Consider the following 129145-nt stretch of genomic DNA (forward strand, 5'->3'; position numbering starts at 1 on the left):
GTAGTTGTGATGTCTTCTTGGGTGGCTGTTATTATCATTTCCCCTCTTAGTAAAAGAGATAGCAAGAACCCTGCAGATCAAGGACAGGCTAAAAGAAGAAGGAGGAAAGGTAGGATGAGCTTTTTGAAGTGATTCCAGTCTGGTAGGATGTGCTCAAGGGTGTGGGGGCTGGAGGATAGTATAGTGGGTATGGTGCTTGACTTGGAAGCAGCTCACCTGGGTTCAATCCCCAGTATCCCATGTGGTTCCTGAAGCCCACCAGGAATGATCCTTGAGCACAGAACCAGGAATAAGACCTGAGTACAGTTGAGTGTGGCCCAACCCCCAATACAAACAAAATCAGAATGAGGGAGTGGAAGGGAAGATGCCTAGACATAGATTTGACTGTAAATTCAAAGCACAGTTTGATCTTAGAGGGCTCTTCCTGAGGTGGTCTCTCCTCACTAACCATGTTCTCCCTCTGAACCTGGGGGAGAGCAGGAAGAAGAGCAGGGTGAGGTCCAGAGTACTGCTCCTCTCAGACCAACAGGTGCATCCAGACATACCTAGGCTACGCTGTGACCTATACTCTATGGTTGACTGTGGCTTTGCCAGGCCAAACGGTGGGTAGAGCTATCCTGGATAGGATTTTGATGAGATGGCTGCATGCACAGATTCTTAGGGCATCAATATTGGGGTGGAGACTGGAGCCTGTAGGAGAGAAGTGTCCAGTTCCAGGTTATCCAGCAAGTGAATGACAAGGCCAGTTTACTAGAAGTCAAAGCCCACCCTTGTCACAGTCAAAGCAGGTTCCGGCAGCAGACTAGGCCTTTCAGTCTCTTAGGCGACAGTCCCAGTCCCATCTACAGTGTCACACCCCTGTGTATCTCTTCTTAGCTCAGACCTTACCACACTCCCCCTAAAAGTAAGGAGAGGGCAGGAAAGCTGGGAAAGTATCACATCCATTTTATAGGTGAAGAAACAGAGCCCACGAAGGGTCCATGATATTTTCTGAGGCTTCCCAGCCCTGACCTGATAAAGGGGAGATATTCTGTCAGTGGAGAGCCACCCCTGACCTTGCCTCTCCTCTTCCAGCACCATCTGCAGGGAGCCAGACAGCAGTGAGCCGAGGGCCCCACAGGACAGGGTACGGGGGCCTGACATGGAGGAGGATGGAGAGCCCCCGGCTCGGGCTGAGGCCCGCGTGGTGAGTGCCACGCTGATGTGGAGGCAGCGCAGCCCTGTCCAGGACGAGGTCAGACACCACTTCCACAAGGTGTCCCTGGTGTCGGGGGCCAGGGCCGATGCCTCTCGGGAGGAGCTGCTCAGCCACCAGCGAGAGGACCTCAATGGCTTTGCCACCTGGGAAGAGGAGACAGCGACTTGCCAGGCCTCCTGGGATGGGGCGGCCTCCAAGCACTTCCAGAGTCATGGACCCATCTTTTCTAAGAAGTTTGCCCCATTGCCCAAGGAGAAAAGGCCACCTGGGAAGCTGGGGGAACCTGTGGAACGAGGTGATGGCCGACACCAGGAGCCCAAGACAGAGACCTCCAGTGCAGCATCTCTGGCCAGGACAGAGCTTTTGGTTCCACTGCCAGGACCCAGGGAGCCAAGCCCCCATCCAGGGGGGAGTCTGCTCAGTGGGAGCCGCCACGAGGAACGGCGAGTGACACGCACTGTGCGGACCACTGTGGTGATGGGTGGGCATGTGGAGCGCCGGGTGAGCAGCTCGGTGACCGCGGTGCCTCCTGCAGCCGATACCCTGCCCCGGGGCCGCAATACTGTCCGTGCTGTCCGGGCAGTGGTGGTGAATCCTCCGGCTGAGGGCTCCCCCAGCCGCAGCCAGGCCCTACAGCTCATAAGCAGCCTGGTTCCAGTTGAGCGGGGTTCCTCTGCCAGTCACCATCCCAGACTTCCCACTGTCAGGACAAGAAGCTCTGGCCTGGGAGGCCCAGTGGGAACAGTTTCGGGACAGCTGCCAGAGATGGGGACAAGGGAGTCAAAGGACATCTCCCCCAGAACGTCTGCACACCCAGCTCAGAACCAAGAGGTCCCTATTACCCATCCACACCGTGAACCTGGTAGATCCCCAGATCCTGGGTCCCATGAGGGCTCCCGGGTGTCAGAGGTGTCCCAGCTTCGTCTGGCATTGCCCTTGTCACCCAGACTCCAGCGTCATCCCCTTTCCCAGGGCCAGCCCCCAGAGCAGCTGGTGGCTCCCCCTCACCCTAAACCCCAGTTCACGCTAGAGCCCAGGGTCCCTGAGGCCCTGCCCTCTGTCAACAGGGAAGGACTCACAGACACTCCCATTGCCACTGGGGTGCTCACTGTGAGGAATAAGGTGGCTGTTGTCCCCGAGCAGCCTCTGGCTCCCTCTGCTACAGAAAGTCAGGCTCACCCTAGCCCAGGAAGCCTCTCTGCTCCTTTGTCCCCACAAAACAAGGTGACTGAAGACTCAGAAAATGTCCCCATCTCCTCCGTTACCCTGAAAGATGAGGTACAGACTATCACTACTCCCCCAGCTGCTCCTCCAGTTGCTGTCTCCTCGGAGGACAAAAAGTCTCCCAGCCAAAAAGGTGCTCCTCACCCAGAGGGGGACAGAGTGTCCATGGGAACGGGGCCCCACCTGAGGTCCCGACCTGACCCTGATGCAAAGGGGAGAGTACACCCAGTGCCATCCAGGGAGGAGAAGGTGGTCCTGGCATCCGAGCCAGAGGCACCCCTGGATATTCCACCTGGTCTTCCTGCTGCTTCAGTCTCCCAATCCACCATGATGACTGAGCTCAAAGACAGTAGCCCTAGTACCCCAAAAGAGAGTGTCCCAGATGTCAAAAGCAGCCTAACCTCTTCCCTCACCAAGGAAGAGACAATTCAGAGCCTGCCTGCTCAGGCAGGTCCACCCTCCAAACAGGATAAGGTGGTTCAGGACTCATCCCCCAGCCCTAAAGAGCTTGCCCTGAGTCCACAGGCCTCGACTGCCCCTTTTACCATTCCTAGAGTGGTGGTGCAGGGGCCTGATGATGATTCTCCTGCTCCCTCATCCTCACTGGATGAAGTGTCCCCCAGTCCTGGAAGCCCTGCAGCTCCCATGCTGGAGGACATACAGCCCAGCTTGGGGGCCCAACCAGTCTTCGACTTCCCTGAGAGCAAGACAATCCCGGAGCTCTCAAGGGAGGAGGAGGAGTCAGTACTGACAGCTGACCTGGAGTCTTTCCTGGACACTCTGAGGAACATGGAGCCCCCCGAGATCCTCCGCACCCACCGGTTGCCGAGAGCCCCTCGCTCCTCCTACCTGGCCAGGTATGCCACGCTGCCTGCCATTGAGGAGGACCAGGCTGGGCCGTGGATGCTGGGGCTTAGCTCCCAAGAGGTGTCCGAACTGGAAGAGAATGAGGAGCAGGAGAAAGTGGAAAAGGAGGAAGAAGAGGAGGAAGAGCTGGAGGAGGAGGAGCTCCAGAACCCCTATCTGAGTGATGATGAGAAGCTGCAGCGCAAACAGGAGAAAGCTGCACCCCAGCCACTCTGGGAGTCCAGGCCTGTGCGACACCCCGAGATCTCATGCTCTCCTCTAGAGATGATGAAGAAACATGTGGCTGGTGCCAGGGGCTCCCTGGTGGAGCCAGGGCTGGAGTGGCAGGCAGGTAGCAGACCTACGTCCCGTCTTGGAGGCAGCATCCTCTTTGGTAAACTGGTACCCACCACCAGGGAGAGTCCTGCCGTGGAACCACTGGGCACAAAATTATCAGCTCTGCCGCCTCACAAGGCTCCAGGGCTCAAAAAGGTGCCAGGACAGCTGCCCCTACTCTATAATGATGATTCTCCTGCTGAGAAGCTCGAAAACTCCAGACCCCTGGAGCGGTGGGTAAGTGAGGCTGAGAGTGGGCAGATGAAGGCACTTGGGTTTAGATGGCCATGTGGGTACATTCTCTTGGAGGATGTGTGGGAAACCAGTGTGTGAGGCCCAGTGGCCATGGGTCTTTCACTCTGTCTCAAATGCAGGAGGGTTGCATGTAGATCTGAAGGGCTCTGTGCTCTGATTTCCTGGAAGCTGGGGCTGGAGGGCAACCATGGGGATCTAGTTATTGGGAGAGTGCTTAGAGGTCTATTGCAGTTGGGAACGACTGTAGCATTATCCATGGGACAGTTAGAGGGGTGCAGTGGGGAGGCTGCAGGGTCTGGGAGCTTGTAAAGAGGTTACCCCATCTCATTATCCTCCATTCTAGAGCCCAGAACTGAAGACCCAGAGCAAACTGAACACCAGGCCTGGCAAGGTATGGGAGGGTGGGGAGAGGGTAGCATCAGAAAGTGGGGGTCTGGGGCTGGTCCCTCCATAGTCCCCCCTCATGGTCCCTCCATGACTTCATCAGATCATCCTCTTCTCGGAGCCTGGCTGCCGAGGCAGTGTCAAAGAGATCTGGGACGATGTGGCTGACACCTCCTCCTGGGCCCACGTAGCCTCCGTCAGGGTAGTGCGAGGCTGGTGAGTGTGAATACCCAAGAGCATCTGTTTGTAACCCAGGAGGTGCCAGGGCAGGGAAGTGCCATCTGGCAGAAATCTCCTCAGCTGCCCAGAGACTATCTTGGCTCCACACTCTCCCTATCCATTACCCTGTATCTCTGTGTTCACAGCTGGGTGCTTTATGAAGAGCCAGAGTTTCAGGGTCAGAAGCTGGTCCTGCCAGAAGGAGAGGTGGAACTCCGGGCCCTGGGCTCAGCATGGAAGACCCAAGGTGTTGGCTCCCTGAGGAGGGGTGTCCGGGTAAGTGGTTGCAATGGGATGGATACTGCCCTCTTATAATGGGCCCTGAGAAACTGCTTCAGGGCCTGGAGTCAGGGTCTCTCTCTACCGTGTGTGGTGCTGAGAATCAAGCCTAGGGTCTCAACCCTGCAAGGTATTGGCCTACCTAGAATTTGCATCTTGAAATGAGAGAGATCATTTAGGGAAATGGGCAGAGGGGTTTTACTGAGACTCACCTTCAGATTCTTGATCTCAGAGACCAATGGGAAAGAGCCTGGCTTGGGAAATGCAGGCAAAGAACCAGTCTCAGAAAAGGAAGTTGGAGGTGATGTTAAGGGGGTCTGTTATAGCAGTAGTGGAGGATGGAGAGATAGCACAGTGAGTTGGACATTTGCCTTGCATGAGGCCTATCGCCAGGATACTGTATGGTCACCCACCAGGAGTGATTTCTAAGTGCAGAGCCAGGAGTAAATCTGAGCATTGGTGAGTGTGGCCCAGGAAACAAAACACACACAAATAAAACCCATAGAAATGGGATGAATTGAGGTGCTGCCTCCTCTTGGAATCCCCGCCCCCCATCCCCCCCCAGGTTTCAGGCCATGATCAGGAGTTCAATTTCTGCTTGTGTCAGTTCCATGGCAGGTAAAGTGAGAGTGGTGGCCGCTGCTCTAATGGTCTCCAAATCAAGCTAAGATGTAGACCAGGTTTGAAAGAGACTATGGAACCAGATTAGGGATTTATCATCAACTCAAGAAAAGAAGCAGGAGGCTGACTTCTGGACCAGGGGCTTCTCTATATTTTTCAGGAAGGATATCAGTGGCATAGTATATCTGTCAAATGGGGGACATTGTTTTCTTTACCCCAACTTCTAAACTACGAGAGATCCAGGAGAGAAAGCCCTGTCTTGAAACCTGGAGCCCACTGGAAGTTTGGTACCATGATTCTGGTTGTACTTTTGTTTTTGAATGAAAGAAGGCCTAACTCCAGCATGGTCCTGATGAGACAGGATGAAAGGTTCTAACTAGGCCAATGGCCTGACTGTGCAAAGGAGACAGGAATTTTCAAAGCTTCCCCTGAACCACCCAAATGCTTGTGGACAATTTATGGCAAGCTTCTCCCAATAAATCATCTTTGTGTGGGAGGTAACGAGGTACAAGAGAAAAACAAGGGCTTTGAAGTACCATGGCCATGGATTCATTTGATTCATTCAGCACCTGCTGGGCGGTTCTTATATGCCAGGCACATGGGATGTGCTCAGGGCAAAGTCTCCACAGCAAAGTCCTTATCCTGATACCTTCTCCCACCAGTGTATTGATTTCCTCACACCCTGGAGCAACAAATGAGACAGTGAGGGCTTACCCTGCACCAAGCATTTAGCAAATGCTTCATAAACACTCCTTTAAGAGTATGACAGCAGAAATGGTTCTAGGAGGAAGGGCCCAAAGCCGGGGGAAGCTGCCTTCTGGAAAGAGGGGTAGCAGGACAGTACTAGTGGGTAAAAGAAGGGGCCCAAGTTAGGTCTTGAAAGTGCCTCATGGCAGGAGCTGAAGCAATACTACAGCAGATAGGGCACTTGCCTTGAATGTGGATGACCAGGGTTCAATCCCCAGAACCCTATGTGATTCTCTGAAGCCCACCAGGAGTGATATTTGAGTGCAGAGCTAGCAGTAACCCCTGAACAAGCCAGAATAGTGAGTGTGGTTTCCTTCCACATAGAAACAAAACAAAATGAAACCAAACAAAAACTGCCTTGCCACCAAACTGGCACTATACCTGGAATTGGCACCAAGCTCACCACCAAACAAACACAAGAGGTGAGGCAAAGGGCAGGGCACTTGGCATCTCTGGTAGAAACTTTGGCCTTAGTCTCAAAGGGTAAAGAAGGATCAGCAAAGCTTGGTTTCGGGCTTATCTGGCAGAGCTTGTATAAAAACACACCAAGTACCTGCTTAGTTTCGGGGGAGATGACCTCAGCACTTTCCCAGGAGCTCCACTGGACTGACTGGGGAGCCAGCACAGATGCTTTTCACCCCCAGCTTCAGTAGCTTACCCCTCTCCTTCACAGGACTATCTGACCCCAAGGATCAGCCTGTACTCTGAGAAGGGCCTCACAGGAGAGCAGGTGGTGCTAACTGAGATCTTGGAGACCCCTCGACACCTGGAGAGGCCCCTACAGGTGGCCTCTGCCTCTGTTGCTGCAGGACTGTGAGTTGGGGCTGTTCTGAGCCTGTTTATTAAGCATTCACTATGCTGTTTTCTGGGGACACTAAGAACACAGGATATAGGAAGTTGTTGCTGTCCTCAAGAAGTGTTGTTAGCTTGTAGGGACAGGCAAGTAAACAGTGACATTCCAATGCTAAGATGGGGAAGCCCAAGTTTTACGTAAGAGCACAGGAAAGCACTAAATCAGCCTGACAGCTTAACATCAGAGAAGCCTTCCTAGAGGAGGAGATATCTCAGCTGGGATGAGCTGGTCCCAGAATCAAATTTTCATGAAGGCAGGGATTATGTATGTTTTATATATGTTCACCTAAGACCTGACGCAGGACCAGCCAGTTCCCTATATATTTTATTTATCCCTAAATATATCTATTCACACATACCTACACATCCTCAAATATTTTAATTGAATAGAGTTAAAAGTTTACCTAGGGACCAAAGGGGCAGTACAGCAGGCAGAGCACTTGCCTTGCATGTAGCTAGCCCAAGTTTGATCCCCAACACCACAAGCCCTGGCGGCAGTAGCCCCTAAGCACAGCTGGGGGTGGCCTGAACACCTCCCTCAAAGAGATATTTTTAGTAGAGGGACTAGCCTCTACTAAAGACAAATTCTCAGAAGAGAGCTAATTGAGAGGTCAACCTGGCCAATAAAAGCAGTAAATAGGGGGAAGTGAGGCTCCGGAGAAGAGCAAGGGGCTGGATTGTAGAACCCCTTTGAGTAACTGGGCTGTATTTGTTTTGGGGCCACATCTGGCAATGCTCACTCCTGACTCTGCACTCAGAATTTACTCCTGGTGGACTGAGGGACCATAAGGGATGCTGACAATTAAACCCTGTTTGGCTGTATGCAGGACAAAATGCCCAAGCGCCCATCAGCTGGGCTGTCTTGTGTGGCAAAGGGAGACAGAAACAGAAGCAACTTGTGAGGCAAAGGGGCAAATATGTCCGATACTAAGAACTCTCCTGGTTCAGGCCAGAGGAAGGGAGAGACAACTGCAACATTTCTCGAGTCTGGGGACAGAGAGATAGTACAGTGAACAGGGTACTTGCCTTTAATGTTGTTGACCCATGTTTAATCTTTGCCACACCATATAGTCCCCAGAGCACCAACAGGAGTGACTTCTGAGTACAGAGTCAGGAATAAGCTCTGAGCACTGCAAAGTGTGCCAACTCCCAAGAAAAGTCGATTTATGGGATATGGGTCCTGACATCCTCCAGAGTTCCCCTAGGGCCTTTCTCCTCCAAACCTTTCTCCATTCTAAACATTTCCTCCTATCTACCAATCGGTATCCCTGCACATCTGGGGTATAATAGTCTCTCTGCCTTCTCTCAGGTGGCTGCTGTACCCCAAACCCTGCTTTGAAGGCACTCCCTGTATCCTGGAGCCCGGGGAGTACCCCACCTTGGAGGCCTGGGGTGCCTCTAACCACAGTGTGGGCTCCCTGAAGCCCATGACATTGGTAAGAGTAGGTCCCAAGTAGCTTTGTCCTGCTGTCTGGGGAAGAGGCAGGGCCTTGCAGTTCCTACTGGAAATAGAATGGAGAGGGCCAATGAGTGCTTGGGTTGAGGGATGTAGATGGGATGGTGGCAGCCACTTTGTAGGAGGTGTCACAATCAAGCGTTCCTCTGCTCTATCTGTCTTTCCACACATTCGGGCTGGTGTGTCAGCTCTGTCTCTTTTGCAGGGCTGCCCAAGTGTGGAAAAGCCAGGAGAACCCAAGGTAAGTGTCTAGGTTTGTGAGTTTTGGGGGCCACACCCTAGTGGCTGAGTGTGATCTAGTCCAGTTCACTCCCACATCCTGACACTTCCTCTTTCCCTCAGGCTGTGGTGTACGAGGCCCCCGGCTTTCAGGGCCAGAGCTGGGAAGTTTGCAGAGACATTTACAACCTGCAGCAACCAGAGGACAGTCAGAGCCCCAACTTGACCTCTGTGGGGTCCCTACGAGTACTTGGGGGCTGGTGAGGACTTTTCTATCTCATCCTCCCAATAACTTCAGGATGGGGAGCCACCTGGGCTGCCGAGGGAGAGGTGAGGGCTTTTGTTTTACACCCCCACTCCTTCCCCCTTTTCCTAGCTGGGTGGGCTACGAGAAGGAGGGATTCCGGGGACACCAGTATCTGCTGGAAGAGGGAGAATATCCCGACTGGTCACACTGGGGAGGCTTTGATGAGCTGCTCACCTCCCTGCGGGTCATCCGGACGGTAAGCAAAAGCAAAAACTGGACATTTGGTAGAGGGAAGAAATCTGCCTAGTTTCTCTCCCCGACCCTCCACCCCGGGTCTATGCTCTCTCCCTCCCGCTGCTCCTCCCCCCCCCCCAGGCCACACTGATCAGCTCTCCCCCAAATTGCCAATGTGGGCCGGTCCAGGACATCTGGGTCCTCCCAGGGTTTTCCCTCCCAGTGGGTGGGCGAGGCCTGATTGTCTCTGGGCTCCAGGACTTTGGGGATCCGGCCGTGGTGCTGTTTGAAGCGATGGACTTCGAAGGGCACAGCGTGGAGGTGAGCGAAGCCCTGGCGGACGTGGAACTGGCGGGCTACGGCCCGCACACGCAGGCCATCCATGTGCTCAGCGGCGTGTGAGTACCGGCTCGGGCGGGCGGGGGTAGGGGGCGAAGGGGCGTGGCCAGAGACGTTGGCCCCGCCCCTGACCGCGCCCGCCCTTCCTATAGGTGGGTGGCCTATCAGGAAGTGGGATTCTCCGGCGAGCAGTACGTGCTGGAGAAAGGCGTGTACCGCAACTGCGACGACTGGGGCTCTGGCCACAGCGCCCTCGCCTCGTTGCAGCCGGTTCTGCAGGTGCGCGCTGGAAGCGGGGCGGGACGGGGCGATGAGGGCGTGGCCTCCTGGAGGGAGGGGGCGGAGCCTAGAGTCTGGATTGCTCTGTGATTGGAAGCCTCGACGGCTAAGGGGTGGGGCTAATGTAGAATATCTTGGGGGCGGGGCCGGAGAGATAGCACAGCGGTAGGGTGTTTGCCTTGCATGCAGAAGGACGGTGGTTCGAATCCTGGCATCCCATATAGTCCTCTGAGCCTGTCAAGGGCGATTTCTGAACGTAGAGCCAGGAGTAACTCCTGAGCGCTGCTGGGTGTGACCCAAAAACCAAAAAGTAATTAATAAATAAATAAAAATAAAAGAATATTTGGGGGGCAGGTGTCTCATTGGCATGGTCTCTCCATTCAGGTCGGGGAACACAATCTACACTTTGCCTCGAAGGTAAGGAGCAGTGGGGGGCTTGTGCCCCCTCTTCATCTCAAACCTGTCGCCTCTTGGTTCCTCTCTTCATCCTCTCTGCATCTCCTTCACCGACTTGGCTCTCCCTCGCACCCCCAGGTTCAGCTGTTCTCTGGCCCTGATTTCCTGGGCGACCACATCTCCTTCGAGGATGACCAGGCCGCTCTGCCCCTCTCCTTCCAGCCTCAGTCTTGCCGTGTCCACGGTGGCAGGTGAGCCTCTGACGGAGGGAGGGAGGTTCGGAGGGGGAGAGGAGGGAGCACCTGCCTTGAATTGCCTGATCCAATTTGGGGATCCACCCTGCAGGAAGAGGAATTTCTTTTCAAACTGTTTCCTTTGTTAGACTTACGGAGATTATTCTATCCAGAGTCAACCAGTTTTAAAACCAAATAAAACAAAAATTTAATGGAAAAAAAAAACACATAAATAGGTAAAATGAACCCTGATCTTGGGGCTGGAGCGATGGCACAGTGGTAGGCTGTTTGCCTTGCAAGCAGTGAGCCCAGGTTCGGTTCCCAGCATCCCATATGACCCCCTGAGCCTGCCAGGATCGATTTCTGGGTGGCCACATGCAAGGCAAACGCCCTACTGCTGTACTATTGCTCTGGCCCCCTATATCTTCCATTTATTATTCTGTTAAATTTTTTTTTAAACTTGATTGATTGATTGGTTTTCGAGCCACACCCAGTGTGTGCTCAGGGGTTACTTCTGGCCCTGTCCTCAGAAATCACCCCTGTCAGGCTTGTGGCCCATGTGAGATGGGCATTCAACCGGATCCCTCCCGGGTCAGCTGCATGCAAAGCAAATGCCCTACTGCTGTGTATCTCTCTGGCCCCTGTAAAAATTTATTTGATCAGGGCCTGGAGAGATATGGTCCCCCGTACCTGCCAGGAGTAATTTCTGAGCCTGGAGCTAGGAATAACCCCTGAGCACTGCCGGGTGTGACCCAAAAACAAAACAAAACAAAAAAGTTGAAAATGTGAGACTGTTATATTATGAGAGTTCTGAGAAATGAGAAGAAGGGAGTAATGTGGGGTTTAGTCATTGCACAGTTGCTTGGCTAGTGTGGAGCTCAATACTTAGAAGTGAATGGGAGTGGGAGCCAAGGGCCATTTGCCGGGGACAGTATATCTTCCATCTTAATTGCATCGCTGACTTGGGTTCTATTCATGGAACCCCATATGATCCCCTGAGGCCACCATTAATAATACCTGAGTGCAGAGCCAGGCATAAGCCCTGTGCAAAGCTGAATGTGACCCCCCAAACCAAAAAATTTTAATTTAGTTTAGGTGAAGTGGTTATAATATTGTTAACATTTATTATATTGATATATAAAGTTACTTCACCTATACCACCACCAAAGTGTCCAAGACTCCTCCACACTGTCCTGATATCACTTCTCTCCACCTCTTTTTTTTTTTTTTGGCCACACCCGTTTGATGCTCAGCGGTTACTCCTGGCTAAGTGCTCAGAAATTGCCCCTGGCTTGGGGGGACCATATGAGATGCCGAGGATCGAACCGCGGTTCTTCCTTGGCTAGTGCTTGCAAGGCAGGCACCTTACCTCTAGCGCCACCTCACCGGCCTCCGGTGATTTTTTTTTTTTTTTTTTTGGTTTTTGGGTCATACCTGGCAATGCCCAGGGGTTTACTCCTGGCTCCACGCTAAGAAATCGCTCCTGGCAGGCACGGGGGACCATATGGGATGCCAGGATTTGAACCAATGACCTTCTGCATGAAAGGCAAACGCCTTACCTCCATGCTATTTCTCGGGCCCCTAATGGGGGTAATTTTGAGTAAGATACTTAACCTCATAAATTATTTAACTTTATACATATAGGTCACATATCTATTAACCACCTCTGCCCTTCCCCAGCTGGATCCTGTTTGACCAGAAGAACTTTGAGGGTGAACAGCACATCCTCTCTGAGGGTGAGTTCCCCACGCTCACAGCCATGGGCTGCTCAGCCTCCACAGTCCTGGGATCTCTTCGGAAGGTACCCCTGGTGAGTGCTTCTATCCAGGGAACTATGGGAGACAGTCTCTTCTCACCACCCAGTGGGCTGTTGGCGTTTGATTCCTGTCGTCTTCAGAGCCAACCTGGGTCTCTTCATTCTAGGGGTTCAAAGACACTTTAGCCTTTTGGGCATTTCTTGTACAGCAGCTGGGTTTAGGCACCCTGTGCTACATCAGACACAGCCCACCATCAAGGAGATCAGGGTCAGATGGATGTAAGGGTCGCTATGCACAGGGGCTGTCCAGATGCATAAAAGGGTGCAGGAACAGGAGGAGTAGGACTTGGGGATGGGCTGGGGACTACTGAGGATATAGCTCTGGGCAAGGTCAATGAAGCAGAAAGATGTGTCAGTGGCAGCATAGGGAATAGTTGCAGTTGGGGGGGATGCTAGAGCTGGGAGTTGTGACATACCCAGACCCAGTAGATGTGAGGCCCACACAGAAGAGCGAGATAGCCCTGTATCCATGTTGCAGAGCTGGGGCTGTGGAAGCTGCTTACCAGGCTAGAGATGGGTGCTTAAGTTGCATGCTGGCAGATGCTTGGGAGAGGGTATGGCTAACTCCATGTACCCTTGGCTGCTCCCCTCTTCCTGCTATCACTCAGTATCTGAACATGGAGCAAGATATGTCACGTGACTTACCACAGGGCATCTTTACAACTGTTCTATTGTTTCTGGTGTTCATTTCTTTTTTTATGTTTTGGTTTTTGGGCCACACCTGGTGACACTCAGGGTTTACTCCTGGCTATGCACTCAGTAATTGCTCCTGACTACTGGACCATATAGGACGTTCGGGATTGAACCAGGTCCGTTCTGGATCTGCTGCGTGCAAGGCAAATGCCCTACCGCTGTGCTATTACTCCAGTCCCTGGTATTCAATTCTTTCTCGACTTAATTTTTATCATAGATGTGTGTGCACAGAGACCACTTAAGTATGTGTGGAGGGGGCCGGAGAGATAGCACAGCAGTATGGGCGTTTGCCTTGCAAGCAGTTGATCCAGGACCAATGGTGGTTCGAATCCTGGCAGGAGTTATTTCTGAGCACAGAGCCAGTAGTAACCCATGAGCGCCACTGGCTGTGGCCAAAAAAACAAGAAAAAAAAAAGTATGCACGGAGGTCAGTCCTAGCCATAGTTTTAGGGATTCTTGGAATGTGTCTCCTAAGGATAAGAGGGACAGTTTGTGATTTTTTTTTTTTTTTTTTTTTTTTTTTTTTGGTTTTTGGGTCACACCCGGCTGTGCTCAGGGGTTACTCCTGGCTGTCTGCTCAGAAATAGCTCCTGGCAGGCACAGGGGACCATATGGGACACCGGGATTCGAACCAACCACCTTTGGTCCTGGGTCGGCTGCTTGCAAGGCAAACGCCGCTGTGCTATCTCTCCGGGCCCCAGTTTGTGATATTTAATCCTCACCACAACCCTATTAGATAAGTTACTATCATCATCTCTCCATTTCAGAGGTGCAAACTGAGGCACAGAGAGGTTGTACCTTTTGCCCCAGGTGACCAGCTGGAATTAGGTAGCCAGGATCGCTCAATGCAGCTGCACTTCAGAATCCCTGACTCAGCAGACAGAGCTGGCTCAGAACTAGCTTTAAGGCCTTTATCATATAGTTGACTTTCTCCAGCCTCAGTTTTCCCTCTGATAAGTGAGCAGAATGGTGACAGTTTGTTGTTGAGGAGTTTTCTTGAGATCAGGTAAAACCTCGGGCACAAAATTGGCAGATGGCAAGGCCAGAATGAGTAGGAAGTGGTACTTTTCATGATTGTTATTTCCATTCTTAGAAGCACCACTTACCTGACATTTGGCAACCCAGTGAGCACAGGCTGCCTTTAGGATCTGGGGGACACGCAGCTATCTGTGTTCAGGAGTCAGGAGGGAAGAAGGGATGAAATACCCATCTGGCTGTCTGGGTGTTGGGAATGTTGGGGCAGAGTTGGATGTTCTTGAGATCACAGCCCTTCTCCATGTGCATGGGCCGCCAGCACTTTTCAGAACCTTCCATTTTCCTGTATGGACGGGAGTGCTTTGAAGGGAAAGAGATCGAGCTCAGCAGGGAGGTGCGGAGCCTACAAGCTGAGGGCTTCAACAACCATGTACTCTCCGTGCGGATCAAGGGGGGCAGGTGAGTGGACTTGGAGGAGTGGACTCAGGGTGGGTGCTGCTGGTGAGCCCAGGCTTTTCAGCAGGAGAAGACAGAGGACAAGGGAATCTGGCTCTTAGGCCTTGCCCCCACCTGCCCTGGTGCCTTTCCAGGTTCCTTTCTGCCCTGCAGAGCCCATTTCTATCTCCCAACCTCCCTGTTCCCTTGGGGATGCTGACTCTCTGTAGATAGTCCCAGCAAGAGGAAAGAGGAGGGGGGGGGAATGCTCTGATATCTGTGTCTCCTCCCCTACCTATCTGTCTGTCCTTCTACCATCCTTTTCCTGTCTTATGCTGGACTCAGCTGGGTGTTGTGTGAGCACAGCGACTTTCGGGGCCGCCAGTGGCTGTTGGGCAGCTGCGAGATTACCAACTGGCTGACCTATAGCGGGACGCAGAGGGTGGGCTCCCTCTACCCCATCAAGCAGGTGAGTAGGTGTTGGGTTGCACCTGTCTAGTTGAATGTCTGGCCATGTTTGTCATTGCCTACTTCACAGGCCTACTTCTGAGACCATCTTTGCAAAATCATTGATCCTTTTAAACCATTATCTACTTGTTTTTGTTTTGGGGCCACACCCAGAAGTGCTCAGGGATTACTCCTGTTTCTGTGCTCAGGGATCACTCCTGGCCAGACCATAAGGGATACTGGGGATCAAACCCATATTGGCTGTTGGCAATACAAATGCTTTATCCCTGGTATTATCCATTTTTGAGGTGGAGGGCACACCTGGAAGTGCTCTGGGAACTTGATGGAGCTTGGGACTGAACTTAGACTTCCTGCGTACAAGACATGCACTCAGTTCATTGAACTGTCTAGGCTCTAATCATTTATTTTTCTGTTTACATTTCAGTTTTATCTTTATCCTAAGTAATAATATCTATACCATTATATCTATACCTGATTTCTCCTTAATTAACATAGTAAGAAATACATTACGATTCAATTTCTGATAATAAGGTAATTCATACAATACTGAAAGCTATAGAGGGGACAGGTGGCTGGCTCAATGGTAGAGCACACGCCTTGCATGTACATGGACCTGGATCCCATCCCCAGCACAGTCAAAAGAAAGAAAGGAAAATTTCCTGTGGCACCTTTACTTGAGAGCCCCTTTTTCTTTGTGATTTTTTTTGTAGTCTCTGCTATACAAGTATGTGTATCGGGGGAGGAGGAGGCTGGACACAAATGCTGTGCTTATATGCTTGTGCCCATGACAACATCTGTCTTGTGTATGTGTGTTCTGGAAGAGACTTTTGTGTGGAGAAAGGACACCTGTGAGAATGTGTTCATGGTTACTCACCTGTATCTTTGACCCAGCGTGAGGGCATTGTATGTCCTTGATAAGAAGCAAAGATTCAAGCTGGAGTAATAGTAAAGTGGATAACAGGCATTTGCCTTACCCACATTTGGCTTGGGTTTGATCCCAGTATTCCATATGGTTCCCCAAGCCTACCCAGAGTAATCTCTGAGTGCAGAGCCAGGGATCACTCCTGAGCATCACTGGATGTGGTCCAAAAAACAAAAACAAAAGCAAAAACACACAGACTCTTACAGCAGACTTTTACAGAAATCTTGCTGGGGGGTGTGGGAGGGTGCCTATTACCAAACCTCATGTTTTACAAATGGGGAACTAAAGGGTCAGAGGCAAAGATAAAGATTTGCTCTGCAGTATTGGGCAAAGATTGGACCTCCTGGGCTTTCGTTTTCTCACCTGTAATATGGAGATGGCATGTATGATGGAGCTATATTGAGGGTAGAAGGTAAATGATGTATAAAGCTGGAAGAATAAACTGTGGGAGGTTTAGCCCTCAGAGAAATGTTATCTGTGATTATTGTTATTATCACTATTATGGCCTTCCAAGGTCTTCACCAGGTTTGTAGCAGAGTCAGGTCTGAGGGTCCAGGCTCCCCTAACCCACCCCCAGACTTCCCTGGATTGCTAATGGAGCTTAGGTGGCACTTTGGTTTGAATATGGAGTTTGAATATGTGTGGCGACATTCTGTTCCACCCGGTGGATGTTAGTGTTTCTATGGCTGTGGAATAGGGCAGTTGAGTGTGTAGTTGGGGACGTATGTGAAGAAGGACCAAGTAACCAGGACCAAGAAAGTCTTTGGGGTGAGAAAGAGGGTCTGGAAGCTTGAGGTGGTACAAAAAGTGCTGGGGATCCAAGTGGGAGTACCCCTGCCGACTCTCACTCTTCCTCCCCCCACTAGCGCCGGGCTTATTTTCGACTGTGGAATGAGGCACTGGGGGGATTCCTGGCAATGCCAGACCACGTAGAAGACATGAAGGCAGGCCGTGTGGTGGTGTCTGAGCCCCAAGCAGGAGGCAGCTGTATCTGGTACTACGAAGAAGGACTGCTGAAGAACCAGGTACGGGTATTTAGGGGCTGGGATAAGAACAGGCCCCAAGCCAGTCAGAATAGCACCCAGCTTTGGCCAGAGTCAGGATGTGCAGAGAGGGCAGGAGTGATAGTACAGTGGATAGGATGCTTGCCTTATATGCAGCCAACCTGGGTTTGGTCCCCAGCATCCATATGGTCTCCCAAACTCCACCAGGAGTAATTCCTGAGTGCAGAGCCAGGAATAGCCCTTGGGCACCATCAGGTGTGGCCACAAAACAAAGAAAAATAAACTAAAATGGAAGGTAAGGGGAAGGAAGGAAGGAAGGAAGGAAGGAAGGAAGGAAGGAAGGAAGGAAGGAAGGAAGGAAGGAAGGAAGGAAGGAAGGAAGGAAGGAAGGAAGGAAGGAAGGAAAGGAAGGATGGAAGGAAGGATGGAAGGAAGGAAGGGAAAAAGGAAGGAAGGGAGGGAGGAAGGAAGGAGAGAGGAAGGGAGGGAGCGAGGAAGGAGAGAGGAAAGGAGGGAGGGAAGTAAGGACACACCCCAGTACTGGATGTGCACAGTATCAGACGTGCAGACACTGGGGATGTGTGTGGTGGATAGTGCAGGCCATGTGCCCCAAGCCTTGTAGGTATTTCTCTGGGCCTCTGTTCCCTGTCTCTAGAGCAGCAGGAGTACTTATATTCCAGCCTAGATTTCTTCTGATGGAACTGGGTTCCATTCATAATAATCAATGTGGAACCAGAGATAGGAGTGAAGTTAGAGTATATGCTTTGCATGTGCCTAATGTGGGTACAGGTCCCAGGCCCACAAATTCTGAGCATCACTGGGTATTCCCTGTTTACCCAGGACTACTGGGCCTCAGCAGTCTCACATCCACAGATTGTAACAAACCAAATAGGCTGCATATTGCTAGGAGTAGCTATGAGGCCTTCTAAGCACTGTTTGGGAGGCTGCCTCTAAAAGAACAAAACCAGAGAAATAGCTCAACAGGCTAAGCACATGCTTTGCATATATGCAGGCATCATATGATCCTCTTGTTTGTATGTTTTTGGGTCACACCTGGTGGTACTCAAGACTTAGTCCTGGTTCTGTATTCAGGAATCACACTTGATGGTGCTCAGGAAATCATATGGGTGCCAGGGATTGAACTTGAGTCTGCCACATGCAAGGCAAATGCCCTGCATACCCTCTGTACTATTGTTCCAGCCCTTCAGATGGTCCCCTGAGCACTGCTGGGTTCAGTCACAATTTTTTAAATTTTTTGGGGGGGCCATAGCCAGCAGTACTCATGGCTTTCTCTTGAGTCTATTCTCTGGGATCAGTCCTGGTGGGACACAGTAGACCATATGAGGTGCCAGGGATCAAATCCAAGTTGCCCCTGTGCAAAAAAAAAGATGCCCTACCTACTGTACTATCTCAATCAAGGAGGGCTTCCTGGAAGAGCTAATATTTTTCTAGCCTTTTCTAGTTTGATCCCTGGTACTCTATGTGATTCCCAAAATCCCAGCAGGATCTCTGAGCACAGACCCAGGCTTAGTTTGTGTTTATTTGTCTTGGATATGTGGGAGTTGGTAGAAACGCCCCCAGAAGTAATAATACCTGACTTCCCCTGGGGCACAGATGGCCCCTACCATGAGCTTGCAGGTGATTGGGCCCCCCAGCCTGGGCTCCAAGGTGGTACTGTGGGCTGAGAGCCGCCTGCCCCGCCAGACATGGAGCATCAGTGAACTGGGACACATCTGCAGCCAGATGTTCGAAGGCCGGATCCTAGATGTGAAGGGTAAGGTGGGGATGTCTGTAGGGGTGGGGTTCAAACCAAGCGGAGGTGGGGGTGGAGTCCCCTGTTCTGATCATCTCCCCATCTCTTGCCCCTCCCCCAGGTGGCCGAGGCTATGACCGGGACCATGTGGTGCTGTGGGAGCCAACCAAGGACAGGTCATCCCAGATCTGGACTGTCCATGTGCTTTAATCTGTCCTTCAGACCTGCAACCCTGGACTTTCTCTATATGTAATGTTTTTATAGGTTGTTTTGTTGTAACATAAGCTATTTTCTAATATACTCCTAGATTTCCTCGTCTCTGATATTCACCCTGATATTTGGGGGTGGCTAAGGATTTTGTTCACCTGTTTCCTTCCCCTACCCAGTTTTTTTCCACTTACCTCTTGGTCCCGGGCACAGGTGTAATGCCCATTTTGGCCACCAGAGGGTGCGCTAGACCAGACTAATTGGTGAGTGTGACATTACTGACCCAGAATAAAGCAATGATCTCTAGCGCCTTTGGAGGTAGGGACTGGCCCTTATATGGGACTGAAGCTCATATGGGAACAAGGTTCTTGGTGTCTGCCTTCAGGAATTCAGTCCCAAGCAGGATCCAGATAGGTGAAGAGACACCTTCAATGACAGTTTAAGAATGGACATGCGGGCTGGAGAGATAGCACAGCGGCATTTGTCTTGCAAGCAGCCGATCTAGGACCTAAGGTGGTTGGTTTGAATCCTGGCATCCCATATGGTCCCCCGAGCCTGCCAGGAGCTATTTCTGAGCAGATAGCCAGGAGTAAACCCTGGTGCCGCCGGGTGTGGCCCCAAAACAAAACAAAACAAAACAAAAAAAAGAATGGACATGCGTGGGCCGGAGCAATAGCACAGTGTGTAGGGCATTTGTCTTGCATGCCTCCAACCATGGTTCGATCCCTGGGATCCCATATGATCCCCTGAACCTGCCAGGAATGATTTATGAGCACAGAGTCCAGAGTAACCTGAGAGTCACTGGATGCGGCCCAGAAACAAACAAACAAACAAAAGACATGCATGGGAACCAGAACATGATAGGACATTTGCTTTGCATGCAGCTGACACATGTGCAATCCCCAGCATCCCGTATGGTCCCCTGTACCTGCCAGGAGTGATTTATGAGCACAGAGCCAGGAGTAACCCCTGAGCGCTGAGCCAGAAGTAACGTGAGTGCCGCCAGATGTGGCCCTGAAACAAGCAAACATAAAAAAGAATGAACATGCATGGGGGCTAGAGCATGATAGGGCATTTGCCTTGCACGCAGCTGATGAAGGTTCATTTCTGGCATCCCATATGGTCCCCTATGCCTGCCAGGAGTGATTTCTGAGTGCAGAGTTAGGAGTAACCAAAGCACTGCCAGGTGTGGTCCCAAAACAAACCAAACAAATAGAATGGCACATGAGGGCCTGAGAGATAGCACAGTGGTAGGGCGTTTGCCTTGCACAGGGACAACTGGGGATAGACCTGGCTTCAATTTCCAGTTTCCTATATGGTCCCCCAAGCCTGCCAGGAGAGATTTCTGAGCATAGAGCCAGGAGTAACCCCTAAGTGATGCTGGGTGTGGCCCCAAAACAAACAAAGAAATGACACACGAGGCCAGAGCCTTAACACAATTGGGAGGACATTTGCCTTGCACATGGCTCATGCATGTGGGTTCAATCCCCGACATCCCATTTGGTCCCCAGAGTCTTCCAGGAGTAATTTCTGAGCACAGAGCTAGGAGTGAGACTAAAGATGCAGAGACAGGGTTATGGAACTCTCAACCCCCCAAACGGGCTGTTTCTGGGGGAGGCTATCATGGGACCATCCTCCCAAATATCCAGGGACAGACAATGGTCAGGTGAAGGGTGAGCAAAGGGGCAGGTTCAAGGCCTTGGCTCTGCTAGGGGAAGAGATGGGAAGCCCTGAGCATTTGGGCTTTGGGGCATGAAATGGGGGCTCCCTGGATCCCTCTTTGGACGGGGCCTCAGAGGCTCCCTGGTGCTGCTATAGGCCTTGCTCTGCTCCATGATATTCAGTGACACAAAGAGGTCTGTGCTCCAAGGAGAGGACAACTTTATTGACCACTGGCTCTGTGTTGGTGTCCCAAAGCATGCTGCCTGTCAATTCCCACCCCTGGTCAGTCCCACGTCGTCCCTCCTGAGGAGTAGAAACGCTTCTCTTGCTCATGCTGGTCTCAGGTGGACACCAGCCTCAGCTGAGGCAGAAGAGGTGGACTAAGGCGCTGGTCAAGAGGATAAGGAGGCTGCCTCCACCCAATGTGCCAATGACAGAGACTGCATTGCTTTTGGTGGTGGTGGTGGAATTCATGCTTTCTACCTGCGAGAGGAAAGAAGGGGCACAAAGACGGACTCCTGAGTCCCTGTGTATTGGTCAGAGACAGTTTCTCCTCCCCCACACGACAGTGTTCAGTCTGTCCCCTGTGGGGACATGGGGCTGACCCCTGCCCTCAGGGACCATGACAGAGGCAGAGGCAGAAGCTGTCCCTGCCTCACACCCAGGACCTTCCTTCCACCAAGGTCAAGCCACCAGTTCCTCCAGCCAGAGCAGTCTGTGGCTTGAGCCCTTGATCTTCCAACTGCATTAGGGGCAAAGCATCTCTGAGTCTCCATGTCCACCTTGGCTGTTTGTACAGCTCTGGGTCCCAAAACAGGGGTGCTAACACCTGGTGAGGTATGAGGTGGAGGGTTCAGGCAATGTCCCTTCCTCTGAGGAAATGGCAGCAGCTGAGCTGACTGATAGCTCTGTTCTCTGCTCTCAAGCGCAGCTACTGCTGCTGCCTACCATGTAGCTTCAGGACCCAGGAGGACCCAGCAGTGGAGGTCCCTCCCCTATGCTGCTGACTGGAGCCCTGTGGATGACTGAATGACTCTCACCTTTCTGAAGTGGACCTTTCTCCTGACTTGCATTCTATTAACCTGGCAGCTCCTTTGATGGCCCTTTGCTGACTCCCCGAGCTCTAGGGCAGGTACTCTGAAACCTCTGTGCCCTCTGGCCCTCTCCACAGCGAGGCCCCTGCCAACTCTGCAGCTGAGACAGTACTTGGCAGCTCCAAGACCTCAGGCATGGACACCCTGCAAGTGCTCCCCAGCCTCAGGCAGCCGCCTCAGTCCAACAGCCACCCAGAGGGTTAGAGGGCTGGAGGATGCCGGGTAGCTAGACCCCCCAATGGAGCTGCACTGTCTCTAAAATCCATGTGGGAACTTGTGTTCTCGTTCACCATGTCAGCCCAGTCTGGGGATCTGTTTGTTTATTCTTCTGGATTTGGGGCCAAGCCTAATCTGCACTCAAGAATTCCTCCTGGCGGTTCTTGAGGGCCATATGGGATGCTGGGGATGAAACCCAAGTCAGCAGCTATAGCAAGGCAAGAACCTTGCCCCGTTATATTAATGTTCCAGTTCCCTAGTCTGGGGACCTGGAGTGGGTTGTGCTGAGAGGCTGCTCTTGTTTGGGTTATTTTGAGGCCCTGGAACTTGTTCTTGGTGGTGCTAGGGGGACCAGACAGCAGTCAGAAGAAAACTGAAAATTCAGGTTAAAAAAAAAAAAAAAGACGTGTGCGCAACCCTTTGAGCCATCTCCAGCTCTGATAGGTTCCTCTTACCTGAAGCATAAGCAGGAGGCTGATGATGACCAGCACGAAAAAGAGGCTCTTCATCTTGGGAGGCTTGTGGGCTGTAGGTGTGGAGTGCTCAGGCAGCTGGAGTTGAGCGCTGGAGGTTGGTTGGATTGACGCAGGACCGTTGCAGCTCGGCGCAGGCGCTGTGGACGAGATGGAGCGCTTGATCGTTTGGCTGATTTTGAACTTGGGGGCAGGTGGGTGGGAGGGAGGATTCTACTTCCTTTCCCCAGACCTCAAGGTTGAGTATCCCAACCCTAAGTGAAAAGGGGAACAGAATTTGCCACCTTAAAATACCTCTTTCTCTCTGTTTTTGGCGGGAGGCGTTGGGCCACACCCTGGGCTGCTCAGGAGTTAATCGTGGCTCTGAGTTCAGCCCTCACTGTTGGTAGGAGTCAGAGGATCTTATGGGGTACCGAAGGTTGAACCCGGGTTGGCAGCGAAAAGGGGAACAGAATTTGCCACCTTAAAATACCTCTTTCTCTCTGTTTTTGGCGGGAGGCGTTGGGCCACACCCTGGGCTGCTCAGGAGTTAATCGTGGCTCTGAGTTCAGCCCTCACTGTTGGTAGGAGTCAGAGGATCTTATGGGGTACCGAAGGTTGAACCCGGGTTGGCAGCGTGCAAGGCAAGCACCCTATCCCTCCCGTCTTGTTTTAAGAATATTTTAAGGAGGCTGGAAGGATAGTACAGCAGATAGGTTGCTTGCCAACCCGGGTCAGTCTTTAGCACCCTTTTTCGGTCCTTCCAACCCCGCCAAGAATGTCCCACAGTACAGAACCAGGAGTAACCCATGAGCATCGCTGAGTGTGGCCCCAAAACACAACAAAAAGAATATTTCAAAACTGGTTAACTTTCAGAACCACAGACACATGGAAGGAGGAAAGACGCTTGGAGGGGTGGGGCATCTCATCTTTTGTAGAGTGTCTCTGTGCCAAGAAGGTGAGGGCACACAGATGCCACCACCACCACCCACATCCCGCTCAGGTAGCAGCCTCTGGCCAGAGTGATAGTACAGCGGGTAGGGTGCTTGCCTTCCACATGACCAACCCAGGTTGGCCTTGCACACGGCAGACTCTGGTTTGATCAAGGCATCCCCTGTCGTAGCCCAAACACCTGCAGGAGTAATTCCTGAGTGTAGGTAACCTCTGAGTATCTGAGACAAACAGGGAGACCACTTCTTCAGTCTGCTCAACCACACTGTCCTCACCATTTCCCCTGCAAGACTCCCAAGTCCAAAGACTTCCTTTTTCTTGATCTCTCTCATTTATACATGTTACTAAATTTCTGTTAACTGCTGTGTTTTCTCTTTAGTCTTTTATCCTCTGGGCAAGATCAGGTGTCAGAGGAGGCCCTGGCAAAGATCCTAGATGGCAAAGGAAGGCTGATTTTTCCTAACCTCTAGTTTGAAGGCACTGGCAGGGGATGAATGTGAGACTGGGACTGAGCTTAGTGTCAGGGGTGAAGCTGCTCAGAGACAGCAGTGGGGCAGGAGAGTCCCTGGGCTCTGTGGCTCCTTTATTCTGGGCAGAATTGAGTCCAAAAACTCACCCCCCTCTGATCATGTAACAGAGCTGCCAGTCCACAGGTCCAGGGACTAGCATCAGGAAACTGGGGGTTGGATAGGAACCAGAAATCATGGTTTCTTTTTTTTCTCTCTCTTTTTTTTTTTTTTTTTGGTGGGGAGGGGGGTTGGGCCACACTGGCAGTATGCTCAGGCGGTACTCTTGGCTCTGCACTCAGAAATCGCTCCTGGCAGGCTCAAGGGACCATATGGGATACCTGGAATCGAACCAGGGTCCGTCCAGGATCAGCCTCTTGCAAGGCAAACACCCTACAGCTGTGCCATTTCTCAGCCCAAGGCTACAGTTTCTGATAGATTCCACTTTGAAGACATGGTGGTAGCTGGCCCCAGAAAGCTTGGAGATTAGGGGAATCTCTCCAAAAAGGAAAGAGCACTGCACTTAAGAAACTAAAAAACCGGGGCCAGAGAGATAGCATGAGGTAAGGCAACCTTCTTGCAAGCAGAAGGTTGGCGGTTTGAATCTCAGCACCCCATATGGTCCCCTGAGCCTTCCAGGAGCAATTTCTGAGCATTGAGCCAGGAGTGACCCCTGAGTGCTGCTGCGTGTGACTCAAAAACCAAAAAAACAAAACAAAAAACCTAAAAAACCACATTTTTTTCAGTGTTTGTTTTGTAGCTCTGGGGATCGAATTCAGGGCCTCACACTTGTGAGGAAAATACTTTGTCACTGAGCCACATCCCTGGCCATTTCCTGTTCATTCTAATCTTTAGATTTAGCTAAAGAAAAAAAAAGTTTACTGGCACTACAGACAATGATCTGGGTTGGACAACCTAGTATGCCCGGAGCCTAGAGTTGGTCTTATGCCAGAAAACTTCAGGGGTAAGGTCTCCTTGTATCTAGACCAAGGTTTTTCCTTTCCATGTCTCCCACATTTTTCTGGGCCTATGCAAACAACAATTGCCACTCTAACACCGTTTTTATTGTACTTTAACTCTTATCCTTAAAAAAAAAAAAGCCTATTGAACCTTCTGCTAGGCCTTTAATGAGTTAAATGGTGATTAACAATTTTCAAAAATATACTTGCTACTGAACCTTTTCTTTCTCTTCCATCTCGTTAGTTACTCTATTTTTTAAAAATAACTTTGCCTTTGTTCTTCCTGAAACAAATGTATTATGACCAATTTTCTCAACTCTGTGATATATTTTCTTTAAAAAATTAAAATAAAAAAATACAAATATAAAATTAAAGCCTCTTTGGTACAAAAAAAAAAAAAAGAATTCCATGTTCCATTAGCTATGGGGGTCACAGTCACTGCCAGTTCCATTGCAAATGCCAGTCAAGGTGCCCACACTCTTTAAATATAAGATCAATATGCTTTCCTAGGAGTAGCCAAGTACTGCCAAAAATATTTTCATCACAATAAAAAAAAATTGTAAGCAGAAAAAATTAAAAATAAAACATTGTAGTTTGGGTCAGTCTGAGGTGTGAAGTGAGGAGTCTGGGAGACAGGTACTGTGGAAGGAGATTGGGACATGAGGTGGGGCCTGAGAGGTCCCTACAAGACATGGGCCATGGGCCATATGCTGCTGCTTACTTTATTTATTGGGGGTTTATTTGGGGGGGGGTATAGCTCGCTGTTCTAAAGGATTACTCCTGACCCTGTTCTTAGGAAATCACTCCTAGAGGCACTCGGGACCATATGAGTTGTAGGGCTGGATAGGCTGTATGCAAGGCAAGTAAATGCCTTACCTTACTTGTGGTATGTTCACTTTCTGGTCTGATTATGCTATATCTTTTTACCTTCTTACATTTCATTCTTTCAGTGAGATTTAGTGGTCAATTTTGTAATTAGCCCTCTTTTTTTTAATTTTAGGTCACACCTGGTGGTACTCAGGATTTATTCCTGGCTCTGTGTTCAGGTAATGCTCTGTGCTCACCTGGTAATGTTTGGGGGTGCTAAAGGGGTGCTGGAGATTGAACTCAGGTCAGGCACATACAAGGTATGTGCGCCTGTTCCAGTTTTCTCCCTATCCCCATATCCCTATTTTCTTTTTTGGTTGTTTATTATTATTATTTTTTGGGGGGGTCCTGGTGGCGTTCAAGTTATTCCTGTCTCTGTGCTTAGAAGTTATATCTGGCAGGCTTGAGGAACCATATGCCATGGATCAAACCCTAGTCAGCCTCATGCAAGGTAAACGTCTTACCCATTGTGCTATCGCTCTGGCTCCATCACTATTTTCTTTTCTGCTTTTTGTTTTTGGGCCACACCCAGAAGTGCTCAGGGTTTATTCCTGGCTCTGCACTCAGAAATTGCTTCTGGCAGGCTCAGAGGACCGTATGGGATGCTGGGAATCGAACCCAGGTCCGTCCTGGGTCAGCCATATGCAAGGCAAACGCCCTACCACTGTGCTATCACTCCAGCCCCAACCATCCCTATTTTCTTTTTTCTTTTTTAGTTTTTGGATCACACCGATTGGCGCTCAGGGGCTACTCCTGGCTCTGTGCTCAGAAATCGATCCTGGCAGGCTTGGGGGACCAGATGGGATACCAGGAATCGAAGTCCTGGGTTGATCTCGTGCAAGGCAAACACTCTACCGCTGTGCTATCTCTCTGGCCCCCATTTCTATTTTCTTGATGAACAAATTAGTAGATATATTTAGGCCAAGGTGGTAAATGGTGCCAGTCTCATTTGAACTTGAATCCATATCTGAAGCTACAATGTGAAGCTACAATGTGAAGCTACCCCTTGGGCAGGCCCTGAGACCCCTAAGTAAGTCCTGGCTCCTCCCCTCACATACCCTAATCCTGGAGAAACTCAGGTTGTCTCTCAGCTCTGCAGCTTCCACTCTCTCTTTCTATTTTGTGCTTCATTTGCATGCCATAGTAAAAGAAAAACCCCTCTTACTTCCCCTCCACAGTTCTGGGCCCTGTGTTAGAGGCCCGAGAAAACTTCAGTGGGCCCTCAGAGGCCTATAGTCTGGTTATAGTGAAAAAGAAAAGTATGTTAACTAAAAGAACTGAGATCAAGGCTGCTAAGAGAAAGCCAAGAAAGAAGTGAGAAGGTAGGCAGTCTGGGGGGGGGGGACTGGGACAGTAAGGGGAGAGGGAGTGCTCTCAACTGCCCATCACGGCCCACCCACCTTTCTGGAGGGCTCTCCTGAGTCTTTAACTCAAATCTCAGTTGCCTCTGGTAAATCTGTGGGCAGGTAATGCTGGGGAAAGTTGGAGAGCTGGCAAATACTAGAAGAGTACTGGCCTAGGACACAGTAGTGATGAAAGTTCAGGATTTCCCTTGAAACTTTGCCATCATTTTTAGGCAATATTTAATCTTCTTAGGAGAAGCTGGAGAGATGGGCTGGACAGCTGAGCTCAGGTTTTACATATGGCAGGTGGGCTTCAGGCCACTGTACTGCCTAGTCCCCTGTGCAGCTCTGGGAGTGACCCTCAAGCACTGAGCTGGAAGAAGTCCTTAAGCACCACTAGGTGTGGCCCCAAATTTGAACCACAAAAGGCAACAGGGTTCATTAAGTCCTGGGCCAAAATCTTCCTGTTTCATGCTGAGACATGAGCCAGCACAGGTTAACTTGGCTCTTTGTTAAAGTGGCTTAGATTCTTCCATTTAGCCATCAGGAAGTAAGGTCCTCTCCTCTTTCCCTCTTCTGCATTCTGAGCAAGTCATTCTGTCTTGACAATACCTGGATAGACAGAGTGCCCTGTTCACAATCTCTTTTAACTCTTAAAAAAGCAGAGGAAAGCAGAGGACCCAATTAGGGTCAGGCTAATGACCAGACTGGAGATAAACCAGCATGCATTTCTGCATCAGTGTCCTATGGTATACCTCAAGCCCAACTTTTGGTTGTTTGTTTTGGGGTGTGATTTAGGCCACACCTAGCAATACTCAGGGGTGATTCCTGGTTCTATACTCAGAAATTACTTCTCAGAAATTACTCAGTATTCATGAGATACTGGGGTTTAAACACAGGTTGGCTGCACCCTACCCACTGTACTATTATTCCAATTCCTCAAACATAACTTCTGAACCCTCCTCAGCAAGATGGGAAGTCTCCGTCTTTACTCTCATCACTGTAACTAGGAGTCACACAGTTGCTGCTCAGAACTCCTCCCAGTCCATCCTCCTGATGTTTTAGATTCCATTATAGTCTTCTCTCCTGCCCATATATGCTACACCCAATTGGTATCTCCCTCACAGGCCTCTGGCTTTTACACTTCATGTGTTTTTCCACAAAGAAAGCCCTCCAGCCCTCTAATTACTTATCTAACAAACTCTCACCTGCTTTTTAAAACTGCTCAGACTTTCCTCTTGGAAAACTTGCCCTAGGAAACTCCCTCAAAAGAGGGAATTGTGGGCCGGAGCAATAGCATGGTGGTAGGGCATTTGCCTTGCATGCGACCAACCCAGGACAGACAGTGGTTTGATTCCCAGCATCTCATATGGTTCCCCAAGTCTGCCAGGAGCTATTTCTAAGTGCAGAGCCAAGAGTAACCCCTGAGCACCTCCACTTAGTGTGACCCAAAAGCCAAAAAAAAAAAAAAAAAAAAGGGAATTGTTGGGGCTGGGTAGGCTGACCCTGGTTCTATCCCCAGCATCACATATGATCCTCCGAGCCTGCTAGGAGTGATTCCTGAGTGCCAAGAGTAAGCCCTGAGCATGTTGGTTGTAACCACAATACAAAAACAAAACAAAACTCAAAGGAAAAGTGTCTACAAATCTTGTAATGCAGTGGGGCTTTACACCCAGAACATTGCCATAATGACCTGGCTCAGGCCTCAGAAGAACACACACTGTCCATTCACTCCTGAACCAGGAATACCATCTACAAATAGACATCATTGTCTATAACATCACCTGGAAGCAAACCTCTACCAGGGAAGACCCTCTGGCCCTGGCATCAACTTACTCCAAAGAGGGTTCCCTTAACACCCAGACGACTTAACAAAAACAATAACAACCTGCTTTCAAGGCAGGGCCCTCCATATTGCCCTCTAATTGTGAGGTGAAACTAGAGAACACTCTACATCATCCTAACTTCAATGTAGGATATGCACAGAATCCAGGATCTTTAACTACAGAAACCTGACACCAACAGCGATTATGTGAAAAATTTTACTGGGACCACAGAGAATGACTTAGGGGTCAGCCAACCTAGTATGTCTGGAGCCCAGAGTTGGTCTTATGCCAGAAAACTTCAGGGGTAAGGTCTCCTTGTACTTAGGCCAAGGCTTTTCCTTTCCATTTCCCCCATATTTTGCTGGGCCTATACAAACAACAATTGCCACTTTCACACCGTTTTTACTGTATTTCTTTAACATTTATCCTTAAAAAAAAAAAAAAAAAGAGCTTACTAAACCTTCTGTTAGGACTTTAATGAGTTCATTGGTGAGTCAATAATTTTCAAAAATATACTTGCTACTGAACTTTTTCTTCTTTTCTTTCTTTTCCATTTCTTTAGTTTTTCTTTCTATTTTCTATTTTTTTAAATAACTTTGCCTTTGTTCTTCCTGAAACAAATGTATTATGATCAACTGTGTCAACTATGTGATGTGTTTTCTTTAAATAAATTAAAAAAAAAAAGAAAACATTCTACCAAAAAAAGTAGTGTCTACTAAGAACATATACTGTTCCTCCAAAAGATTACTGAGTCTGGTTACTAGGTCTGGCCACTCTCTAAAGCAGCACAATATGGCATACAGCATACAGCATGGCGCTGAGTGGATGGCAGTGCTGCCAGAATGAATCACTAGGTGATCACTCCCACTGCCCACGCCTTACATACCTATATTGTCAGCCTGTAAATACTTTTTATTTTTCCTGTATTGGGACCTGATTGTCCTCAAGGTTTACTCCTGGTGTACTCAGGGCTTACTCCTGACTCTGCACTCAGTGATCACTTCTGGTGGAATTTGGGGGCCTATATGAGATGCCAGAGATTGAACCCAGGTTGACTGCATGCTGCCTTACCTGCTGCACTATGGCTGTACTATTCTTCATGTACTGACTGAAGAAGCACAATGGCCTAAATGGTAGTTGTCTCGAACACCATTGGCTCCACAGTATAGAGAGGAGAAGGAAAGAAACTTAGTGGAAAAGGAGAAACAAATATAAGATGGGGCCAAGGGACAACTAGTCTCAGGTGCGTTGGTAGTCCTTAAAAAAGGACAGAACTAAATATCTAAGCCAAAGGCAACAACAATGAAATCAAGAGACCTAAAGTTTAACAATCTAATCTTAAAACGGGCCTGTTATACTGGCAGACAGGGGTATGGTATGGGATGCACTTGGGAAACATTGGTGGAGGGAGGTGGAATCTGGTTGTGGGATTGGCCCTGATTCATTACATGTCTAAAACCCAGTTATGAAGGACTTTGTAAATCATAATGGTTTCAATAATATTAAATTTAAAAAATAAATAAATACTTTTTATTGATTTGACTTGGGCCCACACCTGACAATGCTCAGTGGTATCTCTATTCTCAGGGGTCACTCCCAGCCATGTTTAGGGGACTATGCAGTACTGGGATTGAATTGGGGCCTTTGGCATGCAAAGCGTATGGTCTAACCTTTTGAGCTATCTTCCTGACTAAATTAATACTCTTCAATGGGGTTACAAGCAGCCTAAGTATTGGAGGGTCACCACTGCAGAAGAGAGGTGAGATATCCATCTGGGACAGTTTTTTCTTGTTTTTGCTACTTCTACAAGATCCAACTGAAAATTTGAGATGGTTTCTATAAATTGGTGGAGCTTTACGTAGAAAAAATGGAATTCAAGACTCTTTGTTTGGGGGGGGGCACACCCGGCGGCACTCGGGGGCTACTTCTGAAATAGCTCCTGGCAGTCACAGGGGACCATATCCGGTGCCAGGATTCAAACCAACCATCTTAGGTCCTGGGTCGAGTGCTTGCAAGGCAAACGCTGCTGTGCTATCTCTCCAGCCCAGAATTCAAGACTCTTAGAAAGCGAAGCCCTTGGAACTGGAACAATAGTACAGTAGGTAGGATACTTGCCTTGCATAAGGCTGATACAGGTTCAATCCCCAACACCCTGAATAGTTCCCTGAGCTCTCTAAGAGTAATTCTTGAGTACTTTCTTAACCTCTGTACTGTCTTTCTGATGTGCCCTCATAGAAACTGAAGCTAACATGAAAACCACGGAAAAAAAGATAGTAGCAAAAACTAGTTACATAGATCTAGATAAATTGCCAAAGGAGTTTTCTTTTCTTTTCTTTTTTTTTTTTTTTCTTATTTTTGGTTTTTGGGTCACACCTAGGTCACACCTGGCTCCACGCTCAGATATCGCTCTTGGCGGGCTCTGGGGACTATATAGGATGCCAGGATTTGAACCACTGTCCTTCTGCATGCAAGGCAAACACCCTACCTCCACGCTATCTCTCTGGCCCCTGCCAACAGAACTTTTAAATAGAATGCTTAATGTGTGGGGCCAGAGCGATAACACAGCTGGAAGGGGAGGGCATTTGCCTTGCACATGGTCGACCCTGATTTGATCCTGGATTAGATCCGGCATCCCATATGGTTTGTTCCCCTCCCCCAGCCTGCCAAAAGTGGTTTTTGAGTGCACAGCCTGGAGAACCCCTAAGTGCTGCTGGGTGTGTTCCAAACAAACAAAAACAAACCTCCCATTCTTTACTAATTTGGGGCTAAATTGATAGCACAGGGCAGGGGGAGAAGGACTTGATGGAACTGGGTTCCATCCCCGACATCCCATACAGTCCCCTTAGCCTGCCAGGAGAAATTTCTGAGCGCAAAACCAGAAGTAACCCTAAGTGCCTCCGGGTGTGGCCGAAAAACAAACAAAAAAGCTTAATGTATTCATATATAAAACACAAGGCCAAACCTGAAATTACAAAACCAAATGGAAATTCTAGACCTTAAAAACACCATACAACAGAGGCAGGGCTGGGCTCAGAAGACTCCACATGCCAGGACTTCTGGGTGTCTTCGACTGGTATGTTGGGGGCTCTGGGCAGGACAGCTAGCCATAGGCCCCCTGGGCTGACCACTTAGTCCAGGGGACTGAGATCCCCCACACCAGGCGGGTCTTCAGGGCCACGCCTGGTTAATCGGGCCCTGGGGGGTGGGGAGGAAGAGAAATTCCTCCGTATGCAGTGCCCCCACGCACACTGCGTGTATTAAGAGTAGTCCTTATCCTTGTTATGTTTTGCGTATCCAGAATGTCCATTTTGTATTCTGCCCTTTCCCACACCCCTACAAAGCTTATTTTTACTCCTTAACTCTCTCACCTCCCCCCAAACATCACTAACCCACATTACTCTTTTTAACTTCAGTACTGCACAATCTTAATCACAGACCAAAGCCATGCATTGTGTGTAACAACCCCAAACTGTTTCAAGGGATATAAAATGGACACATATTTCTTTAGAATATTTTGTGTTTTTTCTCTGACAGCTATGTCTTACTAAATACTCTCTTATACAGTTACGATTCTAACAACTTTTTATCTTCTCTTTATGAACTAACTGTTCAACAAGGAATTTTGGTGAAAGAGTCCCCCAGTTTAATGCTTATGATTGAACCATGTCATGGGTATAGTTGGACTTGTTCTTATGTCCCCCATATGCGCCAATAACACCACGTGGCATTGCTCCTTTTTTGCATAGGCACATTAAAATGGGAAAATACTATACATATGAATAAGATCTTATCTTAGAGAGATTGGAACACACAAATCTTGTAGTGCAAAGGGACCTTACACCCTGAACATTGACATACGACCTGGCACAGGCCTCTGAAGAAAGGGCATCTTCCATTCACCCCTGAACTCGAGAAGCCATCCACGAAACATCCAGGTTTGTCTATAACATCACCTGGAAGCAATCCTCTACTACAGAAGACCCTACCACTGCTCAGACATCGACCTGCTCAAAAGAGACTTCCCTTAACACTGAGAGGACTTAACAACAACGACCTGCTTATAGGACAGGGCTTCCTGCATTGCCCTTTAATGGTGAGGTGAAACGAGAGGACGCTTCACATCCTGACTTCAATGTAGGATATGCAGATTCCAGGATCTTTAATACAGAAACATGATACCAACAACAGAAACTGTGTGAAAAATAAAAGTGTGTTGGCACTACAGACAATGTCTTGGATTGGAGGATTTAGCTTGCCTGGAGCCTAGAGTTGGTCTTAAGCCAGGAAACTTCAGGGGTAGGGTCTCTTTGTATTTAGGCCAAGGTTATTTCTTTCCATGCCCCTCATATTTTGGTGGGCCTATGCAAACAACAATTGCCACTCTAACACCATTTTTACTGTGCTCCTTTGACTCTAATCCTTAAAAAAATACCACTTAAAATTTGAGGTTAACTTAAGCTAATATGCATGTACATGGAAATGTAAAAATACTATGCCTCTAATGTCTAAGGAGTTACATAAGTTTTATGTAACTTTTAGATTGCCTTGTGTGCTGTTAAGAAATATTATAATGTGTTACAATCTGGGGACTTGAGGGACAAAGTAATTGTAAATGGATTCTGTTTTATTTATCTTAATGTTCTTTGGCTAAAAGTTCAAAGTTAAGATATCAGCAAGGGGACTTCTTCTGAGAATTATGTTATGGGTGATTGTCCTTCCACTGTAACTTTACCTTGTCCTCTTTCTTTGCATCTTTGTTCTCATAATTAAAAATAAAAAATTAAAAATAAAAAGCACCATACAAGGGGCCAGAGCAGTGGCGCAAGTGGTAGGGCATTTGCATTGCATGTGCTAACCTAGGACGGACCGCGATTCGATCCCCCCCCTTGTCCCATATGGTCCCCCAAGCCAGGAGCGATTTCTGAGTGTATAGCCAGGAGTAACCCCTGAGGATCACAGGGTGTCCCCTCTTCCCATAATACAAGAAACAAGAACTTCATAGGTTGGACACAAATGAAGAGAGCAATAGTGATGTAAAAGATCTTAAGAGAATATGATTAGGCATCAGAATGATAGTACAGCAGGTAGGGCACTTGCCTTACAACTTATTTTGATTCCCCAAACCCCAGATGTTTCCCCAAGGAGAGCCAGGAGTTATCCCTAAACAGTGTTTGGAGATAGCAAAAAAAAAGAAAAAATAGAATTACTATGATATATACACACCTGTGGTATGCCAGGCACTGTTCTAGGGATTAGGAAAGACAATGAACAAAAATACAACCTTGTTCTTAGGGCACTGACATATGATGAAACAGAAAAAAATGTAGTAATTTTAATTTTGTATGTGTTTTAATGAAATAAAGAGAAAATAGGGTGGTAATAAATGGGAGGATATATTCTAGGTGACTCTTCTGGGAAAGTATTAGAGGAGAAAGTATTTGTTTTTGAGACCTAAGAACAAGCTCTAGGCATGCAATGCACCTTAGCCCCCCACCATGCAGTTATGCAATGTTTTTGATGGCTGTCTCCAGGAAAGTGCACAGGTGTTCACCAATGACAAGGTTAATGACAGGCAGAATGGGGTCCAGCAAGAAAGAAGGGAGAGAGAGGGCTTTGTAGCACTTGTTCAGTAGGATCTACCACAGAGCTTTTATCCCTACTCAGAAAGGGCTGCTTCCAATAGTACACGAAGCACTCCAAGGTTAAGCTCCCTCCATCTGTTTGTCTGCCCATTGAGCCATTTCAGACTTTTGTTTGTTTGTTTGTTTATTTGTTTTTGGGCCACTCCCAGTGGTGTTCAGGGGTTATTCCTGGTTCTGAGTCTAGAATTCACTGTTGGCAGGTTCAGGGGACAATATGGATGCTGGGGAATGAATCCATTCAGACAAATTATTGACACCTACTGTATGTCAGGAAAATGAATGATTGAGGTCCCCTTCCCTTAAGGAATTCAGTCTAAGAAAGACATGCTAAAAAGAATAATCACAACTGATGGAACTGGAGTCTGTGTAGGCTACTTGATTTGCATGCAACTGACCTGGGTTCCATCCCTGGTATCCCATATAGCTCCCTGAACCCCAGCAGGAATGATCCCTGAGCACAGAAACAGGAGTAAATCCTGAACACCACAGGGTATGACCCAAAAACTAAAACAAAACCACACAGAACACAAAATGTTATAATGGTAGCAGGTCTATTAGAATGTAGAATGTGATTCTGCTCACTGTGGGTGGGGATATCATGGCAGCTGGAATCGGGGTATCTGAGCTCATTCTTGAAGGCTTGAGGGGATTTTATCTCAGGGAAGATAGCCAAGGAAGATGCTCCCTTTTCTCTTTTTTTGGAGGGAGGTGATCAGAACTTAATTTTGGTTCTAGGGGCCGGAGAGATGGCACAGCGGTAGGACATTTGCCTTGTACGTTGTCGACCCGAGGATGAACCCAGATTCAATTTCTGGCATCCTATATGGTCCCCTGAGCCTGCCAGGAGCGATTTCTGAGCACAGAGACAGGAGTAACCACTGTGCACCGCCAGGTGTGCCCCCCCCCCCCCGTTTTTTGGTTCTGTAATTTGGGATTAGTTTAAGAGACCATATAGAGCAACAGGGATTGAACCTGGGTCAGCTGTATACAAGGCAAGTGGCCCATCTTCTGTACTATAGCTCCAATCTAGAACCTGACCATTTGTGAAGCCTGGAGAAGGGTAGAAGGCAGGGCCCATAATGTGAAGATCCTAAAAATAAAGCTAAACAGAAAATGATGAGGACTGGATCTGAGACAGTGATGATTTAGGTGGAGAAGATGTGGAAGATGGGACACAGAGCTTGATTTTTTATTTTGAGGAAATGCATGAACTTTACAGAGCGAGCCTCATTACCATTTGGTATTAACTTTTTCATACAGAACTGCTAGAACTAAGTAAACTCATTATTTTTACTGGTCACAGTTGGCAGAAGTGATGGGTCACTACTGACAGTGATCAGGCTCTGCAGTGTTGTTATTATACCAGGTAACACTTGTAGAACCTTGTGTGGGGATGACAGAGATTGAACTCAGAGTCTCTCACATGCCAGGCATATGCTCTACCTCTTGAACCACATCCATAGGCCCTCAATAAACTTTTCTTATTAGTTATTGGGCTACACCAGGTGATGCTCAGGGCTTAGTTCTAGCTCTGTGCTCAGGGATCATTCCTGGTAGGAGTTCGGGACCATACGGGGTACCAGGGATTGGACTTGGGTTGGTCTCATTCAAGGTAAGTGCTATACCCACTGTGCTATCACTCTGACCACCTCAATAAATTTTTTAACCTGGTGGGGGGGTGTCATAACTTATAAGGGTTTTTCAGGAAGTGATCTTCAAGCACAGTGATCTTTATTCATTCTCAAGAATAGAGATTTCCAGAGACATCTAAATTCAGAGCTGGGTATATTTTCTCATCATACAGTTGAAAAAGAAACCCAGAAAAATTTAAGTTCCATTTATTATTACCCTCATCCCAGTCCTTTCAACCATGTGAGGCTGTGATCAAACTACTGGGTAGGATCTATGTATTCCCAATCTCAGTAGTCTTAAGGAGTCTTTCTTCCTTTCTTTTTTCTTTCTTTCTTTCTTTCTTTCTTTCTTTCTTTCTTTCTTTCTTTCTTTCTTTCTTTCTTTCTTTCTTTCTTTCTTTCTTTCTTTCTTTCTTTCTTTTCTTTCTTTCTTTCTTTCTTTCTTTCTCTTTTCTTTCTTTCTTTCTTTCTTTCTTTCTTTCTTTCTTTCTTTCTTTCTTTCTTTCTTTCTTTCTTTCTTTCTTTCTTTCTTTCTTTCTTTCTTTCTCTCTCTCTCTCTTTTTCTTTTCTTTTCTTTTTTTTTGGGGGTCACACCCAGCAGTACTCAGGGGTTACTTCTGGCTGTCTGCTCAGAAATAGCTCCTGGCAGGCACGGGGAACCATATGGGACACCGGGATTCGAACCAACCACCTTTGGTCCTGGATCTGCTGCTTGCAAGGCAAACGCCGCTGTGCTATCTCTCCGGGCCCTCTTTCTCTCTTTTTCTTTCTTCTTTCTTTCTTTCTTTCTTTCTTTCTTTCTTTCTTTCTTTCTTTCTTTCTTTCTTTCTTTCTTTCTTTCTTTCTTTCTTTCTTTCTTTCTTTCTTTTCTTTCTTTCTTTCTTTCTTTCTTTCTTTCTTTCTCTTTCTTTCTTTCTTTCTTTCTTCTTTCTTTCTCTTTCTTATCTTTCTTTCTTCTTCCTTCCTTCCTTCTTCCTTTTCTTCCTTCCTTTCTCTCTTTCTCTCTCTCTTTCTTTCTTTTTCTTTCTTCTTCCTTCCTTCCTTCTTTCTTCCTTTCCTTCCTTCCTTCCTTCCTTCTCTCTTTCTTTTTCTTTCTTCCTTCCTTCCTTCTTTCTTTTTCTTCTTCCTTCCTTCTTTCCAAATTACTTCTCTTTCTTTCTTCCTTTCTTCTTTTTTTTTTTTTTTTTGTGGTTTTTTGGTCACACCCGGCAGTGCTCAGGGGCCACTCCTGGCTCCATGCTCAGAAATTGCTCCCGGCAGGCACGGGGGACCATATGGGACGCCGGGATTCGAACCGATGACCTTCTGCATGAAAGGCAAACGCCTTATCTCCATGCTATCTCTCCGGCCCCCTCCTTTCTTCTTTCTTTTCTCTTTCTTTCTTTACTTCCCTTTCTTTTCTTTTCTTTCTTTCTCTTTCTTTCCTTCTTTCTTTCTCTCTTCTTTCTTTCCTTCCTTCCTTCCTTCTTTCTTTCTCTTTCTTTCTTTCTTTCTTTCTTTCTTTCTTTCTTTCTTTCTTTCTTTCTTTCTTTCTTTCTTTCTTTCTTTCTTTCTTCCTTTCTTTCTTTTCCTCCCTCCTTCCCTCCCTCCCTCCCTTCTTCCTTCCTCCCTCCCTTCTTCCTTCCTTCCTTCCTTCCTTCCTTCCTTCCTTCCTTCCTTCCTTCCTTCCTTCCTTCCTTCTTCCTTCCTTCCTTCTTCCTTCCTTCTTCCTTCCTTCCTTCCTTCCTTGTCACACCTGGCAGCACCCAGAGGTTACTCCTGGCCCTACACTCAGAAATTTCCCCTGGCAGGTTCGGGGGACCATATGAGATGCCGGGATTTGAACCCCGTCCTTCTGCATGCAGGGCAAATGCCCTACCTCCATCTATCTCTCTGGCCCCTTTCTTATTTTTTTTAACTTTTATTATTTATTTATTTATTTGATTTTTGGGCCTCACCCGGCAGCACTTAGGGGTTACTCCTGGCTCTGCACTCAGAAATCACTCCTAGAAGGCTTGGAGGTTCATATGGGATGCCGGGAATCTAACCTAGGTCTGTCCCGGTTGGCCTTGTGCAAGGCAAACATGTTTCTACAGCTGTGCTATCTCTCTGGCCCTCCAGGAGTCTTTATTTTTTTTATAGCAAGTGACTTATTTACTATAATATCTATTTGGCCCCTTCAGGATCCTTTAAGATGGAAATAAAACCATATAGATCAGAGGGAAAAAAATAAAAGGTGAACTTTGTGTATGTTTTCATAACTTTGTTTTGGAAAACACCTTTTTATTCCACGCTATTTGTTGTTTTTTGCTGGTCCACACCCAGCAGTGTATAGTGGCTATTTCCAGCTTTGTGTCCAGAAGCCAGAGCCAGGGATTGAACCTGGATCTCCTGCATGCAAAACATATGCTCAATTTATTGAGTTACCTCTCAGCACTGGAAACACTCCCCCCTTTTTTAAATTTGTAATGTATGGGAGGGGGGTTCACACTTGGCAGTACTTAGGGCTTATTCCTGGCTCTGTACTCAGGCAGGTATCACTCCTGGTGTTGCTCAGGAGACCATATAGGTGCTGGGGATTAAACACCAATTGATTGCATGCAAGACAAATGCCTTACCTGCTGGACTATAGTTCCAGTACCATGGAAAATACTTAAAAAACAAACAAACAGTGACATGACAGTGCCAGAGCGGTAGCACGGTGGGTAGGGTGTTTGCCTTGCATATGGTCCCCGGAGCCTGCCAGGAGTAATTTCTGAGCGCAGAGCTAAGAGGAACCTCTGAGTGCCTCCGGGTGTGGCCCCCCAAAAAACAAAAAAGTGGTATGACAATGTTTTGAGACATTTAATTTGCACAACAGTTCTATGAAATGGTTTATCTATACTTCTGTTTTTGGATACTGTGGTTCAGAGTGAAGTAGTTTAGAAGGAATAGCTAGTGAATAAGCCTGACCTCAGAGGCTTGCTAAGTTATGTATCTCCTCAGTAAAAGATGATTACTATTATTTCTTAGATTCTACAATAAAAATGATTACTTTAAAGGATCTGATATCCCCCAGTAAATGTGATATTTTAGGTGGGGGAGATTTGAGCCACACTCAGCTGTGCTCAGGGGACAGAGTCACTCCTGGCTCTGTGCTCATTAATCATTTATTGTGGGCCCTGGGAACCATAAGTGATGATGAGTATATAAGTTAGAGTTTGCCATGTGCAAGACAAGTGCCTTACCCCTTATACTACTTCTCTGTCCTCAATAAATGTTTTGAAAGAATAATAAATGGGGCCGGAGTGATAGCACAGAGGTAGGGTGTTTTCGATCAGGGATTGATCCCCACTATCCCATATGCTCCCCGGAGCCTGCTAGGAGTAATTTCTGAGTGCAGAGTCAAGAGTAACCTCTGAGTGCCTCCGGGTGTGGCCTCAAAAAAACAAACAAAAAAAAAGTGATATGACAATGTGATGAGACATCTAATTTGCACAATAATTCTATGAAATGGTCTATCTATACTTCTGTTTTTGGATACAGATACTGTGATTCAGAGTGAAGTAGTTTAGCAGGAACAGCTAGTGAGTAAGCCTGACCCCATAGGCTTGCTAAGTTATGTATCTCCTCAGTAAAAGATGTTTACTATTATTTCTTAGATTCTACAATAAAAACGACTAGTTTCAAGGGTCTGATATCCCCCAATAAATGTTATTTTTTAGGTGGGGAGATTTGGGCCATACCAGCTATACTCAAGGAACAAAGTAACTCCTGGCTCTGTGCTCATAAATCATTTATTGTGGGCCCTGGGAACCATATATGATGTTGAATATAGAAGTTAGAGTTTGTCATGTGCAAGACAAGTACCTTATCCCCTATACTATTTCTCTGTCCTTAACAAATGTTGTTTTGCAAGAATAATAAATGGGGCCTGCCCGAGTGATAGCACAGAAGTACGGTGTTTGCCTTGCATGTGGGCAACCTGAGACCCAGGTTCGATCCTGTCAGGAGCGATTTCTGAGTGCAGAGCCAGGAGTAACCCAAGTGTTGCTGGTAGTAGCTCAAAAACCAAAAATAAATAAATAAATAAATAAATAAATAAATAAATAAATAAATAAATAAATAAATAAATAAATAAATAATAAACTAGACTGCCAGGTTAGAGACTGCAGCCTCCAATATAGGAACTAGATAGTGGCTGAGTGCCAGTTGCTACACTGTGGTGGTTCAAACTGGTATGTGGCAGTGATGAGAAAACAGCTGGGTTTGTGCTGATGCCTGGCACTTTACAGTGAGTACTGCTAATGGCCAGAGTCTGGACATTTAGATAAGAATTCCTGCCACAAGTTCCTGTTGTGTTTTCCCCCCAGTAACTTTTTACAAAATTTCACCTAGAGCTGAATCTTCAAAACGTTAATGATTTCCTCTCCAACTACCTTAGAAGTGCCTGAGGTCTTGCTACTCTGCTCTCTATCTTCTACGCACACTTGACTTTGTAGCTTGTTTTGTGTGATGAACGGAAACTATCTTTATTCAAACCTCTACAAGAGTTTCACTTTCATAGAGTGTAGTCTTGGGCAAAGAGGAAGTACCTGCTCACTCAGGGTAAACTCAGTCACAATAAGAATTTGTATTTACAGGGCCGGAGAGATAGCATGGAGGTAAGGCATTTGCCTTGCATGCAGAATGACAGTGGTCCTGGCATCCCATATGTTCCCCGGAGCCTGCTAGGAGCAATTTCTGAGTGTAGAACCAGGAGTAACCTCTGAGCGCTGCCAGGTGTGACCCAAAAACCAAAAAAAGAAAAAAGAAAAAGAATTTGCCTAATTGTAACAGAAATTGCCAAAGTTTAAGCAGGCTCCGAGAAAAGGAAACCTTATAAGAATTCAGGTGAGGGGCCTGGAGAGATAGCACAGTGGCGTTTGCCTTGCAAGCAGCCGATCCAGGACCAAAGGTGGTTGGTTCGAATCCCGGTGTCCCATATGGTCCCCCGTGCCTGCCAGGAGCTATTTCTGAGCAGACAGCCAGGAGTAACCCCTGAGCAGGGTGTGGCCCAAAAACCAAAAAAAAAAAAAAAAAAAAAAAGAATTCAGGTAAACTTCAAGGCCTCTTAAAAGAAATGGAAATACGGGCCGGAGAGATAGCACAGCGGTGTTTGCCTTGCAAGCAGCTGATCCAGGACCAAAGGTGGTTGGTTCGAATCCCGGTGTCCCATATGGTCCCCTGTGCCTGCCAGGAGCTATTTCTGAGCAGACAGCCAGGAGTAACCCCTGTGCCTGCCAGGAGCTATTTCTGAGCAGACAGCCAGGAGTAACCCCTGAGCACTGCTGGGTGTGGCCCAAAAACCAAAAAAAAAAAAAAAAAAAAAAAAAAAATGGAAATACTTTTAGACTGGATTGTCATTTTATTTGTTGGTGTAATTATAGCTGAAAATGGAAAATAAAGATAATATTCCCTTCCAAACTTGCATTTTATTTTTTTTGGGGAGCACCAAACATATAGGTGCTCAGAACTGGTTCTGTGCTGAGGGATCACTCCTGGTGAACCACATGGGGTGCCAAGGATCAACCACAGGCAATGCAATCTTTACCCATCGTACTATCTCTATGGCCCCATGAATTTGCATATTCTGATCTTAAGATACCATTCATATGGGTCAAAGCGATAGTACAGTGAGTAGGGTGATTAACTTGCACTACAGCCAGCCTGGGTTAGATCCTTGATCCCTGAGCCATGCCAGAAGTGATCTCTGAGCACAGAAACAGGTATAAATCCTGAACACTGCTGGGTATGACCCTGAAACTTAAAACAAAAAGAACAAGATACAATCTACAGGTCTCCCAAACATAGCAGTAAATCCTAATGCCTGGTAAATGCCCTAATTCTTGCTGAGGCAGCAGGAGGCAGGAGGCAGAGACAGATGACAGCAGGGCTTATGAGGCCAGAGATCCCTGCATCAGATGCTGGTGGTCATCATTTATTCATTTTTTATTTTGGTTTGGGCCACACTGAATGTACTCAGGGCTTACTCCTTGTATTTCTGGGCTTTGGGATTATTCCTGTGGGACTGGGGAACCATAGGTGGTGCTGGAATTTGAACCCAGAACAGCCACGTGCAAGGCTTACCTGCAGTACTTTCTCTGCAACCCCAGTCCTAGTTTATTTTCAAGAGCAGAAGGTGGCACTACAAATTCATTACTCTGTTTACCACAGATTCAACTTAAAGAACCACCAGATGTTGTGTGCGTGTGTGTGTGTGTGTGTGTGTGTGTGTGTGTGTGTCCTCGTGGGTGTGTGGCATTCAGAAGCTCCCTTCAGTGTACAAGTGGTCTATAAACAATGCTTCAGCGAGCCTGTTCTGACCTGAATGTGTAGGTTAGAAAGTCTAAATGAGAGGTCGTAGAGATAGCACAACAGTAGGGTGTTTGCCTTGCACACAGCCAGTCCAGGATAGACGGTGGTTCGAATCCTGGCATCTCATATGATACCCGAGCCTGCCAGGAGTGATTTCTGAGCTCAGAGCCAGGAGTAGCCCCTGAGTACTGCCAGGTATGAGCCTAAAATCAAAACAAAACAAAACAAAAAAATAAAGTCTACGTGAAAATATTAAAAAGTATAATCTGAGGGTCTGGAGAGATAACATGGAGGTAAAGCGTTTGCCTTGAATGCAGAAGGACGGTGGTTCGAATCCCGGCATTCCATATGGTCCTCTAAGCCTGCCAGGAGTGATTTCTGAGCATAGAGCCAGGAGTAACCCCTGAGCTGCCAGTGTGATCCAAAAAAAAAAAAAAAAAAAAAAGTATAATCTGAGAGGTAGTCCCCAAGGGTTTTAAAAGTGACTGTATCAAAAAAAAAAAAAAAAAAAGTGACTGTATCAGGGTTAGAGGGATGGCATGGAGGTAGGACGTTTGCCATGCATGCAGAAGGACGGTGGTTCTAATCCCGGTCCCCTGAGCCTGCCAGGAGCGATTTCTGAGCATAGAGCCAAGAGTAACCCCTGAACACTGCCTGGTGTGGACCCCCCCCCCAAAAGTGACTGCATCGAAGTATAAAGAAGTGGGCACCAGGACTTTAAAGGGGTAAGTGGCGAATGGTTACATTACTTAAAAGGATGCATGTTTGAACTTTAGTTTGGGTGCTGAAATTAGTGCTTTATATGCATTACTTTATCTCATTCTCACAGTTGCCCTGTGCAGTGGACATTTTATAGAGAAGAAAAAGCAACAAACAGTCAGATATTAGGATTCCCGAGGCCCAAGTTTATACTCTTAACTGCCTGTTTGCTTCAACATCTTAATTTTACAGAAGAGGCTCAAGGAGGGGTAGAATCTCTTTTGTTTTTAGACCATTATCATTGAGGTGTCTGGGTTTACAACACAGTTAACCACATTTTCAGGCATACATGATTCCAACACACACGATTACCAGAGAGCCCGCCTCCTGTCCACCAAAATCCCAAGGACTCCGCTCAAACTTCCATAAGGAGGGGACGAATGCAAAAGCAAAGGAGTATCAAACCCGAACTTTTTACACACACACACACACACACACACACACACACACACACACACACACACACACACACACAAAAAAAAAACCCTTAAAATGTGAGCATCCGTTAGGGCAGGATCTGGTTAAGAAGTTAGTACAGAAGTTAGAATTTGGGGCCCGGAGAGATAGCACAGCGGCATTTGCCTGGCAAGCAGCCGACCCAGGACCAAAGGTGGTTGGTTCGAATCCCGGTGTCCCATATGGTTCCCCGTGCCTGCCAGGAGCTATTTCTGAGCACACAGCCAGGAGTGACCCCTGAGCACCGCAGGATGTGGCCCAAAAACCAAAAAAAAAAAAAAAAAAAAAAGAAGTTAGGATTTAAAGAACATAAATACCACATGGGTCAAACTAGGAACGAGGGTTAGAAAGGTAAGTCATTTCCCTCAGAATAAACTTAGCGAAAACACTGTGGGACCATACACACACGTATAGTTTGTAGCAGCTTCACGGCCCTGACTCCAGGTTCAGGTTTACAGCGCGGGGTGAGACAACCCGCGGCTTTCCCGACGAAGCCCGTCCAGAGCGGTGGATTCTGGGATTTGTAGTCCCTCGCTGGAGAGCGGCCTTTGTAGACCAATAGAATTAAGTTCAGATGCTGTACTCGTCGCCTATTGGCTGTAGAGCCCGCCTCCACATTCAAACCAGCCAATGATAACGCAGGATTCTGGTCTCCTGGGAAACCGCGCGACAACAAGATGGCGGCGCCGCCGGACGGCTCGGGGGCTCTGCCTGGTGAGTTTCCGCCCCCCGGCAAAGCCTTTCTGAACCCGAATTCCTCCTTGTAGACGGAAGCCTTAGACGAGGACTCGTGAACCCCAGGGAAACAGCTCTTCTCTCCTCAAAACAAAATAAAACAAAACAACCCCCCCCCAAATACTCTCATTCTACTAGTGGATACGGGCTCCCGTTCACCAATGTTTTGTTTGTCTGTTTTGGGGCCACACCCGGTGACGCTCAGGGGTTCCACCTGGCTCTGCACTCAGAAATCGCTCCTGGCTTGGGGCTATGGGACGCCGGGGGAATCGAACCGCGGTCCGTCCTGGGTCAGCCGCGTGCAAGGCAAACGCCCTACCGCTGCGTCACCGCTCCGGCCCCCCATTGCTCTCCAATGTTGAGGCTGGAGACTGGGGGCAAATCAGATCCCGGGTTCGATTTTGGTGCCTAGAAGTCGCGCCATCAGTGTTTCTAGCTCCGGTTTTAGGTAGTGAAGGGCAAGACCTGGGCGATGTGGCGGGAGGAATCAATAGGAGTTAGGATGAAGAATGTTTTCAGTTAGACATAGTTCTGACTTTGTTCCCAGGACACAGCCTTCTAGTCAAAGCTCTAGGTTGATGGGGAGTTCGCCACAGGAAGTCCCAGAGTGAAATCTAGTTCTATCAGGAGGTCAGGAGGCCCAAGACTGCTGGAGAGATGCGGTAGTAGCCCTCATAGGACCTCTTGTAATTCTAGAAAAATTAATCGAACCGTTGGGTTGGTCTAGTGAAAAAGGACCTGAGGCCTCTCTTGGGTAGTCAGCCAAGGCCTAGAAAGGAGGAACTGTGTGAAATGTTGAGTTTCAGGGGCCGGGCGGTGGCGCTGGAGGTAAGGTGCCTGCCTTGCCTGCGCTAGCCTAGGACGGACCGCGGTTCGATCCCCCGGCGTCCCATATGGTCCCCCAAGAAGCCAGGAGCAACTTCTGAGCGCATAGCCAGGAGTAACCCCTGAGCGTCACAGGGTGTGGCCCAAAAAAAAAAAAAAAAAAAAAAGAAATGTTGAGTTTCACTTGCAGGATTTGGTAAGTGGAGTAAGAAGGCAGAAAGAGGAGAGGAAAAATGTGGTCAGGAAAGTCGGGTTCCATTAAGAAATGAGGTGGAGGGCCCGGAGAGATAGCACAGCGGCGTTTGCCTTGCAAGCAGCCGATCCAGGACCAAAGGTGGTTGGTTCGAATCCCGGTGTCCCATATGGTCCCCCGTGCCTGCCAGGAGCTATTTCTGAGCAGACAGCCAGGAGTAACCCCTGAGCACCACCGGGTGTGGCCCAAAAACCAAAAAAAAAAAAAAAAAAAAAAAAAGAAAAGAAAAGAAATGAGGTGGAAATGGGAGGAATTTATTTTAACAAAAGTTGTTGGGGTGGTTTGGAACCTTGATTTTACAGTTTTAAAGTAAAAAGTTAAAATATGGGGGGAGGAGGGAGAGAGAGGAGAGAGAGAGGTGGGGGAGAGAGGGGAGAGAAAGAGAGGGAAAGGGAGAGACAGAGAGAGGGAGAGAGAGAGGAGAAAGAGAGAAAAGAAAGAAAGAAAGAAAGAAAGAAAGAAAGAAAGAAAGAAAGAAAGAAAGAAAGAAAGAAAGAAAGAAAGAAAGAAAGAGAGAGAGAGAGAGAGAGAGAGAGAGAAAGAAAGAAAGAAAGAAAGAAAGAGAGAGAGAAAGAAAGAAAGAAAGAAAGAAAGAAAGAAAGAAAGAAAGAGAAAGAAAGAAAAAGAAAGAAAGGAAAGAAGGAAGGAAGGAAGGAAGGAAGGAAAGAAAGAAAAAGGAAGGAAGGAAGGAAGAAAGAGAGAGAGAAGGAAGGAAGGAAGAGAGAGAAGGAAGGAAGAAAGAAAGAAAGGAAGGAAGGAAGGAAGGAAGAGAAGGAAGGAAGAAAGAAAGGAAGGAAGAAAGAAAGGACAGAAGGAAGGAAGGAGGGAGGGAGGGAGGGAGGGAGGAAGGAAGGAAGGAAGGAAGGAAGGAAGGAAGGAAGGAAGGAAAGAAAGAAAGAAAGAAAGAAAGAAAGAAAGAGAAGAAGGAAGGAAGGAAGGAAAGAAGGAAGGAAGGAAGAAAAAGAAAGAAAAAAGTATCCTGGAAGGGGTTTTCAATGCTACATGGTAAGGTATGGTTCATTTGGGGCTGGGAATCAGAGGGGCTTAATTGTGTGCGTTTGTCTGTTTTGTCTGTCTGACTACTGGTGGTTGGGGATATAGGGTGAGGGCAGGAGTCACAAGCAGGGTCCAGATCAACTGTGAGTTTTCGTTTGTATTGGCCACACCTGGATATTTACTCCTAGTTTTGTACTCTGGAATCACTCCTGGCAGTGTTCAGGGGGGCTATGAAGGATGCTGGGGATAGAACCCAGATCACTTGTTTACAAAGCAAGTGCCCTATCCACTGTACTATCTCTCTGGTCCCCAGATATTCTGTGTTAAGATATTTTGTATTTTCACAGCCCTGGGAAATGTCTCAAAGGGTTGGAGCTCAGGCTTTGTCCACAGGATGTGCAAGTTCTTTCCCTAGCATTGAACTTAGAGGACAATGCTGGGAGGAAACTTTTTTTGGGGTTTGATGCTCAGGGGTTACTCCTGGGTAAGTGCTCAGAAATTGCCCCTGGCTCCGGGGGACCATATGGGACGCCGGGGGATCGAACCACGGTCCTTCCTTGGGTAGCGCTTGCAAGGCAGACACCTTACCTCTAGTGCCACTTCTCTGGTCTCTGGTAGGAAACTTTTAAGCAAGACCTTGGAACACCTAAAACAACAACAACAACAAAATAAAAAAGAAAAGAAAAGAAAGAAATTAAGAAATAACCACTCTAGGGCCCAGAGAGATAGCACAGCGGCGTTTGCCTTGCAAGCAGCCGATCCAGGACCAAAGGTGGTTGGTTCGAATCCCGGTGTCCCATATGGTCCCCCATGCCTGCCAGGAGCCATTTTCTGAGCAGACAGCCAGGAGTAACCCCTGAGCAACGCCGGGTGTGGTCCAAAAACAAACAAACAAACAAAAAAAACAAACAAAAAAAAAAAAGAAAAAGAAAGAACCACTCTAACAACTATCAGGACAATGTTATTAGTGAGAGAAGTAGAATGCCTGTCTCAAAGACAGGCAGGGGGTGGAGGAAGAGGAAATGGGGGCATTGGTGGTGGGAATGTTACACTGGTGAAGGGAGGTGTTCTTTTTATGACTGAAACCCAACTACAATCATGTTTGAAATCATGGTGCTTAAATAAAGATATTATTTTAAAAAATTTTTTGGATTCTGACAGCATATGTATACTTGCAAAGGAAACCATGAGACCATGAGAGTCTAGCATGCATGGCAACACAAATAAGCAGGATGCCCATCCAAATTGGTAGGGTCTGGTACAGGCTAGGGAGAATGGAAGAATAGATGGTGAGCGTGAAGAGACTGGGCCTGGTCATTGGGAAGGGAGCCTGGTGTGAGCCCCAGTTCCAATGAGGTCAAGAAGCTTCAGGTGGCATAGTCTCTAGACTTCAATGGAAGAAGCCCTTGTTGTGCATCTGATGGGGTGGAGACCAGTGACACTCATTTCCAGAGTGGAACAGAGACGTGATTCAGGCCCTCATGGAAATCTGTGTACTTGTTACTGAATAAAATAGTGACCTTTGTCTCTGTCCCTGATGTGCATTGATCTTTGAGAAGGAAATATAAGGAAGGAAAACATGTGTCAGACAACATCAAGTATAGCCATAATTCTTACTTTTAGGTATTGCTTCTGAGTAAGGCACTGGGCTAGGGATATTATATGTGTTACTTTTGAATGCTTTCAGTAACCCTACCTTATTATAGTGATATTATTGCTATTCCTGGTTCTTTTTTTGGAGGCACTGGAGGTTGCACCAGGTGAGCATTATGTGAGACTTTGGTTCTTTCCCACTGGTCTACATCATAGCCACTTATGATATTTCCTACTTTTTTTATTTGTTGTTTTAGTTTTGGGTCACACCCAGCGGTGCTCAGGGGTTACTTTTGGCTCTGTGCTCAGAAGCCGCTCCTGGCAGGCTCAAGGGACCATATGGGATGCCAGGATTCGAATCAGGGTTCGTCCTGTGTTGGCCTTGTGCAAGGCAAATGCCTTACCACTGTGCTATCGCTCCGGTCCTGATATTTCCTACTTAATTATGACCTGGTGGGTGGTAGATGTGGCCAGAAACAGGGTTCTTCTGTCCTGACTATGTTAATGGAACTCAATGACCCAGTTCCAATACTAGAATGTATGAGGCTCACCATGGCAAACAGGTATTGGACATAACAGGGTGAGTGTAAACTTAGTTCTGACTCTGTCCATCTGGAGATAATGTCCGTAGGTAAGACTCAGTCTCCCAAGAGACTGCTTCAGGTGCCAGATGCCCAGGTGCCCACATTGTTACAGCAAGAAATAAAGCAGACGTTGCCACAACCTGCTCCTTGGTTAAATGAATTTGCTGAGTTCCTTCCCCCGCTATGTACTCACTAGATTGCCAACTGATTAGAAAGCATAATAGTCATCAGTTTGCAGCTGGAAGACACCACGAAGGTGTGGGAAAGATGCAGAGCTTCTGGGCTCTCCAGATATACCACTTCTCAGATATCCCTAAAGCAACCCCCCTTTTTTGGTTTTAGGGCCACAACTAGAGGTGCACAGATACTATTTTTGATTCTGTGGTCAGGGGTTACTCCTAGTGATGTCCAGGGGACCATGCAGTGCCAGGATCAAACCTCAGCCTCTTGCATAGAACTGTGTACCAGTTCCCTATGAAGCTATTTCTTTTTTGTTGTTGTTGTTGTTTTTGGGCCACACCCGGCGGTGCTCAGGGGTTACTCCTGGCTGTCTGCTCAGAAATAGCTCCTGGCAGGCACGGGGGACCATATGGGACACTGGGATTCGAACCAACCACCTTTGGTCCTGGATCGGCTGCTTGCAAGCCGCTGTGCTATCTCTCCGAGCCCTATGAAGCTATTTCTTTGGTCCCAGAGTCTCTCCTTTATTATTTTTTATTTATTTTTATGGAGGCTTAGTACATAGGCACTCAAGAATCATTGCTGTTTGAAATTGAACTCAATCTCCATCCTCTTGTGTCCAAACTTTAAGACTTGGAGAAGGTGCCAGAGCATAGAACAGTGGGTACAGTCACTCTCCTTGCACACAGCCAACCCCAGTTTGATCCCTGGTATTCCATATGGTCCCCTGACCCCTGCCAGGAATGACCCGAGAGCATTTCCAGGTGTGGCCTCCAAACAAGACTTGGGGCAGCCCTCAACTTCCACCTTTCCCCCCATTCCATCCATCTCTGCCACCCTTCCCCTAAACACCACCAGCCCTGAGGCGTCTGTGATCAGAGCAAAAGCATGTGCTATCTAGAGAAGCAGATGGACAGAAGCATGAGATCCAAAAGCTAAACTGCCTCCAGCCACTTCTATAGGGACAATGGGAAGATGTTACTACTCCTGGCAAAAGAAACTAGGCAAAAGGACATCTCAGGCCACTCCCTGGTCCTGAAGCTGTGGGTTTCCTCTGTACAAGAGAACTGATTTCTTCCTTCTTAGGAAGTCCCTGATATCCAGGAACTGGAAGTGGAAATATGAGCTCACCTTTGGCCTCCCTTGGCAAGACCCGGAAGGCCCCACTGCAATCAGAGCCTTTCGGTTCATGGTAAGGAGCCAGTGTCTGGGAACACAGAACCCCTCTTCCTCATGGCAAGGAGGATGACTGCAACCTTTTTTGTTTGTTTGTTTATTTTGGGGCTATACGTGGCAGTGCTGAGGGGTTACTACTAGCAGTACCCAGGGGACCATATGGCATGCCAGCGATTGAACCCAGGTCGACTGCATGCAAGGCAGTCATCCATCGTACAGTCACTTCAGGCCCAATGACTGTAACATTATGATAATAATGAGGAATTGAGTAACTTTCTCTCTCCCTGACCACTTTTTCTTCCTCTTTCTGTCTTCTGAGAGCCTAGCATTGAGCCCCCAACTGAGACTCAAGGCCTCATGGCCATATGAATTCCACAATAGTGGAATAGTGCAGAAGTGCACTATTCTGGGCCAGGCTACAGGGCAGACTCTCAGTCAAGGAAAGGGAATTTTAACTCTGTCTAGCACTGTCACCTTTTCCCATTATTTTCTTACCTCTCTATGTTTTTCAGACTTTTTTTTTTGGAGGGGTTATACCCAGCAGCACTCAGGGGTTACTCCTGGCTCTGTGCTCAGAAATCATTCTTGGCAGGTACCGGGGACCATATGGGATGCTAGGATTCGAACTACTGTTCGTCCTGGATCAGCTGCATGCAAGGCAAATGCCCTACCACTGTGCTATCTCTCTGGCTCCCAGAATATTACTTTGGCTCATTAGAAGGCCAAGAAGATCCAGAAGGGTTAAATGCCTGGGGGTCCTTAGCCTTTCAGAGCAGAGCTGGGGCTGTGCTTCTGGGATTAGAAACTGATGTCACCTTCCACACTGATATGGCCCTTTCCTCCTCTCCACCCTCCTCTGTGTGGAGGAGTTGGACACCTCAAGTTTTGGTCTATTCCTACTGGGATGGATTTGGGGTGGCTGTCCTCAGGAGAGAGAGGTGCAGCCTCTATCCTCCGTAGGCTCATATGGGGCTGGTGTCTAGTTCCTTTCCTCTGATGTTATTCAGGGCATCTTAACTTACCTGTCTTCCATCCCCTTCTTTCCAGGATTCCCAGGAGACGAAGCCTTAAAATTTATGGTGCTGGTAAGTGTGGGCACTGCCTGGCAACAGGGTTGTTGGTAGCAATGAAGCAAAAATGAGACCTGTCATCCAGAGCAGCTACTCAGCCTTATTTTTGTTGTTCCTTCATCCCCTAAGTCCAGAGCATCCTTTTGGTCATGCTTGGATTAGGAGCCCCATCTACTTCATAGCCATCACCCTTAACTTCTGAGCCCTTCTTTGTGTGTGTGTGTGTGTGTGTGTGTGTGTGTGTGTGTGTGTGTGTGTGTGTGTGTGTTTTGATTTTGGGCCACGAACGGCGCACGGTGGTGCTCAGGGGTTATTCCTAGCTCTGCGCTCAGAAGTCGTTCCTGGTAGGTTTGGGGGACCATATGAGATGCCAAGGGATCGAACCCGGATCTGTCCCAGGTCAGCAACATGCAAGGCAAACACCCTACCACTGTGCTATCACTCCGGCCCTTGAGCCTCTCTTTTTTTTTTTTTTTTTTTTTTTTTGGTTTTTGGGTCACACCCGGCGGTGCTCAGGGGTTACTCCTGGCTTTCTGCTCAGAAATAGCTCCTGGCAGGCACGGGGGACCATATGGGACACCGGGATTTGAACCAACCACCTTTGGTCCTGGATCGGCTGCTTGCAAGGCAAACGCCACTGTGCTATCTCTCCGGGCCCGAGCCTCTCTTTTAATTGCAGGATGGACTCTGTGAGGGGACTGATAAATCCTGCGCAGAAATAGACCTGAACCCACCTTCCCCTGGGAGCCTCCAAGTCCTGTTTTCATATCCCCTAGCCCATGGAGGTCTTTGAACCCCATCCTGGGCATTTGTATACTCAGGGCCACCCAGGAGCTGACTTGGTTGGATCTTTACTTCTAAACATCCTCAGCATTGGGACAGAATACACACAGTTGGTTTCACCCTGACCAGGGCCCAGGGCCCCTTTTCCTGTGGGTCTTACCACAGCAGTGACCTGTGAACTCCTCTCTGCAGAAGATGAGGTGAGCACACGGAATGACTCAGAAGAAGACATCTCTTTCCCTCCCTGCTATGGTGTGTTAGATGCCTCTGTAAGTAGGCAAGGTGAGAGCATCTGGGGAGCATCTGGGTCCCCAGTAGCAAAAGGGCCAAATTCATTCAGGGATAGCACCTGTTTTTTGCTGACAGCTATGTGGCTGTACCACCAAATCTGTCCAGGGATTACCCTGTCCTAAAGCCATGGAAGCCCCTTCATTAACTCAGGGAGTCTGGCCTACCCAGGCAAGCTGGAGCTAGACTCACTGTCAAGGATGATGTTAGTGGGTTCGAGATTTGGGCTTCCAAAGCAATAAAGCCATTTTAATAAAGCCATTTAATAAAGCCAAATAAGTAAAGAAGAACTCAGCTTCTAGCCATCCACTTCCTACCGTCATGTGGTCCTGGTCAAGGTTTGAGCCAAACTGTCCCCAGTGAGCTGGGGGAATCTTGTAATCAGGAAGGGGAAGGAGTGGGAGAGCTTGTTAGGATTGCCCCAGACAAGATGGAGTAACAGGATGGAGCAGGCCTGAGCGAAAGGGAGGTGTGGGCTGAGCACAGTGCAAGGGGCTGAGGTTAGAATTTTCCACTGGCTGGGGTATCTTGAGTACAAAACTTACTTCCTGTCTCCAATTTCTCAGAAATGGAGGAACAGTTCAATCAGCATGTTGAGGCCAGGATTTGCAGGCAGTCCTTCAACCAAGTCACCCTCTACAGATGGGGGAATTAAAGTGGAGCAACAGGAAGAACCAGGTCCCACAGCCATTCAGGCACAAAGCCAGGCTCTCCTTCACTTCTTCTGGGGATACTTTCAGTAGTGCAATGACCAGCAGTGCCTCTCAGGAGCTATCTGTGCTCTCTTTGTCTCTTCCCTGCCTCACTACACTCAGTATTTGTCCCCTCCATGATAATACATGAGGACTTGTTTGTCTTATGTCACTTCTTTTACAGCAGCATTTTGTGTACCCCACAAAATGTCCCCCTTCAGGTCCCCTTCAGTGCTTGCCAGGGCCTGCACCTCCATGATGCCTTTCTCCCATCTGGCTTCCCCTCCCTGATTTCCTTTCTTCCTTTGCTCTTCTGGCCTTTCCATGTCCTGTGCCCTGTTCTGGCCTGTGTTCTCCTCTCCCCGCTGCCTCAGTGAGCTCAGCCACACACTTTGTGCTGCAATACCAAATATTTAGACTGCTTTTAAGAGGTTTTGACCACAAGCCATGGAAAACCCTTCATGAAGTCACCTCAGCTCTTAAGGATGGTTATTATTCCATATCCTAAGAAGTCCTAAGGAAGCAATTCCAGGATTGTTCATCTACCTACTCCAAGCCATTATCAGTTCAATGTAGATTCACTAATAACATTATACATGCAAAGGTTTATTTCTGATCTGTTGTTGAGTATTGTTTCAGTTGTAGATGTATCCGATTTGCATATCAATTTCTATGAGATAGGCTAATACCATATATATTTTAATAACTATAAATTATATATAATCACTAATTAAAATATCATACATAACATTTAATAGCCACATATATTTTAGTCTGTTTATATGGTACATTATATTACTTTACAAATATTAAACTCAGTATTAATCATGATGTATTATTCATGTTTTAGGTTGCTGAGTAAGTTTCTTTGGAGAGGGTAGTTTAGGCCACACATGACATATTTAGGGTTTTATTCCTCACTCTGTGCTCAGAAGAACCTTATGTGATACTGGGGATTTGAATCAGAGTAGTGGCCACTGTAGCCACACCTATATATAAGGTAAAGCAAGTACCTTACCTCCTGCACTCTCTCTCCAGCCCTTTCAGCCCATTTTTTGCTTGTTTTTGGTCAGTAACCTGCTTTGTTCAGGACTTATTCCTGGCTCTGCACTCAAGGATCACTCCTAGTGGGCTCAGGGATCATATGGGATGCCAGAGTTCAAACCCAAGTTGTCCGTGTGCAAGGCAAGTGTCCTACCCATTGTACTATTTCTTCAGCCCCTATAAGCCCAATTTAATTTTTGGCTACACCTGGGTATACTCGGGGGTTACTCCTGACTCTGCTCTGAGGAATTACTTCTGTGTGGGGGACCATACTGGCATGCCTGGGATTAAACCTAAATCAGCCGTGTGCAAAGGAAGCACCCTACCTGAAGTATTATTTCTCCCCCACCCAGCCCGTGAAATATTATTTATATTGTCCAATAAACAATTTTCAGAACCCTTTATAAATTAATTGTGATAGCATGACATTTCACTTGCAGATACCTCAGTGTGCATCTCCTAAGAACAGAAAATTATAGTCAGGGATTGGAGCAATAGTATAACCAGAAGGGTGCTTGCTTTGCACAGGCCAACCATATGGTACCACATACACACTGGAAGTGATCCCTGAGTGGAAAGCTAGGAATGAGCCCTCAGATCTCTAGGTGTGGCCCAATCCATACACCCCCAAATATTACAGAATCACAGTCTAACTGCCATACCTAAGGATACGGATTCTTAGTAACGTCAGCATCTCTTCTGCATGTGCCATTCCCAAGTTCCAGAACTCCTGTGGATATTTTTGTTTGTTTGTTTGTTTTTGGGCCACACCCGGTGATGCTCAGGGGTTACTCCTGGCTATGCGCTCAGAAGTTGCTCCTGGCTTGGGGGGACCATATGGGATGCCGGGGGATCGAACCGCGGTCTGTCCTAGATTAGCGCTGGCAAGGCAGACACCTTAACTCTAGCGCCACTGCATCGGCCCCTCCTGTGGATATTTTTACTCCTAGATCTAGATCCTTCCTGCTCAAGGAATGGACACTGCTTGATTGAAATACTTTACAGTGTCCCTGACTTAAAATTTTTATTCTGCCTTTTTGAAGAGTCCAGGCCACATGTCAACAGGATTTTGAGGACTCATGGTATTGAATGTGCATGAGGCTAGAGCTTCCAAGTGAAATGTATTTTATACCAGATCCTATCCTTGTACACTTTTCTTGTATAAAAGACTAAAGTTCCATGCCTGCTTCCTAAAGTGACTCCTCCTCACGAGCCACCTAATAAACAAGGAAATTGACTCATGGAAAGTGCTAGAGTAGTCCTTGTTCTCTGTGGTAACACTCAGGTGTCTGTGTATCTGGGGTTCCCTCTCCCCTCCCCTGGACCCCTAGCCCTCAGCCCTGGCCTGGGCTCCAGGACTCTGTCTACTTGTCAGTCCCTATGGATCAGAACTCGGAGGTGATGAAGAATTTGCACGACGTGGAACAGAGGCTGAAAATCCAGACTGATGAGCTGTTGAGCAAGGTGGGACTCCAAGGGGGAGAAGGCCAGGGTCCAGTCTGAGGAGTGGAGGGACATAACCGGGGAGACCGGGGTAAATGGGTTATAGAACTATCTTTTCCCCACCAAACGAGCCAACTCGTTCTGTCCCTGTGGCTTCTGATTTATCTGTCTCCTTTAATCTTCGCCAAGGGCGGGGGGGTCTTCACAGCTGAGCAAGGCCCACAAATCTCCACAGGCAGCCAGAAGGATTCTGAGGGGTGGGATGAGGGAGGTGGGTGAGACAACATTTAGTTTCTTCAGTGAGCCTATTCACGGTTTGTTGGTCTGAAAAGGGTGCTCTGAGCTCTAGGAACCTGTGTACTTCCCTTTACTTTCACCTTGTCTTATTGCTGCAGGACCAGAAGATAAAAGCCCTGGAGGAGTTAGTGGAGAACCTTCAGGGGCAGCTGGGTGAGAGGAACTTCACATGGGGGCTTGGTTCTGGGCTGGGTGTCCTGGGTTTCAGGATGCCCTGAACATGGAGCTGAGTCTGCACAGTGGAGTCCATAGAGGGCCAGTGACCCCAGGCCAGTGCCTCCTTTGGGAGTTCCAGCCCTTCCCTAAGTGCCCCCCTGCACCGAGGACGTAACAGGTCTTCTCTGAACCTCTTCTCAGGGTGAGGGGAGTCAGCACCTCTGGGGGCAGAGGTTGAGAGGAAGTTCCTGAGGCCCAATCTTTCTGGATGACCTCAAGACAGAGGTGGCCTGGTTGCTTCCATACCTGGGCAAGGAACCCTTTCCCTTCTTTCCTGAAGGTGCAGCCACCTCCAGGCAGCAGGAGCTGGAAACCATGTGTGGGCAGCTGCAGCAGCAGGTGGCAGAGATGGAGGTGAGAGACTGCTGGGGCTGCCTGCCCCTCAGGAGCCAGTGTACCCATTTTCCTTCACAGCCCTCACCCCACCTTCCAAAGAGGGCTCTTGCCCTCTACTTCCTGCTCAGCTTCTGGGCTGGGCAGCTCTGCTGTCCCTTCTGGCTCCTTCCGCTACCCAGTCCATCTGCTCCCCTTCCCCCGCCTGGCTGCCTTGTGACCCCATATCATACTTTAGTGCTTTGGCCTAAATGTTCTTCCCACTCCCTGCCCCATCAGTTCTCTTGCATCTTCAGTGTCAGGGCCAGAGTGATAGTAAATAGGGAGGGTGTTTACCTTGTATGCAGCTGATCTTGGCTCAGTCCCTGCCACTACGTAGGGCCTCTCTCTCTTTTTTTTTTTAAATTTTTTTATGTTTGGTTTTTGGGCCACACCCTGCGGTGCTCAGGGGTTACTCCTGGCTGTCTGCTCAGAAATAGCTCCTGGCAGGCACGGGGGACCATATGGAACACCGGGATTCGAACCAAGCACCTTTGGTCCTGGATCGGCTGCTTGCAAGGCAAACACCGCTGTGCTATCTCTCTGGGCCCAGGGCCTCTCAAGTCTAACTAGGATGATCACTGAACGCAGAGCCAGGAGTAGGCCCTGCACACCCTGGGGCAGGACCTACAAACTAAGAATAACATCTTCAGTGTCAAATTAAGGTGGGATCCTTTACTGTGTTGTGTGTCTCCCACCACTCACCCTCCCACAGGTCCTAGTATGAGCTCCCAAGAAGATTCACTTTCCTCCTGCCCACTGCTACCCTCCTACCACAGCACATACTTACACTGTCTTACCCAAGGTCATCTTTTTTGTTGTCCCTATCCATACTCCATTCATTTATTAAGGCCTGAACTGAAGGGTCCCTTGGCATCTTGGAGGAGACTCCCCTCCCTCCAACCACTGGCCCTACTAGAGCTTTTCCGGCTCTCTTCTCCCCTCTCGCCCCCAGACTTGGTTTTCAAAGCCCTAATTTGACCACAGAAGCAAACCTCCAAGCCTCAGCTGCAGCTGTTGGCCCTACCCATCAGGTGTGTGGAAGCTAGGGCTGTAGTTAAACATTGTTGCTCTTGGGGCCACAGGGAACACTGGTGACCCAGTGATGCTCAGGGATTACTTCTGGCAGTTCTGAGGGGACCATATGGGATGCCGGTGATTGGACCTGGATTGGATATGTGCAAGGCAAACACTCTCCCCACTGTATTACTGCTCTAGCCTTCCTCACCCAATTATTGCTTAGTAATGGAACCCAATGCATTTCATATGCTCCCATGCACCAGCACCCTGCAGGACTTTGGGGAGGCTCCCCACTTCCTGGATTGGACAGGAAATGGGAGAAGAGATAAACAGGGTCACAGAAAGAGATGTAAGTACAGGGGAAAGCTGAAATGTTTAAATGGGTATAGAAAGGAGTTGGGGTCACCTAATGGCACTGGACAAAAGTCCTAAAGGATGAAGAGGGGACCAGTGAAATGCTTGACCTCTCGCCACCTAAACACGGACTTGTAGGTTATTGTAGGGAGAATTTCTTTTGGGGAGAGTTGGAAACCCCTAGAAAGTAGATGGGGTGGGGTGCAATGAGAGCAACTAGGGTGGGTCAGAAGAGTCGAATAGGGTGGGTGACTCTAGTGGGGCAGAGATAGGAGAGGGTTGGATGAGGAGGCCTGGGCAGAGGGGGTACATTTCCCTGAGACAGGAGGCCATAGAGGTTTAAGAAGTTTGAAGCCTGGAGGCAGGGAGTCACAATAGTGTGGGGCGAGTTGCGTTTGAGGTGTCTTGTTAGACACCTGAGTACAGATAGCTGGGGTTCCTAGAGAAGAGATTTGTATTCAGTCTAAACTGGGGATGTGGGGTCAGCAATAGTGCAACAGGTAAGGTGTTTGACTTGCATGCAACTGACTCTGGTTCAGTCCCCAGCATCCCATATGGTCCTTTGCCAGGAGTGATTCTTGAGCAGAGCCAGAGTAACCCTTAAGCACTACCAGGTGTGGTTCAAAACCAAACGAACTGGAGTGTGCTTCGTAGCTATTTCAGGACTGGATGAGAACTGTCAGGGAGAGATGGTGTTTGGAGGGAGCCCCATGGCCCTCATATCAAATATTGGGTAAAAGATGGGGAACCAGTGAAGGAAACTGAAAACGAAGACCGTGTTGTAAGAGATGAAGACAGTGTTATCACTGGGTTTGGCGATGGGCAGTGTCAGTGGGCTGTAGAGATGGAGGCCAGGTTGAAGTGAGTTGGGGAGAGAATAAGAGTTAAAGCAGAATTAAGAAACTGAACTGAGGAAGTAGATAACTTTTCCTGAGGTACAGAAGGTGTGAGGCTTGGTCCTAGGGAGGCTGCATGTGGGAGACCATGTCCAGGAAGGTTGTCCTGCCCTCTCTACACTCTGGTCATACCCACACAATTTTCTGTAGCCACCATGATGAACTTTAGCAAGTCTTTCTTGTGCCAGACACTTGGCTAGTACTTAACATGCGATTTTTTCTTATTGGGTTCTTATAAATCTATGTAGGTAAATGCAGTCTTTTTTACATATTTGTTTGTTTTTGGGCCCCACCCAGCAGCACTCAGGGAGAACTTCTTGCTCTGTGTTCAGAAATTGCTCCTGGCAGGCTTGGGGGACCATATAGTATGCCAGGAATCGAACCTAGGTCTGCCCTGGGTCAGCATCGTGCAAAACAAACATGCTGTGTTATCACTCCAGCTCTAGGTGCAGTCATTTCTATTTCACAAGAAGCTGAGAAGTGGTCAAGTTCCCCAGACCACCCCCTAGGCCTAGATAACTGAGGTATGGGAGGAGGCTAAACTGATGGTGCCAGCTCCCACTTTGTTTCTCTCCTTGCAGCGATTCCTTGCTGACTATGGCCTGCTATGGGTAGGTGAATCCACAGACCAGGAGGACTCAGAGGAAAATGAGAGAGACTGGATGACAAACATGAAGTTCTGGAAGCCAGGTAGAGCAGGCGGTCTGCCCCAGCTCCTCAAAAATTTCCAACAGCTTCCTGATAGACAGCAGTTACCCCAGGGATACTTCACTGCCCCACTTCTAAGCCCAAGGTGCCCCCAGACATCCCACACTTAGCTCTGAGCAAGGGCCAGGAAGGGAGGCCTCAGCTGGACTACATCACTGACCCCTAACCTGTTACCTGTTGCCACCACTTTCTTCCTCTGGGGGTCCTCTCAGATTGCTTATTTGTATTTCAAGATTCCAGAGACACAAGACTTAGCAAGACCTCACTGGCTTCAGACACATAGTTTACAGAATGACGCTCTCTCTCTCGCTCTCTCTTCTCTCTCTCTCTCTCTCTCTCTCTCTCTCTCTCTCTCTCTCTCTCTCTCTCTCTCTCTCTCTCTCTCACACACACACACATGAAAATATTCCTTCTGCTCTTTGGAGAATGGGGTTGGGGGTTCAATGGGTTTGACTAACTGTATGAAGTGTCTCCTCAGACTTCCTTTCAAAGTTCTTTTAAAGTGAGTTCTTTGCAATCTTTCTCCTTTGGTGGGTTCCTCCCCTTTTTATTTTTAACTCAACCGTTAATTTAGAGGGATGGCACCCCATAGACTCAGGGCCACGGGCCAGGGCTTTTCTGAAAGCCGGGGCCATTCTCCCCAGAGAATAGTGGAGGTTACTTTCTGGTACTTTGCCTGGTACTTTGTACTTTACATATCATTGCCACTCCCTATTCCACAAAATTACTATCTGAGCCTCAAGTTCATTTTCAGTAATTGGGCTGGGGGAAGGAGGCGTGGCACAAAGGACCTCAGGGCCAAAGGTTCCATCTCAGGCTCCAAATGGCCTTCCTTGCACAGGTGTGGCCCTTACTTTATTTATTTAGTCCATTTGGGAACACACCTGGCAATGCTTGGGCAGCCAGCCATATTTGGTGCCAGTAATCAAACCCAGGCTGGCCTCTTGCAAGAGAAATTTCATTTCCACTGGACTATCTTTCTGGGCCTTATTACCCCTATTTTTAAAAAATGTCACAGAAGTAGTGAGTGAGACATAGAGCACCTGGCGCTGACCTTGCACTTCTCCAACCCAACAAATAGAAGCTCATTTTGTTTTCCAGTCAGAGGCAAGTACAGTCTCTAGGGAGTAAGAGCATGTCTCCTGAGGGAACTGTCTGGAAGATGACAGTACTCGTACATTTCCTGCTGAATTAAAAACTGACCCACTTGGGCTGGAGTGACAGCACAGCGCCTTGTACGCAGACGACCTGGGACTGACCCGGGTTCAATCTCCAGCATTCGCAAACTCTGAGCCTGCCTGCCAGGAGCGATTTCTGAGGGCAGAGTCAGAAGTAACTCCTCAGTGCAGTGCAGTCGGGTATGGCCCCAAAACAAAACAAGAAAACCCCAAAAAACCGAAAAATAAAACCCAAGGCTGAGATGCTTTCCTCCTCTGCTACCACCATGGCCAGGTCCTCCAAATCTCAGATCACAAATACCCCCACTGCTGGTTCTAAAAATGTTCTTCCCACTCACACAACACTCACAGCTTCACACCAGCCTTACCAGGATGGGCATCGAGGTATGGGGGCTCCAGGTTCTCTTTGTGTATACAGCTTGGAGCTTGGAGCCTGAATGAATTAAGGGAGCAAGACTTCTGCACTCACCTGGGGGTGGGGGTGGAAGTCATTGTCACAGGGTGGTCATGTGGCAGGTTCCATTCTAGAAGGGGCAGAGCTTTAGAAGGTGGGACTGTGGCATGGGTAACTGATGAGGGAGTGGGAATGATGGAGAATCAGGGATGAACCCCTGTGGGGAAGAAGCTGAGTTCTGGGGGGTGTTGGACACTGTAGAGCTGAGGAGGGAACACTGGTATCCAATGCTTTGCACCCCCCCAATACTGCAGGCCTAGGGGTGCCAACAGCAAAATTCATAGAGCCTTGGGGGAAGCCAGGGAAGGACACTGGTGCTGCAGGAATGTCCCCCCTGGGTGGCACCCCACCTTCACCTAGACCATAAAGCTCTGTGAGCTGATGGAGTAGAGGCTGTCTCCTGCCCATGGGGCCTCCTTGCCCTTTGGGGAGATGGTTTGCTGACCTGTCTTTATGGATTCCTGCCATCTTCTTTCATCCCCAAAAGAGTAGCCTGCCTGTTTTGTAAACTGAGTGAGCCTCCCCAGCTGCCCCCACTGCCTCTGCAGCCATTTCCCTTCGCCCATTTTTTTTGGGGGGGGGGGGGTTTGGGCCACACCCGGCCCCGCTCAGGGATTACTCCTGGCTCTGTGCTCTGAAATCGCTCTTGGCAGGCACGGGGGATGCTGGGATTTGAATCACCATCGGTCCTGGGTCAGCCACTTGCACGGCAAATGCCCCACCGCTGTGCTATCTCTCCAGCCCCTTCCCTTTGCTTTTTTAATCTTCAACATGGAACGTTTCTGCCTGATTTATTCACTTCTAGCAGCTTTTCATACTGTCCTCCACTTCTCCCCCCAACCTTTTTTTTTTTTTTTTGGTGGGAAGGCTGCTCGTACAGGCAGTTCTTAAAACTTACTCCTGTCTCTGTGTTCCAGGATGACTCCTGGCAAGGACCTGGGATTCATAAGGGGGTGCTGGGGTTTAAGACTGGGTTGACCATGTTCTACCTACATGCTTCAGCCCCTTTTCCCACTTTTTTCTTGCTTCCCTCCATCTCCAGTCTGCTCTGATCCCAAAGTCCTTGTGCCCACAAGGGCAGCCTCTTGCTACCCTGTTTCTGGCTTTCCCTCTGTCCACAGTGTTCCCCCACTCCCCAAGTCAGAGGCCACATCCAGGAGCTGGAAATAAGGTAGCTTTGTGGGGCCAAACTGGGACTGATTCAGATATTCTAGAACAGGGGACTCTCACTGGTGAAGAGGGAAGAGGCTCAGGACTCCCCTGGAGAACCAGCAGAGGAAAGTGTAGCTGGAGCTTGATCTGAGCCTGCTTCCCTCCCTACTTACTGCAAGATAGGGGACTTGGGCTCATCAAGCAGAGGACAGTACAGGGCCTTGTTTCTGGACACATGGAAGAGACAGCCCTGCTCCAGTCATATCAAGGAGCCAGTGGTAAGCCTCAGACATGAAAGCTCCTGCCTCTCCCCTCTAGACTTCTGCCTGCCCCTCAAAGCTCTTCCCTCTCCTCCCAGCAGCCTTTACGCACTTCTTCTCTCCCTCAACTGCTAGCTCCTCCTGTTCTCTAAACTCTGTTTCCCTTCCCACTCTTCTGCATTTTCTGTTTCTCTAAAACATCCATTTCCCCCACCACCTCCACTCTTCTTCCTCCCACTTTTCTTCCCAGTTCCTGCACTGTTCCTCAGCCTCCCTGCTCAGGGAGCAGCAGGCCAGAAGCTCCAGCTCCTCCTTTTGCTCTACCCTTGAGCACTTGGAACTGACCATACTAAGACCCCTTGGGTGCTGAGGGTCCCCCCAGCCTCACTCCCACTTCAGACCTTTGCTTTGTTCTCACCACCACTTAACCTCCTTCTTTTCCCTTCTCTGAAACTCAGTTCAAATCCTACCTCCATCCTGTAGATGCCAGCTTATACTGTTCTGTTTCCCTGCAATTTCCCAGGCTCTGGGCACTGGGCTCTGTGCAATGAAAATGAACCACCAGGCAAAGGAGCCTGTGTTTGATGGTACTGTGTGTGGGCAAATATCTTTGTCTGAGACCATGTCCACATGCTTAACCTAGTCGCTGAGAGTGCCCCAGCATCATTGTGCATGCTGAATGTTCATGTGGTCTGGTACATGATGAATGGATAGTGACCATGACCTTGATTTTTAGCAGCACATTATGCCTGGCGTGGCTACCAGACAGAGCTTTGTATGTGCATCTGGTGGGCAGGAGTGTCCAGTCCAGGGGGATTGATCTGGGCACTAGGGCAGCCTCTGTACTGGGCAGGGTCAGGATGTATTAGTGAACACCCCACTGTAGGGCTGAGGCACACAGGCCTGTGACACTCTCTGGCCTATTTTCTCCTGCTCCTGGTCCTGAGTGGGCATGGTGACATAGTGCTTTTGTGAGGAAAAGTGAGTTCAGTTACCTTGCTCAGTTACCTTTGTTTGAGATGAGGGGAGGAGGTACAGGTTTCACAGTTTCACTGTCTCCATGAGAGAGTCAACCCCATAGGCCTTCACACACCTCAGCCCCTACCGTGGTGCTTACCACAGGCTATTTATTGTCCCTTACTCAGAAATCGCCCCTGGCTTGGGGGAACCATATGGGACACCAGGGGATCGATCCACGGTCCGTCCTACGCTAGTGCTTGCAAGGCAGACACCTTACCTCTAGCGCCCCAGATAGAGTGGTCTTAATATCTGACTGGGGTTCGCTCAGGCTATTACCTGACCTCACAGTAGCTTTCTTTGCCATCTGTCACAATTCTGGGATGGGGACAGGATAGAAAGAGATGAGCCTTCCTGTTATTGAGGATCATCCATGTGTTCTGAAAGTTGTTCATGGAAATAAGGCGTTGCAATTTCATTGACTCATACTAGGGAAGCCTGGGATGTTCTGCTTTTCTTGGTTAATTCAGGGACTCCGGGGTGCTGAGGAGGTGGGGAGCAGGCACAGCCCCTGTAACAGTAGGAAATGTAGGGGAGAGGGAGGACCAGCTGGGGCACTACATTTGAGAAGCCACAGAGGCAACAGGAAGCAGGGCCACCCACATCTGTACTTCCCCCACCCCACCAATGCACCTCTGTGGGGAAGGAATTGGGTCCCCAGAGTCCTGACCCACATCCTGCACAGCCTGCCTGTCCTGGTGAAAAACAGGCCCAGAAAGCCGCTGGGGTTTTGTAGGGTCACACCCTAGGAGGAGATATCCTTGGGGCTCACGTTCCTGTGAAGAATCAATTATTCCCCATTAGCACACAGAACCATTCTAGGGCTTGGTGTGTCAAGGCTGTCCCGCAGGCCAGATAAACATCCTGAAACTTAGGCATAGCTATATAGACAACATGTTTCAGGAAAGGAGGCAGAGGCTTCTATTGGCCACTAAATGAGACTGTGCCCAGCAATATTTGCATAGTCCAAGGTCTACCCCTTTTTGTCCAGCAGCCACCTGAAACCTCCCTGCCAACCATCTGTCCCTACCCTCACACCCTATCTTGACAGTGCAGATTGGGGGAAAATGGGGCAAGCCCAGTTAAATGGAGATAAATATCCCGTCTCAGAATTGGAGCAGCCTGATGCCCACCTGTGTAAGTTGGTAACTAATATGGCTGGCATGCTGGTTCCAAACTGGCCTGCCTGTACACAGTTATTTTGGAGCCTTCCCACCTAACAGGGAGGCAGAAGCTGTTCTTGTCTGCACCAAAACAGAGTGGTAGGGAGTAAATCCAGGCCTGCCTTCACAGAAGTCATGGGTAGAGGCGGAGGAGCCTGGATCTGATCCATAGCCAGGAGCTCTGTGCTGTACATTTCAGCTGCTAACCCAGTGCCTGTCATACAGAGATCTGGCTGCAGATCCTATCCCTTACTCTGTGTCCTCAGGCAAACTATTAATAAACTCTAACCCTCAGGCTTCTCTCTTGAAAAAGGGGGACTACAGCCTCTATACAGTGTAGGATTGGGATGAAGAGAGAAAGGATGAGGGCTATGAAGGCCTCAAAACACTGTCAGTATTTGCTGAGAGGTAACCGTTACCCTGGGCATGTTCAAGCTCTTCTCTCCTCACAAGTGATCACTGAAAATAAAGCTCAAGTGCCCCCTGGAGGAGGGGCTGTGAGCCTCAGTTCTGCTGGGGCACTTGGTGGCCATGAAGAGAAAAGAAGCTCAAGAGTGTCTGTTCTCTTTGCTAGGGGACTCACTGGCGCCCCCAGAGGTGGACTTTGACAGGCTGCTGGCCAGTCTGAAGGATCTCAGTGAGCTGGTGGTGGAAGGTGAAACGCAGGTGGTGCCAGTGGCTGGTGGGGCACGATTCCAAACCCTCGAACCCATCCCCCTGAAGCTCTACCGGAATGGCCTCATCATGTTTGATGGCCCCTTCCGGCCCTTCTTTGAACCAGCCACACAGGTAGGCTTAAGAGGGAAGATAAGACTGCTTGGTTCCCTCACATTAGTTGGAAGTGGTGGGGCCCTGCTTACCCCAGCTTGTGGCCCTCCACACGCACCTGGGCCCATGCACAACTTACAGAGACCCATTCTTTTTTTGTTTTTTGTGGGTCACACCTGGCAGCGCTCAGGGGTTACTCCTGGCTCTATGCTCAGAAATTGCCCCTGGCAGGCACGGGGATGCCAGGATTTGAACCACCGTCCTTCTGCATGAAAGGCAAACGCCTTACCTCCATGCTATCTCTCCGGCCCCAGGGACCCATTCTTAACCCAATTCATGGGATTCTGAATATTTCCTCTGTGGGTCACTTCAGGACCTGGGTCTTAACAGCTAGACAGAAAGCAGAATGCAGACTCCATACAGGCCCTGCCTTCCTCTCTCCACCTGCAGCGTTGTCTCCGAGACATACTGGATGGCTTCTTTCCCTCTGAGCTCCAGCGCCTGTACCCCAATGGGGTCCCCTTTAAGGTGATGGGCTCTTCAAAACTCTACTCCATGGGGGGGGGTTGGAGAGGACAGACATAAACAGATTCCTCACACCTTAGTCTGAGGTAGGGCCACTGGCCACTTCAGGACACCCCATAGGATGAGCCTGAATCTGGGCTGGGCAGGCTGTAGAGAAGCTCTTTGTGTCAGTTACCCTATCAGTGACCTAGGCCTGTGCTTGGACAGCAGGCGGCGCCTCCAGCTGGCACTCTGAAGCTACCCCTTATCATCCAAGACACATTGACAAGTCTGGGATACTTGAGGGAATTTCTAGCCTACTGGCCTGGCCTCCCCCCCCCCCCCCGCGGCTTCTATTACAGTCTGACTGGGTTCAAAGTGAGTGAAGGGGATTATGATGGGGTCAGAGTGTGAGATGAGGGGTGCGATGAAAAGATCACCAGAAGCCACATCCCCCAGAGGGTGGTGTGCCCCACACGACCAGTGAGGGAATATGCCACCAAAGCACACAAGACAGCGTGAGTCAGGAGTGAGGGTGTTCAAGGCAGCCTGTGTCAAGACCAGGGTCGGGGAGGTGTGCTGAGACAGTGTAAGAGAGTTGCTCCACCGTGCAGAGGCTGCACTGTACACCAAGGGGCGTTGTGCCCCCTCCTGGGCAGCTCTGGAGAGTAACTGAGGGTGCCAGCACTGTGGCTTGCTCAGGGGTGCTTCCAGGAAGAGCACAGCCCAGTGGCAATGACTGCAGCACAGACTGCAGCCTTCCCACTAGCTTCTAGGACCTTACTTTTTTCATTGGTTAAAACAGATGGCCTTGGCTCATCGCTTGGGCCCTGTATGGGCAAAAGGGTAGGGGTTGGGCCAGGGCTGAAGAACGGGCCCCATCACTCTTCCTCGTCAGGTGAGTGACCTGCGCAATCAGATCTACCTAGAGGATGGGCTGGACCCATTTCCAGGTGAGGGCCGTGTGGTGGGCCAGCAGAAGATTCACCACGTTATGGACAGGACAAAGGACACAGGTGAGCTCAACCCCAGGTGGTGGGAGTGCTATGCAGGACAGGCCATCCACTACAGTCTATCTTCCCCACACTGAGGCTTCCCATGCCCTCCCTGCAGATTTCAGGCTGACCCCTGAGAAGTTTCTGAACAGGCTTCCCAAATTTGTGATCCGGCAAGGCGAGGTAGTTGACATCAGAGGTGCCATCCGGGACACTCTCCAGGTGAGACCAGCCTTGGCTACTCCAGTCTTGGGCTGTCCCAGCATGCTGGCTCAGCCTATCTGAGCAACGGTTATTTGGAAGTACAGAACTGATGGATGGAGGGGCAAGTCAGTTATTCAATCTCCTGCAGATGAGAGCTGGCAAGGGCTCAGGCAGAAACCCAGATAGCCACTATGTTAGCTGGAATGTGGCTCTAAAAGAAGGGATGTCCAAGTCTAGACCAGAGGTTATGCCCTTTGAGCTCTAAATCAAAATTTCTGGTTAGTCCTGGACACTTCTTCCCTTACATCCTCTCCCTGCACTCCTCACATTGCTCATCCTAGGCTCTTCCTGCAAAGGACCTAAAGCTGTTTCAGAGGACTCAGTCTCTACTCAGAGGCCAAGTTCTGATTTTTCTGTCAGTGCTAAGTCTCCTGAATCCATCCTCTCTCTTCATCCCCACTGCTCAGCTGTACTGATCTAGGCTCCCTCTCTCCCACCTCCACTCTGGATAGAAAACCCTCCTTCTCCAGCAGCCTTTGCACTATTTTTTTTGTTTTGTTTTGTTTTAGTTTTTGTGGGTCACACCCGGCAGTGCTCAGGGGACCATATGGGATGCCAGGATTCGAACCACCGTCCTCCTGCATGCAAGGCAAAAACACCTTACCTCCATGCTATCTCTCCGGCCCCACTTTGTACTCTTTTTGAGTTGGGGGCCATACCTATAAGTGCTCGGGGGACCATGCAGTTCCAGGAATCAAACGTAGGCCTCCTGCATTCCAAGAATGCACTCTAGGGGTAGAATGTTCTGCCTTGCTGACCAGGTTTGATTCCCAGCATCCCATATGGTTCCCTGACCCTACCAGGAACAATCCCTGAATGCAGAGCCAGGAGTAAGCCCTGCACACTGCCAGGTATGACCCCAAAACAAATAAAAAACACAGAAGCACTCCAGCCCTCTGAGATTTCTCCCTAGCCTCTGTGTTTTTATTTTGTTTGTTTGGGTCACACCTGGCAACGCTCAAGGGTTACTCCTGGCTCTGTGCTCAGAAATGGCTCCTGGAAGGCTTAGGGGACCATATGGGGTGCCGGGATTTGAACCACCGTCTGTCCTGGGTCGGCTGCAAGGCAAACAAATGCCCTACCCGCTGTGCTATCTCTCCGGCCCCTATTTTTTTGTTTTTTTATTTTTTTAGGTTTCGATCACACTCAAACATGGTCAGGTCTTACTCTTAACTCTGCACTCAGGTATCACTCCTGGTAGTGCTCAGGGGACCATATGGGGTGCCAGGAATTGAACCCAGGTCTGCCATGCGCAAGGCAAGTGCCCTACATGCTGTACTATCTCTCCAGTCTGATTTCTGCTCTTTTAAACAATGGTTCTTGGCCAAAGTGAAGCTTCAGACCTGCATTCAAAGCCCATCATCCAGTGTTGTCCTTTAGTCCTAACCTTGTCCTTTTCTATTCAATCTAATTCCAAGCTTTAGGCACATGAACTGCTAAAACTTCCAAATGTATTATACCTACTTTCAGAGGCTCTCTGGAATTTTTCTATTATTATTATTATTATTATTATTATTATTATTATTATCATCATCATCATCATTATCATTATCTACATTTCTTTTCCTTTTCCTTTTTTTTTTTTTGGTTTTTGGGTCACACCCAGCTGTGCTCAGAGGTTACTCCTGGCTGTCTGCTCAGAAATAGCTCCTGGCAGGCACGGGGAACCATATGGGACACCAGGATTCGAACCAATCATCTTTGGTCCTGGATCGGCTGCTTGCAAGGCAAACACCTCCCTGGGCCCTTCTTTTCCATTTTTTTGGTTTTTGGGTCACACCCGGTAATGCTCAGGCTCCCGGCTATGTGCTCAGAAATTGCTCCTGCTTGGGGGGACCATATGGGACGCTGGGATTGAACCCAGGTCCTTCCTGGGTCAGCCATTTGCAAGGCAAACGCCCTACCGCTGGGTTATGGCTCCATCTATAGATGGAGTAGACTATCATCTACTTTTTGGTTTTTGGACCACACCCGGTGACGCTCAGGGGTTACTCTTGGCTATGTGCTCAGAAATCACTCCTGGCTTGAGGGACCATATGGGACACGGGGGGGTGGGGGTGGGGTGGGGGGGCCTTGAACCCTGGTCTGTCCTAGGCTAGCGTGGGCAAGGCAGACGCCTTACAGCTTGCACCACCACTCTGGCCCCAATCATCTACGTTTCTAAGGATCTTTACCCACTCTCTTAAACTCACAATTTAAGTGCCATCTCTCAAGAGAGAAGCCATGGCCCATGCTAGATTAGGCATTCAGCCTGGATATCTTCTAAGGCTTCTGGGGAGATGATACAACTGTCTCCCAAAACTTCCCTTACATCTTCTCTACTGTTCTGGTTCCAGTTTACCTGGAAAACTAACTGCCTCTTCTTGCTCACAGTAACTCATTCCAGGTCAGGGATAAGTTCTGTGTCAGGATTAGGGGATAAGGTATACCTCTCTCTGGTTAAGTCCAGGGCTCTGCTCACTCTCCATTGGTGCCTTCCAGAACTACTACTCCTTGCCTGCCCCGATCCCAGAGATCATAGTGGAGACTCCTGCCTTGGTTGCTGAGCGTGAGAGGTGAGGACCTAGTGGACCTAATGGAGAGGTGAGGACCCAAGTATTAAGTTGGGGCACTGACAGCTTCTGAGCCCACAGAAGCCAAAAGTCACCAGAATCATCGCCACCCCTGCTCTCCTTGCTGCGTATCAAGTCCGAGGACGGTGAACAGGCCTTTCGGCTGATGATGCAGCCACAGGACACAATTGGAGATGTGCATTCCCTGCTGGCAAAGGCCAGGTGGGTGTTGGATAAGGGTGACTGGCCACAGAGGGGTTTGCTGTCACCAGGTCTAGGCCTGACCCTTTCTGCCCCGCCCCAAGGAACAAGGACGCTGGAACCTTTGAGATCTTCAGCACATTCCCACCTGTGGTGTACAAGGACCATTCGGTTACACTGCAGGATGCAGGTCTAGTGCCTAACGCTGCACTGCTGCTGCGGCCTCCCCGGGCCCACCCACCAACCCCCTACCTCAGCTCCTAATAAAGCGCCCGCCCCCACACCAGCTGCGCCAGGAGGTTTTCTTGATGCTGTTTCTAGCCTCCCCCCCAGGGAAGGGGCGGAGACCACTCCGCCCCTTGGTAACTTGAGACCCAGCTGGCAGGCCTAGCTGCAGGGTCTTTGTCCTCCAGGTTCCTCATTCTTCACAGAAGAGCTGAACTAAACCCCTGTTTTGAAGGTAAGACTGGCCTCTGCTTAGACTGGAAGGGGCGGCAGAGCCTTGTGTGAAAGAATGCAGCCAGCAGATTGCTGTGCAGATAGACATGGAACCACAAGCAAGTGGAGACACTCAAGCCTGCACAAAGCCACTACCCCCATAGCACAATGCAGCTGTGAGCCTTCCCCCACGACACTCTCACTCAAAGCCTATCTGCTGGAACACAGGCAGGCAGCCACATGGCACACTTCACTACTGCCAGGCATGTCACTGCAGTCCACCAAGGCATAGGTATGTCATGGGGCGCCATCACAAGCACAGGAACGGAAAGGAACGCCCTCCCACAAGCTCAAAAACTGAAGAGACACAGCTCATGCACAGTTATACCCAGCTACCACAGGCAAACTCAGCCAGGTTGACACAGGAGCAAAGCCTCGGCACGACTACTGGTCCCTTCCAGAACCTGGAGCCCAGATTCGCAGGCCACACCAAACCGACACAGCGCCAATGGAATGGAATGGAATTTAATTGTTTCTAAGAAGCTCCCAGGGCAGGGATTTCGGGGCCTTTGGCAGAGCCCTGGCTAATGGAATGGACAAGGGTGCCCGTCAGCCAGCGCCAGGCAGGGTGGCAGCCCCAGGGTCTGGCTGAGGAGTCAGAATTTGGGCTGCTTGTTACTTAAGACAATTTCTGAGACTAGTGAGGATAGGGAATGTTGCCTTTGAGCAGAGAGGAGGTAAGTTAGGAAGGTGAGAACGGGGCTGGCTGGTGGGGAGAGGGACTTCAAGGTCAGAAGTGAGGAACAGGGAGTTGGTCACAAGGTCCTTCATGGCCGGGCTATGGCTGAGGGGAATGTGGAGACGGAGTCTAATGGGCCGCGTGGCTCAGGCCAGTTTCAGGAACTCCTGCAGTGTGTTCTGTTCCACAGCCTCCACGAAGAGCTCATAGTCCTGAGGAAGGGAGGCAAGACATGGTCACCTGGGTGCTGGTGCCTTGTCTTGGTTGGGCTCGGGTCACACTCCTAGGATACTCCCTCCACCCCCAAGCCCCTGGCCCATACCCCACAGTACTGGTCCCCGTTGACAATCTGGGGTGGGGTTGCCTTGGGGTTGCCTGCCAAGGCTCGCATCTCATCCCGCAAGGCGTTGTCCTGGGAGATGTCCACTAGCTGGTACTGAATGCGCTTCCCATCCAGGATGCGGGTCACCTCACTCTGCTGGGATTTGATCTGGGGGCAGAGGGTGAGCAAGGATTAAAGTGAACAGGCTGGGAGATTTGTTGGTGGGAGCCTGAAATAGGGTAAGAAAGACCATGACTGGGAGCCTGCATCCCTCACTCCCCCAGCCCCCCACTCTGGCCCTTCGCTCTCAGGCTTCTAGGTGTTGGGAGTGGGATCACTTCAGAATGGAGAGCCTGGAATTCGAACAAGGGAAGGTTGGGTAGGCCCGGGAGGAAGCTGACCAGGAACCATCCCCACCCCCGGTAGATCTACAGAGGGAAGGCACGGTAAGGTCGTGGGCTGGGTCTGCCTAGCAGCAGGGGTGCAGGGAACTGGGTGTTACAGCAACGGGGGATGGGCGTGGGAATTTTAGGATGGGGCTGAGGACGTAGGAGCCCCACGAAGGGGCTCGGGTGGAGCCACGAAGCCTGCTGCCAGACCCCCACCCGGGTGGCAATGCCCAGCACCTTAGGGAGCTTCCCGATCCCCGCCCTTACACCCCCACCTCCACCTCCGGAGGCGGGTCCCGGCGCTCGGTCCGCAGGGACCTGGCCGCCTGCGCTCTGCTCTCCCTTAGCGCCGACGCGGCGCACACTCACTTCTCGGGAGCCGGTGACCGACGTGCTATAGACACGCAGGCCGCTCATGCTGCGGGCGGAGGGGCGATCGACAGGCGGACGGGCGGTCGCGGAGGAGCTGCACGGCCTGGAGACGACGACGCCGCCGCGCTCGGGAGCGGTTTCCTTCCTGCTCAGCCCGAGAGTCACCGCTCGCTGGGCCAATGGGCGGCTCCGCAGACTCGCGGCTGGGGCGGGGCCTGCGCGACCCCGCCCCGCGTACGGCAGGAACCCCCTCCCCTCGGGGCCAGGCGGACGGGGGCCCAGCCGCGTCCCGCTGCACCGCCCACCCCGTTTCGGACGTGGGTTCCGAGGCTGAGGCTGGAGTGGGCTCTGATGGCTGGAACAGAGGTTTAGCAAAGGCCTCCTCAGCCTCTCGGGTTTATAGCGCCCAAGTTCCCACCCCCAGAGCCACGATGGCGCGGCTCAGCCTGAAGCTTTCAAGGTCTCAGCCGGTTTCAAACATGAAGTCCCCAACCTAGGGATCCTCGCTGCTAGAGACCTTATTCCGGGGTGGGGCAGGGGAACACCCACACCTAGCCACGTGACAGCTGAGCGAAATCAGGGGCAGCGGCCACCACCCCTTTGAGAATTTCCCTGAAGTTCCGCGGCACCCAGAAGCAGGTTTAGGCAAGGGTGAGTGGTGGCAGGAGGCACAGCCACACCCTTGCAGAGCCAAATGGAACCAAGGTAAGAAGTTGAAAACTTTTAACAGCGGGGCGGCACAGGTGTCCCTCGAGTTCAAGTACTGAGCCCACAGTTCGGGATGTGCACTTGGTTGTCAGGAGCTCGAGCTCAATTCCCACATTCATGCAGTGGAACGGCAGCTGCAAACTGCTACTCTTCCCAGTAGAATCGCGGGCTCAAGGGGAGATTTCACCACTCAGCAACGTTGGACACTCAGCTGTCTGTGGACATGATGCCCCTCATAAGTCTCCTAAGGGCTCTGAGTGGCTGTCCCTGAACTGTGGGGTTGAAACCACTTCCTTACAGCAACCCAGAGGCAGCCGACTTCCTCCCTCAGATGATTACCGAAACTTCCCCATGACTCAGGCAGCTTCACCCAGTAGAAAGTGGTGTGGGAAGAGCTTATTTGGCCCAGAGAACAACAAAAGTGGAGCTACTAAACAGTACATGAAGCTGGACCTGCAAAGACTCCTCCTTGCTGTTGTCCGGATAAATTGGCTAAATACCAGTGTTTTGATTTCAAAAAGTCAAAATGAGGGATAGAATAGGAAGGGGGGTGGTGGTAATGGAAGGCAATGGAACCGAGGAGGAGGAGGCCTGTTAAATATTTTATTTTGTAATCAAAATAGACAATACAAACCAGTTGACATAACAAGGATTTATATAAATAACTGCTTATAAACTTTATGAGGAAACATACCCGGGGAGCACGGTGACTGGGCTCCCAACACAGGGTGGAGACCAACTAGGTTCTTAACTAGGAGGCTACGGGAAAGGCTGGGTGGAGCTGCTCGGAGTGGAAGGGATAAGTCATTCCATAAATAAAACACAAACTTGTATAAACACTTAAGGAATTTCATTCAAGCCTAAGAGTGAGGTCCAGGATAATGCTCTGATAGCCCACAGGCTTTGCAAGAAATCTGGAAGATTCTGGCTTATGAACTGCTCACCCTGCTCCTCCAGATTCATAAGGTTCCTACTTGGTCTTACTCCAGATCTAAAGAAGATCCCAACCAGTATGACAATCAGATACTAACTATGCCATACTCCCTAAGAAAGCAAGAGAAATCCAGAAAACAGACAGGATCCAAAATTTCCAGAGAAAAACAAAACAACAAAAATCACCCCAAAACGGAAAGCTGCATCTTACAGTCAACATGTCCTGGGAACTTTGAACATTCAAGGAGCCCAAAAAGGAAAGTTACAATTTCATTTCCCTACCAAACATGAGAGGCACAAATCACCCCCTAGGACCAAGGGGTGAGCAGCTACATAGCTGCTCTTCAGAAATTTGGACAATTTTGTCCAAACCAGAATAGAGAAGAGTTTAAGAACTCAAGAGCACAGATGAAGGAGCCCTGGCTATAACCTGCAAGCCCCCAATTCTAAGGGGGTGCTTTGTTAATGAATAATTAACTCCTGAGGCTTCTGTGAGAAGCACCCTGAGGAAAGTAGTGATATTAGGCCTAAGAAAATCTAGAAGGTTAGCTTAGTTCCCATAAGCTGGCACATGGAACCTGAGAATTCTCAAACAGACTTTATTACTGGCAGTCTTCCCAGGTCCCTCTAATTCGGGGCACTAGTAGGATCAAGGTAAGGAGTGGAAATGAAAGTGGAGCCATACCAGAGGATGGAGAAGGTAGGTGAGCAGCCTTGATTACCTTTTACAACTCACTTAAAGAGTGAATGAATTTGTATAAAAGGGAAAGGGAAAACAAGATCCAATGAGGCAATGAGGGAAGTGAAGGCAGATTTCCCTAATTAGTTCATGTCCATATGTAGCTTCTACCTCTTCTCCTACCCTTTGAGAATAGCAGCAAATCGAGGAGGCAAGAGCTTGTGGGGCAGAACCTGCTGGACTGGGCTCACAGACCAGTAGCCCACCCACCCCACCTCTAACATTCCTCACTGTGTGACACAGTTTTCTCCCATGTCCTGGGCATATCTGTCTGACATGGTGGTCCTTAAGTCTTCGATGTCATGGCGCAGCTGTTGAACCTCTTCTAGTTTCTTCCTGATCACATCTGGCTTCTGTAAGTCTAGCTGAGTTACTAGGTGCTGTGTAGCTGGAGAAGAGAATATTTTATAAGATTATTAAGTCATTCAGAACAGTGGTTTTCAATTACTTGTCTGCAGATGTAAAGATTTAGAGAGAGGGCAAGAGAAGGTTAGAGGGGTTAAGGCAATTGTTTAAAATGCAGCCAACCTTGGTTTGATTCCTAGCTTTCATACATGACAATTGTACGTAGCTCTCTGACCATTACTAGGTGTGGCTCAAAACCAAAAATGTAAAACTAATTTAGGAGATACTTTTTTTTTTTTTTTTTTTTTTTTGTGGTTTTTGGGTCACACCCGGCAGTGCTCAGGGGTTATTTCTGGCTCCAGGCTCAGAAATTGCTCCTGGCAGGCACAGGGGACCATATGGGGCGCCGGGATTCGAACCGATGACCTCCTGCATGAAAGGCAAACGCCTTACCTCCATGCTATCTCTCCGGCCCCCAGGAGATACTTTTTTTTTTCCTTAGGAGATACTTTCACGTGGAGTGAAGAGTATATATTGGCAGTACTTCTGAGGCCAATGGTCTTGGAATACATACTTCTCAAAATCAGCTGTAGTGGAGATGGAGTAGATAAGGCACTTGCCTAGCATGTGGCAGACCTGGATTTGATTTCTTGTACTACATACACCTGTTCTCCAAGCCCCACCAGGAATGACCTTTTGAGTGCAGAGCCAGGAGTAAGTCGTGAGCACTGCCAGGTATGGTCCCAAAACAACAAGAACAGTTTGAGGAGCTGAGGATGGAACTCTGGGGTATAATACAAGTCATTTGTGTACGGCTCTGGGTTCATTAATTCCCAGCACTACACACACACACAAAATAAAGATAAATGCATGCAAGGAAAGAAAAAAAAAAGCAGGTGGGGGGGCAGGGAGATAGCTCAAAGGGTTGGGTTCAATCCTGGGCACTACATGGTCACTCAAATACTGCCAAGAAGGACCCAATATCAAATCTACAGAAGCACCTTCAAGCACTGCTAAATGTAGCACCAAACAGAAAAGCTGATAGTGATTAATTGCTGCTTAAGATCTACTTTTTGTCTGTCTTGCTGGCAGTTATAAGGATACCTATTTCCAAAATGGATTGAATGGACATCTATTTTGCAACACAATAGCTTAAGAAGAAAGTGACAAGGCCTACTTAGCCGTTTGGGAATGTTAGATGAAGCACGAGGAAAATGAAAGCCACTGCTTCCAAGATCCTTGACTGACTTTAGGACTCACAGTGAATGCCCAGAAGCAGAGAGAGATTGGGGTCATGGCCCTGGGCCCTCTGGGTCACAATGCTACAAACAGCCTGCAGATCTTGAAGGCAACTGGCCAGCTCCTGATGTAGTTCAAATGTCAGCTGGGCTATATCTGTTGAATTTGGAGATCCTGGTTGGGACTGGCGCAGGTGTTCCTGCAGTGTTAGATTCTTCTCAATCAAGTCCTGGTTCTGCACTGAAAGCTGAACAGACAAATGGGAGAGCATTAATCCTGGGTCTCAGAAAGGCAGAGCATTTATGGATGTATAGAATATGTGGATGGAGGAGGGGAGGGAGACTTAAGTCACATGCATTGTACCTCTTCACCTAGTTTCTACTGCAGGTAGGTGAGGCCCATAGGGCTCCCAGTGGACTGTTGAGGAAACTGTTCCCCAGCAGACTGAGTCATCAGGCTCCAGGTTTCTGTTCAGGAACTGAAGAAGAAACTCCCGCCCCTCGGAACTCTATCTGAAGCCAGTCCCTTAGCCAACTCTGTTAGCCAGGCTATTAGAGAAGGCTTAACAGGAACTCTGAAATCTGAGCAGTCCCTGGTTTCAATCTCTCCCTGTCACCCTGACAAAAATGGCCACCAGCCAGCCTGATTACTGTGTGTCAGAGGAATAAAAGAGAAAAGACAACATGACAGCTGGAGTTAGGGGGAAATGGCAAAATGGAGGCCTAGAGAACAGTGCTGGAATATAGTCCTCTTCAAACCTTAGACTAGGTTATTTATGTATAGCTATGCCTCTTTCCAGCCCCAGGTCTGAAGAGTTAAGCCACTCCCTTTTCTTCACTATCTCTACTGTTTCAAAGACACTGAATAGATAGAGTCCCTCTTCACTTACACTGGACTGGTCCATGTGACAATTCTTGTTCTGGAATTATCATATCCCAGGACTCTCTCAGGCATTTAGCCAATGAACTTGATCTCCATCTGCTGAAATTGTCTACCCCATGAGAACTACCAAATCCTTAGTTTTCTTTACTTTAAATAATTCATTTTTGGCTGGAGTGGTAGCACAATGGTAGGGTGTTTGCCTTGCATGTGGCTGATCCAGGATGGAGGCAGGTTCAATCCCCAGCATCCCATATGATCCCCCCGAGCCTGCCAGGAGCGATTTCTGAGTACAGAGCCGGAAATAACTCGAGCGATGGTGGGTGTGGCCCAAACCCCCCCCCCAAATGAAAAATTTCTCTCTCTCTCCCCCTCCCTCTCTTTCTCTCCTGCTCTCTCCCTCTGAAATCAAATTTGTGGCAGCAAGAAGATAAAGGAAAAACCAGACTAACTTCACAACCAAAAAGTATTTCTGGTTCACTCAAGACAGGTTTAGTGGGGCCGGGTAGGTGGCGCTGGAGGTAAGGTGTCTGCCTTGCAAGCGCTAGCCAAGGAAGGACCGCGGTTCGATCCCCCGGCGTCCCATATGGTCCCCCCAAGCCAGGGGCGATTTCTGAGCACATAGCCAGGAGTAACCCCTGAGCATCAAACGGGTGTGGCCCAAAAACCAAAAAAAAAAAAAAAAAAAAAAAAAAAAAAAAAAAAAAACTATAAAAAAAAAAAAAAAGACAGGTTTAGTATCTAGAAAAATGAAAACTGGGGTGAAGAGATAGTTTATAAAACAAGTAGGGTACTTGTCTTGCATATGGCCAAATCTGGGTTTGATCCATGGCATCCTATAAAGTTTCTCAAGCACCTCCAGGAGTCATTACTGAGTACAGAGCCAGGAGTTACCCCTGAGCATTGCCAGGTGCAAGAGGGTGGGGGAGTGGGGAGAAGGCAAATTTTTCTCCTTGTCTGCCACTAAAATCTTACTGAAAAAAACATCAGCTTGGGGCTGGAGTGGTGGTGCACGTGGTAGGGCGTTCGCCTTGCATGCGCTAACCTAGGACCGAGGTTCGATCCCCTGGCGTCCCATATGGTTCCCCAAGCTAGGAGCTATTTCTGAGCGCATAACAGGAGTAACCCCTGAGTGTCACCGGGTGTGGCTCAAAAACAAAAAAACAAAAACAACCCTCAGCTGGTACCTCTCAAACATGGAATGTTTGAATGTTTGAATGTTCCATTCTTTGGGAACAGGGGTAGGGAAGGAACAAAGAGAAACCATGTATGTAGGCATTACTGAGTCCTAGTTGATATTGGCTCACCTCTTTCACAGCTGTGCGCAGCTGTTGCAGGACTGTCTCTCTCCGCTGGGCCTCCTCTTTCAGGGCTTGGCTTGTTCCTTCTTCCTGAGCCACTTCCTGCTCTAGGCTCTGAATTCACGAGAAGGAGTGGGAACAGAACATATTTAGGAGCAATAAAGTTGGCCTTAAAGAATATCCCACTCTACCCATATACTACTGCTACTGTGATTATTTAGAACAGTCTTATCTGTGGCTTCCCACTTAAACCCTCATCTGGCCCCTTGACCATGTAGTAAACAAAGACCACCTCTCCTCAAAAGGGCAGTCCAGGCTAATCTGGCCCTTCCTACTTTTCTGGCTGTGTATGTGTATTGGTGTGGGGATTGAGCCCAGGCCTCACACGAGAAGCATGTACTTGACCACTAAGTCACATGCTAGCACTAGTCATCTTTTTTACTTTATACAGCTTCCTCTACAGTCACATGGAAATAAATCGTCCTTCACAAGATCATAACTTACTTGAAGGCAAAAATGTGCCATTCAATTGAATTAAGTACTCATTAAGCACTTAACCATAGCAGGTACAGGATATACATTGAAAATAATACCAAACAGTTCCTGTCTTTAGAGTTCACAGCCAAATGCTCCTGGGCAATGCTGCCCACTAAAAGTTTGACAGAGAAGAGAATGGGTATGAGAACAATCATAGGCTTTTAGTCTAGTAAGTAAGCAGTTGAGGTATTTGGTTTTTATGGAGGGAGTCAGTTTAGGATGAAGTAGGTATTTATGTTTTGTATCTCACTCTAGTCATTCAATTGGCTGCAAATTTTTTTTGTGTTTTTTTTCTTTGTGTGTGTGTGCCACACCCATTGACACTCAGGGGTTACTCCTGGTTATGTGCTCAGAAATTGCTCCTGGCTTGGGGGGACCATATGGGGTGACTGGGTATCGAACCGCTATCTGTCCTAGGCTAGCACTTGCAAGGCAGACGCCTTATCTTAGCACCACTGCTTCGGCCCCTGGCTGCAATTTATTTATTTATGTATATTTTTTTCTGGCTGCAATTTTAAACTGACTTGGATAAATATTCTTTTTGTTCTTGTTGTTCTTGGGCCTCAAGTAGCACTGCTTAGGGGTTACTCTTGGTTCTGCACTCAAGAATCACTCCTAGCAGTTTCTGGGACCATATGGGATGCCGGCAATTGAACCCAGGCCAGCCATGTGCAGCCCTACCAGTGTATTATTGCTCTGACTCTAGTAAGTATTCTCTCTCTCTCTTTTTTTTTTGTTTTTTTGGGCCACACCTGTTTGATGCTCAGGGGTTACTCCTGGCTAAGTGCTCAGAAATCACCCCTGGCTTGGGGGGACCATATGGGACACTGGGGGATCAAACTGCGGTCCTTCCTTGGCTAGCGCTGGCAAGGCAGACACCTTACCTCTAGCGCCACCTCACCAGCCCCTCTAATAAGTATTTTCTTAATCCTACATTTTCTAGTTACATTGATAAAAAAAGATAATTGTCATCAAAGTCTCAATCTCTATGAAACATACAAGGTGGCCTCAACATGTTTTTTGTTTTTTATTTTGCCTCAACATGCTGAGGCCACCTAATTCTAGCAAGTTTATCTGGATTTTAATTTGCTGAAATTTCATTTACTATTTAAAATATTAGACTTAGGAGCCAGAGAGATAGCACAGGGGTAGGGCATTTGCCTTGCATGCAGAAGGATGGTGGTTTGAATCCCGGCATCCCATATGGTCCCAAGCCTGCCGGAGGCGACTTCTGAGCATAAAACCAGGAGTAGCCTCTGAACGCTGACAGGTGTGACCCAAATAAATAAATAAATAAATAAATAAATAAATAAATAAATAAATAAATAAATTAGGCTTTTCAACCTAGTGTAGGACTCAGGATTAGAGGAGCCTACTTTGAGGTTTACTGAAAACATCTGTCAGATTGGTATTTAAATGTATATAAATACTCAATAGGTTTAACTATCTCCCTTATGAACTTGATTTTCTTCTTCTTTTTTTTTATTTTGGGTCACACCTGATGATGCTCAGAACTTACTCCTGACTCTGCACTAGAGATCACTCCTGCCAAAGTTTAAGGGACAATATAGGGCACCTGAGATCGAACCTGGGTCCGTTACATGCAAGGCAAATGCCCTTCCTAGTGTACTATCACTCTGGTCCCTGATGACCCATTTTCGTTTGCCCTCAGAGTGAGTGCATTTCACTGGTTTTGTTCTAAATACTGTTTTCAAAAGTCCAAAGAGAAATTAAGTGAATAAGCCTTTACCTAGGATTTCTTGAAAATGTAAATTAAGAAAATGTTGATTCTGGCTCATACCAACAATCAGAAGACTTTTTTTTTTTTTGGTTTTTGGTTTTTGGGCCATACCCGGGCCCAAAAACTCCTGGCTATGCGCTCAGAAATCGCTCCTGGCTTGGGGGACCATATGGGATGCCGGGGGAGGGGATCAAACCACGGTTGTCCTAGGTTAGCCACGTGCAAAGCAAATGCCCTACCACTTGTGCCACCACACCAGCCTATAGAAGACATTTTTTGATTTTTTTTCTTATTTGACCCCCCTTATTCTTTAATCCCCCTAGTTCTATCCACCACTGCTCCTCTCAATTTTATCTTGTAAATTTAATTAAACCTATTACCTTATATCTCTCTTTCTCAGCTGTCTTTTTTTTTTTTTTTTTTTTTTTGGTTTTTAGGCCACACCCGGCTGTGCTCAGGGGTTACTCCTGGCTGTCTGCTCAGAAATAGCTCCTGGCAGGCACGGGGGACCATATGGGACACCGGGATTCGAACCAACCACCTTTGGTCCTGGATTGGCTGCTTGCAAGGCAAACGCCGCTGTGCTATCTCTCCGGGCCCTCTCAGCTGTCTTATACCAGCTGCCTATCACCTCCCACAGTAATTTCTGCAATAAAGAGTCGTTGGGTTCCAGCTTTATCTTTTTCCAGGTAACCAACTTTTTGGGTGGGGGCTTTTGGGTCACACCCAGCAGCACTCAGAGTTACTCCTGGCTCTATGCTCAGAAATTGCTCCTGGCAGGCTTGGGGGTCCACATGGGATGCTGGGATTCGAACCACCGTCCTTCTACATGCAAGGCAAACATCTTACCTTCATGCCATCTCTCCAGCCCCCAGGTAACCAACTCCTATATACTAGCCTGAAATACAAACCTGACCACGTCATACCTTAATTAAATACTATAATAGATTCCCATCACCAACAGAAGAATAAAAGTTAACTTAGTTGAACAAAGTCCTTCCAAAGCTCAATTCTCTATTCACCATCAAATTTTAGCAAGATCAGCTGTTCACAACTTCGTGTTCAAGATGTTTCATATCTCATCCTATTTGTGCTGTTCCTTTGACCTCAAATTACAATACAATTCTTTCCACCACTCCTTTTGCTAGTTAACTCCTCCATCTTCTTTTTTTTTTTTTGGGGGGGGGGTCACACCAGGCGACATTTGGGTTACTCCTGGCTCTGCGCTTAGAAGTCACTCCTGGCAGGCTCGAGGGACCATATGGGATGCCGGGATTAGAATCAGGGTCTGTCCTGTATTGGCTGCATGCAAGGCAAATGCCTTACTGCTGTGCTATCGCTCCAGCCCCAAATCCTCCATCTTTCTCTTCAAGACTCATATTATCTCCAGAAGTCTTAAAACATTCCTAGATTCCTTGGGTACCTAGACATTGTTCTTGAAGTATTCTCTTAAATGTTGTATCAAAACTAAAGTAAGACTGTAGACTAATCACTGAGTTTCATTCTTTTTTGATTTTGGGGCCACAGTATTCAGGAATTATTCCATAGTGAGTTTTGGGGGACCATACAGGATGCCAGTATACCATATAGACTTTCCAGGCAAATACTCCACTCACTGTATTATCGTGCTGGCACCAATAATCTCATTTTTGTCCTTGTATTACTGAGCAAACAGTATGAAAAACAACAACAACAAAACAATGCTAGCTGAATTCTAGAGTCTATCATGAAGTATTGTTCACCATGTCTCAAGGTCTCTGACTTACCTGTACTTGTGAACGCAACTGATCCATCTTTTGCTGTTGCTTCTCAACAATCTATAACATAAGCAAGGAAGGTTTTGAAAAACAAAAGCTGTTGGTGAGGTCAGAAACCAAGAGGTTACACTGGGATAATTTAAAAATTACTTTTTAAATTTTGGGCCATAACTGGATGTGCTTAGAGGATCATATGCTGTGCCAGAGATCTGCACTGGAGTCAGCAGGATAAAGGGCAAATACCTTAATCTCTGTATTCTCTCTCTCCACTGCCCAGTCAATAGAGAAAGCAGAGTAAGGCAATCTATAAGAGTGCTTGAGAGATAGTGCTGAGCTAAGACATTGGTCTTACATGTGTTGCTGACCCTAGTTTGATATCTAGTACTTCATATGGTACTAGATGTTTGGCACCCCAAGATCACCAAGAGTGACCCTGAGAATACAGGGCCATAAGAAAACCTTGAGCAGTCAGATGTGGTCAAAATCCAGGACAGACCCCAGTTCGAGCCCCAGCATCTTGTATGGTCCCCCGAGTCTGCCAGGAGCGACTTCTGAGCACAGAGCCAGAAGTAACCCCTGAGCGCTGCTGGGTGTGACCCCAAAACAACAACAACAACAACAACAGTAAATAAACCTACATTTAAAAAATGTGTTTATATATATGGGGGGGCACACCTAGAAATGTTCAGGGATTACTCCTGGATCTGTACTCAAGAATCACTCCTAGAGGGCTTGGAGGACCATATAGGATGACAGGGATCAAGCATTGGTTAGCTATATAGGAGGCAAGTACCCTTTCCATTATACTATCTTTCTGGCCCCAAATGTACAGATATTATATAGAAATGTGTAGAAATTGGGCTGAAGGGATATTACAGAAATGAAAATATCTGCCTTTCATATAGCTGATACTGGATCACAAAGTGCATCTAACTACAAAAAGTGAGCATAGAGCTAAAAATAGTCTCTCAATAATACCAGATGTGACCCCAATAAAAAAGGAAATATGTAGAAATGTAGCATGGGACTTTATGTTGATCTCTGCAGACCAGTAGAACAAACTTTATATAGTCAGCAAACACTCTGATTCTTTCTTTTTTTTGGGCCACACCCGTTTGATGCTCAGGGGTTACTCCTGGCTAAGCGCTCAGAAACTGCCCTTGGCTTGGGGGGACCATATGGGATGCCAGGGGATCGAACCGCGGTCCTTCCTTGGCTAGCGCTGGCAAGGCAGACACCTTACCTCTAGCGCCACCTCTCTGGCCCCCACTCTGATTCTTTAGTAAAGAGGTTTACCACGAAATTTACTGGGGGCTAAAGAATACAGTAGGTAGGATGCTAGATTGACACACTAATGACAAGATTTTTTTTTTTTTATTTTGGGTCACATCTGGTGACGCTCAGGAGTTACTCCTGGCTCTGCGCTCAGAAATCGCTCCTAGCAGGCTCAAGGGACCATATGGGATGCCAGGATTCGAACCACTGTCCTTCTGCATGCAAGGCAAATGCTCTACATCTCCATGCTCTCTCTCCAGCCCTATTTTTTGTTGTTGTTGTTGTTTGTTTGTTTTTTTGTATTGACAAGATTTAATCTCTTGTACAACATATGGTTCGTTGAGTATCACCAGAAGTGATCCTCAAGGGACTGGAGAATCAGCACAGCAGATAAGTTTCTTGCTTTGCACATGGCCCACCCAGATTCAACCCCCAGTATCCCATATCAACCCCCATGCAATGGCAGGAATAACTCCTAAGCAGAGAGCCAAGAATAAACTTTGAACATTGCTGGTGTGACCTGCCTCCCACCAAAAAAAGAAAAAAAAAAGTGAAATCTCAGTGCAGAGTCAAGAATAAGCCCTGAGCACAAGTGGGTGTAGCCTCAAGCCTCCTACCCCCCTCAAAAAAAAAAAAGGAGACTCAATTTTTTTTTCCTTAGGGGATAATGCACACGCAGTCCCCCACTACCATAAATAATGCAGTCGAGTTTCCCACATTTGAGGAAATCGCAGGGGTCAGCACGTCCGGAGTGCGATGGGGGAGCCTCACGCTGGGGAAAAAACTTTTGTCATCATGGAATCGCCCTGCCAGGTAAGTATAGGAGACTTAATTTAATGGAACCTAACATATCTAACCTATCAAGGGCTGTAAGTCTGGTATTTAAGAGCTTTTGTCACACTGACTCTTCAAGGAGAAAATCTGAATAAGTCTAGTTTTCTCTCCTTTGAGACCCAAAGGTATTCTCAGAACTATTTCTGAGGTGGTTTCTCTTGTTTGTTTGTTTGTTAATGTTTTGCTGATCTATGATTAGCAGGTTTTAGTTCCTTTTCTGATGAATAGAGCCAAGTCATCAGTTAGTACTCATCTTAATACAAGAGGTTCTGTATGAATCTGTATCATAAATAAAATGTACTTTTTTTTGGAGAGTAGCACACCCAGCAGTGTTCAGGGTTTACTCTTGGCTCTGTGCTCAGGGATCATTCCTAGTAAGCTTCCAGGTACTGGGGACCGAACGTGGGTTGGCCATGTGAAGGCAGATGCTTGACCCACTGTACTATCACTCTGGGCCTCTAAAATGTACCTTATTTGGGGGGCCACACCCAGTGGTACTCAGAAATTATTCCTGGCAGGCTTGAGGACCATAAGGGATGCTGGGGATTGAACTTGGGTTGGTCACATGCAAGGCAAATGCCCTACCAACTGTGCTATTACTCCAGCCCCTAAACTACCATTTTTAAAGCATTTGGTCAGGATGTTTACTAACAAAAGGGAAAAAAAGTATTACACAGGGCTGTCCTCTTAGAAAAGCTGGGCTGGAGAGATAGCATGAAGATAAGGCATTTTTGCCTTTCATGCAGAAGGTCATTGGTTCAAATCCCGGCGACCCATCTGGTCCCCAGAGCCTGTCAGGAGCGATTTCTGAGCGTGGAGCCAGGAGTAACTCCTGAGCACTGGCGGGTGTGAACCAAAAACAAAAAAAAAAAAAAAAAAAAGAGAGAGAGAAAAGCTCTAATGGCAGATACTAGGTGGTCCAGGGTCAGAAATTGATGTTATCTCCCCAATACACAAATTTCTCTTTTGCTCAGTGTAATCTCATTACAACCCAGAAACCCTCAATCACCTTCCGAAGGGAATCACATTCTTTCTGCCAGGACGCCATGTCCACTTTGGAGCCTTCTCCTTGAGCTGAAACTTCTCTGTTGGTCTCCTCCACATGTTGCTCAACTTGCAGGCTGAAACATAGTGGTCTTTTCAAGATATGTGGTTTTGACTACTGATTCTGCTAATTGTTGGGACTATTTTGGGGTTAAGACCTTTCAAACCACAGCTGGCTTGAACTATATGAGGACAGACTGTGTCTTAGACCCGATGTAAAGTAGACTACAGCACATAGAAGCTACTCAGTGTATGTTAGCCTCCCTTTCCCTAGAGTCCAGAATCTATTTGATGTACCAATTCTGCATCTGCCCATGAATTTTTTCTTTGTTGTGATTTTAAAATACATTATCTATCCTAAGTATTTAAATTATAAATCATACGCATGGTGCAGAAATTCTAGAAAATTAGTATATATTTTTCTTGACACATATAGTTAATGCAGAGCTAATTAAAGGAAAGAACTAAAATGAAAAAAACAAAACCAAAAACATATTGCTCGTCTCAGTCTGCGATTTTATATAAAGGGCATGATGCAAAATCCCTCAGCCTAAAAGCATTTGTGTTGTGCAATCCTCATCTGCTGAAGGTGGACAGCGAGGCTAGGATGAAGTCCCCAACAACACTGAGTACTTGCGCTCGTGTGTGTGTGTGTGTGTGTGTGTGTGTGTGTGTGTGTGTGTGTGTGCGTGCGTGCGTGCGTGCGTGCGGTGGGTGTGTGTGTGTGTGATGATCTTGATACACATAATTGGGACACAGTCACCTTTGTGTCCTAAAACTGCTTCTAACTCCAACCAATAGTCTCCTAGATACTAACTTTTATTATGACCCACCATCTGAGACAATAGGTCAGTATGATTGACTATGGGTTGAGAAATCCACAATATCTCATTAGAAACTGAATTTAGTCTAAGAGGCTGCTGAAATAGATTTTCAGAAATTACAATTAATACAGAGGAGATTCCCAAGACACCCTGAAAATACAATATGATATCCTGTTTTGTTTCTAGAACCTGTTCTGGCAATCCAGAGCAATCCCTGGATTGAAAAGAAACAGATGCTTCTAGTAACCTGTAGTTTACAAGGTTCGAAGGCCCTAAACACGAAAATCTTTTTTCAAATAAACAGGTTTCTCATTTTATAAAGTTTCTATTTATGTAACATACATAATACTCAGAAAAATCATGCAGGGTTATTATTAGTTTAGTTAATGGTTGAATCCTTCCAAAGGATACAATGAAAAGCATCCATTACAATCTCCATCATATTTCCTACACATATTCTTTGACCACAGCAATTTTTCTACTATTCACAATCTAGAGAACACAACTCAACAGTAAAATGATTTGTCTTAAGATACACAGTAGTGGGGCCGGGAAGGTGGTGCTAGAGGTAAGGTGCCTGCCTTGCAAGCGCTAGCGTAGGACAGACAGCGGTTCGATCCCCCGGCGTCCCATTTGGTCCCCCCAAGCCAGGGGTGATTTCTGAGCGCATAGCCAGGAGTAACCCCTGAGTGTCAAATGGGTGTGGCCCAAAAACCAAAAAAAAAAAAAAAGATACACAGTAGTGAATGTGGTAAGCCAGGACTAAACTTAACTCTCCATTCATCTCCTCAACCCCATAGGAGTATTTACCTATGTGTAGTAGAAGAAAATTCTACTTCTCTTTGTCTCAGGCTTTCAAGCTGAACCTCCTTCTCTTTGCAGGCTGCCTGAGTTGTCTCTAGCAAATTCTCCAGCTCAGTCATTCTCTCCTGTAGCTCTGTAATCCTCAACTCAGAATCCTTAAGCTGAGACACAAAATATCATGCTTAGGTCAATTAGCCAAGGAAGACTTTGTCTCCTTATCTCAAAAAATTTGTAATCTGGGGCTGGAGCGATAGCACAGTGGTAGGGCATTTGCCTTGCATATGGCTGACACAGGACAGACCTGGGTTTGATCCCCCGGCGTCCCATATGGTTCCCCGACCAGGAGTGATTTCGGAGCGTATAGCCAGGAGTAATCCTGAGCTTCTCTGGAGTGACACCAAACCCACCCCCCCAGATTGTAATCTTGGGGCTGAATTGATGGATAGTATAGAGAGTACTTATTTTGCATGCAGCTACAGTGCAGAGCAGGAGTAAGCCTTGAGCACTGCTGGGTGTGATCCCTCCAAAACATCTGCAGTCACATAAATCTAAACATGATTCCTTTATGATTTTCTTTTCAGGAAGTCACAGAGTAACTGCAATGGCAGAGGTAAGAAAATGCTCCGGCTTGTCCCCAGGAATACCCAGACATTGCTGCTACCTGCTGGCTCTGCTTTTGATGGTCTTCTAGGGTGGGCAGGTCAGCCAGGTAGCGTTCCAAGGTTTCAATACGCTGCTGCTTCTCTCGGTTTTGTTCAGATTCCTTCTGGCATTTCTTTTTCAAATTATTGATATGTTTATCACGCCCCTTGACCTATGAAAAAAAAAGTTTGTCTCCAGTGACATCTTTAGGACATTGAACATCAACATTTTTCAAAGGATCACTGTCTCTGTCTTACAGGTTATAAACTGCTGCAATAAAGGGAGAATGCTTATCAAATTTTACTATTGAAGTTAGAGTAACACAATCAAACTTTTTTCAGTCCATGGTAGGGATTCCTTGGCTAGATAACACTTAGTAACTAAAAAACAAAGTGTTAGGGGCTGGACTGATAGCACAGTAGTAAGGCATTGGCCTTGCACATGGCCAACACAGGATGGACCCCAGTTCAAATTTTGGCATCCCACATGGTCCCCTGAGCCTTCCAGGAGCAACTTCAGAGAGCAGAGCCAGAAGTAACTCCTAAGCGCCACCAGGTGTGACCAAAAAAAAAAAAAAAAAAAACCCAAAAAACAAAGTGTCCTTTTTCACAGATGCTAGGTGGTAACTTTTGTTTGTTTTTTTGGGGCCACACCTGGTAGAAATCATAAAATATTTCTGGTTCTATACTCAGGGATCATTCTTGGCAAGGCTCGGGGGACCATATATGGTACTCAGAGTCAAACCCAGGTCAGCACATGCAAGGCAAGCAACCTCTGGTCTATTAAAAGGTAATTGTTTTTTTTTTTTTTTTTTTTTTTTTTTTTGGGGGGGGGGGTCAGACCTGGCAGTGCTCAGGGGTTACTCCTGTCTCTGCACTCAGAAATCGCTACTGGCAGGCACAGGGGACCATATGGGATGCTGGGATGGAATTGGGGTTCGTACAGGGTTGGACCCATGCAAGGCAAACACCCTACATCTGTGCTATTGCTCCAGCCCCTGGTAACTCTTCGAAAGTGAGTCTGAGTTGAGGTGACATAGGCAGATGATTGAGTACAATCATGCCTAGATAATGGAATCCCAATAAAAACTTGACAGAGCAATAATACAGTGGGTAAAGATAAGGTGTTTGCCTTGTTTAGGATCTAAGATCACGTCATCCCATATGGTCCCACAAGAGGCTAGGAGTGATTCCTGAGTGCAGAGCCAGAAGCAATCCATAAGCACTGCTGGGTGGGTGGGGAAACCAAACTCTGGATGTGAACTTTCTAGTTGATGGACATATAGATACCAACATGTCCTGATTCCATGAAGTGAAGACACAGATTTTTCAAAATCTTTCCAGTCAGTGTCCTATGTGTCTTTTCATTTGGCTAGCCCTGATTTGTACTATATCTAAATTAACTAATTTTTATGAGTTGTTTTGATTTACTAAACCTAAAGGGTTCATAGGAACTCCTGGATTTATAGACAGCTAGTCAGTTAGTTACATGGGTGGTCTGGGACATCCAGAATTGTAAGCTGGCATTTTAATCAAAGTCCTACTGAATACTATGTCCTTAAATGGTCTGACATTAACCTCTGAATAGTCTACCTTAAAACTGGAAGATAGGGCCCAGAGAAAGTGATGCGATAAGGTATTTTGTCTTGCATGTAGCTGATATAGAACAGATATGATCCCCTGAGAATCATATCTCAGGAGGGATTCCTGAGCATAGAATTGAAGCAAATATAGGAGAGATCACTTTCCTATAAACATAAAATCAATCTACTTTGCATGCAGGGGTCCCAGGTTCAATCCTTAGCACTGCATAATCCCCCTAAGAACTGCCAAGAGTGATACTCAAATACAAAGCTGGTTGGGACCGGTGAGGTGGCGCTAGAGGTAAGGTGCCTGCCTGCAAGCGCTAGCTAGCCAAGGAAGGACCACGGTTGGATCCCCCGGCATCCCATATGGTTCCCCCAAACCAGGGGCAATTTCTGAGTGCTTAGCCAGGAGTAACCCCTGAGCATAAAACAGGTGTAGCCCAAAAAAGAAAAATAAACAAAAACAAAAACAAAACAAAAAAACAAATACAAAGCTGGAAGTAGTCACGGAGCACCACTGAGTGTTGCACACACACACACACACACACACACACACACACACACACGCACACGCACACACGCACCGCGCGCACGCGCAAGAAAAAAAATCAAAATTTTAGGGCCAGAAAGCACAGTGGTAGGGCATTTGCCTTGCATGTGACCAACCCGGGATAGCCCGAGTTCAAATCCCAGCGTCCCATATGGTTGGTCCCCGGAGCCTGCCAGAAGTGATTTCTGAGTGCAGAGCCAGAAGTAACCCCTGAGCACCACCGGATATGGCCCCCCCAAAACAAAACAAAAATCAAAATTTTAAAAGGGTAGTAGGTTAGTAAACTGATTATGATGCATTCTTCTTTCTCCTTTCCAAAACATCTTTGAAATAACAATGTGAATTGTTATTTGACGCCAGAGCAATAGCACAACAGGTAGGGCATTTGCATTGCACATAGCTGATCCAGATTTGATCCCAGGCATCCCATATGATCTCCTCTAGGAGTGATTACTAAGAGTAACCCCTGATCATTGCTGGACATGGCTGCAAAACAAAACAAAACAAAATAAAGTAATTTAACTCAAGACATGATAAAATCGGGGCTGGAGAGATAGCATGGAGGTAAGGTGTTTGCCTTTCATGCAGAAGGTCATCAGTTGGAATCCTGGCGTCCCATATGGTCCCCCGTGCCTGTCAGGAGCAATTTCTGAGCATGGAGCCAGGAATAACCCCTAAGCACTGCCGGGTGTGACCCAAAAATCACACACACACACACAAAAAATGCACTGCAGAAAAACACAGGAAAAAAAAAATCAATGTAGGAGGCCTATGAGATAATACAGGAAGAGGCCTGACCAATCCAAGTTTGATCCTTGGTACCACACATAGTCAGAAATAGCAATGAGGACTGTTAGGTAAGTCCCCAAAACCAAAAAAACAAACCAACCCCAAATCTCAACAACAGTCAATTTAGTGGTTGGGGACGTGGCTTAAAAGTATACCCTGTATGCAGGAGATCTAGTTTTGATCCCTGGTACTGCAAATATAAAGTAACATAAAATAAAAGAATACTTTTTTTAAATCACTCTAGTTCTGGGAAACATTATTTAAAAGTTTTTTAAAAACTCAATCAAGGGGCCAGAGAGATAGCACAGCGGTAGGGCATTTGCCTTGCAAGCGGCCTACCCCGGACCAACAGTGGTTCAAATCTCGGCATCCCATATTCCCCTGTGCCTGCCAGGAGCAATTTCTGAGCAGGAGATCCAGGAGTAACCCCTGAACGCTGCTGGGTATGGCCCAAAAACCAAAACCAAAACCAAAATCAAAAAAACTCAAACAAAGCCAGAGATATTATAGCTGGTAAGGTTCTTTTCCCTCACATGGCCAATGCAGGTTAGATCCCTAGCATCCCTCAAGCACTGTCTCAAGTAATTTTTCTTGGAGTGTGGGTCCAGAAATAACCCCAGATCATCACCAAGTTTGGCACCCCTCCAAAAAAAATAAAATATTTTAAGAATTTAGGACCAGAGAGATAGCATGGAGTAGGGCATTTGCCTTGCATGCAGAAGGACAGTGGTCTGAATCCCAACATCCAATATGGTCCCTGAGCCTGCCAGAAGTGATTTCTGAGTGTAGAGCCAGGAGTAACCCCTGAGAGATGCCAGGTGTGACCCAAAAACCAATCTGACTTTCAGTACCACTAGGTGTGGTCCCGAAACAAAACACAAAACACTACACAAAACATTCTAGGGGCTGGAGAGATAGCATGGAGGCAGGGTGTTTGCCTTGCATGCAGAAGGACGGTGGTTTGAATCTCGGCATCCCCTATGGTCCCCTGAGCCTGCCAGGAGCGATTTCTAAGCATAGAGCCAGGAGTAACCTGAGCATTGCCAGGTATGACTCAAAAATAGAAAAACAAAAACAAACAAAATTCTAGTCCTCCAAGTGATTATTTTTTTCTTTTTTTAAATAAGGGTTGGTTTTCATCTTATTTTATCTTATTTTATTTTATTGGTCTTTTGGGCCACACCCAGAGATGCTTAGGGATTACTCCTGGCTCTGCTCTCAGAAGTCCCTCTTAGCACGCTTGGAGGGGACCACAGGGGATCTGGGAATTGAACTTGGTTCATTCCAGGTCAGCTGCATGCAAGGCAAACGTTCTACCATTGTGCTATTGCTCCAGCCCCCTTCAAGTGATTATTAAGCATGTTAAATTTAAGAAGTTTAAGTTTTAGCAGCCAATGGGTAAAGTAAGTTTTAACAGCCGGTGTGTAGGGCATTTGCCTTGCTTGTGGCCAATCTAGGTTCCATTCCCAGCACCTCATCTGGTCCCCAGTACTAGGGTAATCTCTGAGCACAGAGCCAGAGTGAGCACTGCTGGGTATGGCTGGAGGGGGGTGGGTGGGGCTTAAGTTTTAAAAGTTTAAAAAAATCAGGGGCTGGAGAGATAGCATGGAGGGGGCCGGGTAGGTGGCGCTGGAGGTAAGGTGTCTGCCTTGCAAGCGCTAGCCAAGGAAGGACCGCGGTTCGATCCCCCGGCGTCCCATATGGTTCCCCCAAGCCAGGGGCGATTTCTGGGCACATGGCCAGGAGTAACCCCTGAGCGTCAAACAGGTGTGGCCCAAAAACCAAAAAAAAAAAAAAAAAAAAAGAGATAGCATGGAGGTAAGGCATTTGCCTTACATGCAGAAGGTCAGTTGTTCAAATCCTGGCATCCCTTATGGTCCCCTCGAGCCTGCCAGGAGCGATTTCTGAGCAAAGAGCCGGGAGTAACCCCTGAGCACTGTCAGATGTGACCCAAAAACAAAACAAAAAATCAATACTCTAGTTCTTTTATTCTCTCTTTTTTTTTTTCGGTGGTGGTGGTGGTGGGGAGGTTTTTGGGCCACACCCAGTGGAACTCAAGGATCACTCCTGGCTCTGCACTCAGAAATCACTTCTTGCAGGCTTGGGGACCATATGGGATGCCGGGAACCGAACCCGGGTTCATCCTGGGTCAGTTGCATGCAAGGCAAAAAGCCCTACTGCCTGTGCTATTGCTTCGGCCCCTATAGTTTATTTCTGATGCAAGTAGACCAGAACTACATTATAAAACTGATTCCCCAAAAACATATGCCAGAGCAAACTATTAACAGAATACAAAGATTTTAAACCAGCTTCCATAATAACCAATCTCACCTTGGTCATATAAAAACACTGGCAAAGGGGCCGGAGAGATAGCATGGAGGTAAAGCGTTTGCCTTTCATGCAGAAGGTCATCGGTTCGAATCCCGGCGTCCCATATGGTCCCCCGTGCCTGCCAGGAGCAATTTCTGAGCATGGAGCCAGGAGTAACCCCTGAGCACTGCCGGGTGTGACCCAAAAACCACAAAAAAAAAAAAAAAAAAAAAAAAAAACACTGGCAAAAATAGAAAAAAAATTCAAAACTAGCTATACACATGAAATCATTCTCTACTTTTTAGGCAGTGTGAGAAGAAATCAGACTAAATTATATAAATTTACCATCAGGATTTAAACATCTTCCAAGATAATTTAAACATTTCCCAAGAGTACTAGCTTATATAACTGCCCTGACTGATTTCCCACCCAAGTACTCTGAAAGCCCATCATGAACTGGGGAATGAGGTTAGAATTTCCCTTCTCTGTAGTAGTTTCGTGAAAATGAAGTAGATAAGAGAGATTCCATTATTATGAGTCCTGAATGAGAAATCAACAGGCCTTCCCCATAGGTTCTTCCTGGTTCCACTAATAAAACCACAAACAATTTAAATTTTTGTAGAAGACCCATTGCCAACCCCCTTGTGCATTAGAGATATAAGCTCCTTAGCTCACCCTTTCTTCCTGTTTCTTTCCCTCCTCTGAATGCTTCTGTAACGTTACTTTCAGTGATTCTCTGATGAGCTGGACTTCAACTTCCGAAGCAGAAAGTTTCTTTTCGAGTTCAATCTTTTCTTTGCTCAAGGCTTCTGTCTTTTGTGCAAATTGTGCACGTAAGAAAGTATTCTCTCGTTGTAATTCCTGCCAGAGAGATTCTCAAAATATAACTGTTCCTTACCATCACAGATCTATGTAGTTGAGCCATCCCCAGGACACTTTGTATTTTTCTGTAAACATTTTCTTCAGTTAGTGTAATAAAAGTGTATTCCTTGGACACTGATATCACCTTTTCCGGATTTTTGGATAGGTTTGGGCCATACCTAGAAGCACTCAGTGGCTAGTCCTGGCTCTATGCTCAGGTGGTGCTTGGGAGATGACATGTGATGCTGGAGATTCAAACCCGGGTTGGTGGATGCAAGTGTCTAATCTTTTGTACTGTATCTCCAGTGCACCTGATAATTTTAGTCTAGTTTTGGGTCATACCTGGCGAGGCTTAGGGATTATTCCTGCCTCTACATTCAGGATTTACTCCTGATTATGTTCAGGGAACCATACGGGGGTTCCAGTGAGTGAACCAGGGTCAATTGTGTACAAGCCAAACACCCTACTTGCTATACTATTGCTCTGGCTCCAACACTTGGTAATTTTGTAGAAATATTCAATCTTTAGCATCCCATATGGTTCTGAGTGTAAAGCCAGAAGTAACCTGAGCATCAAAGAGTGTGACCCAAAACTAAAAGAAAAAAAAGAGTGAGAATACTTCTGCTACCTGTTGCCTCTGTGTTGGTACCTAACAGTACCAAACACCAGGAAGACAATGAACTCTGATAAACAGGATGCCATCCTGGCTACCAATGCTTACCTGCAGTCTCAGCAAACAGATATCTCCAAAGGGGGCAGGACGACCCAAAAGGGCACTGTGGACTTGTAGTTCGCTCTCTCGAACTTTCTGTTCTAGCTGAGCAATGTGTTTCTTCTGCCTGCAAAAGCCAGTAGAGTAACGTCCTGGATTCTGACATTAACCCATTTACACTATAAAATCCTATTTTCCTTAGATAGGTACAAGCCATTATATGTAAAAAAAAAAAAAAAGACCTTTGATTACATGTGATGTTTTCCTTTTTATTTTTTTAAACTTTGATTGATTGATTGGTTGGTTGGTTGGTTGATTTTTGGGCCACATCCAACAGCGCTCAGCAGTCACTCCTAGTTTCTGTACTCAGAAATTGGCCCTGGCAGGCTAGGGGACCATATGGGATGCTGGGAATCAAACTGGGTCCCTCCTGGGTCAGCTGTATGCAAGGCCAAACTCTACCGCTGTGCTATCTCTCTGGCCCCCTGTATGATGTTTTCCTGAAGGATGAAGAGAAATGTGAAAGCTGACTTGGGAAATGAAAATAGAAACATAAATACAGGGTCAGAGAATTAGCTCAATGGGCTGATAAAACTAGGCTGTTTATCAATCTAACTTGACCATTAAGCAAGATGAGGGCCTAAACAAAGGGAAGAAGACCTCACCAGCTGCCAGTAATCATGGCTAGTGGAACGGAGGCTAACTCTACATAAGTTTTTTGTTTTGGTTGTTTTTTTTTTGGGGGGGGGGGGTTCATACCCGTGGCGCTCAGAGGTTACTCCTGGATCTGCACTTAGAAATCGCTCCTGGCAGGCTTAGGGGATCATATGGGATGCCAGGAATCAAACTGGGTCTGAGGTTGGACACATGCAAGGCAATCACCCTACTGCTGTGCTATAGCTCTGGCCCTCAAAGGTAGATTTTGCCCTCTTACTTGTCAATGAGAAGTTCCTTCTCTTTCAGGAGGTGTTCATTACTGTTTAAGATACTGATCCACTGTGCTGGTTCTAAGGTGGGCAGTGAAGGAGCAAAAGCAGTAGGATGGTGGCAGATGGCTCCATTCTGAAGCTGAAAAAGATGAGCCAGAAAGCAATACAAGTTAAGTAAGGCATTTTCCTAGCAAGTGGCTGATCTTGGTTTGATCCCCAGCACCAGGATCCCTGAGCACCCCCATATCTCTTTCTTTCTTTCCTCTTTCTCTTTCTCCCCTCTCTGCCCCCTCACTCTCACTCACTCACAGTGGCTTGATCTTGGCCCAAAGATACCTGAACACACACATACACACACACACACACACAATGGCTTGATCGTGGTCCAAAGGTACCTGAAAACACCTGAGTAGTACCCAGCTGAGTTTGCAGTCAAAACTCACTTTGGCTCAGCCTAAGAAGGGCCAGTGTTTGTGAAATAATTTTAGCTCTGATGCATGACTGGAAAAAAACCTGCCATGGAGACTTCTGCCAACTGGACACTCCCTGCTCAGAAAGGCTCCAGTTTCTAAGAAAAGGTCAGTTAACTTTCATTATATAGCAACAGAGGCAAACCAGAAATTAAGGTGTCCTCATCAAGAAAGAATATGTTCTACTTTCCTTCCTTCCCACTCTTAAGGGCATAAAACTTTTTAACACAAAAGGAGTTCAGAGATTTTTTTTTGGGGGGGGGGGGGGGAGGAACCCTAACCAGCTGTGTTCAGGGCTTACTTCTGGCAGGCTTGGGGACCATACAGGATGCCAGGGACTACCTAGGTCCACTATATGCAAAGGAAATGCTCTACCTGCTTTACTATCTCTGTCCCCCGCAAAGGTTTAAAAACCCTAGTCCTGTCACTTACCAGCTCCACCAACCTGAATAAATTGCTTAGTCAAAGAAGCTGGCAAACATGTTCCTCCTAGGGTGGGGGTGGAGGGTAATAGTGATTAAAAAAGATTCTGTAACCAACCTAGTAAAGTTATAAACACCTTATATTGTGTCCTATACTTTAGCTTTTTCCTTGTAATCCTCTATACTTTGGAGAACCTTATATTTAGACTACCAACAGATTCAACTGAATTCACATGTCTTCATTTGTTTCAAATGTTTCTTTATTACGGACGTTCTACTTTTAAAACTTATAGGACAAAATTATAGCACAAAACATACACAATTATAAAACAATCAAAGAAACTGAAAATCCAAGGGAAAAAAGAGCCTCTACCTGCATTTGTTCCATCTGTAAACGGATTAATTCCAACTGCTGACGACAAGTGCTGAGTTCACAAGATCGATCCCGGGGATGCCAAGAATCAAGATTCGGTTGCCACACCTGAGAGGGGAGAGGCTTGGGGAGCCCAGGAGTAGGTTGGAGGCCCACAGGGAGCACCCCACTGCCATTAGGGTGTTGTCCATTCCGTTCACATACTGCTCCACTGCCTGGTGCCTTCTTGGTCTCAGGCAACACTTTGTATAAATCCTTGTTTGTGTCAGTTCTTGGATTATGAAAGTGAACGCGGTAGAGGGGATCAGAATAAAATGTCTCCATCATAGTTGACTGATTGAGGGTAGATTCCATATTGGGAATATCAAATTTCCTCACTTCTTCTCTTTCATGACCCACTGCTGGAAACCAGGATTGTTCAATTCCATTTTCTCCAGCAGTACCACAAAGATACATGAAGTCTTTGGATAGGCCAGGAGAATGATTAAGTGCACCAAAGTCTCCATTTCTTGTCATTCCCACATTTTCAGTTAACCCTGACAAAGGCAGATTGGAAGAAGGTCCAGCTGGTGTAGAATTTGTCTTGGCAGGAGAAGTCCCCAAAGTAGAAGGCATCACATGGGCTGTTGGAATGGTTACGTGACTTTTGATGGGTTGGAAAGAAGGACTGCTATTTGAGCTACAAAAATCTGTGGAAAGAATAATCTTCCATAAGCCAAAATTGAAGCTCTTGAGTTTGGCTTTTATGCCAAGCATTCTCTGTCCTAAGACTAGGCAGAAAGGGCACCATCATCACATGTATCAGGCAGAAACATATAGTAGCCTATTGAGAGACATGTATTCTAGGATCTCAAGTGTCATTTCACAAGATAAACCAACAAAAAGAAATACTGGCTTCACTTTTAATTTATATGTTTCCTTCTCTACTTGAATTAAAAAAAATCCAGTAAGGCTGAAAACTAAAGAAAAAGATCACTTACTTAAGGGAAATGGATTAGGTCCTACTCTTCTGGAAGCTGGGCAACACTAAGCCACAATCCAATCTAATATATAATGTTGTTTCCAAGGGTGCCAATATCCTCTGTGACCTCCAAAGTTCCCAGTGAAGGTGAGAATGAGTCTAATTTATCTGAAGAATAAGACAAACTGAATAGTGTTGCTCTGTGTATGCAGGGCAGGCAGTACAGCATCGGAATCAGGATTTTGTTCTCTCTCCCACAAGCCAGACTAGACTGCCTGGATATGTGAAGTTATTCTTAGTAACTCTCAGGTTTCACTCTAACAAAGTGAACACTCTCAAGTAGGCATATACTGAAATCCTCTATTCTTTATATTTTACTTCTCACTTATGCCTTTATTCAGATCAAAATAGAATTTAAAAATTTTGCTATTGTTATAGTTAACATGCTTGCAACAGTGTTACCATTAATAGTTTTGATGCACAGTACAACTATGATTTTTCACTTTTTCTTCAAATTGGACTTATGCTTCCCTTAGTTCTTACCCAGTCCTAGAGACAACTCTCTCAATATATCTACCACTGAAGATTGATAATTCTATGTTATTTCCAACTTTCAATTGCTGTACAAAAGAAGACTACATGATCAGAAGGCAAGGACAGTGGATTACAAACAAAACAGGAGTTTGACAAAACATATTTGTTGCTCTTCAGTAGGCAGAGTAAGGGGACAAGAATATACATGTCTTCCCTATATGTCTATAGCCACAATTTTTTTCTGAACCACGCATCTTCTTTTTCTTCACAAAAACAAAGCATATCAGCTAATGAGGACATGTGCTATAACCAGTTCAACCACCATATTCTAATATGGGTTTATAAGTAGCTCTTTAAAAACATGCCGTGCGCCAAGAAGATAGCCCAAAGGTTGGAGCACATACTTTCATGCTGGAGTCCAGGTATTTAGTTTAAATACATAATTCCCCCCAAGAACTGCTTGAGTGAGCACCACTGGATATGGCCCACTCCTCACCCCCAAATAAAAAAGGACACTGGTAGGATAATAACAGAGAGGTTAGATTCTCAGCACTACATGCTCTCTCAAGTATGTAGCTGGGACTGCCCTGAGCACTACACCATAAAATATTGAAGAAAAACAACCCAAATTACCTCTCTTTTATTTTTTAATTTTGTTTTTGGGTCAGACCCAGTGGCGCTCAGGAGTTACTTCTGGCTCTGCACTCAGAAGTCGCTCCTGACAGGCTCGAGGGATCACATGGGATGCCGGGATTTGAACCAGAGCCCGTCCTGTGTTGGCCACATGCAAGGCAAACACCTTATCAAAGTGCTATCACTCCAGTCTCCCAAAATTATCTCTTTAAGTATGCTACATATACTCAGAGGGACTGTGGAAGGGATTAGGGCCAGTGGTAGCTATGAAGGGCTCTGAAGCACTTGAACAGGAGCTTTTTTTTTTTTTTTTTTTTTTTTTTTTTTTTTTTTTTTGCAAATGCTTTAATACCTAGTCTTAAATTATTCCTTTAAAATGTACATGGAGGGCTGGAGAGATAGTACAGTGGGTAGGGCACTTGCATTGTATGTGGCTGACCCTGGGTTTGATCTCCAGCATCCAATATGGGAAAATTACATAAAAATCTACCAAGCACTGTGAGCCTAAACAGTAATACAAGAGGCTCAACTAGCATGAACCACAGCCCAATAAATTCTTAAACAATGACTTTAGAGGCTGGAACACTGGTGCATCGGTAGGGCGTTTGCCTTGTATGCGGTTGACCTAGGACAGTCTGTGGTTCAGTCCTCCGGCGTCCCCTATGGTCCCCCAAGCCAGAAGCGATTTCTAAGCGCAGAGCCAAGAGTAACCCCTGAGCCTCACCGGGTGTGGCCCAACCCTCCAAACCCCCACCCAAAAATCAATTACTTTAGAAATACCATAGAGAGAGAATCATTTCGAATTGACCCATGTTGATCTAAGTTTTTTTTCTATCTAATTTTTATTATAACACTACAATTGCCATTTGTTCATAATACAGTCATTTCAAGCATTAAATGTTCAAACACCAATCCCACCACCAGAGTCACTTTCCTTTCATCATTATCCTCAGTACTTACCCCCACAATAGTCTGCCTCTATATTTATTTCTTACTGCTTCTTACAGCACAAAGGCAACTAAAATGATCGAATCTTAGATCAATACAGGTCAATTTGAAATAACTTTTATCTCTCCATAGTATTACTAAAATCAGTGTTTTAAGGATTTACTGGTTTGCAGTTTGGTGCTAGTTGAACCTTCTGTGCTAATAATGGTTAAGCTCACTAGGTGGTTAGAGTACTATGTAATTTTCCATCAGATTTCCTGTTATACTACTGACTGACACTACAAATACTGAGGTGAAGCTGCATGGTTCTAGATCTAAAACAAATTAGGTGGCTTGGTGTAGATTAGCATTAAGTACTTTTATCTGTTAACTATGTCAGCCCTCCACCCCGAGGTGGATCAAGTCTGGTCAATAAAAATATCATAGGGCATGGAGGTAGGGCATGATCTAAGTTTTGATAATTCCACTTGACTTTGCATTATAAGAAAGCAACATGAAGTAAATTCATGTCTGCATGGAGGCAGGCTATGGTGGTGAGTGGGAGATCAGGGAAAGGGAAGATCACACTGTTTGAACATTTAGTATTTGAACATTTAGTGCCTTAAATTACTGTATTATGAACAATTTGGTAAATCATGGTTTAACAATAAAAATTAGAAAAAATGGGCCAGGGGCCGGGCAGTGGCGCTAAAGGTAAGGTGCCTGCCTTGCCTGCGCTAGCCTTGGATGGACCGCGGTTCGATCCCCCGGTGTCCCATATGGTCCCCCAAGCCAGGAGCAACTTCTGAGCACATAGCCAGGAGTAACCCCTGAGCATTACCGGGTGTGGCCCAAAAACCAAAAAAAAAAAAAAAAAAAAAAATGGGCCAGAGAGATAGCATGGAGGTAAGGCATTTGCCTTGCATACAGAAGGAAGGTGGTTCGAATCCCAGCATTCCAGATGGTCCCCTGAGCCCACTAGGAGTGATTTCTGAGTGTAGAGCCAGAAGTAACCCCTGAGCGCTGCTGGTGTGACCCAAAAACCAAAAAAAAAAAAAAAAAAAAAAGTAGGAAAAAAGTAACCAACTGATGCAGGATATGCTTTTTTAATCTTCTAGTGAAAATGATGTATCTACCACCCCACCAAACTGTCCCAGGTAAACCAATATCTAGGCTGAAATTTCTGTGGCCTCAAAATGAGAGTGGGTATCCACCCTTATGGACCCAGCAGCATCACACCTGACTTCCTCTGCCATATAAACAACCCAGCTCCATAGGCTCACCCCCTCAATTTCTTTTTATTTTTTTTGGTGTTTGGGCCACACCAGGCTAGTTTCTAACACGATTAAAAAAGTAAATAAAAATATGGAGCTGGGCCCGGAGAGATAGCACAGCGGCGTTTGCCTTGCAAGCAGCCGATCCAGGACCAAAGGTGGTTGGTTCGAATCCCGGTGTCCCATATGGTCCCCCGTGCCTACCAGGAGCTATTTCTGAGCAGACAGCCAGGAGTAACCCCTGAGCACCGCCGGGTGTGACCCATAAACCAAAAAAAAAAAAAAAAAATGGAGCTGGAGAGGTGGCGCAAGAGGTAAGGCATTTGCCTTGCACAAGGCTGATCCAGGACAGACTGCGGTTCAATCCCCTGGCGTCCCATATGGTCCCCAAGCCAGGAGTGATTTCTGAGCACATAGCCAGAGTAAACCCTGAGCATCACTAGGTATGGCCCAGAGAGAAAAAAAAAAAAAAAGATTACTGGGGTCAAAAAGAAGCAGGGAGATAGAGAGAAGAACATGATATGTAACAAGTATGTTAGAATACATACCTTAGATCAGATTCCCAAACTAATTGGGTCTACCATCCCTCTTTCCTTTTTTTCTTGGCTACAACCACCTCTGTTTGTCTCTCTGACTCTATTACCCTCCTTTGTTCTTTTCATTAAAATAAAACATGGGGCTGGTAGGGCATTTGCCTCGCAAGCAGCCAACCCAGCACCAATGATGGTTTGAATCCCAGCCTCCCATATGGTCCCCCGTGCCTGCCAGGAGCGATTTTTTTTTTTTTTTTTTTGGTTTTTGGGCCACACCCTGTGACGCTCAGGGGTTACTCCTGGCTATGCGCTCAGAAGTTGCTCCTGGCTTCTTGGGGGACCATATGGGACGCCGGGGGATCGAACCGCGGTCCGTCCTAGGCTAGCGCAGGCAAGGCAGGCACCTTACCTCCAGCGCCACTGCCCGGCCCCAACCCCAGGAGCGATTTTTGAGCAGAAAACCAGGAATAACCCCTGAGCGCTGCTGGGTATGGCCCCAAAATCAAAATAAATAAATAAATAAAACAAAACAACTGCTCAATATCCCCACCCCTGGAAATCTCAAGTGAACAAAGAGAAAACACTCCCCAGTTGTACCCAAGGCTACCACTGCCCCTTAGAATCATTCCCAGTGCCTCCAAGGGAGAGCACTGTCTACTTTGAGAAACACTGACTTAGATCCTTAAAAACAAAAACAATACTGGGCCAAAGTATTAGTACAGCAGGTAGGATATTTTTCAAAAAACAAAACAAAACAAAATTAAAAAAAAACAAGTTATTATTCCAAACCTACCTTCTGCAATGTCTGAACATGATGTGCCAATAGCTGTATCTCCACTGTCAGCTACACTTGGACATCGACTGAAACGGTTTCGAAAGGCTTCGGAGATAATTGGGGTCTGCCATTCGGTTCCCAGGGAACTGCTCTTCTGAATCATACTGGGACCTGAAATAATCACATTACTCATCTTTAGTGTCAACCATTTTACTTTTTTTTTTTTTTTTTTAATTTATGCCATACCCAGCAGCACTCAGTGGTTACTCCTGGCTCTGTGCTTAGAAATTACTCCTGGCAGGTTCGGAGGACCATTATCAGATGCTGGGGATTGAACCTGTGTCATCTGTGTGCAAGTTAAATGCCCTACCCACTGTGCTATCGCTTAGGACCCCAATTTACATTTTTAAAAAGTCATTTAAGGGGCTGGAGAGATAAGACAGTGAGTGGAGAGGGCGTCAGCATGTTGCTGACCCAATACCAGTCCCCAGCATCCCATAAAGTATGCTGAGCCTGCCAGGTGTGATTTCTGAGCATAGAGCCAGGAGTAACCTCTGAGCACTACTGGGTGTGGCCCCAAAAACAAAAACAAAACAAACAAAATCACTTAAACCTGGCTACAGAAGTAACTCAATGAGTTATGTGCATAACTAGCCCAACAGGAGGCCCATGCTTGATACCTGGCACTACATGGTCCCCCCTCAAGCACCACTGGAAACAATCTTCAAGCACTGCTTTGTATAGTTCAAAAACCAAAAGAAAAAAATTTTACTTAAACCTGAGGGCCAGAGAATTGGCTCAGCAATAGTGCACATGCCCCACATATATGAGGCGCCTTGGGATCTCTAGCACTATAAAGGGAAAAAAGAATAGAAAGAATAAAAAATTGCTATGTCTGAAATCATCTCCTGATGAGGACAACATCACCTGTGATATTGCTGAAGAACACCCTGCTACCTCTGGCAGAAAGGAAACATATAGAAGCAAAACTCCCAAGCAATACCTCTTGTCCTGTATCCCAGGACAGATTGCTCTTTAGTATTAGCCACAGCCCTCACATTTTACTCAGTAAATCTCCTACCCCTTTCCCCTCTATGCCTATTTCAGCTACTCTAAACTAGCTAATTTTATATTAAAAAAAAAACTTTTTTGGGAGGTCACATGCAGCAATGCTCCAGTATTACTCCTGGCTATGTGTAAACCTTCCCCCAACTTACTTTTCCCCAGTCCACTTCTTTTGATATGTAAAAGCCAACCTGGAGTACAGGGCCTCCCCCATATCTTGGTGGGTGGAATTTTGAATAATAAAGGGTCTGGCTTTGAGCAAAATGAGCACATGGCATAGGCAGCACATGGCAGAGAAAGGCCATGAGGCAAAAAACAGACTAACTACAATGAAACTTTAACTCACTGGCTTGGTTTATTATTTCTCTGCCGCTACCCTGCTTCATCAGACCAGTCTACCTAAGGCAGTGGTGGGCAACCTTTTTTTTCAACTGAGCCAAATCTTGCCAAAACCAAGATTGAAGTTTGTTTTTTTTTGTTTTTTTTTTTGTTTTTGTTTTTGTTTTTTTGTTTTTGGGTCACACCCGGCGGTGCTCAGGGGTTAGTCCTGGCTGTCTACGGAGAAATAGCTCCTGGCAGGCATGGGGGACCATATGGGACACCGGGATTCGAACCAACCACCTTAGGTCCTAGATCAGCTGATTGCAAGGCAAACACCGCTGTGCTATCTCTCCGGGCCCTGAAGTTTATTTTGAGAGCCACATTTTTAAAACCGAAAATACATAGGATGGTACACTATTTTTAGTTTCAGTAAGTTTTTTATTGAGAATAGTATGCATGCAAGTATCCACATAGGTCAGGAGGATACAAATAACACAACTAATAAAACAAAAACTTTAGAACAATATTATTTATCGATAGCATTAAATTCCATAAAATGTGCCTTACAATGTAGAGAAAATTACATTCAGACAATGACTGACAAAGTCACAAAAAACTAATGTGAACATTTGCATTTCCTTGGATAGTTGGAGTAAGTCAAGTTTGTATGTTGTTTTTAATTTTAGGCACGATTCCAGGTTCTCACCGATGAGACGATTTCTCAATTTACTCTTGATAAGATTTATGCTTGAAAATGATTGTTCGCATAAATATGTAGACCCGAACAAGGAAAGAACAGTAAACACTAGCTTTTTTAGTTGATTATATGAGTCAGGAATACTATTCCAGGTGTTAAAAATCAACATATCTTCCTTCTCCAGGTCTTTCACAGACCACTTGTGCTGTGAACTAAGTTCACATTTGTGTTTCTTCAATCTTTCTAACTTAGCACAAAGATATTCAGATTTCTTTTCTTTTCTTTTCTTTTTTTTTTTTTTTTTGCATTTTGGGTCACACCCAGCAGTGCTAAGGAGTTACTCCTGGCTCTATGCTCAGAAATTGCTCCTGGCAAGCTGGGGGGTGGGGTTGGGGGAGATATAGGATGCTGGGATTTGAATTACCTACCTTCTGCATGCAAGGCAAACACCTTACCTCCATGCTATCTCTCCAGCCCCAGATATTCAAATTTCGAGCTCCACAGTTCTGTGTTTTTTAAATCCAGCAATTGCATTTCAAAGTTGCCAATGTCGATTTTAAAGATAGAAAAATTTAGTTCCGTTACAGTGGCATCCAGAGGTTTTTTAACAAAGGCCAATGTCGCTTTGCTGTTTCTGAAATCCTGAAACCTCTTGAGAAAAGCATCCCTAATATTTAAAAGTGCTATTTTAAAATAGGCAAAGTCAATATCAGAATTATTTTCTTGGCAATGTTTCAACAGGCTTGGAAAGTGAATCAAAGTTTCTCTGTCAAAATCTTGAGCAAAAACAGGTAGTTTGTTTTCAAACGAAATAACTTTTTTTTTGTTTTTTGTTTTTTGTTTTTTGGGTCACACCCAGCAGTTCTCAGGGGTTACTCCTGGCTCCACGCTCAGAAATCACTCCTGGCAGGCTCAGGGGACCATATGGGAAGCCGGGATTCGAACCGATGGCCTTCTGCATGAAAGGCAAACGCCTTACCTCCATGCTATCTCTCCGGCCCCACGAAATAACTTCTTCTAACATGGAAAAAATCGGGTTTCCTTTCCCCTGTAGTTTATGATTAAGCTGATTTAGATGTAAAGTAACATCTACCATGAAATACAGTTTTTGAATTCACTGATCATTTGTTTTTTTTGGTTTTTGTTTTTTTTTTTTTTTTTTTTTTTTGGGTCACACCCGGCAGTGCTCAGGGGTTATTCCTGGCTCCAGGCTCAGAAATTGCTCCTGGCAGACACGGAGGACCATATGGGGTGCCGGGATTCGAACTGATGACCTCCTGCATGAAAGGCAAATGCCTTACCTCCATGCTATCTCTCCGGCCCATGATCATTTGTTAATTCTGGATAGTGAACACCCTTCTCGAGGAAAAATGCTTTTTGATTTCTGATAATAAGGAAGCAAAATGTTTCAAAACATTTCCTCTTGATAACCAAAATGTGCTGAAAATTTGAAACCCTACAATATGGAGATGAAACAGGTAAAAGAGAAAAACCTTTTTAACAATCTTTAAAAGCAAGAACAGTGTTCCAGAGAAAAGTAGTGATTTCACAGAAAGAAAAAAAAAATCTATTGACACTTTAGTGTGTGCTGCAAGAAACCAAACTAAAATACACACAAAAACAAAAATGGCACTTTGTTAAAGGCATATATCATATTATAAAGGAATTATGATAGAGTGCCTGAAACATTAAAAAAAAATTTTTTATTTAAGCATATTTGTTACAAAATTATTCATACTTGCGTTTCAATCATAGAATGTATACCACCGTTCACCAGTGCACTTTCCCCACCACCAATGTCCCTTGTTTCCTTCCCTTTCACCCTCCTCTGCCTATGTCGGGGCAGACATTTTGCTCTTTTCTCTCTCTCTTTTCCTTTATGACACTGAGGTTTGCAAAATTTCTTTTATGACACCATGATTTGCAATATTGTTAAAGGGTACCATGCATGTCACTTATCCATTTTCAGCATCCAGTTCTTGTCCAGAGTGATATGTTCCAACTATCAATGTCATAATGTACCTTTCTCTATTCTAACTGAACTCACCACTTTTTATGGCAAGCTTCCTATCATGGATTAGTCCTCCTGTCCCTCATCCCTATTTTCTCTAGATATTATTACCATATTGCCATTTATTATTCTTAGATGCCACAATGATTATTCTGTGTCTACACCCCTCCTTCTGACTCATTTCACTCAGAATAATCTGATGTGTTGATGTATGTACAGATGAATGCACTGTGCATGGCTCAGTGTTTTTGTGTAGTCATAAGAAACAGAAGTTGCACACCCCTACATTGTATCCACTCATTGTATGATAGACTGATCCAAAAAAACTCCCTGCTGAACTCTGTGATTGATGACACAGTAAAGATAATTTGTGAAATTCACAATTGTGATCAAATCCAGGCTATTCACCACCCTGGGTGAGAGTATGGATGCCCACTACTAGCATCTTCTCCATGAAGAAGGAAAGTGGCTGTTCAGGGAAAGGGTGCTCTATCGCCTTCATGGCAAGAGGGAAAAAGTAGTGCAGTTCCTGTGAGAGCAGAACTCTGACTTTGTACAGCCCCAGTTGGACAAGGAATGGGTAGCTAAGCTTGTGTATTTGGCAGACATTGTTCATTTTCTCTATGAACTTAATATTTCTCTGCAGGGAAGTTTCACAAGTAGTTTTTACAGAGAGACACAAGATGGATGTGTTCAAAAAAGAATCTAATTCTGGGATAGCTGTGTCTCAGAAGGAAATATTGAAATGTTTCCACTCTTGCAAAAAAATTTCTGATTGGCACTTATATAAAGTCATAATCAATATGAAAAACAGCATTTAAGGGCATTAGCTCACAACTTTAATCATGAGTACTCTGAACATGAGAATCCACGGAAAAGAAAACTCTGGGTTGAGAATCCCTTCATGGAAGATGCCCACTCTTGTGCAAAATAAAATATGTGTTTTAAGATCACTCCAGGCATTGTATTTCTAAACCCCACCCAACCTGGTCTGAAGAAGCAGGGTAGCAGGAAAGAAATAATAAGCCAAGCTAGCCAGGAAAGGATGATTATGGAGTCCATGGCCTTTTACCTTGTACTCTCTGTCTCCAGCCCAAAAAGCTAGAACACCTCTTTCCTTATTAAAACTAATTCCCAATACCAGGAGGCTTCAGGTCAAGAGAGAGACAAAAGTACATATTCAGTGGGCTTTTACATATCAAAGGTTTAAGAAAGGATGTGGAAACACCTTTATTTAGGGTTGATACTGGGTATCATCTTACACTCTTGGAGTGGGCAGCCGGGACTGCACACAGGGGCGCACTGACAGAGGCTCTGAGCTCAGGAGTCCTGACTCCTGGAGCAGCAGCCCGGCACACAAAAGAGCCACATTAAAAGTGTAAAGAGCTGTATGTGGCTCGCTTGCCGACCACTGACCTAAGGAGTTAGAAACACAGGGTGATTTCACAACTTTTATTTTACAACTGGTGCCCAATTAGGGACCTGAATCTTCAGATTTATCATGTGGTCTTGTTGAATCTATTTAGAATTAGAAATAATAGATGTGGGCCAGAGAGATAGTATGGAGGTAGGGCATTTGCTTTGCATGCAAAAGGACGGTGGTTCGAATCCCAGCATCCCAGATGGTCCCCCGAGCCTGCCAAGAGCGATTTCTGAGTGTAGAGCCAGGAGTAACCCCTGAGTGCTGCCGGGTATGACCCAAAAACCAAAAAAAAAAAAAAGGAATGAAAAGAAAAGAAATAATAGATGTACCATGAAACCAGAAGAAGCCTGTTTTTTTTTTTCAAGTCAATGTAGTTCATGCTATTTTTGTTGTTGTTGTTCTTTTTGTTTTTTTGGTCACACCCCGTGGCGCTTAGGGGTTACTCCTGACTTCGCTCAGAAATCACTCCTGGCAGGCATGGGGGACCATGCTGGGATTCGAACCACTGTCTGTCCTGGGTTAGCTGTGTGCAAGGCAAACACCCTAATGCTGTGCTATGTCTCCGGCCTTATTTTTGTTCTTTAAATACTAATATTTCAGTGAATATTTGTCTGCTCAGAATTTTCTTTAATGGAAATTTATTATGGAATAACAGAGCAAGAGTCTGAATTAACCAGAAAACTCTTGATTACTCACCTGGAGAAGTGGCATGAGAGATTCTCTCATTTGGATATTTCTCTTGCATGGTTATCAATAGTTATTTGAGTCAACTGAAAATAAATGAAAAAAAAAACAGTAAGATCTTTAGGGGTTAAGGAAAAGAGAAGGACACAAACACACGCACACACACACATTTTGTTTTGTTTTCAGTGCTAGGGAGCAAATCCAGGTCCTCTCATGGGAAGCCAAGCCAGTAAGATATTACAGTAGGATATTACACTGCTTTGAATGAGACAGACCCAGGTTTGACCCCTAGGGTGCCCTGAGTACTACCAGGAGTGATCTTGAGTGAAGAGCAAGGAGTCAACAAGCCCTGAGCACCATCAGATGTGGCCCCCAAACAAAAACCCCAATCAAAGCCTCTCACATGTAAGATAAATGCTCTTCTCCTAAGTGATATCTCTGAATCTCTGATATTTAAGGCAAAGCAACTGGCAACACTTTACCTTGCTTACCTTCCAAGAGCAGTAAGAAAAAAAATACTAGAAATAGAATTTTCCATTATTAATCCAATATGATCCTAGAACCCTCCAATTGTTGCAAAAATTTAAATAAGGTGCTCTTAGTCTGAAGAAATAGCTCAACAGGCTAAGTACATGCTTTTTATGAAGGCTGGTTCTATTCCTGGCACTACACAGTCTGCCAAACCCCCAAGCACTGAACTTGGAGCCCCATCCTCAGCATTACCAGATGTGACCTCAAACCATAAAATTTTAAAAGGACCAGAATGACAGTACAGTGGGTAGGGTGCTGGCATTGCATGTAACTAATCAGAGTTCAATACAGTCCTCAGTTGATCCCCCAAGCTTGCCAGGAGTGATTCCTGAATGCAGAGCCAGAAGTAACCCCTGAACATTGGGGTTTTGAGTGTGGCCCCAAAACAAAAAATTAAAAATTTAAATAAATTAATTAAATAGTCTAGGGCAGAGAGGTAAGGCAAGTGGTCAAGGCTGGTTAGATCCACAGTGCTGCATATGGCTCCCCAAGCACGGCCTGGAGTGACCACTAGGCACAAAGGTAGGAGTAGCCCTGTATAGAATGGGTATGGTCCAGAGACCTAAAAAATTAAAAAAAAAGGGGGGGGGCCACAGAAGATGATTCCATAGCTTAATAATGGTTTGTTTTTGCTTAATAATATTTGTCTGTTGCTTAAAAATTTTTTCTCTTGGGCCCGAAGAGATAGCACAGTGGCGTTTGCCTTGCAAGCAGCCGATCCAGGACCAAAGGTAGTTGGTTCGAATCCCGGTGTCCCATATGGTCCCCCGTGCCTGCCAGGAGCTATTTCTGAACGACAGCCAGGAGTAACCCCTGAGCAATGCTGGGTGTGGCCCAAAAACCAAAAAAAAATTTTTTTTTCTCTTGCTACACCTTCCCTTTCTTGTTGCTGTTGCAATGACTGGGGGGTTTGCAGGGATGGAGGCTGGTCGTTAACACATGCCTGGTCACAGTGCTCACTGAGGTTTATAGTAGTTAGTACATAGACATTTCCCAGGGTTTACCAGGGGTCTCAAACCTAATTTACCTGGGGGCCGCAGGAGGCAAAGTCGGGGTGATCCTTGAGTGCAAAGTCAGTAGTAAGCCTTGAACATTGGGGTGTGTGACCCAAACAACTAAAACAAAACAAAACAAAAAAAGATCCCTCTAGGGCAGGGCCACAAAATGTTGTACGGAGGGCCACAAACGGCCACGGGCTTCGAGTTTGGGACCCCTGGTTTACACTCTTATTAGAGGGCAAGGCATTTGTCTGGCAAGGACAAAGGTGGTGGTTCAAATTCCAGAGCTGCTGCATGTGCTAAGTTAAGAGAAGTACATTTTGTGCTTGATGAGCTTGCCCAGAAAATACAGGGCCATGTTCCTGGTGCAATAGCACTTTGTGGTCCTGATAACCACTTGCATGGGATCTTCAACAAGGAAGAAAAAGTTTTTAAATTTTGGGTCAAACCTAGAAGTGCTGATGTCAAGATGGGTGTACTACTCCTAGTTCAGTGCTCAGGGACAAGACCCTAGTTCTGCAGCATATAAATCAAACACTCCAGCATACTGAGTTAATCCCTTGGCCCTAAAAATGATGATTATGGGGCTGGGCAGATAGCTCAAATGGATTGGAATACATAGGCTTAAATTCCTAGTATGTCATGTCATGATCCCCCCAAGCACCACCGGGAGCAACCAGAATGAATTTCTGAACTTAATTCCTAACATGGATATATGTGGACACTGCTCTGTAAAAGTCAGCAATTCCTGGACACTGAGTGTAAGCCAGGGATGGAACCTGGGATCTAATGCATATAAGGCATGGGCTGCTGAGTCACAGCTCAACCTTAAGACACCAATCAATTAAGTATCCTGATCATCAAATTCTGGTGGTGGTGGTGGTGGTGTTAGTGATAAGAGTCTCCATACTGGGGTCTGAATACAGTGGGTAGAGTACTTGCTTTATATGCAGATGACCCAGGTTCAATCCCCAGCATCCCTTATGGACTCCCACACAACCAGCAATGATTCTTGAGTGCAAAGCCAAGAATAAACCATGAGGGTAGTGTGAGGGCAGTGAAGGGTGGAGCCCAATAACAATAACAAGAGATTGAGGGCTGGAACAATAGACAGCAAGTAGGGAGCTTGCTTTGCACATGGCCAACCTAGGGTTCAATACCTGGCATCCCATATGGTCTCCAGAAGCCACTAGGAATGATTCCTGAGTACAGGACTAACTCCTGAGCTAGGAGTAACCCCTGAGCACTGGCCAGGTGTGGCTCAAAACCAGAAAAAAAAAAATCACCACACCAACAAATAAGCAATACTTATAAACCTGGATGTCTGAGAATTCAATTTAGCTTAATTCCATCTACACAAAGCATCAAATTCCCCAACTTAAAAATTCAGTCTCTAGGGCCCGGAGAGATAGCACATCAGCGTTTGCCTTGCAAGCAGCCGATCCAGGACCAAAGGTGGTTGGTCCCCCGAGCCTGCCAGGAGCTATTTCTAAGCAGACAGCCAGAAGTAACCCCTGAGCAATGCCGGGTGTGGCCCAAATACCAAAAAAAAAAAAAAAAAATTCAGTCTCTAGATTCTGATCCACTTCAGAACCTTAGTCACAAGTCCAAGTTGTTTGTTACCTATGTTTCTGATTAACTATAGGCTGAGGTTTCTTTTTTTTTTTTTGGGGGGGGGGGTTGGTTTTTGATTTGTCGGGTCACACCGGCAGCGCTCAGGAGTTACTCCTGGCTCTACACTCAGGAATCGCTCCTGGCATGCTCGGGGGACCATATAGGATGCCGGATTCGAACCACTGACCTCCTGCAGGCAAGGCAAACGCCTTACCTCCATGTTATCTCTCCGGCCCCAGACTGAGGTTTCTAACACCCCCTTCTTAAGTTCCATTAATTTGCAAGAGAGCTAAAAAAGCTAAAGAAACATTTTACTTACTAGATAAGTGGTTTAGATACAAGATAAATGGTTTACTAAAAATGAATTTAACTCAGGAACCACTCACTATATGGGAGAAAATATAAGGCAAGGAACAGGGAAAAGGTACACATATTCATGCCTCTCTTCTGGAGGACTTTTCTTCCTAAATTTCTAGATGTTCACAAACCCAGAAATTCAGAAGTTCTCCAAGGCTTATCCATTTGATTTTCATTAAGGTCTCATTATATAGCATGACTAGTAACTCACAAATCATTAGTGATTGAGTCAAACTCTAACTCTCCAAAGTGGATCAATATGGGGGTGGGAGGTTTGAGAAAATGACAAAATGTTCCAACCCTCTAATCATATGTTTGGTTTTCTCAGCAATCAGGCCCCAACCAGAGGTACATTCTAAAAAGTCACCTCTAGGGCCAGAGTGATAGCACAGCAGTAGGGCGTTTGCCTTGCATGCTTATGACTTGGGACAGACCCAAATTCAATCCCCAGCATCCCATATGGACCTCTGAGTCTGCCAGGAGCGATTAGCCAGGAGTAATCCTTGAGCACCACCGGGGTGTGGCCCAAAATCAAAAAACAAAAGACATCTCTATCAAAAAGTCAAAAAAAAAAAAAAAAGTCATTTCTACCAGCAACATAACAATATACACTGGTCACACTCATCACTTAGAAAATTCCAGTTTTGGGGGTCCAGAGCGATAACATAGCGTAGGGCATTTGCCTTGCACTTTGGCCAACCATGGACGGACCCTGGTTCAATTCCCGGCATATCATATGGTCCCCTGAGGCAGAGCCAAGAGTAACTCCTGAGCACCATCAAGTGGGATCCAAAAAAAAAAAAATATTCCAGTTTTGGGAAGTTGAAGCTTTTCCACCATAAAACAGTAGATTAAATATAACATTGATATTACTTTTAGTTTAAAAACTTTACTATGAAAAGAAAACTTTACTATGGGGGCTGGAGTGATAGCACAGCAGTAGGGCGTTTGTGTTTTATCTGATGGATCTTAATAGCTACTGTTTTGTTCTAAGCCCCAATGCAAATAGAAATTTTTGTATCCAACTTTAGTGGTTTAATATTTGTGAGATAAGACTAGCTAACAACCTTTAATTTCTGTTTGACCCGCATGCAGCTGACTCCAGTAACACTTGATAACCAAGCACTTCTGAAAGCAGCCCTTGAACCAGAGTCAGGTCTACGGCCATACCACCCTGAAGAACCAGAGCCAGAAGAAACCTCCCAGTACAAGGGCTACTTTGTTAGGGCCTGGAGTCAAAGGATAAGACCACACAATTGAAATAAAGCAAACCAAAGCTTTGTTCCATCTACCACCAAACTACAAACTGACCGGATCAGGACCACCTCCTGCAGGAGGTGACCCCACCCAGGGGTCACAAGCCAGGTTATATAAGGCTAGAAGCAGGAAGTCTTGACCTTTAAGTTGACTGGCTGTTTTCTAGGATGTTTCATCATGTCCTTTTATGGCTAGAGGTCCCAGGGCAGTATGTTGTGGTTTATAGGGCCTTGGGGTCTGTGTCATTATTATAGGGATAGAAACTTAATCCTTAAATGAAAACTTAACTTTAGGTTGTCAAAATGGAGTCCCTTCTGCTATAGGCATCACATCTACAGAAGATCTAATTAAGCAAATCAATAGTGAAGTGTGCAGACCCTGTCAGTTGGGAAGGGTCAACGTGTGTGTGTGTGTGTGTGTGTGTGTGTGTGTGTGTGTGTGTGTGTGTGTGTGTGTGTGTGTGAGCGTGAGACTGTGTGTCCGTGCGTTCAGGACTGCGTACATTCCCCCCAGCTGAAGACTGAAAGAACCTGAGGCTGATGACCAGAGACACTTTATTCTATTTTAATAATGCTTATGTAGGACTAGAGGAAGAACTGGGATACGTGGAGGGTAGCAGGGCCAGGGATAAAGCAGAAGGATGGTGGGGCGGGGAGGTAAGGTGCCAAGGAGAAGTTATACATAATCACTGGGCTGGGGCAATAACACAAAGGGAGGGCATTTGTATTGCACACGGCTGACCTAGGTTGATCCTCATATCCCAAGTGGTTCCCAGAGCCTGGCAGGAGTGATTTCCGAGCACAGCCAGGAGTAACCTCTGTGCATTGCTGAATGTGACCCCAAAACCACAAACAAGCAAACAACAACAACAACAAATCCCAATAAAACCATAATCAATGGGGATTAGAAATGTCTTGGTAATAACACAATGGGTCACAAAAGCAGTTAGCTTTATCTCTTGACCAAAGTCTCTGTGAAGTAGGAGGGATGGCCCATTCAAGCCTGAGAGTGACATTTTGTTGATGTATTTAAGGAATTAATCAAAGTACCTTTAAGGGATATAAGAGACCCCATGTAATGGCAGCTGGACTGGGACCACTGTAATGGAATTGGATCTGGATACGACCCTGAACACACCCCCTGCAATGGACATCTGAACCCTAAGTATAAAAAGAAAAGGTCTGGCAGCTTTTCGGATGGCCCAGGGTAGAGACAGGGGGGCTGGAGATAAAAGTATTGGTAAGATGCTGCCTGCTCTGTATCTATCCCTCATTCTCTTTTCTCTCTCTCTAACCTAGATCTACAAGTCTCCCCTGGCCACTTCTGGCCAGTGAATATCTACCTATCTCTCTCAGAAACCCTCAGGGCAGCAGCAGACTTCAGGGAGAAATAAAAGGATTCATTCATTCATTCTCTTCCCTGGGTGGGTACCTCACCCCCCCCTCCCCGCAAACCCACAGTCCTGAGAGCCTTGGGCTTCTGCAACCTTTCAGCATGCAGCTCTGCAGCGAATTGCAGCCTGGCAAACCTACAGATAACTGAATAGTATTTTGCAACATCTGATCAAGGGGGGGGATGGCACTCTTCTTTGTGCTATCCTTACCCATCTCTGGCACAATGTCTCTAAGAATTTTGCCTCAAGGAGAATCCCCAATCAGTTACTCTACAGAACAGTTGCTCTATGGAGTTCTGATTGCCAGACAGTTCCGGAAAAGGATCACAGGGGGGATCCAACAGTGAAGTAATATAGCGTCAACTACAATTAACATAAAACTAATTATTCAATCCTTCTAGTAATAAAAGCATAGCAGGTCAGATGCTTGTCTTGCACACAGCCAATCTGGGTTCAATCCTAGCATCCCAGAGCCTGCCAGGAGTAACTTCTGAGCAAGAGCCAGGAGTAAATTTTGAACAGGTATGGCCCTAAAACAAAACAAAACAAAAAAGGGGGGGGGGCCTGGGCTAGAAAACAAAGGTTATAAGGTACATGTCTTTCATATAGTGAACCCCCCAGTTCTACCCCTTTGAGGCCCCTAAGACTGCAGGGTGCTCACAGTTCACACTCTCAGGTCCTTATATTAAATATCTGGCTCGGTTAGTCAAAAATAATTGGGATGGACCCCACTTAGTATGAAGGCCTCCCCAAAAATTTAAATTTCTCAAAATTGTATTTATTCTGAGGCTAAAGAAATAGTGCAGTAGATAAGGTACTTGCTTGCACACAGCCATCCTGAGTTTTATCGCCAGTACTGCATAAAATCCTTTGAGTTCCCTGATCAGTGCCAGGTAATAAACCTTGAGCAATATCAGGATTGGGGACCCCCCCAAAATAAAGAATCTGTATATATTTTAATGATATAGCTTAGTCTTCAGCAAAAGTCTAATTACTATCTGTATAAACCAAAAACTTTTTAACAATAGCAAAAAATATATTTGCATACTACTCAAGAAGAAATACAAAGTAGTAGTTGAGAGTATGGACACATGATCAGAGAGCTTGGATCTGAAGTTTAATTTCAGCAATTTATTTGTGTAATTTTGAACAATTAACTGTTTATTAAATAATATATCATGTCTTAGTTTTTCATAGAAATATGAGAATAAAGACAGGACCTAATTCACTTAGAATTAGCATTCATTATTATTACTTGACAGAAGAATTTAGAAACACTGGATTTTGTTCATTTGAGGGCCATACCCGGCAGTGCTAAGGACTTACTCCTGGTTCTGTGTTCATGGAACTATGTGTGCTGCTGGAGAACAAACAGGGTTGGCTGCATGCAAAGAAAGCACTTTACCCCCAATACTATCTCTTTGGTCCTAGAACCTCTCAACTATAGAGTCCCTGAGGAGTTTGGTACATAGCAGTAAAACTAAACTTTGGACATGAAAAATAAGTTATATGGTACCATTTTTCTTATGCACTTTACTGACTTCTAGTTTTCTCTAAGTTACAACACAAATCCTGATTCATTACATAAAAACAAATATGGCAACAAAAACAAATATGGCAACTTCACCTGGACATCTAAGTCTTCACCAACATGATACTTAGATTTTTGACTATTCAATTTATGGCTATTATCATTCAATGTGTCACTGGTGACATTAGAAAAATTATATTTCCTATCTAGTAGTGACTGCAAATAATCAACATCAAAATCTTTATTTTTTTTTGTAGGGGGGGACATGCAAAGCATGTACTCTTACACTGAGCCACTCAAAATCCTTTTCTTTATTCCTCCCTTAAATTAAACACATTTCCAAAGGCCCATTGGAATCTGAGATATTTCCAAATTGCTAGAGTAATAGCATAATAGGTAGGGCATTTGCCTTACATGTAGCCAACCAGCATCCCACCTCCAAGCATGCCAGGAGTCAATGGGTGTTTCTCCCCACCCCACCCCCAAAATAAGATAGCTCAGGGGCCAGTAAAAAAACTGGAATACTTGCAGAAAGTATGTACTGGTGGGGCCGGGCGGTGGCGCTGGAGGTAAGGTGCCTGCCTTGCCTGCCTGCGCTAGCCTAGGACGGACCGCGGTTCGATCCCCCGGCGTCCCATATGGTCCCCCAAGAAGCCAGGAGCAACTTCTGAGCGCATAGCCAGGAGTAACCCCTGAGCATCACAGGGTGTGGCCCAAAAACCAAAAAAAAAAAAAAAAAAAAAAAAAAGAAAGTATGTACTGGTAAAGAGTGGTGTTCATTGTATGAATAAAACTCAATCATGAACAATTTTGTAATTGTGTATCTCACAGTGATTAAATTAAAGATTTATATATTAAAAAATAGGACAGGGGCCGGAGTGATAGCACAGCGTAGGGCATTTGCCTTGCACATGGCTGATCCAGCACAGACCTGGATTCGATCCCCAGATGTCCCGTATGGTCCCCCAAGCCAGGAGCGATTTCTGAGCAGTGCATAGCCAGGAGTAAACCCTGAGCGTCATCGGGTGAGGCCCCAACCCCCACCTCAAAAAAAAAAAAAGGACAGCTCAGAGACCAAGAGATAATACAGAGTTAGTACGAGTCAGTACAGCGTTTTTCAATCATTGTGCTCGGGCACACTAATGTGCTGTGAGATATTGTCTGGTGTGCCATGGGAAAAATTCCAATTTCATCTGTAACATGCGGCTTTGGCTCACAAATAGACCAATCATTAGATTCTAATGATTTATTTTATAATAAAGTAATTATAAAATAATTTGTGTTTATTTGATTCCTATACAAGAGAATTACTTTATATATAGTCAATATAGGCACAGTTAATTTTTTTTTTTTGGTTTTTGGGCCGCACCCAGCGGTGCTCAGGGGTTACTCCTGGCTGTCTGCTCAGAAATAGCTCCTGGCAGGCACGGGGGACCATATGGGACACCAGGATTCGAACCAACCACCTTAGGTCCTGGATCGGCTGTTTGCAAGGCAAACACCACTGTGCTATCTCTCCGGGCGAGTTAATTTTTTTTTAACATTTGCTAATGGTGGTGTGCCTCGTGATTTTTTTTTTCATGAAAAAAGTGTGCCTTTGCACAAAAAAGTTAAAAAACACTGAGTTAGTACATTACACAGGTGCTTGCCTTGCATGAAACTGATTCCTGGCATCCCATATGGTCCCTCCAAGCCTGCCAGAAGTGATTTCTGAGCAGAGGTAGGAATAAGCCCTGAACACTGCTAGGTGTGCCTCCATCCCCCCCGCCCCCCCGCCCCCAATTAGGACAGCTCTGGGTTGGAGAGATAGTACTATAGGTGGAGATTTTGCTTTGTACAAGGCCCACCCAGAGTTGAACCCTAGCACAACAAGATGGTCCTCTGAGCCCCACCAGGAGTGATCCATGAACCAGAATTAAGCTCTGAGCAGAGTCAGGTGTACCCCAAAACCAAAAAGTAAAAGTAACTATGTGGCGGAGAAAGATAGTGGTATACAGAGGCAAAGACACAAAAAGCACCCAACATTGATTGTTTCTATCATCAAAGCCCTTAAAATATAGACATACATTGGCGGAGGGTTGCTAACACTGGTGGTGGGATCAGAGTCAGAACACTGTGTGTTGTATACCTGAAACGCTATGTAAATCACAGTGCCTAAATGAAGATTTTGGAAATAAAATAATCATTCAACAAATTTAACATGTATTCAGTAGCTACTATCATCAAGCACTGTTCTAAACACTTGTCAGACATGTTTAATGATCAGATCAAAATTATAAAACACCCAAGAAGAAAAATATTTGTAAAGCAGTTTACTGTTATTATTGTTCATAAAGATGAAAATTAAAGGTATAAAGACAAAGGTTATAGAAATAGAAAGAGGCTTCAAAACCAGAACTGAACACTACTGTTATATTTAGTCAGCATTCTTTAATGCTTGACAAAGAAAATAGTTATTAAAGCACCACAAATTGGAGGGTTTTTTTTGTTTGTTTGGTGTTTGGGGCAACACCCAGCAGTGCTCAGGTTTTACTCCTGGTGCTGTGCTCAGATGTTACTCCTGGGGCCAGAGAGATAGCATGGAGGTAAGGCGTTTTGCCTTGCTTGCAGGACGATGGTTCGAATTCCAGCATCCCATGTGGTCCCCTGAGCCTGCCAGGAGTGATTTCTGAGCGAAGAGCCAGGAGGAACCCCTGAGCGCTGCCGGGTGTGACCCAAAAACAAACAAAACAAAACAAAACAAAAAAAAGACGTTACTCCTGGCAAGCATGGGGGGATCATATGGGATCGAACATGGCTCCACAAATTGGAAATTTTAGCCTCAGCTGTAACCAGAGTTGCTAGTCACAAAGAATAAGACTGGGACAACTCCTCTAATTGCTGAAGACACTGCCTGGTTACCACCCAGGCTTTACTTTCCCACAAGCTGCTACCCGACTACTAGATTTTGAATATGAACAAGCATTTCTCCTCTTGAAGAATCCTAATCTTCGTGTGGAATGTCACACTTGGCAGCTGTTGAGAGCAGCACATCAAGCTAGCAAAGGATCTGAGGGGACAGACAGCCGACATAGAGACATTTAAGAATTTCACACCATCACACTCTTCACAGCACTGGTGCATCAAACCAAACCCTCATTAGAAAAAAAAGCAAAATTCTTGCCAAGAAGTTGCCTTGACAAAGAACAAGACACAGAAAACTATCCTACCATTCCTTCTAGAGTAGACAACAATGAGGCAAGGTCGACTTTGGGGGGGTGGGGTTTCCTCTAGGCAGAAAGCAGACCGAGGATTCACGTAGAAGCACTCCAGCCTTTGAGGACACCTGCATCGTCCTTGCCGCACCCCCTTCTCCCTCAAGTCTCCACCACGCACTTCATTCATTCATCAGCCAGAGCAAGGACCCAGGCCTCCTCCTCTGCCCGCTCGGGACCAGGACGGGACACAGACCAGGGGAAAAGCTGTAAAGGGTAAAGGTCAGTGATCTTGACGGGGTCCTGAGCCCCAGGAAGTGCTCGGTCCTAGGGGACCCACATGGCACGACCTCTGCATCCCGAACTTGAGCCTGTCATCAGCCAAGCCGCCGCGCGGCTCCTCCTCGTCTAGACTCTTAAGGCAGGGTTCCTCAATCTTGGAACTGCAGACGGTGAAGGTGGGGTGAATCTTTGGGGGCGAGGAGGGTGCTGCCCTGACCATTCTGGGCGCACCGCAGAATTCCCACCCCGAATCCTCTTTCCCTTCAGAGCAGCGCACGTCGTGCATCTTCGGCTGACGTCCCAGACTTCTGCAGCGCTTCTGGCACCACGGAGGGCAAACTCTTGGGCGACAGCCGCTGGGACTCCGAGGACAGGGGAGTAAGTGCGTGCAGGGGTGGGGGGAGAGGAGGGCAGGCCCCTCGACAAAGCTTCGGCAACGGAAAAGTGGCCAGGACGGCGGAGAGGAGACGGCGACCAGGGGGCTGCGAGGAGACCGAGCAAGGGGAGCCGGCTCGGCCGCTCTGCGCATGCGCACTCCGCTCTCCCGCGCAACGCCCCCCCCCGCCCCCCCCCCAACGCCTGAGGTAGGTAGAGTCGGAGCCCTACCGGACTCCCTAGGTAGGGCAGGTCAGTCCGTCCGAGGCTCCCGAAGTGCAGGACAACTTAACTTACCTGAGCGTGAAAGCCGCGGCGAAATCGCCCACTCCGGGGACATTGACTCCAGCCCGTCACCACGTCGGCCGCGAACGAACGGCGCCTCCAGGTACCGGCTGCGCTAACGGCCGTTAATCGCCCGCCCGGCCGCGCGCCCGAGAGCGCGCCCCGCCCCGCCCCTTATCCCCGCCGGGGACCAATCAGGAAGCGAGCCGAACCGATGTCCCGCCCCCTCACGGGGCAGCCGGTGCCCGGGGCCGGAGGCGTTCTGCGCATGCACAGAACCGCGTCCTCCTTCGCGCCCCCTCCGCCGGCCTCGGAGCTGCCTGTGGGCGGGTCCCAAGGCGCCAGACCTAGGAAGTGGTGCAGCTGGAGGTCCGGCGAATCCTCCGGGAATCCGACCCCACCTGCCCTGCGCTCCTCCGGGACCCGCTCTCGCTCTCTCTCCTCTCTCTCTCTTTCCTCTCTCTCTCCTCTTTCTCTCTCTCTTCTCTCCCCCCCCCCCCCGACCTGAACCTCGTTGAGGTTGTGACCAGGTGTTACGGTGTGCTTCTTGGCATCTCCTTGGCATCTCGGGGTTAAGACTCCGTCCACGATTGGGGGATCTAAATAAATGCATTTGCTTTTGTGTGTGTGTGTGTGTGTGTGTGTGTGTGTGTGTGTGTGTGTGTGTGTGTGTGTGTGTGTTTCGGATGCATTTACGAGTGTGGGGAGGGGTTTTGATTTTTGGATGCATTTGCGTGTGTGCGTGTGTGTGTGTGTGTGTGTGTGTGTGTGTGTGTGTGTGTGTGTGTGTTTGGTTTTTGGCCCACACCTGGCTGAGCTCAAGGGACCTAAATAAATGCACTTGCGTGTGTGTGTGTGGTTTTGGTTTATGGCCCACATCTGCCTGAGCTCAGGGAATCTAAATAAATGCACTTGTGTGTGTGTGTGTGTGTGTGTGTGTGTGGTTTTGGTTTTTGGGCCACACCTCCTGAGTTCAGGGGTTACTTCTGGCTCTGCACTCAAATCACTCCAGGCAGGCTCAGGGGACTGACCATATGGGATGCCAAGGATCAAGCTCTGGTCCACCGGTAAAGTGGCTCTAGGTGGCTCTAGGTATTGGCTTCACTAACAGCTGTTCTTGCAAGGCATTTGCATTTAAATATAAAGAAGCATACCAGAAAATTGTTTAAAAGAGGAGGGGCCAGAGTAATAGTACATTATATGGATACTATTTAACCCTAGTTCTGAAATTGAATAGCTCTTTTCCACTCTGCCCAAGAACTTAGGACCCAGCTGGCCTAAGGCACAGGAGCTTTCTCTAGTAGAAGAGTCACAGACTTTTCATGTTGAAGTAGCAATCAACTGGTAAAACTGGGTAATCCACAGAGAATAAAGTAACTATACACGCAAACACACACACACACACACACACACACACACACAAGTTTTATAGTCAGATTACACAGAACGGGAGTCAGACAAAGGAGTAGAATTCCCCAGTGTTTATTTGCCATACCCTATGCACTACATTCTACCATACTGAGTAGCTGAAGCCCTTGAAATAATTGCAGAGATAAGAAGGGGAGGTGTGATATCTGAAGAAGTACAATCAGAAGCTCAAAGGCTCCATTCCCTCCAGAAAGTAGTAGTCACATATGAGTCCTCTTTTCACCCTCAACTTATCTGGTTCCTAAAAAGAGAATAAACTAAATCTTCCCTCTTCTAAAATCTTCTTTCACCTGACTATGTCTCAAACAACTAACCTAGAGGCTAAGGACTAGAGTGTGATGAACACATTGGCAGGATTTTATCCAGGCATCCAGCCTACCAACATCAGAAGAGAGATGATCTTCCAGATTCCTGCAAGAAAGAGAAAAATAGAAAGGATTACATGGTTTGGGCGAATAGGAAACCTTTTAGGCTTAGATACTCTACTTTGGGAGCTTAGTCATTCATTCATGCATTGTTTGTGTCAGCTCATTTATTATACTGAGGCAAGTTGGGTGGAGAGAAAGCATAAAAGGAACTCTACTTCAATGTGCACTCTACTCAACCTCTCATGTTACCTGCCTGACTGTGCCCAGAAATTTCTGACTCCTCTTTTTGATTCTGGGCAAGCAACACCCTCACAATGACAATATACTGCTGATGAAGCTGAGAATCAAAGGCTTTTAGGTCACAAGGTATTGAAGAGACATGATTCAAGACCAGTGTCTACTAGAACCCAGTTGATCCCCAGATTCTATGTACTAACCTGTTGAACTCCTGACACTGGAAGCATTAGACTCTAAAAAGACACAGAAATATCAGGTTTAGGGGCTGGATGTGGCTCAATGGTTATGTGTAAAACTCAGGGTTTGATTCCCCAGTCAGCATAAAGAAAGAAGAAAGATTGTACTTGGGAAATCATCCTGACAGGGATGATTTCTACTTACCCATCTTTTCATCAAAAATAGGCAAAATGGAAGCCCCATTACTAAAGCTGAGACTCAGGTCTTGACTATGAACCTTCTGCCTCTAATTTAGAATGGATTTATGACTTATTCCCATTCTAGAGTTGCCCGCATTCTAATATGGGAAGTGTAATTTTTTTCTTTCGTTTTATAGGATCTTTTCTAATGTCTTTTTTTTTTTTTTTTTTTTTTGGATTTTGGGCCACACCCGGTGGTGCTCAGGGGTTACTCCTGGCTGTCTGCTCAGAAATAGCTCCTGGCAGGCACGGGGACCATATTGGACACCGGGATTCGAACCAACCACCTTAGGTCCTGGATAGGCTGCTTGCAAGGCAAACACCACTGTGCTATCTCTCCGGGCCCCTTTTCTAATGTCTTAACTTTCCTCAACACAATGATTTACATCACTAACACATATATTAGACTTCTTAGGTGGGTGAGAGGGATCAAAGGAATGAAGCCATGAAGGAGTCAGGTTTGATTTGGTTTGTTTTGGGGGGCCACACCTAGAAGTGCTCAGAGCTTACTCCTGACTCTGCTCAGAGATCACTCCTGGTGGGGCTCTCAGGGCATCGAGATATGTGGTATCTGGGATCGAACCTGCATTGGAAAGATGTAAGTTAAGTGCCTCAAACCTATACTATCTCTCTGTCCCAAGAGCCTGGGCTTGATCTCTACTTCTCATGGTTCCAGAGTGATGCCTGAGCAACATCCAGTACCACCAGCTGTACCACCACCACACCTCAACCCCCCCCCCAAAGAATTGCATTATTTAAAAAAAAAAAAAAAAAAAAGACTTTCCTGAGAGGGAGGCTTTGGAGGATTGTCATGGAATAGAAAAAGAGGGTTCCAGGGGCCGGAAGATAGCATGGAGGTAAGGTGTTTGCCTTGCATGCAAAAGGATGGTGGTTCGCGTCCCGGCATCCCATATGGTCCCCCAAGCCTGCCAGGAGTGATTTCTGAGCATAGAGCCAGGAGTAACCCCTGAGCACTGCCGGATGTGACCCAAAAAACCAAAAACAAAACAAACAAACAAAAGATGCTTATCTTCCACATGGTTGACCACCAGCTCTCTCTATAGGTTCCCTGAACCCACACAAACTATTCCTTGAATGTAGAGTCAAGAGTAAGCCCTGAGAACCACCAAGTGCGGCCCCAAACAAGCAAAAATCACAAAAAGATAGTCCCAGGGAAACATCAAGTGAACTGGTGGCGGGGGGCGGGGGGGGGGGAACGACAGAGAGGTGGGAAAAGGGTAGAAAAAGTGAAAATGGAAGGAGAGAACAGAGATCATCTCAGCCTATAAGATTAGTGAGTAAAGGATCCATGTGAACAGAGGAAACTCATCCGGAGACTGAATAGGTGTCAAGGAGGAGAAGGTCGGTGAAAGACAATTAGAATTCAGAGGTCGAGTACCGCCAGAAATAATTCCTGAATGCAGAGTCTGGGAGTAATCCCAGAGCATCACCAGGTGTGCCCATCCACTCCCCAACTCCAAAATAATATTAGGGAGGAGAGTGAAAACATGAAGTTGGAAGAAGACTTCAATGCAAGGTCTGAGTATCAGAGCAGATTTTGGGGGAGATTCTGAAAGAAGAGTCAGGGAGGCCACCAAATGTCCCAGTTACCGCTTATTCGGATGGGTCCAAACACAATCCAGCCGGAGTCACTCTCCAAGTCCTTGCTCCCTCGAATCTCCCAAAGCACATTTTTCGCAGGCGAATTCTTGTTTCTACAGGTCTATGGGGAACCGACCGTAAGAGCAGTTAGGTCCCTCTTCGACCCAGCCAGCGCGGTCTTTGTCCTGAACCCCAGAAAGTCACGCTAAATTAACCAAAAACCTGATTTTTAAAAATCATCTCACAACTCCCGTACCACAAGCCCTGCCTCCTTCCCACCCCTTGCAGCATAAGCCAATCCTAGGCACCGCTGTCCTCCAGGCACCGGCCCCAGGATGAAGGCGTGGCTGTGACTGCCACAGCTGCCGGCAGTCGGAGGCTGCAATTACTTAGGCCAGGAGCTGCCAGGGCTGCCTGCTTACCGGCTGGCAAGGGCGCCCCGCTTGTTTGTCACACAGGGTGACTCGGCCGTGGAGGTAGAGCGTGTCGCTGGCCAAGAAGCGGATCAGGTTGAAGGCCAGCGTCACTTCGAGAGAGTCCCCGTTGGCCTGCAGGCCTCCATGCAGCTGACTACTAACTGGGCAGCTACAGAGGAGACACAGTGCAGAGGTTAAGACGCTTGTCTTGCTGATCCGGTTCAATCCCCGGCACCTCTCGGATATCCTGAGCACTGCCAGCAGTGTTCCCTGAGCACAGAGCCAGGACCCTCCCACCTGTCCAACAAAGCAAAAACTGTACAGCTGCAAGAAGGGGCAGCGCCACCTACTGTTAGTAGTACCAGGTTGGGGTTCCCTAGTGGAGGTCCCCAATATTGATTTCTCCTTACTTCTGGTCCTGTATTGAAATTCTCGGGTGATAAGACTTTATATTTCGCTTCATTCTCACATCAGATCTAGGAAGGAGACAATATAATGCCTGCTCCTTCCCTCTTTTCTTCCTTATTCTTCCTCCTCTCCTCCCCTTTTCTGTTTCTTTTTTTCCTCTTGGTAACAAGCTCAAACCCAGGGCATTGTGCATGCAAGGCAAATGCCCTACCATGAGCTTCTCCAGCCATTAGGTTCAGTAATTTGTGAGAATCTCTCGATAAGATTGAAGTTTGGGAGGTCCGGAGCAATAGCACAACAAGTAGGGTGTCTCCCTTGCATACGGCCACCCCTGGTTTTATCTCTGCATCCCATATGATCCTCCAAGCCTGCCAGGAGTAACCCGAGTGCAGCCAGGTGTGACCCAAAAACAAAACAAAAATTGAAATTTAGGGGCCGGAGTTATAGCACAGCACTAGGGCGTTTGACAAACGGTGGTTCGAATCCAGTATCCCATATAGCCCCCCACCCCACCCCCCACCCCCCGTGCCTGCCAGGAGCGAATTCTGAGCCCAAAGCCAGGAGTAACCGGGTGTGACCCAAAAAACAAAGCAAACAAAAAAACACAGATTGAAATTTGGTACCTTCTTCTTTTTTTTTTTGGTCACACCCAACCATATGATGCCAGGGATTGAACCTGGGCCTCCTGTTTCTCCCTGTACCCCTTTCCTTTATAAAAACTAGTTTCTCTGGGGCCGGAGAGATAGCATGGAGGTAAGGCATTTCATGCAGAAGAACGGTGGTTTGAATCTCGGCATCCCATATGTGCCTGCCAAGGATAATTTTCTGAGCATAGAACCAGGAGGAACCCCTGAGCACTGCTGGACGTGACCCCCCCCCCAAAAAAAAAAACACACCTAGTTTCTCTTCCTCTGCATTTTATTTAACCTATTTCACCTCACATAGTTATTTTATTACTGTATCAGCAGTAATTCATGGCCAGATACATTTTTTTTAGGTTTGTTCCTTCTTCCCTCCCTCCCTTCTTCCCTTCTTTCCCTTCCTACCTCCCTCCTCCTTTATTCCCTTCCTCCCTTCTTTCTGCCCTTTCTCCCTTCTTCCCTCCCTTAATTCCTTCTACATCCAGCAGTGTTCAGAGCGTACTCCTGGTTCAACACTAAGGGATTACTCCTGCCAGAGTTTAGGGGATTGTATAGGGTGCCAGGGATTGAATTCAAATCATCCACATGCAAGGCAAACACACTACCTGCTGTTCTGGCCTGGCCCTAACTACAGCCCCTTGTACTCTACCCCCAAAGCTCTTTTCTTTCAAAAGTTTACCTCTTGAGTGAGCATAGTTAATCATTCTCTCTCTCTCTCTCTCTCTCTCTCTCTCTCTCTCTCTCTCTCTCTCTCTCTCTCTCTCTCTCTCTCTCTCTCTCTCTCTCTCTCTCTCTCTCTCTCTCTCTCTCCTCTCTCTCCCCCTCCCTCCCCTCATCCTTCCTCTCTTTCCTCTCCCCATCTCTCTCCCTAGTGGCAATGATTCAGCCCAGGACCTCATGCATGTAAGACAAGTACTTTGCTATGGAACCACATCCCTTGCCCTATCAGTGACCTCTTATTAGCAATAACTGGTCCACATATATCTTTTTTTGGAGGGAGGGAGCTATACCCAGTAATGCTCAGGGTCTACTCTTGGCAGTGATTGGAGATGCCAGGAATAGAACTCTGAGTCAGCCATGTACAAGGAAAACACCAACACACTGTACTATTGTTCTGGCCCCAACTGGCCACAGTTTAAAAAAAAGAAACTGTCTGGTCTGAATGTATATACACACATATATATAGAAAGAGAGAGAGTAAAAGAGAGAAAGATAAAGGATTTGAAGTTAGGTGGTTTGAACTGCTCACTTTTGCCTAAATGTAGCCTCTTCACTAATATTTTGATAGGTCTAGTATAGCATCCATGGACAGAAATAAATTATTTAATTTAACTTATTTACTTTCAGTTGGGGATCACAGGGTGGTGTTCAGGGATTACTCTTGAATCTGCACTCAGGAATTACTCCTGATGCAGCGCAGAGACCATATGGAGTACAGGGGTCTATCAACCTGGGTCAGGCATGTGCAAGGTAAGCACCTTATTTGCTGTAATTTCTCTCTAGTTTGCCAGAAAAGAAATTCTTACTTTACATAGATTCTATACTAGGTGTTTAGAAGAATTAGTGAACATAATAGATCAAAACCTATTTTCTTGTGAATGAGGAGAAATATTTTTTTCTTTGTTTGTTTTAGGGCCACACCCGGCGGTGCTCAGGGGTTACTCCTGGCTGTCTGCTCAGAAATAGCTCCTGGCAGGCCCCGGGGGACCATATGGGACAAAGGGATTCGAACCAACCACCTTTGGTCCTGGATCGGCTGCTTGCAAGGCAAACGCCGCTGTGCTATCTCTCTGGGCCCAGAAATACATTTTATTCTTTAAATTCAATCACCATGAATTTACAAAATGACAAGATTATTCATGAGTGAGTTCCAGGCATACAGTGTTCTAACACCAAATCCTTAACCATCAATATCTCCAACTTCCCTACTGTCCCCTACAGTTTACAGTACTGTTAGATACATATCTTTTTTTTTTTTTTTTTGGTTTTTGGGTCACACCCGGCAGTGCTCAGGGGTTACTCCTGGCTGTCTGCTCAGAAATAGCTCCTGGCAGGCACGGGGGACCATATGGGACACCGGGATTCGAACCAACCACCTTTGGTCCTGGATCGGCTGCTTGCAAGGCAAACGCCGCTGTGCTATCTCTCCGGGCCCTAGATACATATCTTAATTTAAAAAAACAAATTATCTTACATAATATAATACATATTTGGAAGTGATAGAAGAACAGTTTTAAATCTAGCGTGGATAAATCAAGGTTTGATTGCAATTATGTGTGTGCATGTAGTGCCAGGGATTGAACTCAGGGCCTCACATATACAGCAGGTTGAGCATTTGCCTTGACATAGCAACTCAGGTACCACCAGGAATGACTCCTGAGTGCAGAGCCAATAGTAACCCCTGAGCATCACCATGTATGTATGGCCCAAAAACAAACAAAAAGAAAAGAGTTGGAGAAACATCATTATATTTTTTTTTTTTTTTTTTTTTTTTTGGTTTTTGGGCCACACCCGGTGACGCTCAGGGGTTACTCCTGGCTATGCGCTCAGAAGTCGCTCCTGGCTTGGGGGACCATATGGGACGCCGGGGGATCGAACCGCGGTCCGTCTCCTAGGCTAGCGCAGGTAAGGCAGGCACCTTACCTCCAGCGCCACCGCCCGGCCCACATCATTATATTTTAGCACAAATATTGAAGATGAATTTTTATTAAATTCATCAAATTTTTATTAAAAATTCTGATATCTGATAGCTAAGCATACCAAAAAGAGAAATCAGCAAAAGTAAAACTCCAAACAAAAAAAATTTACTATTCTATAGAGCAGGGGTCTCAAACTCACAGCCCATGGGACGTTTCCGGCCCTCCGTACAACATTTTGTGGCCCTGCCCTAAAGGAATCTTTTTTTGTTTTGTTTTGTTTTAGTTGTTTGGGTCACACACCCCAATGTTCAAGGCTTACTACTGACTTTGCACTCAAGGATCACCCCGACTTTGCCTCCTGCAGCCCCCAGGTAAATTGAGTTTGAGACCCCTGCTATAGAGATACTGGTTCACTCATATTTTACCTTCTCATGGATATTAAGGAATCACTTCTAATCTGTTTCTTCCAAAGCTTCCATAGTCTTTTTGTTTTGAGGTACTTATCCACCAGGGCTCATGTCCACCATAAAAAATCCACTCAAAGGTCAGAGATAGAGCTCTTGCCCTGCAAGTGACTCTAGTACCCATATTCTTAGTTTGAATCCCGAAGACCATATTCAGTCACCAGGGGTCACTCCTGATCGCAAAGTCAGGTTTAGCCCTTGTGAGCCATTGGTTGAGATCCCCCCCAAAAACCTTAAATTATTAAACAAATAGAAAAATAAGACAATTTTTTGCGTTTTTTTTGGGGGGGGGTCACACCCAGAGGGTGTCAGGGGTTACTCCTGGCTCTGTGCTCAGAAATTGCTCCAGGCAGGTTTGGGGGATCATATGGGATATGGGACCTGAACCCAGATCTGTCCCAGGTCAGCCATGTGGGAGGCAAACACCCTACAACAAATTTGTACAACAATTTTTTTTTTTTTTTGGTTTTTGGGCCACACCCTGTGATGCTCAGGGGTTACTCCTGGCTATGCGCTCAGAAGTTGCTCCTGGCTTCTTGGGGGACCATATGGGACGCCGGGGGATCGAACCGTGGTCCGTCCTAGGCTAGTGCAGGCACCTTACCTCCAGCGCCACCGCCCGGCCCCCTGTACAACAAATTTAAGTGGTGTTTCAGAAC

At 46.8% G+C, this 129145-nt stretch overlaps 4 protein-coding genes and 1 non-coding gene across 5 annotated transcripts; 2 read left to right on the plus strand and 3 right to left on the minus strand.

Annotated features, from left to right (window-relative positions):
* The first annotated feature begins 1141 nt into the window (after positions 1-1141).
* CRYBG2 (crystallin beta-gamma domain containing 2) lies at positions 1142-18640 on the plus strand. Its single transcript, XM_049774622.1, has 20 exons — positions 1142-2610; positions 2776-3841; positions 4203-4250; positions 4347-4459; positions 4609-4738; positions 6783-6922; positions 8271-8397; positions 8623-8658; positions 8760-8896; positions 9013-9139; positions 9376-9515; positions 9609-9735; positions 10120-10152; positions 10270-10382; positions 12045-12174; positions 14168-14307; positions 14629-14752; positions 16540-16698; positions 18292-18451; positions 18552-18640. Exons 1-20 carry the CDS (start codon positions 1142-1144, stop codon positions 18638-18640), a joined length of 4608 nt encoding a protein of 1535 aa, XP_049630579.1.
* Positions 18641-44000: 25360 nt separating this feature from the next.
* UBXN11 (UBX domain protein 11) lies at positions 44001-69630 on the plus strand. Its single transcript, XM_049775192.1, has 15 exons — positions 44001-44030; positions 49569-49674; positions 50706-50743; positions 51704-51793; positions 54911-54999; positions 55374-55428; positions 55772-55845; positions 58715-58823; positions 64640-64854; positions 65284-65361; positions 66236-66353; positions 66451-66554; positions 69078-69151; positions 69230-69370; positions 69454-69630. The coding sequence occupies exons 2-15, from the start codon at positions 49604-49606 to the stop codon at positions 69611-69613; spliced, it is 1416 nt and encodes a 471-aa protein (XP_049631149.1). The 5' UTR covers positions 44001-44030; positions 49569-49603; the 3' UTR covers positions 69614-69630.
* A 666-nt stretch (positions 69631-70296) lies between these two features.
* Positions 70297-71769, minus strand: SH3BGRL3 (SH3 domain binding glutamate rich protein like 3). Its single transcript, XM_049775130.1, has 3 exons — positions 71607-71769; positions 70849-71016; positions 70297-70738 (listed from the first exon to the last, which is right to left on the minus strand). Exons 1-3 carry the CDS (start codon positions 71652-71654, stop codon positions 70673-70675), a joined length of 282 nt encoding a protein of 93 aa, XP_049631087.1. The 5' UTR covers positions 71655-71769; the 3' UTR covers positions 70297-70672.
* Positions 71770-72906: 1137 nt separating this feature from the next.
* Positions 72907-108134, minus strand: CEP85 (centrosomal protein 85). Its single transcript, XM_049774706.1, has 13 exons — positions 108063-108134; positions 101868-102020; positions 96213-96901; positions 94953-95086; positions 94028-94145; positions 93121-93306; positions 87231-87383; positions 86576-86730; positions 84907-85018; positions 81798-81848; positions 77760-77867; positions 75595-75820; positions 72907-74377 (listed from the first exon to the last, which is right to left on the minus strand). Exons 1-13 carry the CDS (start codon positions 108109-108111, stop codon positions 74217-74219), a joined length of 2295 nt encoding a protein of 764 aa, XP_049630663.1. The 5' UTR covers positions 108112-108134; the 3' UTR covers positions 72907-74216.
* Positions 83722-83884, minus strand: LOC126012734 (U1 spliceosomal RNA). Its single transcript, XR_007497142.1, has one exon. It is a non-coding gene; the product is annotated as a U1 spliceosomal RNA (small nuclear RNA).
* Positions 108135-129145: the final 21011 nt, after the last annotated feature.

Source organism: Suncus etruscus, chromosome 6, assembly GCF_024139225.1.
Source record: "Suncus etruscus isolate mSunEtr1 chromosome 6, mSunEtr1.pri.cur, whole genome shotgun sequence".
NCBI classification, from domain to species: domain Eukaryota; kingdom Metazoa; phylum Chordata; class Mammalia; order Eulipotyphla; family Soricidae; genus Suncus; species Suncus etruscus.

Excerpts from the sequence above, each read along its gene's own strand:
- UBXN11 (XM_049775192.1), top strand. The coding sequence starts at position 49,604 with ATGAGCTCACCTTTGGCCTCCCTTGGCAAGACCCGGAAGGCCCCACTG. Across the intron at positions 64,855-65,283 it reads TCTTTGAACCAGCCACACAG|CGTTGTCTCCGAGACATACT; the intron begins GTAGGCTTAAGA and ends CTCCACCTGCAG. Across the intron at positions 66,555-69,077 it reads CCATCCGGGACACTCTCCAG|AACTACTACTCCTTGCCTGC; the intron begins GTGAGACCAGCC and ends GGTGCCTTCCAG.
- CRYBG2 (XM_049774622.1), top strand. The coding sequence starts at position 1,142 with ATGGAGGAGGATGGAGAGCCCCCGGCTCGGGCTGAGGCCCGCGTGGTG. Across the intron at positions 8,398-8,622 it reads CCCTGAAGCCCATGACATTG|GGCTGCCCAAGTGTGGAAAA; the intron begins GTAAGAGTAGGT and ends TCTCTTTTGCAG. Across the intron at positions 9,516-9,608 it reads ATCCATGTGCTCAGCGGCGT|GTGGGTGGCCTATCAGGAAG; the intron begins GTGAGTACCGGC and ends CCCTTCCTATAG.
- CEP85 (XM_049774706.1), bottom strand. The coding sequence starts at position 108,111 with ATGCAAGAGAAATATCCAAATGAGAGAATCTCTCATGCCACTTCTCCA. Across the intron at positions 94,146-94,952 it reads AAGGAACTTCTCATTGACAA|GCAGAAGAAACACATTGCTC; the intron begins GTAAGAGGGCAA and ends TGGCTTTTGCAG. Across the intron at positions 93,307-94,027 it reads TCTGTTTGCTGAGACTGCAG|GAATTACAACGAGAGAATAC; the intron begins GTAAGCATTGGT and ends TCTCTCTGGCAG.
- SH3BGRL3 (XM_049775130.1), bottom strand. The coding sequence starts at position 71,654 with ATGAGCGGCCTGCGTGTCTATAGCACGTCGGTCACCGGCTCCCGAGAA. Across the intron at positions 71,017-71,606 it reads CGGTCACCGGCTCCCGAGAA|ATCAAATCCCAGCAGAGTGA; the intron begins GTGAGTGTGCGC and ends CTCTGCCCCCAG. Across the intron at positions 70,739-70,848 it reads ACGGGGACCAGTACTGTGGG|GACTATGAGCTCTTCGTGGA; the intron begins GTATGGGCCAGG and ends TCCCTTCCTCAG.